At 38.6% G+C, this 144,179-nt stretch overlaps 1 protein-coding gene and 1 non-coding gene across 4 annotated transcripts; one reads left to right on the top strand and one right to left on the bottom strand.

The window, feature by feature from the left end:
- Positions 1 to 40,359: 40,359 nt before the first annotated feature.
- On the bottom strand, positions 40,360 to 120,643 carry CFAP95 (cilia and flagella associated protein 95). Of its 3 annotated transcripts, none has more exons than XM_045562411.1 (6): positions 120,435 to 120,643; positions 96,559 to 96,667; positions 83,668 to 83,786; positions 82,376 to 82,444; positions 59,647 to 59,704; positions 40,360 to 40,638 (listed from the first exon to the last, which is right to left on the bottom strand). In XM_045562411.1, exons 1-6 carry the CDS (start codon positions 120,575 to 120,577, stop codon positions 40,456 to 40,458), a joined length of 681 nt encoding a protein of 226 aa, XP_045418367.1. In that variant the 5' UTR covers positions 120,578 to 120,643; the 3' UTR covers positions 40,360 to 40,455. The 3 variants fall into 3 exon arrangements, with proteins under 3 accessions (XP_045418367.1, XP_045418368.1, XP_045418369.1); XM_045562412.1 differs by having other exon boundaries at positions 59,666 to 59,704; positions 120,435 to 120,628; XM_045562413.1 differs by lacking the exon at positions 59,647 to 59,704.
- A 9,482-nt stretch (positions 120,644 to 130,125) lies between these two features.
- On the top strand, positions 130,126 to 130,229 carry LOC123646808. Its single transcript, XR_006738056.1, has one exon. It is a non-coding gene; the product is annotated as a small nucleolar RNA U13 (small nucleolar RNA).
- The last annotated feature ends 13,950 nt before the right edge of the window (positions 130,230 to 144,179 follow it).

Genomic DNA, 144,179 nt, shown 5'->3' with positions numbered 1-144,179 from the left:
AAAATAAGAGGCTTAATTCTCCCTGTTGAAAATAAGGGTAGACAATTTCCACCTCCTCCTGCCTTTTCTTTCCGCATTTCTTTCTCTATTCTTTACAAATGCATGTAAATATTTTTAATGGCTAAATAATCTTCTTACCAATCTCACAACTCAGGAAAGTTTCCTCAAGGACCTGAATGTTGCCTCTTTGAAATGTCCCATCTCCCAGTGTCCTGGGAGAAGATAGGCCTAACTTGCAAGCTGCCTGCACATTGCAAAATCTACCTAATGTATCCTCGACTTGACTATAGTAAAAGAGTGATATTTCTTTGTGTATTTACAATCACTTTAGTGGGCAACCTGTGATGCATATCACATTCTGTTTCATACTTTTTTGATAACAGAATTGCTTTCTTTCTCTCTTACCTTTGTAGAGAGGTTTTCTGGATTTGGAGAGATTTTTATTTTTAATTATATTTCTCCTAACAATCCCATAAAACTCAGAGAAAGATATAAACTTGGGATCCAAGAGAAAGGTTAGTGCTTTCCCAAAGACCAATGAAACTGAAAATTTGCTTAAATTTTGACTGGAAAGTACAACACAGACAAGGATGCTGAAGGAAAAAGTAGCATGGTAATGTTAAATAACATTTATAGGAGGCCATTGGTTTGGACTAAGCCCCTGCTCTAGACCCAACAGAACAAGCTAAAATGGAGTCACTCATGCTAAATTTCCACATCACCAACCCTAAACTAAGCTGTTTATCTGATCTTCCAAGAAATCAAATGAGTGAGAGACAATAGGCAAATAGACTGTTTGGACGAACCAGATCGAGCCAGCATGAGAAGGAAGTTCCCTCTGCTTTAACCTTTGTAAGTGAGAAATAAAAGTAAAATCCTAAGCCCCTTAACTGACTGAACCGATCCTCTCTTGGCCAAGAGGACACAGAGAAACCTTAAAAACTGAGTTCCCAGTTATGATGGGACAGAAGGTCAGACATGCCTCATTATACCCCCTCCCTCCCTTCCTAACTACCATTGGGCTTTCTTTCCTAAGAGTTAAGCAGAAATCATCCCTTTTGAAAGACTCATTCCACCACTGATTTACACAACACCTACCAGATTTCCTTCCAGATAAGAGGCCACCAACCATAGACTGGTTCTGGCCAGTTTACAGAGGCTGTACACAGCTTCCATGTGTCCCCTGTTTCACCTTTTGACAAATATAGCCCTAATTATAATGCATTTAAATGTTAAATCTCTACCTCAAAGTGAACATTGGACATATGTAACATGCATATTTGCTTACTACGCATGCATGCATCCTTTCTTTGTGACTATTTATAGCTCCTCCTATAACCTGTTGAATATATATTCTTAGCTAACCCATTTGGCATAAATTCCTTTCCACCCTTCCCTCCCTGGAAGTTCCTGCTTCCAATTTCTGCTGGAGGCTACACCGCCCAGCCTGAGGTATGTCCAGCCTGCGAGCTAAAACCCTTTATAAAAAATAAAGCTCTCATCTCCGAATTCATGAACATTGTGATTCTTCAGTTGACAAAAGGAAAGTCACTATGAAACAAGCAATCTTCTTTTTGTTTTCTGTTTCTGCTTTCCTCAGCCTTCTTCTGTTTATAAAACTAATCTCCTTTGCTCAGCTCATTGGAACACTAATTCTGTTTTAGAGAATGAGGAGTTACCCAATTCTAGAATCACAAATAAAAGCCAATTAAGATCTTTAAATTGAATTTGTTGTAATTTTGTCTTTTGACAGTAGTTAAAACCATGTTATCTTGGTCTTAGATACCCTTAGATACCCTTAGGTTCAGGATCAAGTTTTACCACTTATTAGCTAGTTAAATTTCTTTCTCTGGGGCCAGGCTCAGTGGCTCATGCCTATAATTCTAGCACACTGAGAGGTCGAGGCAGGAGGATTGCTTGAGCTCAGGAGTTTGAGACCAGCCTGAACAAGAGTGAGACCCTGTCTCTACTAAAAATACAAAAATTAGCCAGTGTCATGGCATGGGCATATAGTCCCAGCTACTTAGGAGGCTGAGGCAGGAGGATCGGTTGAGCCCAGGAGTTTGAGGTTGCAATGAGCTATGATGATGCCACTGCACTCTACGTGGGCAACAGAGTGAGATTCTCTCTTAAAAAAAATTACTTTCTCTGAATCTCTGTTTTCATCTGTAAAATAAGAGTAAATAGCACCTACCACAGAGAGATTTTATGAGGATAAGATAATGCAAAGTACTTAGTATATGCTTACTGCATAGGATGAGTTTAGTAATTCTTACCTGTTCATTATATATTATCCTTCTCTATTTATAATAACTTCTAAGAGTTATTATAAAAATATTAGTTATGTTTAAATTATTTTGAACTATATTTAGAAATTAATGGCTGTTGAACTGTAACACAATGATCTGTACATGGGTCTACTGGGGTTCAGGGCACACCACCCCAAAATAGGAGACCAGGAGATCAGAAAATGGCAGCCCCAAATATGCCTCTTTGGCATATTGATTATTAAGACCTGGTTATTTTGAGAAAGTGCAGACAAAGGAGTAGTTCTGAAAAGTTGTCCTTTGTAAGGGAAATTTACATCTATGAAGGAAATATCTATTTGAAAGGATGTCTCCTGTCTACACCAGGAAGAGAAAGAGGACAAAATCATGAGAGACTCTTATTGGTGGAGAAGGCATCAAATTAAATCTGCACAACAAATTTTACTTTTGCTTAAGGTGCTTTTTCTGGCTATCTCACCTTAAGCAGGACTTTTCCCATACCCTTTTTTATTTGTTTCAGCAAATAATGGTATTTAAGCTTGAAGTTTAAACTTTATTTGAGATCTACTCTAGAGATTTACTCACATCCCTAGGTTTTTTTCTCACGTATACCTGAGGTATATGTTAATAAACTCCTGTTTGTTTTTCTCTTGCGAATATGTCTTGTTACAGGGAATTCTGGTTAAGAACCATGAAAGGTAGAGAGGAAATTATTTTTCCTCCCCCATAGTTCCAAGATTACCTGGCCCTGCAGTAATGCACACTGAACCATAGTAGACATAGTGCAAGGTTTAAGGGAGTTGCAGAGGATTATAGACTGGGATTCTGGCAGAATAACTTTTAAAAAAAAAAATACCTGATTGATCCCCTGGATAGAGGCAGTAGGAAACTATTCATGCATTGCAAAATCTGAAAAAACAAATGAGCAAACAAAAAAAATGCCAGTTTTTAGTGACACTGGGCTCTTGTTTGTCACATCCCTATCTTTCCATGGTCCTCTGACAGATGTCAGGAGCACTTTGATTGTGGGCTCTGGTATGGTGAGCCTCACTCACCCTCAGACCATCAGCATCAGTAAGTATGAACTTTTGACCATGTGGGGCCTCTGGGAGAGTATGTCTGTCTATGGTATGAGACATTTCAGTGAGTTCCCAAATATTACTGACATTCCTAATAATTTCTGAAGTAAGATTTTTTTTCATATAAAACAGACATTATTTCTTGGAGCTCTCTCCAAAGTCAGTATTGGAAAAAGTTGACTATGGAGTCATAGAAACCTCATTAGAGAATCAGAATACCCAGTGAAACTGCTCAGAACATTTGTCAGAGCTCCTAAGAGTCGATGAAAGAAACTTCTTGCTCTGGTGGGTTTCTCCACAGTCAAGGAGCCCTGTGACAAAGCTGGCTTTGTGAGGAGGCCATAGCTCTGGGGCTGGGCTGCCAGGCTGACTTCCAGACACAGAAGTGAATGATTCCAAGCCTGACCCCAGCTGGAAAAGTGGAACACATGCTAGAGGAAAAATCTAGTAGGAAGAAAAAGGCAGCTCATTAAATTGCCCACCACATAAAACACAGATAGTTTTAGAGATAGGGAGAAAGTGTAGTTTCTCAGATTCAGAAATAGTGGTTTCAAATATGTTCAACATACGGGGTCTGATTCAAAGTTGGAGGACTGATCCTCCACTCCCAAGAATTCTGCAGGGAACATCTGTGCACAGATGCTACACACATCTGTTCTGACTAAATCAACACGTTAAGGGGGGAAATGAAATTTTAAGGCCTTTAAAATAGCACCAGTGTGTAGAAGAACTATTCAAAGGGGAATTTTTAAGTGCTTCAAGTTGGAACTCTGAACTTTGAACTAAAAGAAGACCCAGTGTTTGCTACAGGGTTCAATCTGTGTTGAACTATGAATTTTAATAGAATTCAATTTGATGATTAATACACTTTATTCTATGTCACTTTAGCTATAGACTAAAAAGTAATAACCATTATTTTAGTCATATATGTTGCAACTGATAAAAGGAAATTCATTTAAGGAAGCATTTGTAGAGCCTAGGCAAGTGCTCTCTATAACACTGAATTTGAAAATATTTTATAATCAATGGCAAAATTTACTCATTACGGCCTAGAGTTATTATACCTGTGGTGTGCTTTTTCTCCAACAGAATATAAATATGCAAATTCTCATGATTGTGAATTGGCTTTTTCTATATTCTGGATGGTACCTTACCACCATGTGAATTATAAAACGTCCAGTGCCAATTACTCTTGCTCATTATCAGGTGTGTTTTCCAATTGATATAGTGATTTGCTACAGAGCACATGACTCGATTAAAGGTACAAGGGCTTTGCAAGCTCTTTCATAGGGTAACACAAGTGCTCTCACCAGAGTAGGGGTAGTAACAAACCAAGAGTAGTTAGAAAGTTAGTGCTGGCATTTAAATTAACTACTCAAGAGCATTATTGTTATTATAAAAATCACACTCACACGCTGCTGTATTTTATTCATATTGCTGTCTTTCTTTTACTTTATGAAAAGAATGTTTCCACTGTTTTTTTTCCATAAATCGTCCCTAGACTTTTAACATTTCAAAACATTTTTTAAAATTTATGAGTAGTGAGTGTTGCTCTCAAGGCTCTTAAGTAAAGATTAATGAAACTTCAAGGTATGTACCACCTGTTCTAGTCATTTGGAGACACACAACCTTTTAATTTATAAGTATTCTGACTATTTTGGTCACACAAGCATTACTGTTAATTTATAAACATTTGAAACTGTTACTCTATATTAATGCATTTGAAATGTCAGAAAGATAGTAGGCACACTTTAGAGGTATCACAAAAGCAATAGTTGTCACTGTTATACCAATATTCAAAGTAGTCTAGTGACAAGGATCATGTGCTTTCACACCCGTAGCTCAGGTTTGATTCCTAGCCAGGGAACCAGTTCCTGCAGGTGTAACATTTATAAAAAAATTGGTTTGATGTTTGTGTGATTCTTGATTTAGGGGGGTATTCATTTGTTACTGATCCTTTTCCCTTCCGTGGGCAGCTTTTAATCTCCTGTCTCACTGTCTAAAATTTATGCCTAAATTAAAATAATCTTCCATGTGTGGTCACAGGGGGTGGTCAGCCGTTGTGTGAGGACAGTCAGCTGAGAAGCTGAGACTGTAGAGAATATGGTGGGACATATATGTGGGTCGATTCCATTTGTGACTAGCAAAACTTTCCTTTCTTTGAGCTGCCTTGGGGGTGGTTCTGGATCTTGTGAGGGCTGCCTTGTACCCCTTTGGAGATGCCTCGTGTGTCTTTAGTTAAGTCATAACCTTGGTTAAGCCTTGTCGGTACTGGCAACTCACTTTGAGAGGTGCCTTTGGTTTAACAGAAAAGAAAAAAAGGAAAATCAAAAGCCAGAAATATTGGCTGTTTGTCCCAGGTAAAATCTGGTAATAAGAGATTTTAAAATATTTTTTAAAAGAGCTCTATGGTCAGAAGTCAACTTAATTAAAAGCTGATATTCAGGTTATAATTTTTTTAAGGCCTTTCTACTTTTTTTCTCTTTTGGATCCTGTTTCTGGGAAATTTTTTCATTTGACTAAAACCCCTTTTTAGTAACACGTTTGTTCCCTCTGTTTGCTTCCTTTCTTGTTGGTATGATTTTTGCTGGGAAAAAAATGTTAAAAAGCTTAAAATCTCTCCAAATTGGCTCCTCTGAGAATTGCTCTCCCATTTACCTCTAATCCTCCTTCCTCTTTGCCATCTTCAGTACTACATGAAGCAATCGAGGAGGAGACTTCTGACAACTCTGAGACCCCCCAAAGGAACACAGAAAAAGGTACACACATCCCCTTTTGGGAGTCTTCTGTTTTCCTTGTGGAGTTCTCAGAACCATGGGCACATTTCTCTCATGTCTAAAGCTCTGCTCTCTCTTGCACTGAGTTCCCTGATGTCTTTGGGGTTAGGAGGTATCAGGGATTACTTTGCACTGCGAGGGAGCACTTGACCTTTGTGTGTGCAGTGGCTGGCAAGTAACTGGCAAGGACTGCAGGTTTGGAGCTGGCTGACAGTGATTGCAGTGATTGTCTCTGCAGGGGACTACTTTTTTTTTCTTTTTGTGTATAGTTAAGAAAGGCTTGGTTTGAACATTTGGAGGCTGTGCAACCGGTCATCACTGAAGGATAAGACTCCTACGGGGAATGGGCTGATCACAGAGTGGCTAATTGGCATTGGGTCACCCTCCAGCCTCAGGAGAATGTTTTTGCAGCAAGGTGTACTGTGGATGCATTGCAAGCCCCAATCTCATGACATTTCCCTCTTTGGGGAGGATCTAGGATTCGGTTTTAAAATGGGATCTTTGATTGCTAGGAATCTAGATGCTCTGCCTTCTAGCTGCGCCTACTTTTTACATATATAAGTATTAGGTCCCTCAAACGGCAAAGATTTTCATGGCCCTATTCATTAATGGGCTCTGCCCTGTACTCAATGGTCCAGTTGGAAAGTGGAAACTAAATTAGAAGCTACCCATCTAAATGAAATTGATTCTTCTAATAAAATCCTGTGGTGAATTCCTACAATTTTGTGTTCCTTGGCAACCATTTTTAATCTTCCTCTAACTAACATGCCAAAATTCTTCTTAAAAAAGCTTAAAAAATTATCTTTCTGTGTTTTGAAATGTAAATTTGCTAACCTGTTTTCTCTAAAACGTGGTAAGGTCTTCAGCCTTGTGGAACAGATAAACTTTAATTTACTCCATTTACAAAGACACAGTTTGACTCCAACTGTCCTTTTAAACTAGTGAATTTTACTGGTCTCATGACTAAAATTTTAAAATCAAAGCTAAAAGCTTTTTATTTGTGTTTGTTGGTATTTTTTCATAAATGTATGATGTATACATGTCTGTTTGTATATTGTCTACATGGTATCAAATTGACTTACAAATATATGAGTACTCATAAATTAAACAACTAGCCCAAAGGCTTTTCAAGTTTCTGTTACTTTAATAATCTTTGATAAATAAAACTAGTTTTCAAATTGTTGATAAAATAAAACAGAAATGTCTTCAGAATTTTAGACATTTTTGCCTGGGTCTACTGGTCAGATCAATTTATACTATCCCTGATAGATATTTTAAGGTCATAAAAGTGTTACTTTTGTGATATTTTTGATACTTTTGATTTGTCTGTGAGCTTATGTCTTTGGTTTTGAGCCCTTAGATTCTCACCATAGTGGCTATGGTGAGATCTAGGGACATATGTGTGTCCAAAGCAGTGACAGAGCAGATCCAAGCCCAGTATGGTTCTGTTCTCCCTAGCCCAGCTCTGCCTCTTGGCCATGCTGGGAGGAGTCAGTTTCTCCAAGTATTGTCTTCACCACTCTATCCTCTATGCTGGGCTCTGCATCTGATTCATAACAATTTAAATTGCTTACTTCCCAGGTTTTTTACTGGAAATTAGGATAATCAAGAGTTCTTATATTTTGTATGATTCTCATACACATTAATAAATTTATATGCCTTTTCTCCTATTAATCTACTTTTTGTCAATTGATTTTTCAGCAAACCTTCAAAGAGCAAAGGTTTTCCCTTGGCCTCTATCTTGGGTACCAGTAGTATAACTTGAAAAACAAAAGCCAATAGAGTAGCAGGTAGGTGTCATTCTTTTACGGTGAATTTTTGCAGGGAAGGGTTCATATCTTACTCCTTAAAACTACACATAGCATTTCAACAACCACATGTAAAGATTTTTGGTTTGTGGTTGCAGTAGCTATCACAGAAATTGACTGAAATAAAGAGGGTCATCTTGTGGGACACTCCCAAGTAGAATGCTCTCCCTTAGCTCGTTTTCTCCCCTTGACTCTCTGGGGTTACATTTGGTTGTCACAAACTGGAGTGTCAGAGGTGGTAGTGGAAAGGGACAGGAGTGGTAGATTTCTTCTTCAAAGACCTGCCCCAGGGTCCATGGACTCTTCCCATTTCCAGCTCCAACACTGTTCTATTTTCTGTGTCAATTTCTCTACAGTATAGAACACTTGGTTCTTTCAAATGTGCAAAGCTTCTATTGCTCTATGTTATTTTAAAAGAATATATGCCCTTGAACAAATTAACATCTGTTTCTCCCCTCCCTTCTCCTGCCACATCTCCAAATCACATCCCCAACTAAACTATGCTTAATAATTTTAAATACATATATATATTCTCAGAACAATTTCTGTTGCATATATGCTTCAATTACTAATAACAAATTATCCCAAAATTTAGTGGTTTAAAACAATCACTTTTTTAAGCCCAGAGATGCTATAGTTTTGAGAGCTCTTTAATAAGTTGACAGGACTTCGTGATTGGTTGTGTGGGTAGTGAGTGAAATGAGGGAAAAGGAAGTGCAAAGGGAATTCTGAGTTTTCTGTCTTGTGGAGCTGGTGGATGTGGTGCCCTTGTCTGAGATCAGGCATGCAGAGAAGAAGGACTGGGTTGGGGAGTGCACAGGAAACAATGAGTTTGTGGTGAGATATATGAAGAATGTACAGTCCTCCCTTGGTATATGCAGGGGATTGGTTCCAGGACCGCCTATGTATCCCCAAATCTGCACGTACTCAAGTCCCACAGTTGGCCCTGCAGAACCCCTATATATGAAAAGTCAGCCCTCCATAAAGATGGGTTTCTCATCCTTCCCAATACTGTATGTTTCATCCATATTTGACTGAAAGAACTCTGCACATAAGTGGACCCACACAGTTTAAACCCATGTTGTTCAAGGACCAATAGTATAAAACACACACACACAAAATCTGAAAGTCTGCATATTACAGTATTTATATGCTCTGGACATACAAAGTCAGATAGCATGGATTTGAATCCTGGCTCTGCCAATTACTAGTTGAGCCGCTTAAAGGGCTAAAGATTTATCTTTTTATTCCTTATTATGTCCATTTTTTACCTATAAAATAGACAGAATAACACCTGCCCCATAGCTTTGCTATAAGGATTGATGAGCTGAAATCCACGTAAACCACTCAGCAAAGTGTCTGGCATTTACTAAAGGAACAATAAATGTTAGCATTCGCCAGGATTACTTTTATATACTTACTTTCCATTTGGAGAAAATATCACCAACAATAAAGGTTTTGAAACTATCTACCTGAATGTGGTCTAATTCCTATTTTCCACTGTAAATTTAAAGTTATTTTCAATGCAGTGCAAGGTGGAAATAGAGTTGCTGGCAGGCGTGTACTTGTAAGATTTTTCTCTTTTCTATGTGGTTTTGCACTTAGTAAACTCACTTAAAATAGTTTCTAACCTTGATGCTGGAAATCAACTGGAGATATGGATAAATTTCAAAGCAATGTAGATATTTTAGGATGTCAAGGGGCTTTGGAAAACAATGTAGTCTGACCTCTAATTTTTGGATGATGAAATTAAGACCCAAGAGGTTAAATGACTCATCTGAGGCCACACAACAAAGGCAGAGCTGGGCCTGAAATCCAGGCCTCATGACACATAAACTGCCTCTTTCTTCTTCAACATAGCAGATTCTAGCACAATAGTCCAAAACAGTGTTGCTTATGCAGAATTTTAAATTTATATAATGAACTCAACCTCCTCTTTAAAGATAAATACAAGTTAGAATTAGGAATGAGGGACCAAAGCAGGAGTTCAAATATCATCATGTTCTTATAAATCCACTAAGATGATTCCTCTAAAAAATACATGAATGATAATTTAACTAGCATTTTAAACTTTTTAAAATGTATGCTCTTAGCAAGGAGTCTGACTACTTTCACACATGGGAATAGATTTTTTCTTACACCCCTAAACTATGAGTTGCTATTTTTTGAGTTTTTTTTTTTTTGAAGACTTGGTGATTTTTTTCCTCTGCAACAGTCATTTACTTAATGCTATGTTCAAAATTATACATCCCGAAGAAATCTGACTCAATTAATCAATGAAATGCTGAAGAGATAGTTTCATAGGACTTTTAATAGTCAATCGGATTTTGAAGATTGAGTTAAAAAGATCCAGGCATCACATCTGGGCCAATTATGTTGTAACACTTGTACATAATTGTGTGGAACTAACCAAATCAGTTTTCCTGCTTAGATAGAAGGAAAGCCAGAGATATACTTTATTTTTCCATGTCATCTTTTTTGGTATACGAAAGAGGAGATATAAGAAAAAGAAAAACTGCAGGGAAAGATTGGAGGAAAAATTAAAATAACACTCCCTGATGTTGAGAGAAAGGGATATAAATTTTTAGATTAAAAAAAGTATATTGGATAGATGTAACATTTGAGAGAAAAGCCAATCTAACTGAACTGAATTATGTTAAAAGAATTTTGTTATCTCAAACACTTGGTATCCATAGCAACTGAAACATCCCTATACTTACTCTTTCCATCCACAGCAAGGGAAATAAACAGCCAAAGATCTTGTTATCGCCCGATGTCATTGTATCATAGCTAATAAATTACTATTTGAGATGTCTTAACAAACCCTACTATTGTTTTACTTTTAAAACATGAACAAAAAAAAAAGAGAAAGAAGAAAATGATGTAAGAGAATGTAACCAAAACATAAAAATGAACAACCAGCTCACAAGGGGGGGTAGCAATAGCACATCCAAGGAAGGAGAGAGTTACTCTCTCAATTTTGCCCCAGGTTGGCTGATGTCCAAGGTAGAGAAGCATGTTTCTGGGCTGCTGCCAAGCTACAGGTCACCTGGTCCTCCTCCATGCAGGCTTTGTTGATCTGAAATGGAGTCCAGACCCAGGCAGGCCAACCTCAGACACCCCAGAGATATTCTAAACAGAATGTCCAATCACTGTAACCGTGTGTTTTTGCATATATAACTGGTTGTTACTACTGGATAATAACTTTTTATTTATTCATCAAACATTTGCTGTATGTCTGTATGTGCCAGTCCCTGCGTAAGGTTCTGCGATGTTAGATGTGAATGAGGCAGTCCCAGCTGACCAAAGAGTTCACATCTTAAATAGAATCTAGATACATTGTTTCCTATCGACAGCAGAAAAGGATCATTAACATCACCTATGATGGACACATCACTATATAATACCCTTAGGACCCAATACTCAATGTCAATTCTTGCAAATAACTGACACATAATAAATGTTGACTGACTATAAGAATTCAAGGGAATTATCAGGCTGAAGTTACTGCAAATCAAAATTATCTGTAGCAAGGAAGGTCTCAAAACACAAAGCCTCAAATTGTAGTTGAATGAAATGAATGCAACTGAAATATTGTTATCAATAAAGATAAATATGATTAAAATTTCCAGAAATAATAAGTGGTAAAGCTGGCATTGAATCCATACAGTCTGGCTCCAGAGGTTTTTGTGCTTATGCTTTGCCTCCTCTTAGAGAGCAAAGCCAAATAGGAAGCGGGACAGATGTTAAATTCTTTCTATCGTTCCATTGATTGTTTTAATAAAACAAAAGGAAACCAGTCCAAAAGTGCAAACTGCAAAGTTTTGTAAGCCAAACATACAGTTTGAAGTACATCTATTCATTCATTCATTTATTCAATAAATATCCATCATACCTTCTTCCCCAGGCTGGGTATTCTTTGGGGCACTGGGGTTAGCACAGATGAAAACATATGAAGCCCTTGTTCTCATGGTTCTTTCCTGAAACTTTCCACCTCCAAACACACACTATGGTTTACTTATTTATTAAGTTTATTAATTGTGAGAAAATATTTGCAATCTGTATATCAATAAAGGACTAATAATGAGAATCTACGAAGAACTCGGGCAAAGCAGCACAAAAAAAATCAAACAACCCCATTAAAATGTGGGCAAAACACACTTGAAGCTCTGACTTGGTGGCGGGGGGGCGGGGGGCATGGGCAATATACGTAACCTAAACTTTTGTACCCCTATAATAAGCTGAAATTTTAAAAAAAAGTCGGCAAAAGACATGAGCAGAAGCTTCTCAAAAGAAGATAGACAGGTGGCCAATAAACATGAAAAAATGCTCAATGTCACTAATTATCAGGAAAATGCAAATCAAAACCACAATGAGATATCACCTTACCCTAGGCAGAATGGCTTTTATTAAAAAATCCAAAAATAGTGGATGCTGGTGTGCATGCAGAGAGACAGGAATGCTTGTATTAGTGCATTGTTGGTGGGACTGAAAACTAGTACAACCTCTATGGAAACCAGTTTGGAGATTCCTCAAAGAACTAAAAGTTGACCTGCCATTTGATCCAGCAATCCCACTCCTGGCTATTTACCCAAAGGAAAATAAGTCATTTTATCAAAAAGACATCTGTACTCAAATGTTTATTGCAGCACAATTCACAATTGCAAAGATGTGGAATCAACACAAATGCCAATCAATTCATGAGTGGATTAACAAAATGTGGTGTATGTATACCATGGAATACTACTCAGACATGAAGAAGGATGGCTTAATGCCTTTTGCAACAAACTGGATGGAACTGGAGACCATTATTCTAAGTCAAGTATCTAAAGAATGGAAAAACAAACATCACATGTACTCACTATTAAGTTGGAACTCATAGATGAGCACACATGTGCACAGAGGAAAGTAAAACTCAACAGAAAACAAGCAGTGGGGAGGGTGAGGATGGGATGGGCAAAAACTTACCTAATGGGTACAGTGAACACTATCGGGGTGATGGGTACACTTACAACCATGACTCAAGCATTATAAAAGCAATCCATGTAACCAAAAGATTTGTAACCTCATGATACTTTGAAATAAAAAAAGTTTATTATTATTGTCTGTTTTTCATTTACATTTAACAGAATGTAAATTCCACAAGGACATAACGTTTTGTGCTTTGCTCCCCGAGAAAATACACCAAGCACCTAGAACAGGGCTTGGAATACTGCAGGAATTCAATAAATATTTGTTGAATGAAAGGATCATGAAGCCTACCTTTTAGTGGAGGACAGCATAGGTTTTTAAAATAAAATAATAGTTAGGAATATATGCAGGATAAAACCATAAATTTCCTACGCCTCTTTTCTCTAAATACAAGAGTGAAAGTTCTTCATTACCACTGGCCTTAGAAGGACACTATGAGTTTTAAGCAGGTTGTGCTAATATAGTACTTTGGAACCCTGGGAAGACAGTGGACCCTTTACATGCAAGAAAACTTTATAGTCTCTGTTTCTGAATTTCTTCTAATTCAAATTATTAGGGAGATAAATCTGCATGCATATGTATCATTTTCATGTGACTTCAGCATGTCAATAAATGTCATAGGTAACTCAATGACCAGGCATCCTTCCCTCACCACCACTCAAAAACCCACAATGCTCAACATTTTCCTAAGTTTGAGTGCTGCATTATTTTACATATTTTATTCCTATATTCTTCTTCCCTCTTTCATCAACCATTTTATTTATGTTTAAAACAGCTTTGTTGAGATATAATTCACATCCGTACAAGTCACTCATTTAAAGTCTACATTTCAGTGGTTTCTAATATATTCACAGACATATGCAGTCATCACCACAATTTTGTGACACGTTCATCACATCAAGAAGAAACCCCACACCCTTTAGCTATCACCCTCATGTCAACCCAGTCCCTCCCCAGCCTTAATCAAACACTAATGCACTTTCCATTCCCATTGATTTCCCTGTTCTTGACTTTCATATAAATAGAATCATATAATACGTGGTCTTTGTGAGTGGCTTCTTTCCCTTAGCACGTTTTCAAGGTTCCTCCACGTTGTAGCATGTATCAGTCCTTTTTCTTTTTCTGAATAATACTGTATAGATACACCACATTTTGTTCATTTAATCATCTATTGCTAGACATTTGGGTTGTTTCTGCCTTTGGACTATTATAAATAATGCTTGTATGAATATTCGTGTGTAACTTTTTGTGTGGACATATGCTTTCTCTTCTCTTGGTTACACACCTAGGGGTAGAATTGCAGCTTCTGATAGTTCTGTTTAATCATTTCAGAAACTGTATGACTGTTTTCCAAAGCGACTGCACCATATTACATTCCCACTGGTAGTGTATGAGGGTTCCAATTTCTCTGTACCTTCAGGAACACTTGTTATCATCCATCTTTTGATTTTAGCCATCCTAGTCAGTGTGAAATGGTATCTCATTGTGGTTTTAATTTGTATTTCCCTGATGACTACTGCTGTCAATCATCTTTTTATGTGCTTATTGGCCATTTATATATCTCTCTTGGAGAAATGTCTATTTAGATCCTTTGCTCATTTTCTAATTGGGTTATTTAACTTTTATATTGAGTAATAAGGTTCTTTATATATTTTAGATGCAAGTCCCTTATCAGACATATGATTTGCAGATATTTTCTTCCATTCTGTGAGTTGTCTTTTATTTTCCTAATAGTGCCTGTGATTCACAAAAGTTTTTAAGTTTGCTAAAGTCCAATTTATTTTTTGTTGTTCATAGTTTTGGCATCATGTATAAGAATGTTTTGCCAAATTCAAGGTCATGAAGATTTACTGCTGTGTTTTCTTCTAAAAGTTTCATAGTTTTTAGCTCTTATATGTAGGCCTTTGATCTGTTTTGAGCTGATTTTTTATATAGTACAAAATAAGGGCCCAACTTTATTCTTTTGTATGTGGTTATTTTGTTGTACCAGCACCGTTTTCTGAAAAGATTATTTCTTCCCTATTGGATGGTCATGGCATCCTTGTCATAAATCAGATAACCATAGGTGTAGGCATTTAGTCCTGGATTCTCAATTCTATTCCATTGATCTGTATGTCTATTGTTATGCCAGTCTTCATTACCATTACTTTGTGGTAAGTTTCAAAGTTAGGAAGTGTGAGTCCTACTTCATTCTTCTTTTTCAGAGTTTTCTGGGCTATTTTCAGTTCCTTGAAATTCCATATGAATTTTAAAATCAACTTGTCAATTTCTACAAAAAAATCTGGAATTCTGATGGGAGTAGTGTTGAATCTGTAGACCAGTTTGGGGAGTACTGCCATGTTAACAATACTAAGTCTTCTTTTGTATCAACATGGGATGATTTCTATCTATTTAGAGCTTCTATAATTTCTTTCAACTATGCTCTGTGGTTTCAAGGGTATAAAGTCTGCACTTCTTTGGTTAAGTTTGACCCTAAGCATTTTATTCTTTTTGATGATACTGTGCATGGAATTGTTGCCTTAATTTCATCTTTGGAATGTTCACTGCATGTGTATAAAATTATAATTGATTTGTATACTGCAAACTTGCTGAACTTGTTCATTGGTTCTAATAATTTTTAATGGATTTGTTAAGATTTTCTATATACAAGATCATGTTATCTGTGACTAGAAATAGTTTTACTTCTTTCTTTTCAATGTAAATGCCTTTTATTTCATTTTCTTGCCTAACTGCCCTGATTAGAAACTTAAGTAAAATGTTGAATAGAAGTGGTGAGAATGGACATTCTTGTCTTGTTCCTGACCTTAGAGAGAAAGTATTTACTCTTTTACCATTAAGTACAATGTTATCTGGGAGATTTTTATAGATGTCTTTCATGAGGTTGAGGAAATTCTCTTCTGTTTGTTGAGTGTTTTTATCTTGAAAGGGTATTGGGTTTTGTCAAATGCTATTTCTGTATTGATTGAGATAATTGTGTGATTTTTTTATTCTGTTAATATGAGATATTACATTAATTGATTTCAGATGCTGAACTAATCTTGCATTCCTGGGATAAATCTCACATGGTTATGGTGTATAATTCTGGTTAACAGGATTATTTTCCCTTGAGTACTTTGAATATATCATTCCACTGCCTTCTGACCTTTGTTGTTTTGACTGACAAGTTTACTGTTAATCTTATTGGGGTTCCCTTATAAGTAATAAGCTGTTCTTTTGCTGCTTTTAAGATTTTCTCTCTGTCTTTGACTTTTAGCATTTTTGGTATGATGTATCTGTTTGTGTATTTGTTTGTGTTTACCCTACTTGGAGTTCATTGAACTTCCTGAATATGTAGGTTATTGTTTTTCAATAAATTTGGGAGGCTTCCAGCCATAATTTCTTTTCATTTTTTTCTTCTCCTCTCTTTATGGTATTTCCATTATGCCTATATTGGTGCATTTAATGGTGTTCCATATTTCTCTAAGAATGTTTCCCTGTGTTAATTTTTCTTTATTTTTTTTCTCTCTGTTCTTCAGCTTGCATGTTAATTCTTCTGCCAGTTCAAATCTACTGCTGACTTTTTTATTTAAATTCTTGAACTACTTGATTCCAGAATTTTTATCACTTTATTATTTTCTATCTGATGCAATACTGTCATCACACCTTCCGTTACTTCTTTAGTGCTTTTTTTTAGTTCTATGAACTTTTTTATTTCTTTGAGACAGAGTCTTGCTCTGTCACCCGGGCTAGAGTGTGGTGGTCTTATCATAACTGACTGCAACCTCAAACTCCTGCCTCAGCCTCCTCCTGAATAGCTGGGACTACAACAGGCACACGCCACTGTGCTTGACTAATTTTTCTACTTTTTGTAGAGATGGGTGGTTGGGGGATGGGAGGCGGCTAGTCTCCTTCTTGCTCAGACTCAAGAAATCCTCCTGCGGCCCCAGCCTCCCAGAATACTAGGATTACAGGTGTGAGCCACCATGCCCAGTCCTTAGAACCTATTTTTAATGACTACTTTGAAGTATTTTTATTTTAAATCCGACATCTGGTTGCCCTCACTGGCAGTTTATGTTGTTTGCTTTTTTTTTTCCTATGTATGGGTCGCACTTTCCTATTTTTTTACATGTCTCATCATACTTTTGTTGGAAATTGGACATTTTAGATGATATACTGTAACAATTCTGAATACTATAGAGCCCCCTTCCCTTGGGCTGTTATTGTCATGTGCTTGTTTATTTATTTATTGGACTGACTGGGTTACTTCAGTGAAGTTTCACCCCCCCCATACACACACACACACACACACTCATAGTGTTAAGCACCTGATGTTGTTCCCCAGGGAAGCATGGCTTTGGGCTTGCCAACGTAACGCTGGGATGACAGGATGCCTGGTATTGGTAGGGCTCTCTTTCCTTCTCTGGTGACACCCAGCTGTTGAATTCTACTAATTGCTGGCTGATGACTTCATTGTTTTCAAAAGTAGCCTGGGACATAAATAGCTTTACAAACTAATTCAATCAAATTGTGGCTCCTTTGAAGAAATGGTTTCTGAGGTCAGTACTTGACATTTGTTCTCACCCCAGGAGAGCTCCTCCCAGCTGTCTTATTCTGGTTCTCTCCCACAGACTAGCCAACCTACAGTCTAGGCTCTTATGAACTTCACAAACCTGCATCCCAAGTGCCTTTCACCACAATCTCTACTGTTCTTGAGAAAGTCCTTTGGCTTGTCCTTCTCCATGGTTGCAAATGAAGTCAGTTCCCTTGGGAAGAGATTGACAGCTATCTGCTGAGGCCTGCTTATCCCACAGGGCAAAATCTCTGATCCAGGGCTCAAGCTTCTCTCTGAGTGATAGCTCTCTCTACTCTAGGATCTGAGTGCTTGGTAGGGGTGAAAGCAGCAACCCGATCTTGTCTCTCCTGGCATGGAACCACCGCCTCGTGAACTGGGGTATGGGTGATGGGGGCCCCAGTGCTCCTAGTAGGCCATATCCAAGATATAGTCTCCCCTCCATGAGTGGGGCATAGGAGGGAGGGAGTCCCCATTTATTGACTGAACTCACCCAGTACTTAACCTCAGCAATAGATAGCTGGAGTCAGAATGAGAAAGGCTGAAGTCCTGCTCCTCCTGGGAAGAAAGCCTTCCTACCAGGAGCTGGACAGAGAGGGATCCCTGCCTTCTTGGCTACAGCAGTGTGATGTGAAGTTTTTGCGTCACTGAGCTGCAAAGAGGGAAGGAGAGAGTAGTCTTGGCTCAGATACCATTGAGTGTCACAATACCTACTAAATTTTTGTAGATTTTCTGGATTAGATGTTTCTTCATTTGCTATTTGCCCTTAGGACCATTTCCAAGGGCTTTAAGTTTGTTTGTTTTTAATAATTTTCACCAGATTTTCCGTGGAGAAGGTCAGCAGAGTACCTCGCACTGTAATGCAGGAAATCCAGTAACCCCTCATTTTAGTGGGTTTATTCATTGCTAACTTGCAGCACAAAGCATATGGAGTATATGTCGTCCACTCATGAATGCCAAATGGGTTTGCAGCAACTAGTAGCATGATGTGAGATCCCAAATTAATAGCAACAAAGTACTTTTGGTGAAATGGTGATTCGCTCTGGTGAAATCACAGGCACTAAGGAAAAACATCTCATAGAATGTTCGGGTCTGTCAGTAATAGAATAGACACTATATAGTAACACAAAGGATTAAACATCTAAAACTCAACCCGTTGTATGGGCTTTGAAGAAGCTGTGAACCAATTAATCTTTTTATCTTTCATAAACATCCTGGAAAAACAGATTTTAATTCAAGCTCAGTTTGATTTCTGAGCCATGCAGAATATGAGACATTGGTGATATGAAATGAGAAAACAGCTGATTAAGCCTCATCTGTGTTTGAAAAGATAAATGCTCGGAAAAAAACTCTAGTCATTTACAATAATCACATTTACATCTACCTTGATGAAAATGAGGTACTGCTCAACCTCAGAATGATTCTCACCGCTGGAAGATATTTCAAAATGTATAAAATCTTCAGAGAGGTGCTGAGCAGAGCACCTGCTGGTATATCATGAATACTAAGAACACAGAGTTCTTTTGTTGCAGTTGCATCTTTTCTTTGATGCTAAAACCCAAGAATCACCAATGAATTTGAAATAGAAAATCCTATAATTTCTAAAGATGTTTGAGGAAGAAGAGAGATGCTGTGTGCTCAAATACATATTCTTTGACTTTTGAAAATAGGATTTTTCCCTCCATTGATGGACTTAAAAATCATTTCCATAATACTTTTATATCTTTTAAGCAGAAGATATGGGAACAGCAGGGGATTAACATTTAAATGATTGGGTTAGAACTAAGATTTTTCACCCTGGTGCCTGTGGTTACTGAAGAGGCTCACTTTCCCCAGAGAATAATTCCCCCACTTCTGTGTCCAGAGCCAACATGAAATGGTATTTATCTCGTTAGCTCTCATTTTGTAAGTCACCTTTTGCACCCTTTCTTGGAATGTATAAACACTGTATTAGTTTTCCTTGCACACACAAATCAAATAATAATGGCAGTGAACAAATACACATCCTTACTATGCACCAGGATCTGTTCTCATGGCTTCATGTTTATTAATTCTTTAATCATCACAACAACCTGTGAGACAGGTGAGGCACAAAGAGCTTAAATAACTTTCCCCAGGTGACGTTGCCTCTGCCAATCACTGCAGTGTACTGCCTCTGTATCATTAGTAACCCATATTGTTTCTTGGGGCAGCAGAATAAGTGATCAGCAGAGTGGTTCAAACAATGAAGTCAGAATGGCTTCAGGGCTCCATTCTCTCTCTGCTTACTAGTTAACTCTTAGGTGAAGGTCTATATATGTATACAGGTGTGTAAGAATTGTGTTACCATAGTAGCCAGATAAAAGTAACAGACTGAATGGATTACAAAAGACTTGCATGGGCACCTTGTTACTGAAAGTTCGGTACTTGTCCTCAAGGCCAAATCAGTGAGAACGAAGAACAAGGACAAGTGATTTGAGGGATAGGAAATAGAAATTTATTAATTTACCAGCAAATGAGGAGGGCAGCAGACTAGCGTCTGGAAAAACCACAGATCCCTGCTTTAAGCAGAAATACAGGCTTTTTAAAGGGAGGCTTTTTTTATTTTTTTTTTACTTTTGGTAACATATTTTTTTTATTTCAGCTAATTATGGGGGTACAAAAGTTTAGGTTATGTATATTGCCCATGCCTCCCCACCCCTCTACCCCCTGAGTCAGAGCTTCAAGTGTGTCCATTCCCCAGACAGTGTATATCGCACTAATTATGTAGGTATACACCCATCCCCTCACCCCACCCCCCATATCTATCCGACACCCAATTGGTGTCATTCCCAGATGTGCACTTAGGTGATAATCAGGGAAACCAATTTGCTGGTGAGTACATGTGGTGATTATTTTTCCATTCTTGGATACTTCACTTAGTAGAATGGGTTCCAACTCTTTCCAGGAGAACAAAAGAGATTCTATATCACCGTTATTTCTTATAGCTGAGTAATACTCCATGGTGGAGGCTTTCTTAGGTGGAGTTTGAGTCTATGTGACCAGTGTCACATGTTGTGGCTTTGGGTTTAACTGTAGTTGGTGGTTTTAGTCAACCTTATCTCCAGATCTCATGACAATTCTGTTGAACCATCTCCTATAATCTAAGATACTAGAAAACAAAGAACATTTTTTCTGCCCCTTTGATTACTGGCCTAGGGTAGGAATGCAGGTTTTAATTCCCCAAAAGTGTGAGGGGTTTTAAAGAGACAACTCATAATACATTTTGCCCTTTTTCAGACCTTTACCTCAGTGACAATCTTAGCATTGCAAGACGGATTTAAGGCTGAGATGGCTGCACTAATAGAACCAGATATTCAGATGTGTTTTCCAGGGAACAAATGAATTTATGGAGATTCAGACATTTCCATTCAAAAGTAACTTTAGATCACTCACCAGGGCAATCCAAAGTCATTTTATGCATTAACCACAAAACCCCACAATTTTGAAACCCTACCCCAACACACATATCACTCCCCTCTCATTCAAAGTCACCAATTTCCAGTTCAGAAAGGCATTCAAACCCCAAAGCCAGCAGCATAGGAGCCAACACCTAATCAAGAAGATTGGCTGTACAGAGAAATGATCAATCATCTGTCAGGAATTAGTACTTATTAACGTGAAAAACATCATTTAATTGACCATTTGGCGTTGCAGGCCTGGCAGCTGTGTCTAACATGGAATCACCATTTATAGTATACTATTTAATTAACAATAAGCTCTTTGAAGAGCAAAGATCACATTTTACACATCTTTGTATATCTCCTGGTGTCTGACACACAGTAGGCAATCAAGAAATATTTATTAACTTGCACTAATTGCTGTAAAATATTAGAGAAATCTATCACATATAATTTGTGATTATATTCATAATGAAGACCTCATAATTGCTTTATTGAGGAAATCAGTTCTTCTCTCTGCACCTACGCTCTCACCCCAGGAAAATGAACAATTGGATTGGAGGATCTCTATGGATTCCTTCCAGCTCTGAAAGCCTAAATTCAGACCAGCAGGCTATGCCCCATCAGGGGGACGACTGAATGTCAAGGTCATGTTCTTATTTGCCTTAGGAGCTGAATTAAACTTTAGCTCTATTTGAAATGGAGGGTGGCAGGTATGTGGTTGCTGATTTGTAACTAGTGAGATTTACAAGTAATTCCCTGTTATAAACCACAAGTTGGACAGTGAGGCAATGTCCATACATGAGTAAGGAATGGAAAACCCTGAGCCATGAACCCTGTCCTGTACAGTATATGCTTTTTGAACCTTCAGTTAAAAGGAAAGAAAAACTATCAAATCCTCCAGTAGAGGGAGCCAGATTTAAATGTTTGTCAGATCACAGTTCATTCCTGGCAATGTTTGCTGGATTTAGAAAAAGAAAATATGTATTTTGATACGGAATCCTCATTTCTGGGTCTTACATAATACGTAAAAACTGTTCATGAGACCAACATTAATTCTCCAAAAGATCAGATTTTCCCAGTAATAAATAATTGTTTTTTATTTTAAAACCCTCGTCTGTTAATTTTATCAGAAGTGGTAAGACTTTTACAGACATTTATTTGGCTTGTGGGTATCTAAGTTCACATTCAAATTAAACATACTGATTATGAAGGTGTCATTACAGCTTAGTCATTTTTTAAAGTGGGGATATTTTTATTTGTCTTCATTGTGCACTGTTTCCAGGTCAAGAGAAAAGTCTCAGTTAAGAATAGCATTTGGGGTTGACTATGAGAGAGAAAAAAGCTTGTGGATTGTAACTTTCATTCCCTTATGTAGGAAAGTTTACACAATTATAAATAATGAGGAATCTTCTCTTGGGGAGTTATGGGTTAAATTGTGCCCTACCCAAGTCATATGTTAAAGTACTGATCTAACCCCAAGTGCCTCAGAATGTGACCTTATTTGGAAATAGGGTCGTTGCAGATGTAATTAGTTAAGATGAGGTCATGCTCAAGGAGGGTGGATCCCTAATTTAACGTGACTGGTGCCCTTATAAAAAGGGGGAACTTGGACACAGACGTGCACACAGGGAGAATGCCATGTGAAGATGAAGCCAGAGGTCACCTGACGCCAGGAAACCACCAGAAGCTAGGAGAGAGGGACAGAACAGATTCTATTTCACAGCCCCCTAAGGAACCAACCCTGCTGACACCTTGATCTTAAGCTTCAAGCCTCTAGAACTGTGAGACAATAAATTTCTGTTGTTTAAGCCACTTGTCGTGTGGTACTTTGTTACAGCAGCCAAACTAACACAGGAAGTTATTCCATTCTCTTGTAGTGTTTAAATAAAAGTATTCTTTCTAAACTTAGTCTTCAGTTTCCTTTCATTTTAATTTTTAAAACAAAAAACCTTTTAATATCCCAAAGAAATATAAATGCATTGTAGAAGTTAGAAAATACAGATAAGCAAAAGTAAGAAAATAAAAATATCATATTCCCATAAACCAGACAGTAGCTCTGTTAAGAGCTTATTATATGTCCTTTCATATCTTTTTTATATATTTCTAAGCATAGATGAAATTTTTATCAAAATTAGGTTATATTGGGCTGGGAATGGTGTCTTATGGCTATAATTCTAGCACTTTGGGAGGCCAAGGTAGGAAGATTGCTTGAGGCCAGGAGTTCCAGACCAACCTGAGCAACATAACAAGATCCCATCTCTACAAAAAAATAGAAAAATTAGCCAGGCACGGTGGCACACACCTCTAGTCCCAGCTACTCAGGAGGAAGGAAGATCACTTGAGCCCAGGATTTTGAGGTTGCAGTGAACTATAATGATACCACTGCACTCTAGCCTGAGCAACAGAGTGAGACCCTGTCTCAAAAAATAATTTCATTGTATTGTACATAATGTTTTATATCCTGCTTTATTCACTGATGATCCACACCTTTCCACATCAATAAATTTTCATTTTTCTCATACTCAGTCCATAGTCTAATACTTTCAGTGGTCACAAAATGTTTTTGCAATTGCTTGGTCCAAACAACAATCTAGTCCAGACTTCCTCTTCTAATCTAGCAGAACCCCCTGTTTTTTTCCTTTTATAACTCACTGACTTGTTGAATAAAGTGGGTCAATTGTCCTACAAAATATAATGTGCCATCTTATAGATTTGTCTAGTTATTTCCTTGTGGTATCATTTAGTTTGCTCTTATGTCTTTTGTATTTCCTATAAACTGATAGAACTAACAGCTTAATGTATTTCTATAAACTGCAGGATAGAACTAACAGCTTAATGTATTCAAGTTAAACATTTAGCTAGACTGTATAATAGGTTGTATTACAGATTTCATATCAAGCATTTTCAAGTGCTAGTCTAGTGAAATCCTCAAAATTGAATGCTGTTAACTAGAATATACTATAGACATTTATACATTATATAAAAACATTTTCTCTAAAGCAGTAAATAGTAAAAGCTGTTTTCTGAATATAATCATATTGCAGGCAATAGAAACCTCCTGAATATAAGTATTAATTTTCTTTCCACAAGGGAGGATATGAGATATGTACTCTTAAATGCAAATCAAAGTCACTTATGCAAGTTTTCTAAGAATTTCAAAAGACTTCCTTGACCTCATCCAATTCATTAACTTTCCATTCAGTCTACTCCAGCAATACCTCATTCATTCATTCGTTCATTCATCAAATATTTATTGAGCACCTACCATATGTCATATCCCGTCCTACCTATTGGGGATTCAAGGAAATGCTCCTTCCCTCGTGGAACTTACATTCTATTTATAACAGACTGGCCCAGTCCAAAAATCTTAAACTCCAGTTATGACAAGCCCTCCCTGTTTTCTTATTCCCTCACTACTCTGGGTCTCATAATTGCACCACGCCAAGACCTCCAGTCTCCTGGCCATTCTACACACCCACAGGTGAGTACGCTTTCCTTCTTAGGGAGTTGGGCCTATGGACGGTGAAACGTTTGAGTAACTCTCTAACAGCTTCAACTCTTTGACACCCTCACCTGCACAGCCTCATCCATGCTGATGTGCTCACCATACTTACTCTCTGTAAGTAAACTCAGACCTCCCTTATTTTAATCACCAACTATATGTCGACCAAGAAAATTCTCATAGCTCCAGATCATTCTTCTGGGCCCCATTCCCATTATATCCACCTCCCTGCTAGATGTCTCCACCTGAATGTCACAAATTCAACATATCCCAGACAGAACTCACTTTTCCTTCTGTGTTCTCTGTCGTCATTACTGGTGTCCTTTGATGTCATCGTGGACCTGGCCCCTCCCCACTAAGACTACAAATCTCAAACATCTGTCTGAGGCTATCCACACTGCCATCATCTTTCTCCTGCACTTTTATGGTAGCTTCCTCATCATTCTTTTTACTTCCAGTTAGTCATGTCCCCTCCAAAGGCTCCTCTTCATGACCTTTGAGTTATCTTCCTAATCAAATTTTTTGTCACGTTACTCAACTGCATAAAGCTCGCCATGTTCTGCGTGCAGCCTTCCCTTCTGCAGGACATTCGTGCCTTTCACCAGCTGGCGCCTGCCTTCCTCCAGTGCCTCAGCTCCCGCCACTTCCCACCACTCCCCCAAACTATAGAACTTTTCAAACTGCATCCTGCCTCTGTGACTTTGCTCTAGCTGTCTCCTCTGGCTGGAATTCCCTCCTCATGCCATCTTGTCCTCGGTACCCACACCCACTTCCTTTTAGCCAAAATGTATACTCTTTCTTCATGTGTTAGCTCACGTGTGACTCCTTACTGAGAAACCTCTGATTCTCCCAAGAAACAGAAGAACATCTCTAGAATCCCATTGCCCTAGCAATTACCATACTATATCACAGTTGCCTGTAGGTCTGTTTCCCACATAGTCTACACGGTTTTAGAGAAAGGCCAGTTCTTTCCTGGTGCCAGTCCTGGGTGTTCAGTACTTAATGGAATGAGTGAAAAAATAAATGGACAACACACATTTCTAATAGCTACACAGGACTATGAGGTCCTCAACTGTGAAATGTGTTTACTATCCAGAAACCATTTGCAGTCCATGTTTAAATAAATGTCAAAAAACACATTGGTAAGCCCCTCAATAACTAACTTGTTTCCTTTAATAAACAATTTTATCAAAGTATGATAAACATATAGAAAAGTGAACAAAACATAAGCTTACAGCCCAACGAATTTTCACAAAATGAACATAGTGTGGCCACCATCCAGGCCAAGAAAAAGGTCAGTCTGCTCCCTGAAGCAGCTGGTGCCTCTCCCAAAAATACCTCCCAAAGACAATCACCATTCCAACTTCTGACGGTCTAGATTCATTTTGCCTTATGTTTTGAACTTTTTAATAAACAAAATTACTCAGTACTTTTTTGCATCTGTGGAGCCCAGCTACCTCCTTATCTTTTATTTTCCCCTCCAAGAGTGGTTTTTTTCTGGAACTGCTGACTTTGCTGAATTTGTATAGAAGTGTTTTCACCATTTAAAAAATAAGATGTTTCACCCAAGCCGATTAAAGGGAAAAAACAAGTTTCATGTCACAAAGCTTGGCTATCAATATCAGATGTCACATCTCTGTAACAATTTCTCAAGAAGCTAGCATCTTCAGGTGCCAGCGTTCATCACAAATACTTTTTTTTAAATGTTTAAATAAACTTTTTATTCTAGAGTAATTTTAGATTGCCTGAAAATCTGTAAAGATAGTATGGAGTTTCCATATGCCCCTCACCCAGTTTCCCCAATTATTGGCATTAATTTAGTGCATTTGTTACAATTAAAGAACCGATGGGGACACATTACTATTAACTACAGTCCATACTTTATTCAAGTGTCCTTAGTTTTTACCTAATCTCCTTCTTCTGTCCCAGGATCCCATGCAAGACATCACATTTAGTCCCCACGTGTCCTCAGGCTCCTCTAGGCTATGACCGTTTCTCAGACTTTCCTTGTTTTTAACAATCTTGACAGTTTTTAGGAACATTGTTCATATATTTTGTAGAGTGTCGTTCCACAGGAATTTATCTGATGTTTTTCTCATGACTAGACAGGAGCTATGGGTTTTTAGAGGAAGACCACAGAAGGAAAGTGCCATTCTCACCTCAGCACATCAAGTCCATCCTATAATTATCGACATGACTGATCCCCGTTGATGTTGTCCTTGGTCACCTGCTGAGGGGGTGTTTGTCAGGACTCTCCATCGTGAAGTTCCTCCTATTCCCCCTCTCCATATGGTTCTCTTTGGAGGAAAGTCACTGTGTGCAGCCCACACTTCACAAATTGGGAATTATGTTCCACTTCCTCAAGGGTATTCAAAATTCTTATGTACTTATCCGATTATTTATTTACGTCAGTTTAGACTCATGGATATTTATTTTCTACTTGGGGTTATAATCCAATACTATTTTATTTATCTTGTTGTTCCAAGTATGTTCCAGCTATGACCATCTGGAGCTCTTTCAGTTGGCTTTTGTATGCCTTGGACATATCTCCATCGTATTGTGTGCGTGTGCGCACACATGTGTGTGTGGTGTGTTTCTGTTTACTTTGTGGAACTACAAGATGCCACAGGTTCATCTTGCATATTCCCTGTCACACCTTGGAATCAACCATTTCTCCAAGGAGCCCTGGTTCCACAAACACTTTTATTTTAAGTCAGGCATTACCTGGAGCTGAGAAGCCAATACACCTTTTCTACTGTTGCATTCTAAAAGTCTAGAAATGTTAAAAAAAAATCAGCATTGATATTTTTCCACCTTTCATTAGCAGCATTCGAGAGGAGAGACAATCCGTCTTTCCTCAGAAAAACTCCTTCCCCTACTCCGGGACTTCCATTGAGATAAGCCCATCTTCAGAGAATCCAAGACTCTTTAGCACGCCATCTGTTTGGCAATCTCATGAGATAATTTTCTCTGCCTGATTTCTCTGCAGTGAGAGGCATTAAATCTGCTTCCACGCTCGCTTCATCTGCTTTATTTTATTGTCTTATCGTGCTTTTCAACTACCCATTTCCTTGAGTTTTTTCTTCTGTTTCACAGCCACTGTCTTGCAGTTATTCAATAAAAACCAAAAATGCCAACAGCGTCTTTTTCTACTTTCCTGCTTTATGAAAGAGCTTTTTGTACCCTCCACTGGACTTTAAACTACTGAGAAAGAGGCATCTTGAAAAGAAATATTCTTTATTGTTTGATTTCCCCATGTTCTTTTCTTCAGATGGCTTGAACAGAAAACCGTTTTCAGATTTCTATATTTGCTAGGGTTTTTTAGAAATATTTCTTTGTTTGATGTACTTTAACTTTTAAAAAGCCACTATATACACTGTGCAGTTGTTGTTTTTTTTTAAAGTAGTGACTAAGGACTTTTCTGTGGCCAATTCTTGGGTCTCATAAAAACAGCCCAGTCACCTCTTTAATTCCCAGTGTCATATCAACAGTCTTGTCAACCTGAATTAAACCTATTTGAAGCTTGAATACATTTTTAATAAAAATGTTAATCAAATGTATCCAGAGACCACAATATTGAAAAATACTATCACTTTAATTCATTCTTTGTCTCTTCCCATTTTCCAATTACAACTTGAATTTCTCCTCTTCCAAACTTTCTAAATTTGCTTCAGGTTATCCTTTACAATTTATTTTCCTACTGAGCAATTCTACCTATTGTATAGAATGGACTTAAGTTCAATGAAATGCAAATTTTCTCTGATAGTTCTTGAGGTTAAGAATCTATCCCATAGAATCTTACATTCTAATAAGTGGACACTTATTAGGCACTTATACAAATTCAACACATTAAGTGCTAAGGTAAAAAGAATCTTGTGAAGTTCTTAGTCTGATGTTACCACATAGAATAAAATAATTATAAACTACAAATACTCAATTCTGCCTACATTAAAATGATAGGTTAAACTATAGACCATAAGTTCTAGTGGTATTTAATGAAAACCTTAGAGTGAAACGTGACACCAGTAGCTTTGAGAATTTAAAGTAGAGGGAGTTAGCCATGACTCTTTGTTTAGAAAGACAAAGGAGAAAGTATAAAATATGCACATGCCAATCACCATAACTGTTAAGGTAAATTTATACCTGATTTCATCATGATGAAGTTGGGTTTCTGTCTAAATAAATCTGTTTACTAACAGAGGTATTTAGGGTTTTTTATTAGTAGAACTGGGATTTTCAGAAATCAACTTCACTTAATCATGTGGTACTTACTAGACACTTAATATGTATTAATTTTGTTCTTCACCCTTATTTAGAAATTGCCTAAATCAATGTTTTCCCTACTGTTTTCTATGAAATACTAATATCCTCGGATATATTAACAGATATTCCCTGCAAAAGTGATCCTGTGATGGATTAAGCCTGGGAAATGTTGGAGGAACAAGAGTTTAACTGCCTTCTGTTCTACAGAACTTCTTAGGGTCTTTCACATTTGAACACGCACTGTAATGCTCCAGGATAGGGATTCCCCAAAGGCATTTGGCCACAGAACATTTTTCTTCCAGGAACACCATTAACATCCCAGACCAAGTTTGGGGAAGTGCTAGATTAATGTAAAGAGCAAGGGAGAATCAAAACTGGCAGGTGGGAGGTTGGGGATGCTGTTAACAGCAGTAGGAAACAGGAGAGACGAACCTGGAATGGAAGATTACTTTAATATTGAACATAATGACTTTCCCTTCCTGCCTGGTGGAGATGAGCAGTCCATATGAGATGCAGGCTCAGAAGAGAGGTCAGGGCTATTCTTATTGATTATTATTGATCAAAAAGCCTCCACCACACAGTCCCAGCACTCCGATCCATTACAATCACTAGGGAAATAGCAGCCTTTTACTAACATTAATTAAAATACCAAGTTTGAAAAAGATTTATTAATACTTTTTCGAAGAAAATAAAGGGTGTTACAGACTTTTTCTCTATGTAACGATATAAAGAAAATTTTCTTTTCTCAGCAACTGGTGAGTGAATGAATACTTTGATAAGTCCACTGGGGCAGAAGTTGGGCTTCCAGGTAGGTCTTCAAGCAATAGTAGTAGACAGGGCTTCTTGCATGAGACAAGAAAAGGGATTGAGTTCACTCCTAAAATGGAAAAGGGAATAGAGCTGTTCGTGTTTGAAAGTGAGGGTTTGGGTGAACTGGAAGGATTCAAGAAAAGGGAGAGGAGGAAGAGATGAGAGTCCAGAGACACTCAACAAGGGAGTTTCAGGTAAATTGTCCTGTGCTGTGTGAGGCAGCTCATCTTCATGCCCAGTAACAAGTAAATTCTCAGAAAACAATATACTCAGTGTGGTTTGTGGGTTTTTTGTTTTTTTGTTTGTTTTTAAGAAACCAATGTTTTGTTTGGCAGAGAACCAAGATAGCATCTGTTTGCATGAAGAAAAGGGCCAGGCCACATCTAGGTGATCCCTTTGGTGAACTTTGCTGACACCTATCCAACATGTTTGCCCCTTTCTTCCTTCCCCACAGGACCCCGCTTTGCCTCAGAATCACCCCACAGCATCCAGAGGAAGGTAACCCCATCCACAGCTCTGGAGGTGATTCTGGTTTATCTAAGCCAGTCATGACACTCTCCTTGCAGGGACTGCTTCAGGGATGTGCATTTGACCAAATGCTGGCCACCAGGCCTGCATGGAAGAGGCCTCTGGGAAAGGCTTTCCAAATCCTGAGAAACATGTTCAAGAAGAGACAATCGTGCCTTTTCTTCTAGACATTGTCATGTCTGGCTGGATGTGAGGCCTGTCGTGCAGCCAGTCTGAAGGGTCTGCCCTACCCCTGGATTTCTCGTTACATTAGATCATAAATGTGTTTCTTGTTTAAGCTAATTTAAGAATTTTGTTTCTTGCAGGAAGAAGTGTGCAAACTAATGCCCACTTATGATAACATCACTCTCATTAGCCTGCAGTCTGAAAAGCTTTCCTAGGTGGGACAGAAAGCAGCGCAGTTAAACCTAGACCAGCCTAAATATTTGATAATCTGCAGTCATTCCAACCTATGTAACACATTCACAAAATTTGTGACTATCGTATGTCAATGCCTACTGTCCCCACCCGCAATAAAAGAGCTCTGTGCCCTATTTTCTTAGAGTTTTCCAGAGAAACAGACCAATAGGATGTGTATGTGTGTGTATACATACATATGTATGGGGAGAGAGAGAGAGAGAAATTTATTTTAAGAATTGGCTCATGTGATAAATGTAAGCTAAAAATAAAATCCTAAGCCTCCCACTGACTTAACAGACCCCCTCTTGGCCAAGGGATCCCAGAAAAATCCTAAAACTGAGTTCTCAGCCATGAAGGGAGGGGAGCTCAAACATGCCTCGTTTTATATCCTCTCCCTTTTGGAGTTTAAACACAAGAGTTGACCAGCACTAATGTTAAAACAGAGATCACAGATTGACAAACAGACTCTTTGTGGCAATAAGGTGCTAAATTAGAAACAGGCCCTAAGGCCATGCAAGGCAAAGGTTCAGTCACACCTGCAGGCCATCAATTTGCTTAATAGATCACTTTGCCTCAGTATATTGTGGCTTGCTCTGATTTGCAAACTCCCTCATCTTAATTTAGGCATTCCTTCCTAGTGATGCCAGATTTTTACACAAAGCTGTACTCTCTCAACCAATTGCCAATTAGAGACTCTCTAAATCCACCTGTGACTTTTAAGCCCCTGCTTTGGAATGCCCTACCTTTTGGGGCCAAACCAAAGTGTAACTTCCATGTATTGGTCTATGATTTTACCTGCAATTCCTGTCTCCCTGAAATGTATAAAACCAAACTCCAATCTGACCACCTTGGAACCACTTACTCAAGACTTCTTGGGTTGTGTATCTCTGAGTCTCAGTCACTCACATTGCCTCAGAATAAACCTCTTTAAATTATTTTACAGAGTTTCTTTTTTTCCCATTGACAATCAAGGTGCCCAATGTGGGGCTCAGAAAGGACTCAGGACCCCCAAGTCTGAACTTGGCTCTAGGTACTGGCCCGGGCTCCCTTGAGATCCCGATGCTGAGGTTTTCCTCAGGTGGAACCGGTAAGTCCTCCTGAGCCCTGGACCTCTGCTCTTGGTTGACGATCGTTGGTTTATTCTGAGCGGTCTGTTCTTTCCCTAGGAAGTTGTTTGAGATCCTAATTTTGACTTGGTGGTGCATTCTAAAGGGTCTTCTCTATTGCCTTTTCCTCCCCCAAATTAATCTCAATTGGCTCACCTGTGCATTTGCACGAGAAACTGAACTGTCCATTTCATAGACGAATGAGAGACTGAGCTTCTCAGTTTCACTACACTGAACGCTACACTGAACTACAGTTCAGTTGCTCCTCTAAAAAAGAAAAAAAAAAGTGTGAAACACACCCTCTAAAAATTAGGAAAGACAAGGAGAACAACCCCCTCAGGGTACCCCAGTGGTTTTATGGCGCCTTACTTGCGAGTATTTGTGTACATGGAAAGGTTCAAAGGCCTGCCAGGTTTCCTAAGGTTGGTTACATATTACGGCCCATTCTTGTGCACATTTTTAAACTGATAGGCAAATTATATCAAGAAAAATTCAGAGCTCAAATGCTCAACCTATAATTATAAAGTTAAAATGTAGAATTTTCTAAGCTCTCTGTATCCCTATTCTTTTTGCCTACTTTGAATCTGCTCACTTTTTCCATTGGTGTTAAGATAAAACTCACTGTTCATGACATTACTAATATAAGGCTTCTTGGGTTGTATATCCTTGTCTCCCTGAAATGTGTAAAACCAAACTGTAATCCGACCACCTTGGAACCACTTACTCAAGGCTTGAGTTATATATCCCTGGGCCACAGTAACTCATATTGGCTCAGAATGAACCTCTTTAAATTCTTTTACAGAGTTTAGGTTTTTTTTTTTTTCCATTAATATTACGGAGGCTGGCAAGTCCAAAATCTGCAGGGTAAGCTGGTGGACTGGAGACCCAGGAAGAGCTAGAACCTATTTTGCAGTTGAAGTCTGAAGTGTGTTTCTGCAAAATTCTCTCTGGCTTGGGAGAAGTCGGACTTGTTTCATTCAGGCCTTCAACTGACTGGTCCTTGGTTTATTCTGAGTGGTCTGTTCTTTCCCTAGGAAGTTGTTTGAGATCCTAATTTTGACTTGGTGGTGCATTCTAAAGGGTCTTCTCTATTGCCTTTTCCTCCCCCAAATTAATCTCAATTGGCTCACCTGTGCGTTTGCGTGAGCAATTTCCCCCCCACATTATGGAGGGCGGCCTGCTTTACTCAAAGTCCACCGATTTAAATGTAAATCTCATCCAAAAGCACCCTCACTGAAACATCCAGAATAATGTTTGACCAAACATCTGGGCACCATGGCCCAGCCAAATCAATGCATATAATTAACCATCATAACTACTGTTTTACTTCATAACCACACTCAGCACATTTAAGGCACTGTGTCATATATGTGAATATTTTGTCATGGGTGTCATGGCAAATAAAATAATAAAGCCATAGTTCTATGTAAAGGTGATAGCTGAATCCAAGACATTATATACAGAGAACAGGGTAAAGGCCAACCCTGGAAAATACCTTAATAATTAGAGGCAGGAGACGGTAGGAGAAGAGAGCCAGTGGTGGAGCAGCTAGAGAGAGGAGAGCAGCACATTGTGGCTCACAGAAGAGTCTGAGAGTCAAAACTGCCAATGCCATGAGAAATCGAGGGCATCCGTGACCAAAAGACACCTTTAGGACTAGGTCTCTAAGAGGTCATCTGTTTAGGGGTCCAGGGAGGAAACTGATAGCATATTCAATATGAGCCATTTGAGAAGCATTTAATTAAGGCACTACTAGAAAAGTGTGGCATGTGTGAGAAAGAAGTGGGAAAATGACATGGGTTAAGGCAGTACCCAGATACAATTAAGGAGGGACAAAGAGTGTGGATGTTGGAGAAGTATTTACCTCCCTTAGGTCAGAAGGAACTTGACAGGTTCCCAGAACCCAAGGACAAAGAGGACTGACTGACAGGAGCTGCAACCTTGTGTCAAGAGATGCAACCAGCCGGTGTCAACCCGGCCCAAAGGGAACAGTGCAGGGAAATACTCGTCTGCACTCTTCTCCCTGCATCACCTGCGGGTGCTCCCGTTGGCTAAACCAAAGGGAAGCCAGAGTGGAGGGAACAGATAAAATATAAGACACTCAGTGACATTTGAATTTCAGAGAAGTATTAATATTATATATGGCATGGGACACCAAAAAAATTATCCATTAATCTTAAATTACAATTTGACCAAGTGTCCTATATTTATTTGCTAAATCTGGCAGCTCTAAGCCAGGGCGCAATGGAGTCTCCTGAAGGGCCTCCAGAGCACAGCCTGTCAAGGTCTGGAAGAGGATGAGGAACATGAGGCACAGATCAGAAGGACAATAAGGAAATACTGAGCACAGGTGAAAGCAGGGGCCAGATAGGAAGCAGTGGATGGGCATCAGGTACAGATGAAAAAGCACAGTCCACTCTTTGGGAACATGATGAGGGCTTGAAAGAGTCGCAGGATTGAGGGGCAGAAGTGGGTAAGTGATGGGCACGGTCCAGAAGGGACAACTCCAGAGCACATTTGGAGCAGCCAGGGTTCCTTTCCTCCAAGTTAGAAGACCACCGTCATGCTTCTGCTCCAACAGAAGTCACCTATTGTCCTCTAATTAGTGCCCTGGATGCTCTCTAGAAGACACTCTAGAAGGACAAACATTTAGAAAATGAAATTTGTGGATGGACCATACTTTCAAGATTTCATATTGAACTTTTAGCCAGAGTACTCATTTGTATTACAAACTCAGGAGACTACAATAACCCACTTTTTGTCTAGAATTCTCAGAGTTGAATTATTATAATTTTTTTCTATAAATACATCTTTTTCTTGCATTGCTGTACACCAAGATTGCAGATTGCTGGCTTTCTCTTGTCACAAATTGCACTATTGGGTCAACTTCTATATTTTCTAAGATCTAGGTATTGTTAATATAAATTAAGCTGTCATAAAGGAATATGAATTTTAAAAATTACAGTTTTGTCTGGAAGATGGGAATTGATGCCCCCCATTAATTTCTTTTTCTTTCAATAGCAGCTCTATAGAGTATCTATTTCCGTAGTTAATTCTTGGTCACCCATGGTGCTGTAAATAGGTACACCATGGATAAATCAAATTTGAATGTCATTCCCACATATTTTGGTTATTTATTTCAGATTTTGGTTTTTGCCTGTTTTATCTCATTGGCTCAGGGGCTGTTCACACCTAGTTTGTGATAGGAAAGTAGCTAGTAAGAATAATGCAAAGAATTTGCATTCAGAGGATTATGCACAAATGACGAATTTCTGTCCTTTAAAAGACACCATGAGTAAGAATAAAAGTAGCCATTATCCATGACCTTCAGAAAATTTAGAGAACAATAATAGCATTTTCCAAAATAAGAAATTTCAGTGAAGAGGGCTTGAGACAAATACAAGGAGGCAAATTATACTACTTTAAATATTTAGCCCCAAACATACAATTCAGCACCGTCCTCCAAATTTATAGCTACCATGGGCACCTGAGATGACCAAGTCTGTACAATAACTGTGGACCCGAGAATGGCAGCATGCACACAGCTTTATTTTCAGGTTATCATTTCCTTAAAATAATTGTCCTTCCAGCTTCTCTTCCATGCCATCCCTCAGCCCTCGATCTCACCAGGCTCGGGCTGCATCACACCTACCATACTGTGCTGCTCAACTTTCACCATCTCTTGGACATAAGAAATGTTTGTTTTAAGTGGTGATCTGGTTTGTTAGTGACCATTATTTTACTTTAAGAAGGATTTTGGTCAGATCCATGGATGCTCTGGCAAACTCAGGATTGCCATACAGGAAGTGAAATTTTCTTAGGTCATTTTGCCAACTCCTCCCATTTCTCAAGATTACCACTGAAGCCCTGGTAAGACAAACATTAATTATGTACATCTTTTCAGACAAGGTCATTCTGATCATATGGATTGCATTTTTATCAGTTACCCATGCATTCACAAATACCAACATTTGCTTATGACAGACCACTAATTCCTTCATCATTTCTAAGTGCCCACTGTTTTAGACACTGGTGCCCCCCAAATGAGTAGACACGGTCGCCACTCAAAGAACTCATATGAAATGAGTTTGATGAACTGACTATAATCAAAATAATTAAAAATAACAAATGTTGGCAAGGATGTGGAAAAATTGGAACCTTCATGCATTGCTGGTGGGAATGTAAGATGGTGAAACTACTTTAGAAAATAGATTGGCAGTTCCTCAAAAGGTTAAACATAGAGTTACCATAAGACACAGCAATTCCACCCCTAGGTATATCTTCAAGAGAAATGAAAATGTATATTCATACAAAAACTCATACATAAATATTCATAGGTGGAAACAACCCAAATGTTCATTAACTAATGAATGGATAAATTGTAGTATATCCATACAATGGAATATTATTCATCCAAAAAGGAATAAAATGCTGATATATGGTACAATATGGATGAACACTGGGAAAAAAATCAATGACAAAAACCCCACACATTATAAGATTCTACTTAGAGAAAATACCCAATATAGGCAAATCTATAGAGACAGAAAGTAGATTAGTGGTTGCTTAAGACAGAGGGGATTGGGAAGGAATCAGAAATGACTAATGGACATGGGTTTCTTTTAGGAGGTCATGAAAACATTCTAAAATTGATTGTGGTGATGATAGCACAACTTTGTGAATATGCTAAGAATTGTTAGAATTATAAACTGTAATAGGATGAATTTTATGGTATTTGAGTCATATCCCAATAAAGCTGTTAAAATTTTTTATAAAATTTATGATCTTAATATTTGGAACACTAGTTCACTGTGTTAGGTTTTGTTTGGGTTTTCCATTTTGGTTTACAACTTTGCCTCATGCTTGTTCTGGGCTATTTGGAGTGGGCTTCAGCTATCTGCAAACTACCCTGCTGCTCTCTCGGAAATAAAGTTAGCTGGTAGTCTGCACATCCTCCAGAAAGAATTTTCCTGCTGCTCTATTCTTGATTGTGGCAGTGCCAGGCACTTCCATGGCCTCTCCCAGCCCACACCTACACTCTGTGTCCCATGGGAGGGACTTTGCAGATCTAGAATTTTTCTGCGCCTCTGGAGCACTGGCATCCAAGGAGAGACTTTCCTTTATGGTTAAACCACCGAGCTGGCTGGGCACTGCCCCTTGTCTTGATGAGCCAGTGCCATATCCTAGGGATTGGGCCTGGTACCCTCACTTCCTCCTTCATCTCAAGTGGATTCCAAGTAGAAACCAGTTGGTCTGAGGTTTCTCTATTTTATATTTCTAAAGTGAACTCCTTGGCCCATTCCCCATCTCTATTTTCTCCCACATCTACCCTGGGATCTTGATTCGCAATTGAACTGAACCAGATTTGCTGTATCCCTACTATTAGGATGCAGCCTCGCCTTCATCATTCTAATCCCAGCTGCCAGAGCTGCCAGCTTGCTGCTTTTCTACCACCCTTACCCCTTCACCATACAACATATTATTTTATGTTTGCCCCACCCTCCTTAGTAAGGGGTCACAATGCCTCCCTAAATGGGTAAGGTGTACCAGGTGGGAACTGCAGCAAAATGATGAACTTAGCCTCCTTCCAAAGAGGCCCCCCTCCCTCATAGTCCTCCTGGCTGTTACCCTATGAAAGTGGGACCTAGTGCTCCCGGATCCACCTGGTTGTCAAGGAAAGCGAAATCCACATTTTTAAGCAAAATGTCCTAATTTATAAGGTTTGGCTCAATTTTTTTTTTTTTTTTTTTGAGACAGAGTCTCATTCTGTTGCCCAGGCTAGAGTGCCGTGGTGTCAGCCTAGCTCACAGCAACCTCAAACTCCTGGGCTCAAGTGATCCTTCTGCCTCAGCCTCCCGAGTAGCTAGGACTACAGGCATGTGCCACCATGCCCGGCTAATTTTTTCTATATATTTTTAGTTGTCCAGCTAATTTCTTTCTATTTTTTAGTAGAGACGGGGTCTTGCTCTTGCTCAGGCTGGTTTCGAATTCCTGAGCTCAAATGATCCACTGTGCAAACTAAATAGAACTTATCTGTGGGCCAAATTTAACTCAAGGACCACCACTGTGATATGTCTGCTTAAGCTCTGCCCAGCAATCTTTCCTTCTCCCAGTAGTCTACACCCCGTCATGGCAGACTCACACCAACAGTCTGACACGCAACACACAGAGGCCAAAAGAAAAGTACTGAGAAAATTTGAATTAAATATAGATAGAGATCTCATTAACTTTATAAACACACAAGAGAGAGTGTTATTTTGGGGTCTTAGGAGGAATTCTGCAAAGTGCGCGTGTGGACCAGCCAGGAGACAATGTATTCACATCCCACAGGGGATAATCTCCAATGACGAAATCTGGATTCCAGCTTGTCTTGTTTGAAATGATGCTTTGATACTGGTGAGATGATCTATTAAAGCAGTTACCTAGAGAAGTCCATAGCAACATGAAATACTTTTGCTTAAAAGATTCAGTTTTCAGAGTAATGTTGTAGAGTTCATTGAGTCCGACATTCACACACGGAGGGCAACTGAATACTTGGCATGGGGCAAACTCCTGCTGTAACCTTTATTTCAATGCATGATTTTACTTGACTAGTTTAAATACAATCTCTCTTATTTCATTCTTCTTCTCAAATCGAAACTGATTTCTAAGTTGATCCTTCATGGCAGACTCAGGTTATTTATGTAAAATGTGATGTTAGTCATTGTGACAATATAAGATTTCTGCTAAAGTAAGTGAGTTTTATTTTATTTTCTAAGTACCAGGCAGCATTCAAAGGTAGTGATATGGCCATTAAAACTTTTTCCCCCACCAAAAGAAATCATCCAATGATGAATACTTTGACATCCAGATTTGCATACTTCAAATAGCAGTTCACCCCAGATATGTTATATGAGTGTTAGAAATGATTAAACTTGAATTCGTAGTCTGTGGAAGGAAAGGTAATCCTAGGTAGATATCCATTAGAATAGTCAATATGTAAAGAATTAACACTACTTAGGATGTATATTTTTATGTATTTGTAATATATATTTTTGCATATATAATGTACTTATTTGTGTGTGTATATAAACACATACTTTATTTTTATTTTTAATTATTGGTACATAATAGTTATATATATTTATAGGGTGCATGTGATGTTTTGATACACAGATATTTTAAAGCAGTAAGTAGTTAAATTCCACTGGTTAATGCTTAGCTGGCATATCACATTTTATTTACTAATTATCATTTCTCCCATCAAAAATCTTATAGTCTTTCCCACATTTTGTCAAGAATTGGAGGCAGTGCTCAATTAGCATTGATCCTGAAATGCTATTTCATGAATTTATTTTTTAAAGAAAAATGATGAAAGTAAATGAAGCCTAAGTTGACCAAATAATTAAACCTATCCTCAGAAAAAGATAAAAGCATTTAAGCACCTCAAAGATCGATCAGAATCTGCTCTTTATATAACCCTGAGCAACAGCTGGGGACTGAATTGTGGCCTTCCCAAATTCACATGTTGAAGACCTAATCCCCCATGTGACTATCTGGAGATAGAGTCTTTATGAGGAAATCAAAGTTAAATGAGGTCATAAGAGTGGGGATCTAATCCAATAGGACTGTGGCCTTATAAGAAGAGGAAGAGTATATATATCAAAAGAACAGGAAAGGGGGCCAGGCGAGGTGGCTCACACCTATAATCCTAGGGCTTTGGGAGGCCGAGGTGGGAGGATTGCTTGAGGCCAGGAGTTTGAGATCAGCCTGAGCAACATATCGAGATCCCATCTCTACAAAAAATAGAAAAATTACCCAGGCGTGGTGGCTATGCCTGTAGTCCCAGCTACTCAGGAGGCTGAGGCAGAAAGATCACTTGAGCCCAGGAGTTTGAGGTTGCTGTGAGCTACGATCATGCCACTGCCCTCATGCCAGGGCAACAAAGCGAGAACCTGTCTCCAAAAAAAAAAAAAAAGAAAGAAAGAAAGAAAGAAAGAAAGAAAGAAGAGGAAGAGAAAGGGGTTTCCCCACCCATCTCCTACCATTTGAGGACATGGTGAGAAGGCGGTTGTCTGCAAGTCAAGAAGAAAGCTCTCACCAGAAAGCAATCCCTGCCAGAACTTTGATCTTGGACTTTTCAGCTTCCAAAACTGTGAGAAAATAAAGTTCTGCTGTTTAAGCCACCCAGTGTATGATGTTTTGTTATGGCAGCCCCAGCTGACTAATATAGCAACCTAATTAAACTTCTGCAGGCCTCTGTTTGCTTATCTGTAAAATGGGAGGGTGAGTCAAAACAATTGCTAAGATTTTTTCAAAATCTAACATTGGATGACTGGATTTCCCATGAAACCCCTAAATTTCATGAAGATTCTGTCTGCATCTCTGTTATCTCATACACTCAAAAAGTCTTGAATAAAGAAAAACATCACAATGAATAAATAATCCACAGGGCAACTAGCTACCACAGATAAAGCAAAATCTATAAATAGACATCCTCCCCACTAAAAACATCCACACACTCAACATTATTATACAGCCAGTCTTACTCAAACTTTGGTCATTTAAGTTTTATGTCACATCTGAGTACCTATATTTTTATTCACTTAAAACTTCTCTTTAAAAGAAATTTAAGTTGGCTCACTTTTTTATAATTAGCCACACCCTATGCAATCATATGCTTGATTATGCTAGTTTTATGCATTTTCCAATAATTGTTAAAAGAAATGTACAGTCCACTAAATTAAATTAAATTAAATTCTACCAAATACCATCTAGAATTGTGTGAGACACCCTTGATGGTCCACATAACTAAACTTTGGAAAATACCAGAGTAGCTTATGAAAACAAGGATATAACATTGGTCTAGAATATTAGATTTTGCGTTTACAGGAAACTCTATAGTAACACATTGCATTTATTAAGATAGAAAATCATCAATTGTTATATCCATTATTCTTTCATTAGTCAGAGAATCTGATTCCATACATTATTTTTAAAAGGGGACAATAGGACCACCAGTCAAGGGGTAGAGTTTTTGTTTTACATCTGAATTAGCATAAATCCCACTCTCATCATGCCAAGTGTTGATGCCAAATCTTTTGGAACCATCGAGATCTGCGAATTGAGAACGGCATTTTCTGTGGACTATGGAATAATCATGTTGACAAAGATAAACCTATGAGGGCAAAAAAAGAAATAACATTGAATTACTGAAATATGTAAAAAGGAGTGATCTCCAAAAGTTGATCTTTAAGATATTATTCTATGATCAAAGGTTAATTTTTAACAATTGATTAATTTGGTTTCTCAAATAACAAACATTTCAATGGAAAAAAATGGTTATTGCATTTATAAGTACTTCAAATACTGAAGGAGGAACCTAGTTCATGGTTGTTTTATTTATAAAACTAAAAAGTTGAGTTATTATACATGTAAAAACTTTTTTAAAATCACAAATAGCATAAAGAACAATTTAAATTTTATGATCATCTAAATAAGACCAAAACAATTACAATTTAACTACCATTCAACACCTTTCTTAAAATATAAATTATGACCATTCCAAAGAATAATATCTTGGGTTATATCTTCAATAATCACTACCAAGTCATGCTTCCCATGACAATGGTAAATGCCAAGCTCTAAGATTTATTCCTATGAGATATTTACCTCAACATAACCCAGTATAATGTTTAAGATGTTTATCCTTAGGCCACTTCATAAAAGCTTCATTGTAATAAAATGAGACATTATCATTGACCATGTCCCAAAAGAAATATTGATTCTTTCAGATTATACCAGGGGTGATCGCAGATATAGAACATAAAACCTTTTAACTGATTATCTAATTTCTGCTTTACATTGGTTCTAATTTTAAAGCACTAGGACAATATTGAAATTAAATCACCAAAGCTATAAAACAATGAAAGAACACCAAAATAGTTCTGATCTTAGATTGGTTTTGTTGAAAATAATTGAAATTTCAACCATAATAGTGTCCATTTATTTATTGAGTGCCTATTATAAGTTGGGCACAGTACTTGAGTGTTTATATCTTTTAATCCATAACTGGGTTTTGAGGCATGAATTATCACTCCCTCTTTACGTATAAGAAAAGATGATTTGCTTATTAAAAAAATCTCAGGAGAGAATTTAAAGAAAGCCAATAATAAGTGAGTGACTAAGCCAGAACTATAAACTAGGTCTGCCTGACTGTAAAACCCCTTATCCCTCTAAGATTTTCACAAAACTTTTAATAATCAAGAGATGAAAAGAAATATAACCTATCATAAAGGTACATAATATCTTTGTCACTGTTCTATATGGTTTGGGCTTTAGCTTTTGCCATTGGGGGCTATTTCTTCGGGCTTTTTGGTTTATTGGTTGGTTGCGCAGATAGAGTTCCTTTAAATGAGATTTGAGTAACACTAGCCCAAACCATCCCCTCAGAGCGAGGCAGGATCTTCTCATTCCTAACCCTGCTGCAGTCAAACTGAATAGAGCTTCTGATGCAAAGTCTACATGTCCCTTTAGCATTTCATAGGCAGAGAGGGTTTATCTTTTTGAGTCGACTGACAAGATAAAATGTAGTGTTCTAGGAAACTGACTCTGGCAGCAGAAGTACTAAAAACTAGAGGCAGGAAGGACTGGATTCTGGAACTGTGATTAAAGTTAGATCTCAGTAACTCAGATGTCATCCGTGGGGTGGATCAATAAATGTGTCTATACATACAATGAAATATTATTTGGCAACAAAGGGAATAAAATACTGATACATGCTACAGCACAGATGAAGCTTGGAAACATTATGCTAACTGAAAGAAGATACACCAAAAGACCATATATTGTATCATTTCCTATATAAAACGTCCACAATAGGCAAACCCACAGAGACAGAAAAGTAGATTAGTGGTTGCCAGGGAACAGGAAGATGGGCAGTGACTGTCAATGGGTATGGGGTTTTTGGGGGGAGTGATAAAATGTTCTGAAATTTTGGTGATGATTGTACAACCCTCTGGATATACTAAAAATCACTAAATTGTACATTTTAAAAAAGTGACTTTTATAGTATGTGGAATTATATCTCAGTAAAGCTGTTATTTGAAAAAGAATGAATGCATTGGGGGAGCAATTCTGAAGTTGGAAAAACTGGTTAAGAGACTGCTGCCTATTAACACATGTTACACTGGGTGCCTCTCATTATAAGTGCTGTACTGGTAAATTAGCTCTGAAGGGAGGGAAAAAAATATTTGTAACATTTGCCAATTTCTGTGGTGTAAATACTCCTGCTCTGGCTGACTTCAAGTTACCAGCATGATGTTGGTGAACACTGGGGAATACATGAGCATAATCAGCTCATGAAAACTGTGAAGAGCTGGCTCCAGCTTACCCCTGAATCCACTTCTCCCATTTCCCAATGTGGAGCAGCCATGCAGTTTGAGTAGGATTGACCCCAATCCCAGGTCTAGGGGCAGTATCTAATTGGTCTAAGACAATCCGGATAGTCTCACCTCACTCTAAATGGTAGTAATAGGTTCGGTGTTAGGCATGTGACTTGAATTTGCCCCAAAAGATTAAAGCCCAGGACTTTTTGCTCAATGGTTTGTATGAAATAAGCTCTTTTTCCACCACTGGACATAAATGAAGAAGCATCTAGGCCAGGCTGCTGTTGGCAGCCCTCCTACAATCAGTCTAGCATGAAACCAACACCATAAAAGGCAGATTTGAAAGTCAGTAAGAAACATGATGGCATTACTATATCAATCCTTTCCCAAAATCTGACTTTTCAAAACATACAAGCCAATAAATTGCTTTTATTGTCTGATCCAGTTTGAGCTGGGATTTGAGCATCTCACTAAAAGCATCCTAACTAATGTACATCCAAATAGTCTGCAATATTGGAACACTGAGGTACTTGGAATCAGAGCAAGGAAGTGGGTCATAACCAAGGGAACAGGGCATATAGAAAAAGTAGGAATAGAGGCAAATAGTAAGTCTGTAAGTAAGCATACCACCAGGAATCAGGAGGATGCAAACATGAAATAGGTGAACAAAGCAGAAACAAATCAACAAAATTAAAACAAATTACCAGAAACCTGGAGGATATACTTATTATAAGAAAGCATTTCATGCCTTTCAAAGTTTAATACAAAAGGCATGAAATAGAGTAGAAAAAAGCAGGTGCACCAAGAATAACCTTAAAGGACTTTAACATTGACTGCAGCTCAGAATCAAGGCAAAACTGAGATGATGGGACTCCTGGACAAGCAAACAGTTTGATGTACCACTCAAACCAATGAAGGGGCTAATAATTGGAAAATTATTAGTATGTTTTCCCCTTTCAGAAAAATGCCTACACAGAGCAAAGTAATACCAACTTTAACATACAAAATAATTTCTGAGCAAGACAATAGCCTTGTAGTCCAACTCACAGTTTGGGGGACTTTAGAATATCAATAATCAAATCTGGGAGACTCAGATTACAGAGTTCTCCAAATGCATAGAGAAAATATCCTTTGCCACAAAGAGTTTGAGAAAAGTTGAAATGAAGAGAAGGGAGCTAGGGAAGAGTCTATCTGGGGAACTGTGGGAAGGAAAAAATAAGGGGGAAGTCTTTCTCAATTTTCCCATCCCTGGGCTTGAATCAAGGAGAGTCCCTGTGATCCGGACAGAGAGAAATGCATTAGATAAATTAGAATGATGGCAAAAAAACACAGGGGACCCATGTCCCCCATTTCTGTTGAGAATTCCTGAAGTACATCACTCTCCAACTGCCCTCTCCTTTGCCTAGCATGGTCAGGCAGGGGAACCTCTAAGATTCATCAGTCCTGAGCCACTTTGGGTATCCTGTGGCATAGACAAGACCCTGAAGTAGCTGCAAGTCTGCAGAGGGAGATATTATTACCAGTGGCTGCAGCACTGAACATTGGAGCTGGGACTGAATAAGACTCACAGAAGGCTCCAGTGGGGTCTACAGTATCTATGGGAGTGGAAATGAGGCTGAGTCATTCCAGACATGCCTTCTGGGCTCCAGTCAAGCCCAGAGACAAAGAGCAAAAGACTGCTAGTTACACTGCCCACATAGTTTAGCCACTAATGTCAACAAGGAAAAGAGTAACCATGTGGACTAGGGATATCACCCCAGACACCAGGACAGGTGCAAAACACCACATGTAAAACCCTGCTCTCCCCTCTGGCATCAAGATGCTAAGTCACATCCTTCTCTTCATACATCTGGATGCCACCTTAGAAAGGAGCCATACTATTGCTACATAACAACCACCCTGCACAGCACACAGTAGTGCACAACAGTAGGCCTTTATTCTGCCTCCAGAATCTGTGGGTCAGCAATTTGAACGGCGTACAACAAAGGCAGCATCTCTCTGCTCCATAATGTCTGGGACTGCAGCTGGGAGGACTTGAAAGTTGGGGGTGAGTTGAGGGATAAGGGCTGGGAACATTTCTCATTCTGATTGGTAGTTGATGCTGGCTGTCTGCCGGAACCTCAGCTGGAGCTGTCGGCGGGAATAACTACATGGGTTCACCCAGATTCTAGGGGAGGTAACCTAGGCCCTGCCTGTCAATGGGAAAAGTGCCAAGATCACATTGTGAGAACACATGGGAGAGGAGCACAAGTTGCAGCCACTTTTGGAAAATGTAATTTTTCTCCTCTTTTCAGGGAAAAGAGTAGGGTATGTTAGGGTACTCAAGACCACCCCCAGGTTTGATGATTTTATACACACACACACACACATACACAGATGTCCCTCAACTTACAATGCAGTTATGTCGCAATCAACCCATCTAAGTTGAAAATGTTAAGTTGAAATACTTTTAATACCCTGATAAACACAACATAATGTCAAAAAATTATAAGTGGAACCATTATAAGTTGGGAACTGTCTGTATAATTGTACTCATGGCTATGATTTATTACAGAAAAAGAATACAAAGCAAAGAGAAAAGGTATAGGGACTGACATCCAGAGGAAGCCAGGTATAAACTTCCAAGAGATCTCTCCCAGTGGAGTCACACAAGAAGAGCGTAATTCCACCAATAATGAGTTGTGAAGTGCTGTCTACTGGGGATTTCATTAGAGACACAGTGCCCAGGGCTTTTGCTGGGGGCTGGTCATATAGGCATCCTCTGCCTAGCAGGTACCAAAACCTCAGACTCCCAGCAGGTGTTCAGCATAAGCCACATTGTTTGCAGTGTGTATTTGCAATTGTTTGCAAACAGTTTAGGCACCGGGAGCCATTCTAATCAGGGAATCCTTATCCTGAAAACCAAATTTCTGGATGTAGCCAAGGGCTAACATTGTAAGCAGGCTTTTAAAGAGATAGTAGTCTCAGTTTTGCTATGTTACCTCCTTTCTGCACACAGGGGATGGAAAAGTATCTCTGAGAAAGTGACAGTTTTCTTAAAGAGAAATTAAACACTTCCTATAGGAACTATTTAAATTCTGGAATCAAATTAAGCTTTAAAAGGATTGAAGAGTTAGTGTTTTCCCACTGCTGGTAGGCTCATGAAGGCAGCCAGTTATCAGTTAGATATATTTCTTCTTCATATGTGAGTTGAAGACAGTTATATTTACAACACCCTAACATAATATTAATAGTTAAATCTTTGCTCAACATTTATTTAGTGGGGATGCGAAGAAGTGTTTAGAAATTCTGTATATAAACAGATTGGTGAATTACCAGATGTTGCTGTTGGCTGGTCCACTATCTGAAGCTGCACAGACACTGAGCTGTGGCAAAGTTTACTTAAGGTAGGACAAGCATTGAAAACTTTTTCTGAGACCTTCAGGTAGATGAGGGTAACTAGAAGAATTTGTCTGTGATGTGGAGTGGGTGGGCATTAGTGCACAATGGGTTATGCAGCACCAGACTGAAAGAGTCATTTCACAGGAAGAATTTAGAGGACTTACATGTTTAACTGGGGATAAAGAACAAAAGATGATGTCAAATACCAAAATTGAAGCAACAATAAAAAATTTTCCAACAAACAAACAAAAAAATTCCCAGACCACATGGTTTCACACCCAAATTTTACCAGACCTACAAAGAAGAACTGGTGCCTATCCTGCAGAAATTATTCCATAACTTCAAGAAGGAAGAAATTTTCCCCAACACATTTTATGAAGCCAATATTACCTTGATACCAAAGCCAGGAAAGACTCAACAAAACTACAGACCAATATTCCTTATGAATATAGATGCAAAAATTCTCAATAAAATCCTAGCAAACTGAATTCAGCTGCACATCAAAAAAATAATCCATCACGACCAAGTGGGCTTCATCCCAGAGATGCAAGGTTAGTTCAACATATGTAAATCTATAAATGTAATTCACCACATAAATAGAAGTGAAAACAAAGACCATATGATCTTCTCAATAGATGCAGAAAAAGCATTTGACAAAATTCAGCACCCTTTTATGATAAGAACACTTAACAAAATAGGCATAGACAGGACTTACCTTTAAATGATAAAAGCCATATATAACACACCAACAGCCAACATCATACTGAATGGGGAAAGACTAAAAGCATTCCTGCTTAGAACTGGAACCAGACAAGGTTACCCACTATCACCACTTCTATTCAACATAGTGCTAAAAGTCCTAGCCAGAGCAATCAGACAAGAGAAGGAAATCAAGGGTATCCAAATGAGAGCAGAAGAGGTCAAACTATCGCTCTTTGCTGATGATATGATCTTACATCTAGAAAACCCCAAAGATTCTACCAAGAGATTCCCAGAATTGATAAACAAATTCAGCAAAGTTTCAGGTTATAAAACAACATACCCAAATCAGTAGCATTCATATATGCCAATAACAGTCAAGCTAAGAACCAAATCAAAGACTCAATATCTTTCACAATAGCAACAAAGAAAATCAAATACCTAGGAATATATTTAACTAAGGAGGTGAAAGACCTCTACAGGGAGAACTACAATACACTGTGGAAGGAAATAGCAGAGGACGTAAACAGATGGAAAAACATATCATGGCCATGGAACAGCAGAATCAATATTGTTAAAATGTCTATACTACCCTAAGTGATCTAAAGATTCAATGCAATCCCTGTTAAAATACCAAAATCATTTTTCACAGATCTAGAAAAATTAATTTTAAGCTTCATAGGGAACCAGAGAAGATACTGTAGAACCAAAGCAACATTAAGCAAAAAGAACAAATTGGGAGGCATCAATTTATCAGACTTCGGGCTATTCTACAAGGCTCTAGTTACCAAAACAGCATGGTTCTGGCACAAGAACAGAGACATAGACCAAAGGATCAGAACAGAGAACCCAGATATGAAACCATACTCACCTTGCCATCTGATCTTTGACAAAGCAGACAACAACATACACTGGGGAAGAGAATCCCTATTTAATAAATGGTGCTGGGAAAATTGGATAGCCACAAAAAAAGACTGAAACAGAATCTGCCCCTCTCACCACTCACAAAAATTAACTCATGATGGATAACATACTTAAACCTAAGGCATGAAACTACAAGAATTCTAGAAGAAAATATTGGAAAAACTCTTATAGACATTGGCATAGGCGAAGAATTTATGAAGAAGACTCCAAAGGCAATCAAAGCAACAATAAAAATAAATGGGACTGGATCAAATTAAAAAGCTTCTGCGCAGCCAAGAAAACAATCATTACAGCAAATAGACATCCTACAGAATGGGAATAAATATTTGCATGCTATATATCCAATAAAGGGCTGATAACAAGAATCTATAAAGAACTGATGCAAATCAGCAAGAAAAAAAAATCAAACAACCCCATTAAAAAGTGGGCAAAAGAAATAAACTTTTCAAAAGAAGACTAATAGCCAAAAAACACATAAAAAATGCTCAACATCTCTAATCATCAGGGAAATGCAAATCAAAACCACAATGAGGTATCACTTAACTCCAGTGAGAATAGCTTTTATCAAAAAGTCTCAAAAGGACAAATGCTGTCATGGATGAGGAGAGATAGGAACACTTATACATTGCTGGTAGGACTGCAAACTAGTACAACCTTTATGGAAAGTAGTATGGAGATACCTCAAAGAACTAGAAGTAGACCTACCATTTGATCCAGCAATCCCACTACTAGGTATTTACTCAAAGGAAAAAAGACATTCTATAAAAAAGATACCTGCACTCAAATGTTTACAGCAGCCCAATTCACAATTGCAAAGATGTGGAAACAGCCCAAGTGCCCATCAATACATGAGTGAATTAATAAAATGTGGTGTATGTATACCATGGAGTACTACTCAGCCATTAAAAAAATGGTGAACTAATATCTCTTGTATTATCCTGGATGAAACTGGAAACCATTCTTCTAAGTGAAGTATCACAAGAATTGAAAAACAAACACCACATGTATTCACCATTAAATTGGAACTAATCGATCAACATTTATGTCCACATAAGGAAATAACATTCCTTGGAAATCAAGCAGGTGGGAGGCAGGAGAAGGGAATGGGTAAGTTCACACCTAACAGGTACAATACATACATCTGGGTGATGGGCACACCTATAACTTTGACTCAAATGGTACAAAAGCAATTTATGTAATCAAAATGTTTGTACCTCTGTAATATTCTGAAATAAAAAAATAAAAATAAAATACCTGTGTGTCATTATATATAGTTCAAAAATAACAATATTCTAATTAGTTATGATTTCAATTGAAAATAAAATAATTTGGTAACTTTTATAAAAAAAAAAAAAAAAGAAGAAGAAGAAGAACCAAAGATGATTCATAGCTTCAAACCTGGATGTCTGGGAGAGTCATAATAACACTAACAAGAATAAGAAAGACATGGGGATGGGGGAGGACTTGTTTTGGGGGAAAATGATGAGTCACATTTTAGACATTTTAAATTCGAGATGACATCAGTACAAAATGTTTCTTTGGAAGGTGGTGCTGTGGGACAGATGGCCTGGAGAGAAGTCAGTGCCCTATGCGCAGCAGTGATCATCGGCAGGGAAAAAATAGTTATAAAGAACATTTTTGGCCCCAGGGATGATATTTGAATATAGACTGTGGATTACACAATTGTACTGTATCCATTTTCTTGATGTTGGAAAACTGTACCATAGCTATATGTCCTTGTTCTTAGGAAATACACATCGAACTATGTAGGGGGAAATAGGCATGATGTCTTTAGCCTATTTTCATGTGGAAAACAACTGGTGACTCTGTGGAAAGATTACGTGGGAGCTCCTTGTACAATTCTTGAAAGTTTCCTATAAGTTTGAAATTATATAACAATAAAGTTTATTCCCAAAAGATGGTTGGTGCAGAGCCATGGGAGTGGATGAGTTCTCTGAGGTTGTATGAAATTAGAGGAGCAGGGGTCTGGGGCCCAAATATTGGGGATTCCCATGGTTGGGTCCATAAAGAAGCCACGGAGGACAAAGGAGAGGGAAAGAGAAAGGGTTGCAATGTCATAGGTTCTGAAGCAGGAGAGAGGTTGAAAAATGAAACCTTCAAGTGGTAGCCAACAATTGCTAACTTCCAAAGAAGCATGGCGGAGACCAAGACCTGACAAAACACAACAGTATTAATCAATCTCTAGTCATCTTTGAGTGTGCTGCTTCTGTGAAGGGTTGAGGAAATTCAATAAAACATACTGGTAAAAGGTGGAAAAGAGAGAGTGTCAGAGGAAGGAACGCTGAAGGCAAAACAGGCCCTGCAGAAACAGGAAGCACTAAAGTTGCAGCAGCAAAAGAATCACTGTAGGGGAAAATTGGCCTTAAGAAACTGGTTAAGAAAGCTTTCTTCTTCCTTTTCTTCTCTTTCTCTTCCTTCCTCTTTTTCTTTAAACAGATCATGGCAAGATAAGTTAGGATGTTAAAGGAGGGTTCTCTTGGTGAGTGGTTTCCCCAATTGACCTTCCCTCATTATGAAGGACAAACAGAACATGGTTGTACCACCTCCATCAGTAAAATGTGTCAATGTTTAAATGATGGGCTCTTACATGCCCACCCACCTCCATCCCCATTGCCACTCAGGTGCTATGTCCTCACTCTAAGCAGCATCTGCACCTTTTTTCAGAATAAAATGACACTGTTGTTTCTTACTCCACTGTATACCCACTCCTCATCCAATTTTTTCCCATCTTCCAGTAGGCTGTTCTTTGGTTATAATTATTCTTATTTGGTTTCATCCTTTTTCTTTAGGATCTTTTGTTTTTGATAGTTTTATTTTTCAAGGTCATTTTCAGTTGTAGGCCTGCCTTCTGAAACATCAGTAACTCTGTCTAATTTAATATTATAAGGTAATTTGAAAACACAGTCTCAATTCCTTCATCCAGATCACCCATAAAAATGCATAATGGGTTATGTTTCCTGGCCAAATCAGTCACTGCAAACTAACCTTGTGTCCACCATTAAAGATAGCTATTAGCCACCTGGCATTAGTACAGCAAAGACCATTCTTCTCTAGTATGCCTATAAGTATGCTCATTTTGGCTATTCCATTTACTCTTAAAAAGGTACTTGAGGCAGCAAGCTTATTTATGTGAATGTCACATTGGATAGAGTGAAAGTAGATATAAAAGTAAACTGCTGTGATATTTTGTCTCCCTATTTTTGGTATACATCATGTACAAAAGTCTTTACCATTCATATGCACTAGACTGAAGACCTGCCTTTCACTAATAAAGTCGTCTTCTAAGCACACATGCAGAGGGTGTGGGAGGAGAAGAAACAGTTCCCTACAGCCAAACCCACCTTATCTACCCTGGAGACCAGTGGGGGACAGGCATCTCAGACAGAGCCCCTCATTTATTTCCTTCACTAAATTTCAAAGATTTTATTTCTATTGTATATTCCCTCCCCCCTTCCATGATTGCATCACAAACAAAAGTAATTGGCAAATGTAGCTATATTAAATATGTAACTAGTGGGATATATTTTTGTTATATGTTTAAGAAACACTTACTACTCCTACTTATTTGATAAAATTTTAGGGGGGAAAAGTTTTTGTAACAAATACAGGTATTAATAGAAGATGAGACTCTTAACTACAGGAAGAGTCATGGGAAGTACAAAGAAGTTTAGGCTGTGGGTAAAAATAAATCTATATCATTAATGAATCTAGTCAACATAGTAAGGTTTCATTACAAAGAAAAATATGGAGATCTACGCAAACAAACAAAATAAGCTGATATTTAAAGATTAATAGCACACAAATTTTAGTTATGGCCAGTATCAAAAACCAAGCAATATGATATTAAACATCAGCTATTGGTATGCTTTTTTCTTCCTAATGCACAAATTTTGATTGGTCCTATCACTTCAATCATATATAACAGAAATATCATTTTTTTCATTCTTCTATGTAGGACATTTGCCCCTGCCACTTGGTGAGACTTAATGGGTTATATATAAATTTGAGGCCTAAGGTTCTCAATTTTCAAAACTTTTTTTTCCTCTTTATAAAAGTCAAATATGTTCACTGTAAAAATTAAAGATAATCAAAAAGAAGAAAATAATCTCTCTCATAATCCCAATTTCTCTGAAGTAGAACTGAGCTTTATGACCTAATGCAGAAACAAAAGGTAGATCATGGTTATATAACTTCAGAAGGCAATATAAGCAAAGGTAAAGCTTCAGGAGAAACAAGGTATCTTTCCACTAAAAGGACACAATATTAAAAAATACTTGGGAATCTGAATTTCCTGAGAATTGAGACCCCACAGTTTCTCTTTTGTTGGTGATACACAAGAAGAGCAGGAGAAGTTAAAATATTTATCTCCTAATTTTTAAGTAGATTTGAATTAAATGTCTGACAAGGTCTTTAATCAAAAAGATTACTTGGTCATAAATAAATGACTATTTCAATGGCACAGGATCAATGAGATCAAATAAAATCAAATAGTAGAATTTGAGATCCAGAGAGCTTTTAATGATCATTCTGTCTGCATCAGTCAGGATTCTCCAGAGAAACAGAACCAACAAGAAATAAATACACACACACACACACACACACACACACACACACACACATATACACATACATATAAGCGATTGAGATAGATTTTAAAGAATTGGCTCGTGGGATGGTGGGGGCTGGAAAATCTTAAATCCATAGGGCAGGTTGGCAGGCTGGAAACTCAGGCAGGATTTCTATGTTACAGTCTTGAGGTTGAACACCTTCTTTTCTAGGAAACCTCAGTTTTTTGGTTTAAGGCTGTCAACTGATTGGATGAGGCCCACCCATGTTATTGAGGATAATCTACTTCAAGTCAATTGACTGTAAATGTTACCTTTACAAAATACCTTCATCCCAACATCTAGACTACTGTTTAACTAAACAAGGCATTATAGCCTAGCTAAGCTGATATATAAAATTAACCATCATACTGTCCAACCCGGTAAGGGGACCGGGGCCTCCTAAGTTTGAGTATATAATTGTTGACTCATGTTTGTACAAAGTGGCTGAAAATATGGTGTCTGAAGTCAGACCTGGGTTTACTTTGGACGCTTAGCTGTTGTGTTATTACTAATACTTAACCTCTCTGGGACACAGTTCCTCAATATATAATTCTGATAGCTTGGTTTTCCAGGGTAATTGTGAGGATTAAGTGAGCTAAGACACATAAGATAACAAAGCCAGTGTCTGGAATGTGGTAGACACCCAGTAAGTGTAACTTCATTCCTTCTCCCTCCCTTTATTTCTCCTGTCCTCTCTCCCTTTCCTCTCTTTCTTTCTTCCTTCCATCTTTCCTTCCTTCCTTCTACTTATCTACCAGCAACTATATAGTCTAACCAATAAGGCAAATCCCATTGTATCCCAGTCAACTGGGGAAGCTATGGAAGCCCCGTGGAGCTATATGAGCAACTCCCAGCAGATCCTGAGGTTGAAGCTGAGGCCTAGGAAATGTGGTTCTTAGTGCCGGCAGAATGACATGAGACTCAAAACCAGAATTGTTTGCCTATCAAGCTATATAAAACCATGCCTTTGTGGATACAGGCAAGGTTAGCACATATACATGCAATACACATTGAGGTTTTTCAAGCAGGATGTTTAAGGTTGGAAAGGCCATCATCTCCTTCTGAATCCAAGTCATAGAGAGCTGGTTCCAAGGTTAACGAGCAGCAGCATTATGGGACACTCCGGCATGGGTTATAAGATACTAGGCACAACCACATGACCCCTTTCCTCTTCTCCAATTCCACCCTCTACCACTACCTCATTTGCAGAAGTTTCTAAAACTCTCACTTATTCCATTTCTGTGAATAGCATATGATAAGATAAACAAGAATACTCAGCAAAAGGCAGTTATTCTTTTGTCAGTGAATGAGAACATTAACAGAACAATAAAAAAAAAAGAAAAAATTACATAGTGGATATATTCAGATGCAGTACAAATAAAAGTAGCACTAGAATAAAAGTAATGAAGCTACATTAGGAAGCCTGCAACATTACTTAGTTAAATTAAAGCCTTAACTTTTCAGGTAAAAGTTTGGCAAAACCACACTTTATTCCAGACTCCAGGCTTTTATACCTGATTATTCTATGTGGCCAGATTTACTTGCACAACTTTTCTTGCTATTATTTTTTTAAAACAACCAAAAAACAAACAAGAAGAAGAAAATAAAAAGACTGTTTATACAGGAATTAAAATGGGGAAGACAAAAGAGACACAGAATAGGGCACAGATATAAAAAGCGGGCCTCAAAACAACTGGGAATTGAAAACTGATTTAGTTCTGACAAGTGAGGCTTCCTGTAGAATCCCCACTCTGTTCTGGATTCACTCTCTGTCCCAGCTCTTTCTTTTCCAGGAAGACATTCTTTCTCTGTCTTCTTTTTAAGGCTGCTGGTAGGCATCCCTTCCCGGGAAGGAGAAAACTAAAGGCAATTCCTGTGTTTGGGGAATTTCTTTTATGTGAAAGAACCTAATTAAATCATACAGGGCTCCTAATGGTATACCACCTGCACTCCCATCTCTGATTTCTAGCCAAGATGCATTTTTGGTCTGGGATGATACTCAAAAGTATTTATCAGCCAGTCCAACTGAGCAAGTCCTAGAGGTCCCTGGTCAGCCAGATCCTAAACCGGCTTCTAGGAGGTCCAGGCTGAACCAATTTAGCCATCAGATACAGGAAGCACAATGCCAAGGCCCATGATACTTTTAGGGGCCCATGTTTTACTTTCTTTTACAATCAGAATTTTTTTAACGAATATAACAACAATGCAAATATACTTACTGCCACTCAATTACACACTAAAGAAAGGGCTAAAATGAGAAATTTTATGTTATGTATTTTATTGTATTAAAAATGCATATAGGCCTGGCATGGTGGCTCACACCTGTAATCCCAGCACTTTGGGAGGCCAAGGTGGGAGGATCACTTGAGGCCAGGAGTTTGAGGTTACAAACTCAGGCCACTGTACTCCAGCCTGGTTGACAGAGGGAGACCCCATCTCTAAAAAAAAGCTCAGATGCCATTCTGAAAAACAAACTCTATCAAACAATAGAAACTCATAGCTAAGCCAGAAAATGATGCTAGTAATATAATATCTATAAACATCTCAGGGCAGAAACCAATGGCAACTATTCTACAGGAAATTTTCCTTAAAATATGGCATATAAATCCAAGAGTATTTCCCAGGGGGAAAAAAATGAGTATTTTGTGATTTAGTTTTACATAACAATACTCAATGGTATTTGGTAATAATTTCAGGAGGATTAACAATAACATGGTTTTATTACAAAGCCATAAAATAAAATAACATAGTCAAAAATAGGCAACGATTCAAACAGTATAAAAGAAGGGGGAAAAGGTGGGTATTCTTTACAAAATGCAAAGAAGAAATATAGCGTAAGACAGATACTCTTTAATAAGCTTTAAATTGAAAAAAGAATATAATCCAATTTTGATTATATTTGTCTTTATACCAACTCAGTTATAAAATATTGTTTAATTTTTTTGATGCAGGAAGTGATCCATGACGGCAAAATGCTTAAGGCCCCGGAAGATCATAATGCAACCCTGAGTCCAGGGAGTCCCGGGCAGGGCTGGGCCAGCAGCATCCTGGGAGACTTGAGACCACAGCTAATTTTCAACCGGCACAGAAATATCAATATTTTAACAACGCTATGTCTATACCAGTGCACTGAGTCCCAATGGTAGGACAGGCCAGTCATGCCACTGATAGAAATAAATGTTAAACAGATGCAGTTTCTCTTCTGTACTACTAAAAATACACAGACCCCTTGTGGTCAATTTGGGATACATGCCAACTTTAAAACATAATTCCTCTATTAAAAACTTCCTCAGTTTTCTATCTCTGAATGAACTAGGTTATACAACAGTTTTGGGGTTTTTTTTTAAAGTCATGTCTGAAAAGATAATTCAAAAGGCAGCTCTATTAAGAAAAAGAAAATAGCATTTCACACTCAATACTGACCAACCCGATATACCCAAATGGTAGCTGCAAAGCTGGGAAGAGGCATTAACTTCCAGGGTGCTCCCTGAAGTTCACTGAGGGCTTGGTCACCTGGCTCACAGTCTTTGGCCCCACACTTTTGTCCCACTCTCTTGCAAGGTTGATTTTCAACACCCAGCTGTTGGATCTAGCCAACATTCTAATGAACTATTCCTTCCCCTTCGAAAGTCAATGGATTTGATTCCTCTCTAGAAACTCACTCCCACAGCCACACCCTTGAATCTGTCATTCCCCAGAATTGTCCCACCTCTGAAATAATAAATTCCAATATACCCTCTTTGATCATTACTTTCTATTTTTCAACTCTCTCACTCCTTCACTACGGTCATATTTGTTCTTTTGTTAATCAACATTTTCCTTCCTTTGACTCTTCAACTTCCTGAGTTTGCTGGCTCCTGACTGAACTAATTGTTTTCTTTTCCCTTCCTGAGTATGTGCAGTCAACTCCCCACAACTCCCCACTGTTGTCCTCAGCTCACTTCCCCCTTGTCCTAAAGGCTCACTGGCTGTCCCAAACAGCCAGTCTTGGACCAATCCCCTAACACACCTTCTTTGGGAGACAATGGAGAAGATTTCAAGAGAAGGCATCTTTAATTGAAATTGAGATGAGTTCTAATAAGCATCCAGCTTAAGAGGTGTAGTTCAGACGAAATAGCTTGCAATTCTCTTCCATTTCTCTCCTTGGAAACAACTTCATAGCTTCCTAATCATCTGTATTTCTATGATTAGAGCTATGGGGTGATAACCTGCATTCCCTTTATTTCCTGTAATGCTGTCCCACTTTATACAAATATGAATTAAGCAAATTTAAGAGACCGTAATATAAAAATTAATAAAGTCTTAATTCATGCACATTTGAAATAATATGAATCCAAATATTTTCAGATTTCCTCAAAAATTACATAATTGCAGAGGTAGGAGGCAGAATGAATGGTGAACTGTGTTTATGCAAAGGCCACATGGTGAAGTCTCTAGCAAGTAAATAAATAGTCTCCTTCCTTTGTCAGTATTTTGTGACTCATACATTCGTTTATGTGCATGGTAACTCTTACATTAGCATTCAATCACTATTCTTCTGTAATTTAACCAACCACTGTTACCGTAATTTAAAATATTTTTTATATTCAATAAAAATGTAATGCAAGCATTCATTAAATGTGGGTGTTAGAAGCAGTGCTAAAATCATGCCCCAAAATAAATTACTTGGGCACAGAAGTCAGAATTGAACAAATAAATCTCTCAAATAAAGGCAAACAACTGCTAAAGTGTGCCTTGCTGTTAATGTGGCAAGAAGCAATGTGAGAAATATTAGAAATAATGCTGAAAAAATTAAAAGCATGAATACATAACACAATAGCTAAAGATTTACATGCCCTGAGAATATATCCCACATTGTTTATAATTATATTTAGTCCTTTGAATTTTTTGAGTTTTTAATTAGGTGTCTTGCAACTGCCGTTTATTTAAAGATGGAGTCAAATCCCATTTAAGTTAAAAAATGGACCTGAAATGTATTTTCAAATAACATATTTGTTTCCTTGCAGTTTTTCTGATTATAATCCATTATGCTTGTTGCATTAGAAAATTCTAAAAAGTATAAAGATGAAGAAAATCACCTAGAATCTCAATATCCAATGGACAACTTTACTAGCATTTTGGCAGTTTCTCCAGTTTTTAAAATTGTCTCTACATTTTATATAGTTTAGATAAAATATACATGGCATTTTGTATCTTAATGTTTTTCTTAACCTTAGATAAAGATTAATTAAGACACTAAAAATTATCTATGGACATTATAAAGGCTGTTCAATATCTCATTATATAACATTTTTGATTAACATTATTTCTAATACCAAATATTTAAGTACTTTTCAAGTTTTGCCATTATAAATAATTCAGTGATGAGTATATTTGGATATACATTTTATCCCATTTGAATTATTTTTCTTCGGAGAAGTTTCCTAGAAGAATTATTAGGTCAAATGGTATTTTTAAAATATTGCCAATTTCATTTGCAAAACTGTCTTATTGTTTTCACTCACCTCTTTTATTATTTGTAAATTGAGTATTTTCCCTATCTTTCTAGTTGTTTGATAATATTTCCTACTTTGTAAATTGCCCATGTGTGTCCTTTGCTCATTTTTCTAGGGTCATTAACATTTTTTCTACTGGTATGTGAATTCTTTTTGTATTAAGCATATTAATCCATAATCTGCCATATTTCACCATATCTGCTGTTTTTATGACTTAAATGCTATTTTTAAATTAAAAAATAACATATAATAAAGGTGGTGTCCTAAATCCTTTGCTTCCCTAAATTCTGCCACTTTTTCAAAACATTTCTGATTATGCTCATCTGTTTACTCTTTCGAATAATTCTTAGAATCTTAGAATTCTGATAGAAAACAAAATCCACTCGGATTTTGATTGTAATTATATTAAATTTATAAATTTAATTTATAATTATTTTAGTTTTTCAGTTCCCTAAAATGGTAGGTATTCTCTTTGATTTGAGATATGTGCCTCAGTTATATTTTGGTTCATATTTTAAAACAAACAAACAAACTTAATGGTTTCAGTTTTTTCTTGTGGTCTGTCATGGGCTGCAGGCGGGTGGCAGCTGGTGCTGCAGTCCAGGTTCAGCTAAGATGGATGTCCAAGATGGCTTCCTCACTGGTAAGTCAAGCTTGCCCCTGTCAGCATTCCACCCCAGGGTCCCTCCCTCCAGCACAGTAGCCCGGATTGGTCACCTAGTAGCTCAGGGCACCAAGAGGCAGAAGGAATCTTCTTAAGGCAAGGCTTAGAACTGGTGCAGGGTCATTTTTGCCATGTTCTAGTGATCAAATCAGCCACCTGACAGCTCAGACTCAAGATAGAGGATACCTCCTTGATGGGAAAGTGGCCTGGGCAAGCAGCAAGGTCGGCCATCTTTGGAGATAAACTGCCACATCTTTTATTGATCTCGGTAAAATTTTCCTCATAAAAGTATTTTAAATTTTTATTGCTATAATAATTTAGATGTTTTTCCTTTTATAACTTACTAACTGGTTAGTGCCAATGTGAAGGAAAGCTATTGTCTTATTCATTCTAATTACTTTTCATTTTAATATCTTGGTTTTCTTAAGCATATCATCATACTATCTGAAAATGAAGATGACCTTTTGTCCCTCTTCTTTATCAAAAATTAAGTCTCTTATTTCTACTCATGTCTATGGCACCAGTTAAGACTTCAAGAACATGCCAATAGGAAGTAACTTGTTTTGTCTCTGTTGCATGATTTTTAAAGTACAAATATATTCAACTTATAAACTGGATTTTTTAAATTAACATACACATTTCCCAGAGCTAAATTAAGCCACTTACTTTTATGTGCTGATGCAATACAAATGAATAGAAAAGTAGGTTCTTATTCCAGATAAATTGAATTCAGAAAGGCGGGGGCAATAAAATAAGACGAAGAAGAAAGTGACCAATATATTTTAGGTACTGCAATATTTTCTCCCTGAAATCTATAAACCTTAAAAAATAAATCATAGCCATAAAACATTCTATTGCCTCCCACAAATAGCTAATATCTCTAAATAAATAAAAATATCATAAATCTCAGCAATTTCTCCTTTCTCCCCAAGTTTTACTATTGACACTAAATGTACAGAATCACTTTAAGTACATAAATCGGTATTAGAATACGGCTCTTGTACTCACACGTGGCTGATAATCATACCGTGGAGGGTAGCTTTCAGCGTATGTTGTCAATGTAAACCTAAGAGGGATAAGTCAATGTTTGAGAAATGAATGACTTCCAAAAAGATATTTTAAATTTTTAGTGGTATATGCTTTATACCACTAAATAAATACATTTTAATTATTATACACTAAATAAAAACATTTTAGGAAGAATTGGCCCTAATAAAACTTTTAAACCCCACAAGTCTCCCAGGCTCTGCACACAGTATTACCCACTGCCAGCAGAGTACCCCTCCTTCAATTACACACGTTCCCCCTGTCCTCCGGGGATGCATTCTGAGATGGCAGGTGGATGCCTGAAACCACAGATAGCATGGAACCTGACTGCTCACAATTGGAACATGTTTCTGTTTGTGTCTTCCACCCACAAATTTAATGCCTTTTCCATCTTACTAAGCGCTTATCATGCCCTATGGCTGTAACTTTTGCAGTTGGCAGTGCAATGGCAAAACTAGCAAGAATTTCTTTTTTCTTTCTTTACGATTTCATAGATAGGAAATTCACTTTTACCATAGATTTTAGCAACCTCAGCATATGATTTTTTTTTCCTTTCCTTAAGTTGAAAACTTTCACCTTTTCACTTAAAGGAAGCACTTTACAGCTTCTCTTTGACATATCTGAGTTACTAGCACCACTGCTCTTGCCTTTGGGTCTATTATTAAGTAAAATAAGGGTTACTCGAACACAAGCCACTCTGACAACACCATGACAGTCCATCTGGTAGCCCAGACAGCTACTAAATGCACGACTGATGAACAGGCAGAGAGCTTAGAGCAAACACACTGAGCAAAGGGAGAGTTCATGCCCCCCCGCCCAACCCCAGGCTGGATGGAGCTGTAAGGCACAAGATTTTATCATGCTACTCAGAGCAGCATGCAATTTAAAACTTACGAATTATTTCTGGAATTTTCCATTTAATATTTTCCGACTGCAGTTGACCACAGGTAACACACTGTGGAAAGTCGAACCATGGATGGAGGAGACTGCTGTACTTCCAGTCCACCACCCTCCTAACTACTCGGTCCCAAATCCCCCAGCTCAGGTGCTCTGCACTCCAGGCATTGTCTTTACCACCCACTTCCTGCCTTGGAAAATCTTTTGACCCTATGCCCACATTCTCTGCTACATGACAGTTGAAGAGATAAGACAACCAAAGAGACTGAGATTACCTAGTGTCCCCAACCTCCACCCCATTAAACACACAGAAATGCTGGCTGAAATACTGCCCCCACCCCCAAAGTCTGCAAGCCTAGCCAAGCTCAAAGGGGAAGCCCTGAGGTGCTAGAAATGAAGAGGCTATGCATTACAATGGGAAACCACAGATTGATGTTCCAAGGATAGACAATGGAGTTTGAACTACATATCTAAAGTAAGACATGGCCTTAGGCTTACAGGAATCAAAGAGCTAAACTCCTAATTAAAGCCAAGAATCTGTAAAGGCTGTATCTCCATAGAAAAGAGACAGAAAAACCTCAGCTACCAGTCCAGGGAAATGTGCAAGTTCCTCTCTGTTTGGAGCTCAGGGTGGGGGAAAAATTATTCTCTTACGAGAAATTAAAACTCAGCTTCTATTCTGGCAATATTATGGGGCTAGATGGTCAAAGAAACTCTTCTGAATACTGCATACCTAAAAATACTGGGTAAAAGGAAATTTTTTAAAGTTTTAATGCATGGCTGACCTGATGGGAAATAAAAGAATCCAACAAGAAATCATAAAATAAGTCCAACCGAGATGGGCTATTGGATACAGGTGCTAGTATTGACCCTCGTGGTAACCACCAATTGCTGCCAGGCTCTCCAGGTGTGTTTCCCAGAGTAGCATCAGTAGCAGCACCTGGGAAGTTGATAGAAATGCAAATACCTGAGTCCCACTCCAAAACAACTGAATTAGGAACTCTGGGGGTGGGACCCAGCTGTAGCTTAACACGCCCTCCAGGGGATTCTGATGTACACCACAGATGGGGTACTAATGATTAAAAGAACAAACTTTGGAAGCATAACTTTCAAACCAGGAACTTCAAAAAAAAAAAAGACCAAGACTAATCTAGTAGAAGGCAGAGAAAGAGAATAAAAGGAATAAGGGAAAACCATTTCTGCTTATAAGTTAAAATAATAAAAAACAGCCTGGCCTCAGTGGCTCACATCGATAATCCTAGCACTTTGCAAGGCTTAGGCAAGAGGATTGCTTGAGGCCAGGAGTTCAAGTGAAATCCTGTCTCTAAAAAACTTTTTTTTTAACTAGCCCGGCTTGGTGGTGTGTGTCTGGAGTCCTAGCTGCTCAAGAGGCTAAGGTAGGCTTGAGCCAAGGAATTCAAGGTTACAGTGAGCTATGACTGGGCCACTGCACTCCAGCCTGGGTGACAGAGTGAGACCCTGTCTTAATAATAATAATAATGATAAAACATCTTAGCAATCACAATAAAAATAACAGTTAAACCTATCAGTAAAAATATTTTCTCAGACTTCAGATTGAACATCATACTGTATTTTGTAAAAATATCCAAAGGCATGCTTTTACATCTAAAATAAAATTATTTTCAAAGAAAGATGAAAACCAAAAGTATATAAATTTTATATATAGTAATATATATATATATTGGAAAAGGAAATTGTATTCTTGTATTAATGTCATATGTAAGAGACTTTGAGCCCAAAATTACTAGTTATAAAGATTCTTACCAACTGATTAAAGGAACAAGTCACCAAGAGATACATAACAATCCTAAATCAATAAATCTAACAACATGTAGCATATGTAAGGCAAAAATAAGGCAGAATTACAAAGATAAAATAACAAATCCACAGTCATAGAGGAAGATTGTAACACATTCTTCAACCCTTCAGTTCCTTGAATATAAATATCTACATACATCCTCCAAAACCATACAGGTCAATAGCAAAGCAAATAAAATCACACAATTGCTCAGATGTAGAGTATATGGAAGATAGTGAATACTACAAACTTTAATTTATGTGTAAGTGGGAGAACAGTCCAGAATTAGAAGAGCAGATCAGAGTCCATTCTGGAACAGAATCAGGCAGGGATCGCGTGGAAGAGAAGAGAGGTGGCAAGTCCCTAGCTCAGACAGAACATAGAGAACATCGCCCACAGAGAGAGCATCCTTCCCCTGATGAGGAAATACCGAGAACAGATCTGACACCAGATAGTCTGAACAATGGCTTTCCAAGAAAGCATGCAGCGCCAGAATGGCAGTCCTGGGAAGGCACTGCTTCTGGGAAAGAGTGGGGAGACTAGGAAGGCAAAGAAAATAAGAAATCACCAATACCTGAAATTAAGGATCCTGTAGCCATAAGATAATGTCACAATAACAGTAGACATCCTTCCCTCTCATTCCTCACCACCCCTAGAAAAGCACCATTAATTAAATAAGCTTCACTTCACTGTTATAACAGAAGAGGGCACTCTTGAACTAAGATATTGAGTAAATTGCCCAACGTTCTCATTTTCCCCTGGGTAGAATTACCTATGATGGCTCCTAGTCCAGGAAAATCCAATATGCTTAAAATGAACAGAAAAAGGCAACATTACTATAAGAAGAACACAATAGATGAGAATCAATACTAAGCTCATGAGAATCCTACTCAGAAATATTCCCAGTCACAGAAGCCTCCATCAGCATTTCTATTCAATAATGCAATAGCCTAGAAAATGTAGTAAAACAAGAAAAATAAGCATACGTACAGTATAATAATTGGAATGGAGGAAACAAAATTTTTATCTTCCACGGATAATAAGGTTGTCTACATTAAAAATCCAAGAGAATCTACAAATCATAACAAGCAAGTTTTAACAAGGTTGTTGGATACAAGAGCAATATACAAAAATAGCATACATCCATATACCAGCAATAAGAAGTTAGAAGGCATAGAGTGGAAAAATCCCATTTATAATTGCAACAAAATCTGTTTCCTATAAGAATAATATAACAGAAGATATATGAGACACAGAGAAAATTATAAAATTTTATTGAAGGACATAAAATAATTTCTTCATTTATGGATGTGATGATGGCAATCATTCCATCCAACAAATGTAAAGGACTGCCAATCCAAACACCAACAGGTGTTTTGTGAAACTTGACAGACAAATCTTAATAATCACATGACTCTATAAAGTACCAAGGAGAGTCAAGACAACTTTGAAAAAGTATCAGATGGTTAAATTCCCTTTTCCAGATATCAAGGCTTAACACAAAGCCATATCAATTAAGATAATGTATTGGTAGAGGGAAATATAAATAAACCAATTGAATGAAATATAAAGCCCAGAAATAGACCTGCTGATATATAGGAATTTGGTGGATGATGGAAATTACAAATTAGTGAGGAAAGGGTGGATCAAATGGTGCTGAATTGTCTAGTGTTATAAAAAAATGTTATATATGTGCATATATTTGTTACATATACATGTAAATGTATGTGTGTATATATGTATAAATATATAAATATTCTAAAGGGTTTACAGTTTGACATTTCATATATAGGTCTTAAGTAAATTATAATTTAAACCTGTTGGTCAAAAGACACCATAAACAAAGTTGTAAGAAAAGTCATAAACTGGAAGAAGATATTTATTATGAATTTCACCAAAAAAGGATTAGTATCCAGAATAATTTTTTAAGAAAAACTCTTGCAAATCAATAAGAGACAAAATCCCAATGGAAAATTGGACAAAGGCTAAAAAAATCAATTCACAATAGAAGAAATCAGAATAGCTAATAAACATTTGAAACTAAATTGTCTTAAAATTCAGTCTTAAATTCAGTAATTAGTGAAATGCAAAGTAAAACAACAATGAAGTACCATTTCATATTCATTAAGATTGATAAAAATTAAAAATCCTTATAATATTTACCAGGATGTGAAAGAATACATTCATGCACTACTAGTGGCAATATCTTGCACAAGTGAAAGTATATATGTCTTATTACTCAGCAATTCTGAGTATGAAGGAACTCTTTTTAAAAATTTTATTGTAAATTGACACTTTGTGGGGGGGCATTGAGACAGGGTCTTGCTCTGTTGCCCTGGCTAGAGTGGAGTGGCATCATGATAGCTCACTGTAACCTCAGACTCCTGGGCTCAAGTGATCCTCCTGCCTCAGCCTCCCAAGTAGCTGGGACTACAGGCATGTACCACCGCACTCAATGATGTTTTCTATTTTTTGTAGAAATGGGGTCTCACTCTTGCTCAGGCTGGTCTGGAACTCCTGGCCTCAAGTGATTCTCCTGCCTCACCCTCTCAAAGTGCTAGGATTACAGGTATGAGCCACCATGCCAGGCCAACAATTTTTAATTGTATATATTTATGGGGTATAAAGAAACTCTTGCATATATATTCAAGGAGATGTGTATAAGGATATTCATGGCAGCTTTTTTTATGCCAAAGTGAAAAATTGGAAGTTAATGTCCTTCAATAGAGTGGATATATTGGATGGCTATGTAAATCATGATAAATCATTTCTTTAAAAAATTATGAAGCAAATATGGTAAAAATATTAACTTACATTGTAAGAGGGTAATGAGTATGAGTGTTTGAAGGGTATTTTATATATAATGGAAATATTCTATAATCTTAATATATGTTTAAGTGTTAACAGATGATAATGAACTTGTTTCCCTACCCTCCTCTCACCCAAAGTTATGACTCAAGAGATGCTTATCAGGAACCCCCGTCAAACACTGGAGAGTTGCTTCAAGCCGGCTGACCTTGCTAGTCAGTATTTGGGTATCTCTCTACTCAAAGAGGCAGAAGCCTATTCCTCCTACAATCAAGCCCTTCTTCTTCTCCTTATTATCACCTCCTAGCACAGAGTCTGATACAAAGTAGGCACTGAAAAATATTTATTAAAATGATTAAAGCAATACAAATAAAATTAGAATATAAAGACACATAGATTTACTATACTGAGAATGCAATGTAGATAGAGGTAAAAGATTAAAACATTCAATTATCTTTCTAAAAAGGCATCGTGGCTCAACAAAATGGAAACTTTTATAATCTTGAATGATGACTTTTAGTCAATTACATATAAACCCTTTGTGATTGCCCCTCCTTCCCCCCAATTTTTTTTTGAGACAGAATCTCACTTCATTGCCCTGAGCAGAGTGCATGGCGTCATCATAGCTCACAGCAACCTCGAACTCCTGGGCTTGAGTGATCCTCCTGCCTCAGCCTCCCAAGTAGCTGGGACTACAGGCATGCGCCACCATGCCTGGCTAATTTTTTCTATTTTTAGTAGAGACAGGGTCTGTCTCTTGCTCAGGCTGGTCTAGAACTCCTGAACTCAAGCAATCCTCCCACCTCGACCTCCCAGAGTGATAGGATTACAGGCATGAGCCACTGCGCCCACACACCCCCACCTGTTTAATGTGAAGAACAGGGCAATAACCTTTAAGTGACAGATAGGGAGTCCATTATGTATGTGCCAAATTTGAAATAAGGTGGTCTTTTGAGAATAAAAACATGAGAAAGCAACATGGATCTTCCTCTTAGATATCAGCTTTAGCAGAAAGAACAAGTCTGTTAGAAGAGCAATGGCCATCAGAGAAACCCAGGAAAGCAAGGGATCAGAAAGACAAGGGGGGCATTAGTTCTAGGCATGTCCTAGGGAAGAGATGTCCTGGTTCATAGATAGCTCTCTCTGGTTCTGGAAGCAGAGCTGGACTACATTGATGTAAGTGAGCAGGTTGGACTCATTGTCAGCCAGTGATGTTTGAAGTCATTATCTGGAACCACCAGGAGCAAGCCTGTGCCATGGGCTTTGCTCTACCACTCCCGTCCTACCTGCAGCTGATGGGCCCAAATAGCCACCTGTTCAGGGTCCTCCTCTGGGATTCCCTTTCTTAATGGAAAGGGCCAGTCACTCTCCTGTGACAGAAAGCAAGGGATATAACACCCTTACTATGTGGAAGAAGGTGGTCCTCAGAGGGAGGGAAAGAAGCCAACAGGAAGAGAATCACAAAAGCTTTTTACTCGGGATTCCAATGAACTCTGACACCAGGCGCTTCCATAGATTTTCGCAGAGTTCCATGAGATTCTCCTGTACTCTCAATAAACTCCCCCCTTTTGCCCAAGATAATTTTAATTGTGTTTCTGTCACTTACAACTGAAAGAGTTCCATTACAACCAGGCAATCAGAGTCTAAGGCCGTTAATCATCATAATCATATACCTAACTCCGCTTGCTCTGATTCCAAACACTGAGCAACATTCTGATTAGAGTTTGGCTTCCCATATGTTTTTCTACAGAGAGAGAATGCTTTTATTAGGCTGACGTGACAGTCTGGTGTACTTGAAAATTTTATTTCTCATTATAAATTAACTGATTAGAATTCTGGCTTTTCCTGTGAGTTTAACAAGCACAAGGCAATCTCCATGCGTCAGATAAATTCTGAAGCACAGACAAAATGATCTTTCTGGCAATGTAAAACTGAAGGTGAGAAGCTGGCAAATTCACCAGGATAATGCCACACTGTAAGGGTGCTTGGAAATTAGGCAGCTGGTTTTCACCAAGCACCACCCACAATTTGCCACACGTGCCCTCTTTGAGCTTTAGTAATGATGCACTTCGTAAGGTAGAGAAAAACTAAAGACATTTTGTAAGAAGTCTGATATTGAAGTTATCATTAAAGCCGTGTGGTGTTAGTTGAAATATCTATGCCTGCCCTAACATCACTGGTAACATGTGTGAATCAATGACAAGATGATGGACCCAAATCCACAGAATCACAGTTTCTTAGATTTGAAAGAACCTTAACGGCCAATTGTTTCTTTTCTGTTTTGCCTGGAGGAGGGGCAGACATTTTCTCATCCAGCTTCCTGGCGGCCAGAATAGCATGAGACATGTACTCACCAAATCAGATGGTTCCATCTAGGCCTCTGAATCTGAGTAAGTGCCTCAAAGAAGCAGGGAATCAATGTAGAATTAATTTCGTCACTGGCAGCAGGAGAAGCAGCATCCATTATTTACGACAAGTATAGCCACAGAGCACCAGGGAGCCTACTTGACTCCATGCTGCAGTGGGGGGTAGGGGTAGCTTCTTATGACCACGCTGGGAAATTCTGTTTCATTCTTTACAGCGACCATCTTTAAAAAAAAAAAAAAAAAATCTTATCTTGAGCTAATATGGACATCCCTGTCATTTCATCTTCCTTCTACCACTGAATGAAGCCACACAGACCAAATCTGATAGCTCTTCCACAGCTGCTGATGCCAGGCCTATTGTTTAGAAATCAGCCTCTAAGAAGCTAGTGGGCAAGAAGTGGAGAGGAAAGATGAAACGCAGGACGATTGGAATCTGCTTTTACTCCCGATCCAAGCCAAGCACTTGCTAAGGTCCCTAGCCCCTTTGCAAGCAGTTCACCCCTCCCATCAAGAACACAAAACTGTGACCCAAAGATTCTAGCTTCTGCTTTGCCACTGAGCAGTCAGGGCACCTTGAGAAAGTCACTTAATCACTCTACATTTAAACACTCCCCATTAGTTTCTGCTCCATAAATATTTACAGAATAGATGGATGAATCAATTAATTGGATTCCTTGGTTATTTCTGTGCTTTGATTTCCTCCTCTATACATTAAAAAATACCCACCCAAATGACCTTGTGTGATTATTAGGCAGAACGGGATAATAATAGATAATGCATGTGAAAGTACCTTCAAGAATGCGGAGCACTGTATACATTTAAGCATAAAAGACAATGCAATGTAGTGGTTAATGACACAGGCTCCACAGTCAGACATGAGTTTAAAATCCAACTCTGGTGCTTACTAGGTAAGGAACTTTTAAAAAGTTATTTTACCCATCTGAACTCTTTTTAATGGGGATAGTTGCAGTATCTATCTGAAAGAAAGAGAGTTAAATAAGATAAGGCATGTAAAGCCCTTAGCTCAGTACCAGACACACAATTAATGCTCATTAATGGTAGAAGAGAAAACTATAATGCTATTAATAAAACAGTGGACAGGCATAACTCTCTGCATTGTAAATGGATTGTGCAAGCTGCAGGATGGAGCATGGATTGAAAGGGACAAGTCTGGAGGCAGAGGAACCAGTTAGGATATTTACATTAGCAACCGGGACTGGATCAGTGATCTCTCTTGTGCTCCAGTCTCAAATATCCACCTGCTACATTTTATTAATATCATATTTTATTAATATCATTACAGTACAGTTTTCTCTTCCACCTTTAATGAGCATTAAGTGTGTGTCTGGTACTGAGCTAAGGGCTTTATTTACCTGCCTTATTTTATTTAACTCTCATTCTTTAAGACATAATAGATACTTCAACTATCCCTATTAAAAAGGGTTCAGATGTGTAAAGTAACTTTCCAAAAGTTCCTTACCTGGCAAACCTGAGGTTTGCTCTTCCTCCCATCTTCACAGCCTCAGTGAATGGTCCCATCACCCTCTGGTGGCCTAAGTCAGAAGCCTAGGAATCAACCTTAAGTCTTTTTAACAACTACAACTAATCAGTCTCCAAGTAAATGTCAATTCCTCTCTTTGTTTATGTGTCTAAAATCTGTACCCTTCTCCCCCTTTACACCACCACAGATTAAGGTCAGGCCCCTACAGTGTCTTGCCTTTATATAAGTTCAGGAGTCTTCTGACTACAATCTCAGTTGCCTACCGATCTATTCTCTGCTTTCTGAACACAAATCTGATCATTCCTACCTCATGCTTGAAAACCTTTAACATCACCTACATGATCAAGTCCAAACTCTTTAACGTGGCTTTCAGGTCTTGCTTTCTTAGCCCCAGCATCTCTCTCCGACTTTAGCTGTCATCGCTGCAAATTTGCACTCTCTGCCCCAGGCGTGCCCACCATAGGCCCCAGACCTCCCTGCCTTTGTGTGTCCTGCACCCTCTGCTTAGGGGGCCCTTCTCTCCTGTTGATCTGGCTCAATCCAACTCAGACTTCATGACTCAGCTCAGGTGTCACTTCTGCCCCGAAGCCCTTCCTAGCCTTCCAAATCTGAGTTATGTGTTCCCCTTGCATCCTATGTTCACCCCTAGCACATAGGTTGTCCCAGTCCATGCCTATTCCAAACTCCCTTCTCCCTTTTTTCCCTGCTTAGAAGCTGAAAACAATCTCATAGCCAAGGGTGGCCTTACCACAGTCTATACAATGGATGAAGGATGAAGATCCTGAGCAGGGTTTCCCTTTCTCACCTCTTTCTTTATGGAACAGATTGGTGTCTGGAGGCATAGCAACCATCTTGAGACTAAAGGGATGAAAGCTACTTAATAAGGCTTGTAGAGAAGAAAGACAAAAGATCCCAGAGCCTTGATGACATGTTTAGGTGCCATACCAGTCTTGTACTCCCTGTCCTTCTGTTGCATGCCAGGTGACCAAATAAATCCCTTAATTATTCAAGCTGCTATTAGTTAGGTTTCCTGTTATTTTTAGCCAAGCATATTCCTTATTGATACACAAGTATTGATTGGTCCTTTTTCTGTCTCATATGTTAGACAAATGAGCTAGTATCTTTTGTCTCTATATTCCCAGTGCCTAACTTTTCCTGGTAAATACTAGGCACTCATTAAATGGTTATGTTGAAAGAATTAATTCAGATATGTGGAACAAATGTAATTTCCTTGGGCACAATAATTTTTGGAAGCCATTTGAAAGAACAACATAAAGCTTACATATTAGGGTAATAATTTAACTATGAAAGTGCCAAATACAGAATCAAATTAAATATGATAGCAGCAAACATTTCTGTAACTCTGGGAAGTTCTTATGCCTATAAAACAACTCCGGGGTTCAAATATGCATAGTATAGTATTATCCACTAGGCACAACTGAAGATTTTATTTTAAGTAATTATAAATAATGATATTTTTATAACAACTACATAAACTTTGAATGTTACAAAGAGTAATACTAGTTATACCAGCTCATCATTAATGTACATGGGATAAAAGGAAATATCATATTTAAATATAAATTCTACAACCACGACATTTCCAAAATTTTGGTTTCGTTGTTGTTGTTCTTTTAAATAAAAATTGTATATATTTAAGGTGCGTGACAACATTTTGATATATATTTACATAGTATACTGATTACTATACTCAAACTAATTAACATATCCATCTCCTCACATAATTGGTGGTAAGAACACTTAAGATCTACTCTCTTAGAAAATTTCAAGTATACAATACAGTATTATTAACTATGGCCCTCATGCTGCACATTAGATCTCTAGATGTTGGTCAAAGGGTACAGAGTTTCAGTCACATAGAATTCCATCTCCCATTTCCCCAACCACCCAGGCCTTGGAAACCACCATGCTACCCTCTGCTTCTAGAAGTTCAACTTCTTAGATTCCATGTATAAATGAGATCATGCAGTTTTCTTTCTGTGTCTGTATTTCACTAAGCATAATGTCTTCCAGGTTCATTGATGTTGTTACAAATGGAAGGATTTCCTTCATTTTCAAGGCTAATACTCCATTGTATATGTATACCACAATTTTTTTATCCATTCATCCATTGCAGACACTTAGGTTGATTCCGTATCTTGGTTATTGTGGATAATGCTACAGTGAAGATGGGGATATGGATATCTCTGCAAGATGCTGATTTTGTTTCCTTTGGATATATGCCCAAAAGTGAGATTGCTGGATCATATGGTAGTTCTAATTTTAATTCTTTAAAGAACTTCTATACTTTTTTCCATAACGGCTATACCATTTTACATACCCACCAACAGTGTTCAAGGGTTCTAATTTTTCCATATCCTCACCAACACTTGTTATATTTTGTCTTTTTGATAATAGCCATCTTGACAGGCTTGAGGTGCTATATCATTGTGGTTTTGATTTGTATTACCCTGGTAATTAGGGATGTTGAGCACCTTTTTCTATACCTATTGACCATCAGTATGTCTTCTTTAGGAAAATGTCTATTTAAGTCTTTTGCCCATTTTAAAAACAGGGTATTTGGGGTTTTTTTGGCAATTAAGTTGTATGAGTTCCTTATACATTTTCGATATTAACCTCTTATCAGATATATGTTTGCAAATATTTTCCCCCAATCCATAGGTTACCTTTTCATTTTGTTGTTTCCTTTGCTGGGCAGAAGCTTTGTAATTTGGTGTAGTTCTACTTGTTTATTTTTGCTTTTGTTTCCTGTGCTTTTGATGTTCTATCCAAAAAATCCATTGCCAAAACCATGTCAAGGAGCTTTTTCCCTATGTTTTCTTCTAGCAGTTTTATGATTTCAGGTCTTATATTTAAGTATTTAATCCATTCTGAGTTGATTATTGTGTCACATTGTTTAATAGCTCATTGGTCCTAAAATTCCAACCACTTGCATCTCTGATGTATTTCCAGTGACAAAAACTATACCTATAGGCCTAATATAGAAGAAGTAACCATGTAAGCACGGTATTTAGAGATATGAAAGTTGTTTCAATTAACTATTGCTGTGGCTTAAAGGTAAATTAACATAGCAATCATTTTATTATCTCTAATTATTCCATGAGATGATTGGCTCAGCTGGGTGGTTTATCTGTTCCACATGATGTCAGAGCTACAGTCATCAGAGGTTTGATAGCTCACTCACATGGCTGGCAGTTTGTTTTGTCTATTGTTCCATGAGCTCAGCTGGAGCTGTCCGATACAATGCCTTGATTCTCCTCCATGTGGCCTCTCCATACGTCTTGGTCCTCTCATAGCATATTAGCTGGGCTTCAAGAATCAGAAAGTAGAAGCTATCAGTTTTCTTAAGGTCTACACTGAGAAGTCCCAGGACATCACCTCTGCCACATTCTGTAGATCAAACCCAGTCTCAAGGGCAGCGCAGGTGCCTCTTAATGGGAGCAGCAGCCTGCATGTACAGAGACGGAACAAATTGTTGGGGCCACCTCCAGAAACTAGCAACCACAATAGGTAAATCATATAATCCTATCTTCATAATGTTATCTTGAGGGCCTCACTGAACACACCAGAAAACACAAAGAAACCTGACTTTCAATTTGATGGATGTAACACAAATGGCCACTATAATAAAGTTAGATCCAATAAAGACTTATAGGGAACAAAGGATGGTTTCAGTCAGCCATCGGTCCATCATGATGCCAAAACTTTAGACCTAACAGGCACTACACCATGTGATTTAACATAAATATTCTTATCAAATTATTTGAATTACCACACAAGGATAGCAATACAATAGGTTATTTTTACCCACCATTAAAATAATCCTTTGCCAAGATACACAACCCAATTCCAAACCACTCATTTAGGATCTGAGTCATAGCCCCAAATATTAACAAACAGATAAGTATCCTACCTATTCAGTCATTTGGCTTCAACATACATCAGGTAAGGAGAAATATCCTATATGTAAGGATACTATAATGAAAAAATAGCATTTAGATTGACTCTGGTATCATTTCAGCAAATTTGGCCAACTAGAAAGCCACCACACTCATCACCAGTCAAGCCACCCATTGTAGTGAGCCCAGGTTGGTGGTGTGAGTTCAGGTAGGGTTCCTGCCTCACAGGGGAAAGTGTCAAGCCAGGACCTAACTGTGTCTGAGGAACAAGTAGCCCAGGTTGTTTAAGAAACAGAAATGTTGATTTTAGAAATTTCAAAAGGTATAAAGAAACTTTTACCAGTATTTCCTTTATGAGTTTGGTGCTTATGATGGTTAATTTTATGTGCCAACTTGACTGGACCAAAGGATGCCCAGATAGCTGGTAAAACATGATTTCTGAGTGTGTCTGTATGACTCTTTTGCTAATTCAAAAGAGATTACAATTTAAATCAGTAGACTGAGTAAAGAAAATCTGCCCTCACCAATTCAGGCAGGCATCATCCAATCTATTGAAGGCATGAAAAGAACAAAATGGCAGAGGAATGGTAAATTGTCTCTCTTCTTGAGCTGAGATATTCAATTTCTTTTGCCCTTGGCCATCAGAGCTCCTAGTTCTCTGGCCTTTGTACTCTGGGACTTACACCATATCCTCCCTCCTGAGGTCTCAGGCCTTCAGAGTTGGGCTGGGAATTACACGACTGGCTCCCCTGGTTCTCAGGCCTTCCAACTCGAACTGAATCATACCACTGGCTTTCTTGATCCTGCAGCTTGCAGAAGGCAGATGGTGGGCCTTCTCAGCCCCCATAATGGTGTGAACCAATTTCCATAATAAATCTCCTCATATATACATAACCTATTGGTTTTATTTTTCTAGAGAATACTGACCAATACAGTGCTCAAGGACTGGGCTGCCTGAATGTAGCAATTATTCTCTCCATGCTTACAGAGGAAAGTGATGTTCAGAGAACTTTAGTACACACCAGAGTTCTCCTAGTTGACCTATCAGTCAGAGAAGCAGCACAGAAGAGTGGCTAAGAGCATGAGCTTTGGCATTAAATCGTCTCAGTTCAAATCCTGGCTCATTATCACTTGCCGGCTGTGAGAGCCTGGACACTTTACTTGACTTCTCTATGCCTTTGTTTTTCCTTCCACAGACTGCAGATGATGATGGAACCAACTCACAAAGTATTTGTCAGGAGAAATAAGTTAGCAGATGTAAACCACTTAGAATAGTACCCAGCACATAATAAACACCGTTTAAGTATTTGCTTTTATTAGTATTACTCTTGCAGTTATAAGTTACAGAAACCCACCCGACACTTGATAAAAAAAAAAAAAAAAAGGTCAGCTCACATAAAAGGAATGTCATCAGAACTGTCTTTTTCCACATCTCCACTTAACTTCATTTATAGATAGAGGCTCCCCCAGAAGCAAGATATCATCTGTAACTCACAACTGGAGCAGGAGAGTCTATCTTCCCCCTAAAACTCTGATCATTGGATTAATAAAATATGGTATATGTATACAATGGAATATTACTCAATTACAAAAAACCATGGTGATCTAGCACCTCTTATATTTTCCTGGGTAGAGCTTGAGCCCATCCTCCAAAGTGAGGTATCACAAGAATGGAAGAATAGGCACCACATGTACTCACCATCAAATTGGCACTGACTGATCAACACTAAGGTGCTCACACGGTAGTAATATTCACTGGGGGTTGGAGGGCTGGGGTTGGGTAAACACAACTAATAGACGCAGTGAGCATTGTATGGGGGAAAGGGTACACCTCCAGTCCTGGCTTGGGTGAGGCAAAGGCATAACATGTAACCAAAATGTTTGTACCCCCATAATATCCTGAAATAAAAAAAAATAAACAAAAAAAGAAAAGACCAGACAAACCAAAAAAAAAAAGAAAAAACCTCCAATTATTCTCCTTTGGCTGGCCTGGCCTGGATCTTGTGCCCAACACTTGGGCTTTTTAGGGAGGTGGGAATGGGAAACAGAATCAGGCCATCCGTCATATGGCCCAGCCAAATCACACTTAGTGGGCGAAAGGAGAAAGCTGGACACATAAAAACGAAAGGTCTTCCACTGAATAAGATGGAGGATCAAGAGTTGAGTTCAAGTCTGCCTCACTCCCACTCCATGTCTTTTTCAACACACCACTCTCCTCTTCACATGTTCCTTGTTGTTATCCTCATCATCATCATAGGGCAAATCTTTAAACTTTTTTTTCTTCTGGAAAAATGTCCAATAACTGGGTGGTATTTCACCAAGACACAAGCTGCCACACAAGTGCCTCAGTAGAAAGAAAAGTAAATGCTTTGCACTGTACTTTGACAAAAGGAAAACCCTTCATACTATTCACATGCAGTCCCTTTCTTCTGCAGAGTGCCACAGATTTTACAGATGCCTAGTGCCCCAGTGAGAGGAATAAATCAGAAGAATTTAAACTGTAGCCGAGGCTTGCTGCTGCTACTCTGAAGTGACCACTCCACACACATATGGGTAAGTGCTCTGTCCCAACGATGAGCACTTAACTGCATGAACAGCTTTTGGGCCTCATTTAACTTGCCCATTTATGCAACTGTAGATGCCTTTCTCCTTATAGCCATAAAATTTTAGAGTGGGAATGGATGTTACAGATCATTTGGTTCAATCCTCTCATTGTCCAAATGGAAACAACTAGAGTCCAGAGAGGGTTATTAACCAGCACAAGGTCACGTAGCAGGTTTATTGAAGCCCAGAAGTAGAACCCAGGTTTCTTATTTTCCAATACGATGCTCTTTCTGAAAAGCTACACAATTTCCAAAAAGCCATCCAGTGATTCCAAACACTATTAATGTCTTTCTTCTCCCATTGTGTGGATCACATAGTGTTTGGATGCATTCTGGAAACAAAATACATTTATCATAAAATGTCAGCAATATGCGCCAATCACTACCACCAGGAGGCAATGAAATTTGGTAAAAATGACAAGATGCTGTGGTTAGGGCTGGCCCTGTGGGAGGTCTATCTTGAGTACTTCTCTATCCTCCAGTAGGTGCACAGTGCTCCTGGGCCACCCTCAAACTGACCCAGGCTCCCATGGACCTGCTTCTCACACAGCAAACACCCTATGCCAGAATTGGTCTTTCCCTATCAAAAAAAACTGACTTCTCCTGTGGACCATTATCCCAGGACCTCACATGGTTATATGTGTATATTTACATGAAGGCTTCTGAGAAATAAGATCTTAACATAAAATTATGTATTTTACTACCTCTCCTTTCCAAAATTGGATCTACTTGATATAGTTTTTGTTTTTGTTTGTTGTGTTATTTTGATTCCTTTTGTTTATTTAATGGTCACAGATGTAGTCCACATATTTTTACATGGAAAACCTTACTTCTTAGAATGAATTAGTTGCAACTCTCTGGTTCTGTGGAAAAATCATAAAATGATTTTGTATTAGGTAATCAGATATACAGGGGCCTTCTGATAATTAGTGAGTTGGTTTTTCAGGCCTCATAAAAAATACTTCCAAATTAAGTGAAAGTTACTTGAGGATGCTTGAGAATCAGGCAGAAAGACAAAGACTCTTGAACTGACTTACTAACTATACTCATGTTCCCAACCACTTTTCCATACCTGTACCGTGTCTATCCATGTAGTAAAAGTAATGTATGTTAGAGACTCCCTCCACATGCACCTGCATCTGTTGAGGACCAAATGAGCATTGTTGATGTCTGAAAGGTCTTTGAGCCTCCCTGACTCCCACCCTCCCATCACTGGAAATGTCAATTTCTTGGAAACTCATTGGTGGGAATGAGACCACCTCTCAAGTGAAAATAGTTTTCATTCTAGACAAGCTCAATCTAGCCTCAAAGCCTATAAATCTCATTTTTAAAGCTTAAGTCTCTGATATCAATTTTAGTGTCAACCTAACTGCTCCCTATATGACAATTTTTTTCTGTCTATCTCAATCTGTGACATATGTGGAAGGAATTACTCACAGAGCCCTTTAGTTAAGGTCAGGAGTGACAAGTCCCACTGGACTTATCAAACATTCTACATGTCCTGATTTTCAGTATATTTCACTGAGATATTTGTTGCCAATTTATGGAGGAAAGGTGTTGTGTCTTCTTCACATCAGTCCAAAATAAAGTACGTGGGCCATAGCTTGAGTTATGAGAAAAAGAAACAGACAGTCAAATGCCATCATAACGTAATGGACAATATCGAAAAATTTAGATAAGTGCATCAGATTAATGTCTCCTTAATATGAAAGCTATACTTTTATTATTCTGGGTTTTTTTCCTTAAGAAGTAACCTGAAGCCTAAATTTACATTATGATTACAGCCTTTCTTTTATAAGTTGAAGCACATTATTTTGGTCCATTGAACAAACTCATTCTTATTCATTGCCTTTTAAAGTTGACATTTAACTTTCACAGCTGTAGAGTTGGCAAGAAGCAAAAGAATACTTAATATTCAAGAGAGCAGATTCTAAAACACTACAGCATTCTATTGTATGGAACATCTTATAATTAGTGTATATTAACTGAAAGAAAGAATTATATATGGAATTAGTGGAGGATGGTTGAAGGTGTTCGTGTATTTATTTCCTTGCTAAAACTCATGAATCAAATAAAACAAATGAGTAATTCTAGCAATTCAAACTCATAAAGGCTGATTTTCTAAAAGAACATGTCTTTGAATGCATTTGCCAAAATAGAATTAAGAACAACTTTTGGTTCTAAAGGCCTTGAACCTCTAAATCAAATAAGATAGGAATTGGCCATACCTCCTTGTATTATAATTTCCTATTCAACATCAGAAATGACTAATCTATTCATTCCAGATATAACTATGGTGTGTTTGCTATTGGTTAGGCTCTCTGTTAAGCACTGGGGACAGAGCTGTGACAGTCTTGCCCTTCGGAGCATTGAATTTAGCAAGAAATACAGGAATGCAAGTAATTGCAGCAAAGATGAATAGCATTAGGATAAAAGAAGTAGACGGTGCTATAGACATCCTCCAGGGACCTCACCAAGGCACAGAGAGAGGGGTAGCAGTAGGTATGGGCAGGTCCTGTGGAGGAGGTGGCTGATCAGATAAGACTTGACGATGTCAGAGTTAAGATTGAGCATACACATCGAACCTTGTTTCCTCAGAAAGCTCCACTAAAAACACATTAAACAGGTCTTGCTGTGTTCCCGGGCTAGAGTGAGTGCCATGGCATCATCCTAGCTCACAGCAACCTCAAACTCCTGGGCTTAAGGGATCCTACTGCCTCAGGCTCCCCAGTAGCTGGGACTACAGGCATGTGCCACCATGCCCGGCTAATTTTTTCTATATGTATTTTTTTAGTTGTCCAGATAATTTATTTCTATTTTTAGTAGAGACGGGGGAGTCTCGCTCAGGCTGGTCATGAACTCCTGACCTCGAGCGATCCACCCGCCTCGGCCTCCCAGAGAGCTAGGATTACAGGCATGAGCCACCGCGCCCGGCCTAAACAGACTTTTTAAAACTCACAATAACAGGGTAGCCTGTAATCCTAGCACTCTGGGAGGCCGAGGTGGGCGGATTGAGCTCGGGAATTCGAGACCAGCCTGAGCAAGAGCAAGACCCTGTCTCTACTAAAAAAACAGAAAGAAATTAGCTGGACAACTAAAAATATATAGAAAAAATTAGCCGGGCATGGTGGCACATGCCTGTAGTCCCAGCTACTCGGGAGGCTGAGGCAGGAGGATCGCTTGAGCCCAGGAGTTTGAGGTTGCTGTGAGCTAGGCTGACGCCACGGCACTCACTCTAGCCTGGGCAACAGAGTGAGACTCTGTCTCAAAAAAAAAAAAAAAAAAAAACCTCACAATAACAGGATAAATAGGAAAAGGGACAAGAGAAACAAATTTTGGAAGCTCAAGATAAGATGGACAAGGGTCTCTGACTCAGAAAGCTGAATCCTAAGTCAGCAAAGACCTAGAGGAAGAGCTAGATGAAAGGCAGTTAGAGCTCCAAAGCTACTCCCCTGGACCCCACTGCAGAGTACCTGCCCCTCCCCTATGCCAGAAGAAAGCTAGAAATTTATTCACCAGAGAAAGTCCTCGATCAACAACACAATTCAGTGACCATACACAATGAGGGATCCCAGCCCAATTGCCCTGCTCACTCTATGAACACAGGCACCAGCCTTTCACCCTTCAGGTGGGAGATTGGGGAGTCTCCTCTGGGAATGTGACCAGCCCAAGAGGAAAGACTAAAATACAGTCATGTCACAGAATGATGTTTCAGTTAATGACAGATTGGACTGTATGTACAACAGAGATCCCATAAGATTATAATAGAGGCTGGGCCTGGTGGCTCATGCCTGTAATCCTAGCACTTTGGGAGGCTCAGGCCAGGAGTTTGAGGTTGCAGTGAGCTGTGATCATGCCACTGCACTCTAGCCCAGGCAACAAAGCAAGACCTTGTCTCAAAAAAAAGATTATAATAGAGCTGAAATATTCCTATTGTTTAGTGATGTTGTGGCTGTGGTAACATCATAACACAATGTATTACTCACATGTTTATGGTTATGATGGTGTAAAAAAAGCTACTGTGCTGTCAACTGTATAAAAGGAAAGTATCTACAATTATGTACAGTACATAATACTAGATAATGATAACAAATGACTATGATACTGGTCTATTTACTATACTATACTTTTCTTTGTTATTTTGGAGTATACTCTTTCTACTTATAAAAAACAAGTTAACTGTAAAAACAGCCTCAGGCAGGTCCTTCAGGAGGTATTCCAGAAGAAGGCGTTGTTATCACAGGAGATGACAGCTCTGTGTGCATTATTGTCCCTGAAGACCTTCCAGTGGGACAAGATGTGGAGGTGGAAAACAGTGATATTGATGATCCTGACCCAGTGTAGGCCTAGGCTAATGTGTGTGTGTTTGTGTGTGTGTGTGTGTGTGTGTGTGTGTGTCTTAGTCTTTAACAAAAAAAGTTTTAAAAGTAAAAGATACAAATTTTAAAAATAGATAAAAGCTTATAAATAATAATATAAAAAAGGAAAATATTTTTGTACAACTGGTACAGTGTGTTTTGTTTTAAGCTGTATGATTACAAAAGAGTCAAAGCTTTTTAATAATTTAAAAGTTTATAAAGTAAAAAAATTGTAATATGCTAAGGCTAATTTATTATTGAAGAAAGAAAAAAAATTATAAATGTAGTGCAGCTTAAGTGTACAGTGTTTATAAAGTCCACAGTAGTGTAGTCATGTCCTGAGGCCTTGACATTCACTCACTACTCACTCACGGACTCACCCACAGCAACGTCCAGTCCTGTAAGCTTCATTCATGGTGCACGGCCTGTACAAGTATACCATTTTTTACCTTCTTATACTGTATTTTTACTGTACCTTCTCTATGTTTAGATACACAAATACTAGCATTATGTTAGAACTGCCTACAGTATTCAGTATAGTAACATGTACAGGTTTGTAGCCTAGGAGCGAGCATAGTCTATATATACCATATAGCCTAGGTGTGGAGTAGGCTACACTATCTAAGTTTATGTAAGTACACTCTATGATGTCTGCACAAGGACAAAATCACCTAATGATGCATTTCCGAGAACATATCCTTGTCATTAAGCAATGTATGACTCTACTGACACTAAGGCTTCTTTGGAAAAATGACCCCCTAGATTCCTTCAGTAAATATCCAAGTCAACAAGACTCACTCACAGGCTCAGATCTCCATCTATTAATCATGAGAAGAAAGCCAAAGATTGATTCCCAAATATCTGAGGAAAATGCCTCCAGCATAGAAGAAAGACCATACAAACAAATAAAAAACAAACAGAAACAATAAAAGCATCTTGAAGAAAACAGAGACTATGCATGGGGAAGAAAATAAAAAAAAAAAAAGGCAAACTATCATTAACATCCCCAGATAAGAGAAGATATTGAAGTCATGAAACCAAAAAAAGATAATATAAAAACAGAAAGATTCATAAAACAAAAAGAGAATTCAATAGTAGGGTTGAAGAAACAGATGGAAAAGTAGATAGTAAAGACAAAAAGAAAATAAGAGAGAAAAGACAAGAAGATTAAAAGACCAGGCCAAGCAACCCAACATCCAAATAAAGGATTTCCAAAAGAGAGAACAAAGAAAACGCAATAAATCAAGAATGAAATAAATCAAGAAAATTATCTGAGTATGAATTGATAGACTGCAAGGATTCAGCAAGTGTCCAGCAGCACGTTTACTAGGTAGGCATCAGTTAGTGCTGTAGTTGTTTTACAGATGTTGCCTTGCTTACTCTTCACAACCTCATAATGCACAGTCCAATACTTAGAATCTTGACAGGCTTATATTTCCACATCATCTTTCTATACATTATGAAAGTTTGTCTTCTTTAGAAAGATTAATGGGTAAGAAATTTCTTTTTTCTTTTGTAGTAAGAATTCATGTTGCCCCCAAAACAAATGTATTTCTTTTATTAGTAAAGATAGTAGTCTTTTACTGTACCGTCAATTCTTATCATTCACAATAATGCACTATGCAGTTGCCATGACACTGAATTAGCAAATATTGAGCCATTGCTCTTAGGGTAAATACAAGATTAGGTTCCTGCAAGCCTCTGGTCACATTTTCACCAATCCATCAATATATAACCTTGTTTTATCTATATTTCTGCTTAAAGACACCTTTTTAATATATATTTTTGATTTATTAACATCGAAACTCACTGCCAACAGCACTACAACTCACGCCTGAATGAAGCTTATCTAACACGTATTTCCTCTGAAAGGCACATCACAGCCTTCTTGCTCTTAGGCACACAACAGCACTTCAGAACGATGCTTTGGGGACGTTTTAAACAACGAGATCACCAACAAAAAGCATAAAAGTTTGAAAACCTTCGAACTAAATAAACTGTGAAAAGGACGCTTGTTTACAGGATGAGAGCTGAAATGAGAAGGCAGAACATCACCTAGTGTGACCTCAGCTGGGAGTGGGCACATCCAGTGAACTCAAACATTTGCTGCTCTGCACATATACACGAATGACCACCACAGACACCTAAGTATTAATCTGTAGGTTGCAAATACATAAATTTCAGCAAGCAGAAAAATTAGCAAATATAGAATCTGCAAATAATGAGAATTAACATTATTACTATTATAAATGCTATGCATACTGATGGAAAAAATCTTTTGTTAAAAAAAAATTATGTAAAGCCTTGTAAAAGGCATTTTGTTGACCTTGACATACCCTCGTACCTTCACCTCTGCAAACAAACCTTCTGAATCAAGAAACATTTTGTGCAATCTGCAGCAGTTTAGGGACTACTAACATTTTGTTCCAATCCGGTGGATGTCTAGTAAAGACAGCTCCAAAGCCTCTGGCAGGTGATCCAGTGTCCCTGGAACAAGATAACAACTTTTAGAAAACATATTAGACTGCCACCCATATCCTTTCAAAGCCATAGAAAACAAATTTGGGGCTGAATTTTTATGATGATTATTTTTAAAAGGGTTGTCATGTTTGCAACTTTCATGCACTTTGCAAAATAAAATGGCCCAAAGAGTAAATGGAAATTTTAGCATTTTTGTCATTACCTTGATTGCATTTTTTCAATAATTACAGCATAAGATAAAGGCTATGTCATGCACTTCCATAGAGAGGCATTGTGCCAGGTTGCAGGACTATAGCTATGATTAGGAAACAATTCTTGCCAGGTGTGGCGGTTCACACCTGTAATCTCAGCACTTTGGGAGGCTGAGGTGGGAAGACAATCCCTTGAGGGCGGGACTTTGAGACCAGCCTGGGCAACAAGAGAGATCCCATCTGTACAGAAAATAAGAAAAATTAACCAGGCGTGGTGGCGCATGCCTGTAGTCGCAGCTACTCGGGAGGCTGAGGCAGGAGGACAGCTTGAGCCCAGGAGTTTGAGGTTGCAGTGAGCTAATGATTGTGCCACTGCACTCCAACCAGGGAGACAGAATGAGACCATGTCTCAAAAACAAACAAACAAACAAAAAAAAAAAAAACAGTTCCTAACCTCAAAGAACTCGATCTCTGACTAAATACATACATACAAATAACTAGAATGCCAAGTCCAACTGTTATGCAGGACATAAAATACTCAGAAGGCAAAGATTCAAGGGCAATTAATTCTGATTAATGATGATTAATGAAAGCTTACTGCACGTCAGGCAATATTTCTATGCACATTTCATACTTTATTTCATCTAAATTTCAGAGCAACCCTATGAAGTAGATACTTTTATAATTCCTATTTTACAGGTGAACAAACAGGATTGTAAACATCAAATAACTTTCACCAGTAAATTATACAGCTGGGGTTTAAACCTAGATAGTCAGAATATTGGGCCAGAAAAAAACTTGTAGAGAGGAAATGACATTTTACCTGGACCCAGAATAAGTACAGTGTTGATTGGTAAACAATTGAAATAAAGAGAATTCCCAACAGAAGCACCAGCATGAGCAGAAAGTATGGATGTTTGAGACAAAAGTGCTTAATATGTTCCTAGAATGTGTAGCTGGGGCCACTACACTTCTTTGCTACTTATATAAATCCTTTTCTGCCTTTGCATATTCTGTAAACGAAAGTATTAAGAATACCTTTCAATAATCCCAGAGCTCATTGTTTCCTCATTTAATAAGGCTTTGCTCTTTATTTCAGCCAATTCTTTGTTTACATAAACTTGTGACATCTGTTCATGTGCTTCTGATATCCAAATCTGGAAAAATAGAAGCCACTTATAAGAAAAATGAATTAATCACCAAAAATGGCCAGCTACTAAACTTTATTTCTATTGAAGTACATTCTGATTTTAACTAACTCTAGTTGACATTAAAAAATAAGTAATATCTCATAGCTATCAACTATTTCATCATAAATATGTAAAAGTGGCAATGACTGTATCGTAGGAAAATAAAAAACAAAATTTTAAATGAAATATAAAGTGCTCTATTTAATTAAATGCTAACTCTACCTACTTTCTATTTTCTTATTTATATGTCTCAGAGTTGGTATTAAATTCCCTAAGAAAATGTTTGTAGCAATCACTTTGTAGATCACAAGGACTTCAGATACCATCATCATCATCATCATCCTATGCTCTCAGGAACACATCCACTCTCTATCACAGAGGATAATTTGGTGAGTTGTCAATAAATTATTCTTATGGGGGGAATCTGAAAATTGTAAGATGTACTCAAACCAATTGCAGAAGCATCATGGGTAGCATCTAGGATATCTTGAGAACAAAAATTGATGTAAAGGATTCAATATTTTCTCCATATAAAACTCTAGAAGATCACAAATATGGAAGTTAAGAGCAGAGAACCAGAATTCATCACCAAAGAAACCTGTTACTTTTCATGAACCTGAAGACTAGGTTCCCCAGGACATCCAACAAAGCCCACTGGATTTTCTATTTAAAAAAAGAGACCACTCCTAGAAACCTGGAGCCTTGAATTGCAGGACTATCATGGCCATATTCAAACATCTTTGATTCACTTTGGGTTACTAATAAGGCTCTATTATAATTAGGAATCTATCCTCATAAAAACAATTTTGATATAGTCTCTGTTCCTGGTTCCTTGGTCTACTCCATGGCTCTCTAGATCCTTGGCTTCTCAGAGCACTGCTCTCTAAGACCTCAAGCTCCTGAATCCCTAGCCTCCCAGCCCAGTTTCCCAGATCTCGCCCTTATACCCTTAGCTCAACTACTCTTTCTCTCAGATTTCCAGGTTCACAAGTCAATGGTAAGGGACACCGTTGTGGGTCTCATATATGACACAAAAAGAAAATATATCTTTTGGGAAAAAATTAATAGCCATCATTTTGTTTAAAAGTTTATGAGATTGACTAGAAAATTAAGCTTAGGTATGTTCTGATCATTTTCAGCCATGAAGTATTTCAACAAATCAACCAACCCTTTGAAAATTATATGAAACAAAGATATTTCCAAACATGAAATAGAGGAGTAAAAGGAAACAGATAATAATAGCATCAGTGGAGCTTAAGTTTATCAAGTGCTTATTCTGTGCCAGACGATGTATTAAGCACTTTATATGTATTATTTCATTAAATACTCAAAGCAACCCTATGAATGTTGAGTATCAATCATGGTCTCAGAAAGAAAAGAACAACCAAACGGGGAACTGAGGAGAATTGAATGGAAGATCTATTTATAAAAGTGTGGCAAGCATTAAGAAATTCAACAATGTTGATGCACCCTGAGGATAGCAATAGTGGAGAGCCACAGGGTAGGGCACTTACTGGGACCCAGAGAAACCTATCACTGTAAAGACAGGGCCATCTGATAGTTGTGGTTTTCAGAACAGACACATAGCCACTGCCAAACCATGCCCTTGTAGGGAGGAAACCACAGGAATAAATGTTCAAGCTCACTCTCCTTTCACCACTGATCACCTGCTGGTGCCTCCCATGGGCCAATCCCAATGGGAAACCAGAGGACAAGGATGCTCGTTGAGGCAATCCATAAAGGTCAGCCTCCTTGGCACAAAGCAGGTTGAGAAAGGTGGAGAGCAGATCCGGAGAAGCAGATGAAGAACAATTAGCATAATTCATTTCCATTTTAAGAAAGGGAAAACTGAGGCTGGATGGGATTAAGTAACACCCAGGCAAATCAGCTAGAAAGAAGAACCTCGACTGTTAAAAACTCATGCAGCCTGACTCACTCATTCATTCATCCATCCACCCATCCATATCTATGAAGTATCAGGCGTCATACGAGGTTCTAGGGCTAGAGTATTATACAAACTCCAGAGGCTATACTGGCTATAGCTTAGTGAGTTGTAGCAAATTATGGGCATAATGATAATAACAATAGTACATGGCCAGACACCATTCTAAATGTCTTCACATTAAATGCTCACGACAACTCTTCTATTCTCACTTTACACATCAGGAAATAAAGACACAGAAAGTTGTAGACTCTTGACCAAAGTTACAACTGACAAGTGGTAGAGCCAAGAATCAAGGAGAAGCTGTCTGACTCCATAGCCTACTCTTAACATCTGTGTTTCCTATATTAGAGGCAAATGTTATCCTCCAATATTAGACCTTCCTTCTTCATCAGTAATAAGAAACTCAAATTTTAGCAGGGTGCATGATGTTACAGAACACATTTTCCAGACGTCCTTATACTTAGCATATGACCAATGACTAGTATCTGGACCAATCAGGCATAAGTGGAAGTACCATACAACCTTCAGGAAAAGTCTTGTTTTTCTTTTTCTCTTCCTGCTGCATAACATGTGAACATAATGACTGGTTTCCAGCAGTCATCTTGAGTCCTACCCAAGGGATGGTGGAGCAGAAAGCTGGAAGGAATGGTCTCTAACAATGTATGGAACTTCTTCTGTATCAGTACTGGTCTCCTGTCTTCCTGACTTTTTACATGAAAGAATAAAACCTTAGTGAACAGCCTCTGTTGATTTATGGTTTCTGTTGCATGTAGGCAAACCTAATTCCACACCATCTTAATGTGAAAAAATCACTTTGGTGTAGAAATGTTCATAACCTGACATAAGGATGGGTAATTCATAAAAGCACTACCATATGTTTAAAAGTCTTTTGGGCTTTATATGTATGTATATCACAAACTGGAGATTGGCAATTTGGTATGTGAGATAGCTAAATTAACACAGTACAAACTCACAGGATAATCACTAAAATTTCCATTTAATTTACATAATAAAATCTAGCTTGAGTCAAATGATAATATAAAAAATATCTAATGTAGACAGGAAGCTCATTTCATAATATCATTCTTGTTCCGTTTTCCTATCAATTTTTTTTTAAGTATCAATTTCTAATCTTCCAGAATGAACTCTTCCCATATGGGCTGCACTTCAGAAAACCCACTAGACATAGAGGCTGAGTATCTGGTACAGGAAACGAGGAGGTCACTTACAACTTCCCCTCAAGTTACACATTCTCTTTTTGCTGAGGATGACTTACCCCTGGAAGAATCTTGTAGCAAGATTTATTTTAGATGATCCTCAGTTGACAATTCTTTCTTGAGTTCGTTACAGGGCCACAGAAAGCACGCTCCTCTGAGCCATAGTGACAGGAGTGCATTGTACTTCCCAAGTCAAATTTTCCCTCTGATGCTACAGGCTGCTTCTGAAACCCTCCAGCCTATAGCCTTTTGTCAAGCATGAGTGAGACCCCAATCCATCAAGTTGGGGAACTTGTCCAACATTTATTTCTTCTAGGGATAGGAAAAGAACCATCCCCTAAAGGCTTACTTGAGCAGATTAAGGGGAAAACAATGAAATTATTTTTCTAATTGCACCCTATGAGTCCCAGTTGTTCCTCAGCCTCCAGGGAACTCTTATCAAGTTCCCTGGGTGGTACCCTTGAGACCTCACTGTCAGGTTTGAAGTGAAGAGGACACACTTTGCACGCCTACCCTTTGGGGACCATTTGCATGCTTTCTCCAGACAACTCCTCCACATTCTAAATACTTTTGGCCAGATCTCTTCAATTTCAGCCTTCTTTGTTTGTTTTTAAATCTTCAAGGTGAATGAGAGAAGCTCAAAACCAGTTACTGCCCAAATGGTTTGCATGTCCTACGTGAGTGGTTTTGCACCTGACTGGAATAAAGGAGGAGTTGGCATCTATTATCTTAGATCTTCAGTCATAACTAAGAATCTTATTTTAGCCTGTTAAACAGCACTCCCCCTACCAGTGTAGCTTTTTTTGCTCCATTGCCAAAAAATACCAAGACTTTGTTAGAAGTCTTTATCTTTAAAAATCATTAAAAAGGCCATTCTTATTTCTCAGCAGTTTTGCCCTTGGAAATCCTGGCTCTGTTTTCACACCTAGGCAAACTCAGCAGTACCATATGCAGATTCTAAAGGATCCCAGGGAGGCCCCCACAAATATAACCATCATCATTTTGAACAACTGGACTCATAGGGTGCAATCAGAAAAATAAATTCATTGGTTTGTTCCCACTCGTTCAAGCAAGCTTTTATGGGATGATTCTTTTCCTGTCCCTAGAAAAAATAAATCTTGGACAAGTCTCATTTTTTTTCCTGATCACTCTCAGATAATAAAACCATTTCTTGTCACAAAATTGTCTCAGTTAAATAACTAATATTACTAAAATAACCACAAAATGTTGTCCTTCTAGTTGTCCAGTTGTCTAAAAGAAGTTAAGAGCAGAGCAGGTGGAGATATAGAAAAACAGCCAACTCAGACCCCTCCCTCAGCCCTGACTTCCCTCTGCAGACTTCTCCAGCCTAGAGCAGGCTGTAGCTGGGGAAGGAGAAAGGTTTTCACCTTAAATGAAATTCATCATTTTGATGAGATCTTTTAATTATTGAAATGTGACCAATAGACTTTTTATTATCTGAGAGTGACCATAAAAACTGTGAAACCTGCACAAGATTTCATCCAAGCATGCAGAAAGAACTAACTCCACAAAGCAGCGTGAATAGGCAGTGGAGGCAAAGAATACAGATGTGTGTGTTTGCGTATGTGTGCATGTGCGTGATTGCACCATATAAGTCCTGTTTGTTCAACATAACAGTTATATCTGCTTAAGTAAACTAATATACATGAAGAATTAAAATCTAATTTCTCTAAGCGTTAAATTAGAGCATGATTATTGATGTAGAAAAGGAGCAGCAAAGGAGAGTGATGGGATCAAAATGGCAGGTGGCCTGCTTTTGTTCCTATCCCAAATCCCTAAAAATGACAGAGAAGATATTTACGAGAATAAACAAACCCACAGATGCAGCAGCAAACGAGGAAAGTACACTCAGTAGCCCAAAATTTATATGTAATTCCTAAAGCAGGAAACACAGATGTAAATATGGTGATATCAGAAAAGACAACCCAAAGTAGCTCCAGGAGAAGATGCTGAAACCAGTGGCATCAACCCCAAGCTCAGAGATTATGGAGCTGGGAAGCAAGAAGGGATCCTGGCTCAATAGCCCCCTATCCTCAAATATCTTCCTTTCTCCTGTTTTAAATGGTTCTCCTACAATAGCAATTAAAATTATTCCATTTATAAAAATTTGATTCATATGCTCCTTTCAGGTACTTAGATATGAATGCAAGAAGCATCTGTACGATTTTACTGGTCAAAAATACTATTCTAAAGTCGTTTGATAAAAAAGACACCTGCACTCAAATGTTCATAGCAGCACAATTCACAGTTGCAAAGATGTGGAAGCAACCCAAATGCCCATCCATACATGAGTGGATTAATAAAATGTGATATATGTATACCATGGAGTTCTACTCAGTCATAAAAATATGGAGAACTACCTCTTGTTTTAACCTGGATGGAACTGGAGACCATTCTTCTAAGTGAAGTATCACAAGGATGGAAAAACAAACACCACATGTACTCACCATTAAATTGGAATTAACTGAACAACACTTATGTGGACATATGTGAATAACATTCATCAGAAATCAAGCAGGTGGGAGGCGGGAGAAGGAATGGGTAAATTCACACCTAATGGGTACAATGCACATTGGGTGGTGGACACCCTTATAACTTTGTCTCAAATGGTACAAAAGTAATTTATGTAACCAAAACGTTTGTACCCCCATAATATTCTGAAATTAAAAAAAAATACTATTCTCCTATGACAAGTAAAGAAAAGAATACCTGAGCCAATTAAGTAAATGATAATTGAATTTCTCAGATCTGGTATAATTATATCCTTTTATCTTTTAGGGTCATTAATTTTTGAATGTCATATTTTTATTCACTAAAACAGCTCTTATTTAGGCCTACTTAGCTATTTGTCACCTAGTCATAAAATAAATGCAAGCATACTTTTGTACTATTCATTTATTTGCCATTTTAAAATCCAAAATGACTGTGATGCTGTTAATGTTAGCCTAATTTGCTCATCAGTGTTGTCCTGTTAGTTCTAAAAATGTCTTGGCATTGATCCATTAGCTGTATAAGAAAAATCTGTTTAATAGAATTGCTTGTGTTTTCCTTTGTTCCTTTATGTCTGACAAGTTCTCACCTTCTATGACACAGCATCATATGTGCTCTGCACTTAATCCTTCTAAGTTTTCATGATTCAATATGCACCCCTTCCTCAAAAGTGGTATTTTTTTAGCCTCTCTGTGGCTCTCGGTTTAACATCAGCCTAACATGCTAGGAGGGTAACAGTGATTGTGACAGGGCCTTTGGTAGTATTGTGCAGGTCCTTGGGTGAGGGGCTTCACAAAATTGAAGAAACAATGGTAGACATACCCCTGATGATTTCAGTTTGCATGGAATTCACTCTGGTATAGTTATGTAGCACCTGAATAAAGTCCAAATAAAAAGCAAAATACCATAGTTTAAAATGATATTACCCATCGTTTCTTAGAATAAGACAATCAGAGCAAACCCAGTGGCTTGAATCACTGCTCCCCTGTGAATCTAGACCCCCCATGGCCCCACGTGGCCTCCTGAAACCACATGGCCACCGAGTAGGGAACCGATTACTGCACATTGAAACCTCAGTGGTTTGTTTCCACACTCCACCAAAAGATGGTTCCTTTAAGATTCAGCTCAGGAGCCTCAAAGGAAGCCATCCCTGAACCTCCACTGACCATTTCAGTTTAGCTGCACCTCACTACACCGTGATCTTCCTATCACAGCAGCCATCATACCTTTTGCCATGTGTTACATGTCCCAATTTCCCCTATGAACCCACGACTTCCTCATGTGCAAGGACCTTGTTTTGAATTATGTTTCTTACCCTAGCACTTAGCATAATGCCTGGCAAGATAACAGGGCCTGAAAAAATGTTTGTTGAATGGAGTCCTTCTTCCTTTTTCCTTCTTTTCTCTCTTCCTTCTTTTCTTCCTTCCTTCACCCCTTCCTCCATTGCTTCCTTCTTTCCTGCCTCCCTTCCTTCCCTCCTGCCTTCCACAAATATTTATTCACACTCACTGTGTGCCAGGCACTGTTCTAGGAACTGAAGATACAATAGGAAACAAAACAGACCAAAGTCCCCACTTTCATGGAGCTTGTATTCTATTAATAGTAGGGGGAAGACAGACAATTAACAACTAAATAAGTCTAAAATACGTCCAGTGATTTAAGTGTCATGCAGAAAACTAAAGTAAGGAAAGGGGATAGAGAGGACAATAAGAACGGGCTGCTCTTTTACATAAGAATGTGTAACAGTCTCACTGAGCACCTGGGACTGGTAAGCAGATACAATCAGAAAACAAATCCATTCCTCCTCCATCACTGCCCACCCATAGCCATTTGGAGGGGCTAGTCCTTTCTCATGTTCTTTGAGGAAATATAAGACGGGTCCCAGGACTTTTCTGGCTATTTTCAAATAATATAAAAATTCTCTGGCTATTTCTGTCTCAAGAAAAGTCTTATTGAGGTAAGTAAAACACCAGTCCCATAAAATAGTCAAAAATTCAAATTTCACTTAAAAGTTAAAGATTCTCATTTCTTCCCCTTGGGCCTGCTCTGGCTCAGCCTACGGCAGTGGGAACAAGGGTGTGGGCCACTTCTCAATTGTCCCCTGTGGACATCTTCCCTGCTCCCCACCTCCCACAGCTTCCCTGGCGTTGATGCCAAGAGTGTGAGGATAACAGAAGGAGAGAGCGTTAAGTGCAGGAATGGCAGAATGTAATCCTGTTTTGGTTTCCTCCAGATACGTCTACCTTTGACCCTCTCTGGCATTGGCGAACATTCAAAGCTGACTTTCTTGGGATGTTCTGATAGACTTTGGGATCCCCTCTGGGAACATTCAGTGGCATGTCCCATGATACAAGATGCCCCTGGCTGGACTTAATTGTCCAGCCTCAGACCCTGGAAACCCAGTCAGTCCCTCTCCCATCCCTATATGAGGTGCTCTTGGACAGGCTCTAAAATGGCTGCATGTCATCTTCCTCTTCCACATGGCCACATCTGATCCACAAGAGCCACATCTGGGCCCAAGAATTCGCACATCTTTGCCCCCCCTTTAGGGACATGTAGCCGGCTTCCTCTTAATGTTCTGCTTCTTCAGACAGATCACCAGAGCCTCGTGTCTGAACTTCCCCAGGCACCCAGGGGGCTTTGCAGAGGAGACTTACAGCACACCATTACCTTTTCCAGACCCTCTCTCTACTATCAAAGTTCTTTTTTGGTTTCTTGCATTTCAGTCCTCTTATATCCTTCATGTGAGTGGGAAACTAATAGCACCATCTTCTCTGAGGCTCTCACATAAGTGACCTGACTCTTCACCTTGGCACATGAAGCTATTGTTTTGTTCTTAGATGTTCGAAGCCTTAGCCAAAATGTAGACAAAGAGAGGCCCATTTAAAATCCTGTTACAAATAAATGATACTCACATTAGTCCCAGCAACAGCATTTAAGGGCAAGGAGACCTTCAATCAGCTAAATGAAAATACTAGTGGACATAAGAAACAGCCACCCAGCAACAACCTCTCAAAAAAATCAGAAATGCTAAGAAGGCATTCGGGAGGGAAACAGATGGGCTAAACAGCACGGGTGTGGACATAATTTAGAAAACAGGACAGAAGTCACAGCTAAGATGTAAGAAATCAAAGGCTCAACACATATGCAGTGAGATACATATAATACCCAAGCCAGAACAAAAAATAATCAGGTTTATTTTCTGACAGGAGGATGCAATTACGGGGGGTACAGAGGCCACTGAACAAGAAGTGGCTCAGTTTGGCACTCCAAGAGGCAGTTTGGAAAGTTTGTAAGATCTTTGACTTTAGAGCCAGAGGAGAAAAATGGATTTTACTTTTTAATACATTTCTTAGCTGTTTGACTTTACACCAGTAATTAAGCTTCCCTGGGCCTCAGTGTCCTCATGTATATGCTGTGGGTCATTTATGGCACCTGTCTGAAGAGTCATCCAGAGGATGAAATGAAGCACTTTTAATGCAACCGTCTTATTGAATTGATCCTATTGCATCAATAGGATGCAATTATGAAGCAATTTTCTTTTACTCAAACTGCCGCCCCTTCCCTCCCACACAGACAGCTCGTTCTTTCCTTTTGTTTGATGAAAATCTTAGGCAGTCTCACAGCTTCTCTGGGCCCCTCGAATCTCAAGAAGGATCTCATTTTAGTCATGAACTTTCCAGTTCAATGGAATAACCAAAAGTTGTCACTGTATTAGACGTGGGCTTCTCACCTGCTTTGGGCCCAGAAGCCTCTGTAGGTGGAGGCTTGCTGGGCTGTCCCCTCCCCTGCCGCTCAGTGCTGGTCACAGACTCCTCCCAGTCTAGCTGATGGGGACAGAACAGGTGATTGGGCATAGTGTTAAGTGGCCCTTGCCCTCTTGACCTGCACCGGTCCCCCTGAACTTGAAGGACACCCAAACCTGACTCCTTCTCACCTAGGCTACTTTTGCAATTGTTTGTAGGAATTCTTGGAGGCCCTCCAACTGCAGCTTGCTGGAAGCAGGCAAAGTTTCTCCTCTTCCTGGCAGCTATAACCCCTCTCCCTGAGCTTTGGATATTGGATGGGTCTCTCGTGCCCAGCCTCCTTGCACCACCACCACCCCTATTCCTCCCTCAGGCAGCCTTTTTCAAGAGGGCTCTGGCAGAATCTCTCAGTGGGTCCCATGGGGAAACTCACAGGCTCACAAACCCTTGGCCACTGCCATCCCTGCTCCCAAGGTGGCTCACTCCCTTCTCTTTCTGCTCTACCATGTCAGGCCTGACGTCTCACATGTAGGTTCTCAGGCATTTGCCATATACCCGGACCCTGTGTCTTCTAAATTCCAGGACACACATATTAATCTCTCTGCATGCTTCCCTTGAAACCCCTCTGAACTGGGGAAGAAGGAGCACATAACCCACAAATAAACAAATCCTCTTTCAACTCTTCAGCCCCTCACCTCTAAGGACAAAACTACTCGTACTGGTTTAACCTAGTGTAGGGTCTCTTAGCAGGTCCTGCCTAGGTGGTCCAGCCTCTAAATGGGTTAGCTCCTGCCAACTATTAAGAATGTTCTAGTCTTTAGACCTCCATCAAAACTCAGTGACAACAGGAAGAGGGACTCAACTATCCTCCTGCTACATCCAGCATCACACCTGGCACGTGCAGGTATGGACCCTCTGCACCCATACTCTCCTCCTTTTCTTTACACGTGGGACCTTGGGTGAGTCATTTGACATCTGTAAGTCTGGGTTTAGACCTGGAATGGTAATATCTTTCTTGCCAACTTTGTAGCTTTGTTATGAAGAATAAGAAACAAGATGGATAGGCCAGTGCTTTATACACAAAAAGTCTATAGAGAAAAATGTAACTTATTATTAAGCTACGGGCGTAGCAGGTTCATCAGAAATAGTGACTCCTCATCTATTTTCCTTTCTATCGAATAATACTCCAAACCTTGTAGGGAAACAACAGGGTTTCAATGGCCATCCACAAAAGGACACAGAAAAGGTAAATGTTACTCTTTATTTATACATCCTTTATTAAATCTGAGGCTTGACCAAGTAATGCATAGAATGTAGAGGAAGGAATGTTTGTGGTTCCCACACCTCATATTTCACTTCATCTCACTTCCTCCCACAACCCAGAAACCAAGAGCATGCCAGGCAATGCCTGTCTTGCCCACCTTTCTATTGTCCTGGCCACAGCTCCACGCTCAAGAAAGCAAGGTTAAGCTGGGTTTTCGGGGAAGCAGGGCAAGGTGGTTATTGACTGACTTGGGCATTGGACTCCAGAGCCCTGAAGGAAACCAAAACATTTTTCCCCACTATATATTGGGAACTGTTAAATTAAAGAGACTGGAAATGCAGGGAACACTCTGCCTCAGCCTCTTTTCGCCTGATGGCAGGACATGAATCCTTCCTTGCTGGAGACAGCACTTGCTTATCTGCCCCGCAGGCACGGGAGGAATCTGGAAACAGATTTTACTGTCTTCTAACATTTTCCCGCCTTTTAAAAGACTAGACTGCTCTCTCCTTTGTCCTGTCACTATATAGGATTTATGGAATTTTGTTGAAATACTATTTAAGCCAGGCTCCTAAGCCACTGCCTCGACAGAGAAATATTTTTAAGCTGAGGCCTCTCCCACATGATGTGTACAGCATATGCCAATAAGCTTCTGCTTATTTTTCTTTTGTTAATTTGACTTTTGTTTTCAGGAAAGTGTCTCAACGAAGGACCTAAAGAAAGGAAGAAAAGAAATAATGTTTTCTCCCCTGCAGCCCCATCTGTATGCGGGGGATGACCAGTGAGAACACCAGATACAAGGGAAACTGGGGACACCATCAGACTGTCCCTGAGATCTGGGCCAGGGGCAAAAGGAAAACCTGAGCAGAGAGAAACAGCAATACTGTGTGTGTGAGCAGAGACTGTGTGCATGTGTGTGTGTGAGAGAGACAGAGAAGGCAGGGTGGGAAGAGGGGCATCTTGCTTTAGAGCTGTCTTGGTTCCTGTAAGTTGCCTCATTCCATATCTAGGCAGCTGTAACTTTAAAATACATCTCCAATTTTCAGGCTATCCTTATCATTAATACTTTCTGTCCGTTGCCTAGAAGAAGAAAGAAGGAAATGGCACTGCCATGCTAAGCTCATTTGTTTTCACCACCCTGCAAAATGGAGAATCTTCTAGAACACTTTCCAATGTAGAATTATGGATCTTCTTAGGCCTTCTCTATTGGAAAAGCTGTTCTGAAACTAGCCCAACATTAGGGGGCAGAATGTGACACAAGCCCAGTCTTCTCATCACATGCACATCCATCCTTGCCAAATCACCAGCTCTTCAGGCCCCGAGGCCACCCTCTAAGGCTGAACTGTCTTCAGCTAGCTTCAAAGCTTCTGACATTATAGGACACAATTTGGGAGTCTTAGGAGTTGAGCCCCTGCCTCACGCTGACTGAGCAGACACCCAAGTAGCCAAGCACTAACTTACTAACATACAAGCAGGAATTACTTATGCAATGAATATTCATTTTATAACTGGGTTGCACAAATGTTATGAGAATATTAATAGCATATCTTATTTACTCACGTCTCCACTACCTTAAGACAAGTACGCAAGACTTGAAATCAAAGACCTGGGTTCAAACTCTGACTCTTCCACTCCCAAGCTATGGGACTTTGAGTAAGTCACTTAACCTCTAGGAGTTCCTTTCCCCTCTTCTGTAAAATAGAGGTAATAACAAGTACATCACAGGGTTATTGTGGAGGTGAAGGGGACATCTAGCAAGATGATGCTGCTGCAGCAGCTACAACAGCATCGTAACCACAGTAACAATTTCCTAAGCACTGGCTATGTGCTAGGCACTGTGTCAAGTGCTTTACTTGCTTTATCTCAAGGAATGTCCCCAATAATCTTATGCAGGAGGTACACTTTGCTGACGCACAGAGTGGCTAAATCACCCGCCTATGTAACTAGCACAGCTAAGGAGGGGTGGTGCTGAGAAAATTCCTCTCCCCTTTAGTTTTTCATGTTTCACTGTGACAAAGATTCCAGACTTAAACCAAAGAAATTAACAGCAACAACTTACCGGGGGTTCATCGGCTCCAAGTCTCCTGTATGTTGAGTTGCATAGTTTTTTTATTTTCTCAGGACCCTCTATATCATAATCTTTGGGAAAAGCTTCTCGGTCACGGTGCCTTAAGAAAAAATTAGGAGTCCATTAAGGGATAAAGCTTATTTATCATGTATTTAATTAGATAATTAAATTTTTTAAATTATCTAATGAAAATTTACTATATTTGTGCATTATTTTAATTATCAATTTACTGGATTTGTGACATATATTTTCATCTCTTCTCAAGTAATTCTCTGGCTATTTCCTGTATAAGTACTGCGCGCTAACCGATTGGGCCACTGGAGTTCCGATCTGGCTGTTTCCTAAAACCAACTTAGCACCTGTTATAAAACTAATAATGTCACAAAAACAATACTTATCCAACACAGTAATTATTCACCGACTCCAATGAACTGAATCTTATTAAGTAATGTGGATTAGTTACCGATAGTAAATTCTAAAATAAGACATGGTAATATCTTAGAAAGGCAACTTGCCACTTTGGAAATTCTTTTTACCATGAATTTTAATTACAATATTTTTTTCAAAATGAGGCAGCAATGTATTTGCTCATATTGATTTATGACCTGTGCTTCCTGCTTCTAAAGAGGGAACAAAGGAAGCTGACAATTAAACACGAGCTAGAAAAAAAAAAGTTCTAAAAAATGTAGATGGAAGAGAAAAAAATATTCCAAACATCTTGGCTAACAGAGTGGTTAGGAATAATAAGAAAGGAGGAATTTGGAGATATAGGAGGAAAAAGGAGGTGACATGGCTGGCAACTGAAGTAGCTGTTTTCGTAGCATTTTCTGGGGTGAAATAAAGGAAGCTGAGGCCAAGCACCCCTTAAGAAGGGGCCTTGCTTTAAGGATACAGGGCTAGGATTGTTTAAGGGATAGTTACGTACCCAGGAATTCATCTATCCACATGTTTGTTCATTCAGCAAATATTTTTAAGTACCTACAATACTCCAGGTATTTTGCTGGGTGCAGGGGATGCAACAGCGGGCAAGTCTGATGGAGCCCCTCGGTTGTTTACAGTCTGGACAGACAGACAGACAATTAAATCAGAAAAATCTACAGTATGGTGAGTGTGGGTACAAGGCTGTGGAAGCGGGATAGCTTCCCTTAACCTGATGGGACACCCAGCACCCAAGTCATGAGGCCTTTTAAGACCTGACCGTGAGTCCATTGGGGGCTCAGCCCTGCCCTGCATTTCTAGATCAACTTTGGCTCCCCACCTCTGAGCGTGAGAGCAGAGCTCCGTAGTAGCACCCAGCAGCAGGGGAGCCCAGGGTGGGGTTGCAGGCAGAACACCACAGTGAGCCCTCTTCCCTCCTCAATCTGAGCATCAAGTTGCAAAACACGTAAGTGCTTTTTGGTAACCTGCAAGCATTTTATGAGAGCCTGACAGGAAGCTCTCACTTAGGGCCTTAGCGGGGGATATTGAACAACATCAAGAACCAGGAGTGGTAGAGCAAACACAGCCCGGAGTTTGAGTCATTGCTCAGCCTGGTTCTGCTGTGTAACCTTGAACAAGTCACTTAACCTTTCTTTGCTTCCATTTTCACATGTGTAAAATGACAACAGAAATAACAGTGATACCTTTTAAGATTTTAATAAGAAATAAAACGAAAAAATAAAGGCAGATGATCCTTCATATACTATAAAGCACCATAAATGTCTTTGTATAGTGAATATTAATTGGGCTTCAAAATCTGGTATACAACAATTACAACCTATTTTTCTGTAGTTGAACTTAATTTCTCTTATAAGTTTTCATTTTGCCAGGTGGGAAAGCCTGGATCTTGGTCAATTCTGGATTTTTTCCAGCTCTCAGGGGCTTGTGTGGTGCCATGGTACTTAGCATCCATCTCTGTTGTCATCGTCATCATTTCTCCTGCTTGCATCTGCAGCAACATCCTCATTCCCTGGTGGTCTTCCATTAGGGGTTCATGCAGGTCTCTAGCCTCCTGGGCTTGCCACACAGACTCCTAGGTAGACTGACATTTTGCCACAAGGGTGCCACTGTGTAGCCCACCCAAAACCTCCTACATGTCCCTTTCCACCCGAGGTTCCTGGAAACCCAGACACCATCCCTGGGTTATCTGCCTGACCCACCAACCAGAAAGTGTTTCATCTCCCCAGCACACTGGACTTGGGGACACGAGGAGCCCCACCCTTCAACGGTTCCGCTGACACTACCCTGGGAATGGGAAGGAAGGGAAGAGGCAATGACTCTGGTATTTCCCAAAACCTTAATTTAAATTCGGGATCCCGGACCAACGTGAATATTCTCAGCTTCTCTTCTGGCCTTCTCCTTTCCCTGTCCATGAATTCTTCCTTTACTATGGGACAGGGTGGCCTGGCTATTCTTCTAAATCTATAGGGTTCGTGCTAAAACCCAAGTTTTTGAAATCCAAATGCAAACACTTGGTTCTTTTGTTGCCTGCTCAGTCATTCTTCCCCAAGACAGTAAAACCACAGTACCTCCCTATGAACATGCAAGTGACGGGGAAAGTACCAGTTAACATTTCAATGTATGAGCCCCCCAGCGCCCACCTCTTTATTAGACACTGAAGAAGGCGCAGTGCCCAGGGCTCACAATACTTCTAGGGGCTCACAAGAATATTTTAATTATTTTAAAATCAGAAAAAATATATAATCCAGTTTGGATTATACCTGACTTTATTCCATCACAGTCATGAATTATCATTTTTAACTTTTTTTTTTATATGGAGGAAGGGGTCCATGGAGGTAAAGATACTTAGGGTACCATGAAGGTCGCCACGTGGTCCTGATTACCCTACCATGTATTTTAAATAAGTTTTATTATAACTAAATTCATACAACAGATGCAGATATGTTTCTTTGCTTGTAGCAGCCTTAGATAGCAACCAAAAGCCTAGCATTAAAAACATGAATCAGTAAGGAAGGTGTTTCTTTGTGAAACTGAGCTATTTTTTTTGCTTGTTTGTTTGTTTGTTTGTTTGTTTGTTGAGCTAATGTAATTGACAATTCCTCATGCCTGTCATCTGCCCACAGATGGTGTGCCCTCAGCCTGCCAGGCTCTGACAGATTCACAGCCCAAAACATCTGCTCCTACTTCCGAGAGGTTGCCAGGCTAGCAGAGAGAAATACATATGTTTAAAAATTATAAAATGTATAAAGTATACTATGTGACATATAGTTCAAAATATAATACAAAGTAAATTATAAAATTTGTTTAGTAAATATATGAAATACATATTTACTATATATAAAATATATTAAAATAATTAGACCATTGTAATGGAAATAGTAGGGCAAATTAATTCCCTGACTTTATTATATCATGTCAGGTGGTTGGTCTGTGCTTGAGTTTCCCTGAGATGAACTGAGAATCACACACCGAGGATATAAACGAACCAATGGAGTAAGAGTCTCAAGTGAAAAGTGACATATTAATGAAAGCATATTAATTAATGACAATGTAATGATATTGTTTCTATATACAATGTGCCATAGTTGGGTATTTTTAAATACTTTGTCAAGACTAATTAAGCCTTATAGCATTTTTGTGATACCAAAAAAATATATAAATAATCAAGGTGTAATAATATATATATACTTTATATATCCTCACTTTCCTTACTACCTGCATTTATTTACAGTCACCAATTTGTCATGATTTCTCATTTATTGCAATGAAAAATTCTTTATGAGAAAAGGAATGAATATAATAAAATAAAATTTAGAATGTCTCTAGAGCAGTAACTTTCCAACTCCGATCACAGCCTCCAGTAAGAAAAATGTTACATCTTATTCCAGAATTTGTATAGGTATTTCCATCCATAAAATTGAAACCAAAATTTGGCAAAACAATATTAACCCTCATTTGAATGTGGATACTTTTTATTCTGTTATATTTTATTTTTTTAAATGTGGTTATCAATCCACTAGATTGAGTTCACAAAGCATTCATAAGTTGAGATCACAGTTTAAAAAATATTGCTTTAGACCAGTGGTTCTCAGTCTGGTTGGAGGAGGGAGTCAATTTGTGTCCCCAACCTCCACCCCCACAGACAATGCAGACATTTGGTAGTGTCCTCCTACTGGGGAGGAGAGTGCCACTGGCAGGTAGAGGCCAGGGTAGAGGCTGCTAAACATTCTACAATGTGCAGGACAGGCCCCCACCACAAAGAAATATCCTGCCCACACTGTCAATAGTGCTGAGGTTGAGAAAGTTCTAGAGAACAGCTGCATCCCAGACTGTTAGATCAGTGGTTCCCAAACCTAAGTGTTTCCTGGAGCAGCTGAACTTCCCTCCAAAATGGGTGGGTCCAACTTAAAGCTGTCAACTTTTTGTTTTGACAAGAACATACAAAATAAAATAATTGTCTATTCCCTTTAATAAGAAGACCTCTAACACCAAAAATCAGTAAAAAAAAAACTCACAGTCCTTCAAACTGAATATATTTAGCGATATGAAAAATTTGCTACATTGTCTTTACAGTTTGTCTGTCACTTCAGATTAGTAAAAATGTCATCCTTGATCACCGCTGGTCTAGTCTACAGCCTGTTGTTTGTAAATATTAATTCTCCCAGACGTGAATTTGACAGGAGCTGGTCAGCAGGCAAGTTCAAGGCCAAAGAGACACTTCAGTGTAAGTATTCCGTGCTGCAGACTGAAGGAGGAGCTGTGCCTTTGAGGCCAGGTGTGCAGGTACAGGCTGACGTTCTTGCTGGGTGGAGGGCCCACAGGGCTTCCTGCCAGCAGCCCCAGAACTTTCCTTGGGAGGCAGACTTGCTTCTGCTGAGGACCTTGCTCTGTTAAGCCTGGAGCTGAATGCTATGGCTGTTTCTTTCTATGAGAAATCCTCATGTGACTCATCCTTAATTATAAGCAGATAAAACTTGTTTTCTCTACCCTCTGCGATAAAAATAGTATGATAATTGTTAAACAAAGTTTATGGCAGGCCATTGTTTTGGATTTAACCTCCTGCATTAGGCTCCAGCAGACCAGACCACCCAGAATGGAGTCACTTGTGCTAAGTGCCATGTAATCACACTGAACTTTGAAACAGAGCAGTTTAAAAAACTGAAAACAAACAAACAAACAAAAAAAAAACACAGGAGATTACAGTCTACCTTAGTCAGAGAGCACAATAAGGAAATCCCCTCTGTTCTAATCCTATAAGGAAATAAGGAGAGTAACTTTGAAATGACCAATTGCTTTTTATTATGTTTCTGCTTTCTTCAGCCCTTTTCTGTCCATAGAGCCAACTTCCTTTGCTCAGCTCAATGGAACACTCATTCTATTTCATAGAATGAGGTATTTCCAGATTCTAGAATCGCAAATAAAAGCCAACTAGGTTTTAAACTAAATTTGTTGTAATTTTGTCTTTTGACACTATGAATAGAATTAGGAATGGGGAGAGGGCTGACAGGACAGAATTTGAGCTGTGAACTGTATAAAAAGGAGCTTGGATCTGTGACCTTGTCAAAAATGCTACTTGGTGCCGGGCACAGTGGCTCACGCCTGTAATCCTAGCACTCTGGGAGGCCAAGGGGGGGGGGTGGATCGCTCAAGGTCAGGAGTTCGAGACCAGCCTGAGCAGGGGCAAGACCCCGTCTCTACTAAAAATAGAAAGAAATTATATGGACAACTAAAAATATATATAGAAAAAATTAGCCGGGCATAGTGGCGGATGCCTGTAGTCCCAGCTACTTGGGAGGCTGAGGCAGTAGGATTGCTTAAGCCCAGGAGTTTGAGGTTGCTGTGAGCTAGGCTGACGCCATGGGACTCACTCTAACTTACTCTATCCCAGGCAACAAAGCGAGACTCTGTCTCAAAAAAAAAAAAAAAAAAAAATGCTACTTGGAATGACTTAAAGAGGGTTAAGGTCAACAAAGTCCAGCAGGACAAAGGCCAGCACAAGCAAGTCCCATTCTGGACAAATGCCCGACTTATCCATTTGGTATATGGCTTCTGGCCACCAAACCCTACAATCACCTGAACCGTCTAGATCCTCCTGTTCTTCCTACCCTAGTGTATTCCCAAGCCATGCCTTGTCGAGGAGACCTGCTGAATCTGTTTCTGGGGCCTTTTGAGAGCTTGAGGTTCTCGCCAAAAGAGTTGGGTGGTTCCACACCGAATCGGATCTGTGAGCCTCCTTGGAGTAAACACATGCAATTCCCCAAGTGAGTTGCAGTACTGAACTGCAGGCTCTGAGTCCAGAGCCGAGGGTCAGGCAGGGGCCTGCAGCTCCCTCAGGCTGTCCCAGGCCAGGGGGACACAGCTCCTTGTCAAGGGAGAACAGCATGGGGTTAAGTCATAGGATCCTTCTCACAGGAAAGGAGATCTGGATACACTGCAGGGTTTCTGTGATGATGTGTTTATATGGGGGAAGCAAAGTGAGAGGTTGCAAAGAAACCAGTGTCTTTATCACTGCCCCACCGTTCACATAGTTTTATAATTATGCATTAATGTATCTGCCTTCCCCTTAGACTGAGAGCTTCTTAGACGCAGGGATTATTTTTTATTCATCTTTGTGATCTCAGTGCCTAGCATAGTCTGACACATTGTAAATGCTCATTAAATCCTAAATGATTGATTGATTAAATGAATGTTCTTACATTTTGTTACTGTCACCTTAATATAAATGCTGAAAGCAAAAGCTTTCAAACGTGTCCATAAAAATAAAGAGTATCCCAGCTCAGTCGGCAAAAGCACACATAAAGAAGGAGTGATTATGCATATAGAGATGCTAGTTCTTTGCAATACTAACTTCTCTCCAGAGGAATTATAAATCTACTTGCTGAATGGGAAACTCTCAACATACATATGCATCACACTGATTGCAAAGGGGGTAGAATCTGAGCAATATCTAACATGAGAACAATAAAAGTCTGAGATGAATTCTAGCTTCTGGTTACTTGACAAGAGACACATTTTCTTTGCAGATTTGAAAGATGTTTCAAATGTTTAGTTAAGATTCCAGATGGCAGAATATATTAATTTTAAATTTTGGAATTATTAATGTAGTTCACAACTACACTGTCAGCTATTGTATTTTCTGTTATGAATCTAGCCCAAATGAGAAGAGAAAGTTACCTTTTCTATTAGGTTTTATAATCATCCACTCTCTGGGACTTTAAAAGAAAATTGCCCTTGAGAGGCAGCTATATTCCCTAACACATTAGAAGCATAAAACCAAGAGAACCAAAGACTGCAAAGAGATACCTGACAATCCTCTTTAAATATTTCATGGGCAAATGATTTACATACCAAGGTAGCGTTGTTTAGTGGCATATCCATCAAACTGACAAATGAAGACTTTTAGATGTATTTTCAGAATTATAAAGAAAATCTTATGCTCTTGGGGAAAAGGGTGACACTTCAGACTTATGAAGAGGGACTTTGTTTTTCAAAGTGTCTCACAGTGTATGTGATTTGTGCATCTATAACCATGAAACCACAAAATTTGAGGCTTAACTGTACTCAGAAGAAAACCATTTGATGGAGACAGCTAAGTGAAATAATTTTCTTCATTCAGCATATATTGAGTGGCACATAAATAAGACCAATCATTATTATGACTTTTATTCACAGAAAATCTTGAAAAACAGGGGGCCCTTTGGAGAATATTGATAGGATACAAAAAGGAATATAGCAGTCAGAGGCGTTGTCTATCTTAAACAGTTTATATGTTAAATAAATGTTGTTAGTCTGATTAACTGCTAAACACATGACTTTGAAAACACCTGAAGACACATACGTTAAGTAGAGTGATCCTGTAATTGATTATCCCACCTGGGACACTTTTAGAGCTAAATAAAGTGCTAAGTACTTTATTTAAACAGAACTGTCATGGTTAAACCAAGATGAGGACATTCTGTTACCCTGTGTTTAGAAAACTGGATCTCAGTTATCTTCAAATCCTATGATACTTCTTAGGGTTTCTTTGATCCTCCCCTCCAGAAACAGCTTGTATTGGCTGGTTAAAGATACTCTGAGTGGTGGACAAAAGAGAGGGAGCTTTTTAAGTGTATTATACATTAGCAATTACTATAGTCCAAAAGACATGTTGACAATCTATCTAGCATAGAATGGCACGGAGATGGGTCTGCCTCCCTCCAAAATGAAAAGCAAACAGACATCTGATTATCTGTGTAAGTTCCTATCTCTATAGTCTTAATATTAGTGGCTTAAATGATTTGAATTAATTACTTAGAATAGCATCAACAGATTATATTATGTGAGTTTAAGGCCCGTTTTAATGCACATTTCTGTGTTTCCATGAGCTACGCATATTAAGTAGATAATACAAGGTTCTTTGGTTTCAGAACAATTTGTTTCATTTACATTAGAAACAATAATAAGGTTTTCTTCATGAATAGAATCTAGAATTAAAACAGACTTCCATTCTAAACATAGTTACACAAATGCACATTTTTCCCTTTTCTTTCTAGAAATCATTCAAGAGCAGCAAAGGACATGGAAAACTTAAGAGCAAAAAATGGAAAGATTAAAAGCAAGCTAAATTTTTGGCAAAACCAGAAGTCATAATCCCCAGATTATATCATGTACAAGGGCCACCAAAAGTGGCCAAGTTCCAGTGGAGGCCAAGTGGGGAAGAAGCACACACAAGAGGCCATGGCAAGAAGGTTCAGTGCTGAGGTTGCCCAGAGGTGGGACCTCTCAGAGTACCAACCAAATTACATTTCCTGTGGTTGTGCAGATAAACTTTTTCACTGAAAACAAAGGAAAATGTTAGATAAAACATATTTTATAAATGACAATACATTAAAAGTATTTAAGAACTGAAAATCCAGTGGAGAGTTTCTAGGCCAATTTTTGGGTAAAAGCCTAGAGCCAGAGTGGTAAGCAAAATTTCAAAATACCAAACCCTCACATGCCCTCAGGGTGTTTGCCAATATTGTACATGAGCAATGGTTTCGGGCTAAAGGTTCAATGACTTCAGGGATAGAGGGACAAAAGTCTAGCCCCAAAGCCCATCTTAGGACAGGAATTTTACAAGAAAATCTTGTAAAATTGTGGTAGACATTGTGCTCACAACTTCTTCTTTCCTGGGAGTACAAGAGGTTAAAATGCCCAGCCCTTGCAGTTAGTTCTGACCAATAAAATAAATACAAGCAGAAATATGTATCACTTCTGGGCTAAAACAGTGAAAGCTCTTGTACAATTATCAATTCTCTCTTCCCCTGCCAAAGCAAGGAATGACTTTCCGGAGGATGGAGCCCTAATCAGCCTGAGTCCCAGAATATCTATATGGAGGGAGGAGCGCCCACTCCCCACCAGAAACCTATAGCAGACTTTGTGTGAGCAGGAAATAAACCTTTGTGTGATAAGCCACTGTGATTTGGGGGCCATTTGATATCACAGATGAAGCCTAGCTTAGTCTAACACAGAAATTAGTATCAGAAGTGAGGTGGGTACTGTTGTAACAAAAATCTAAAATATATGGCATTGGCTAAAAGCCAGTCAGAATAGGAAACTGGAAAAGCCAAACATTTAATAGGCACAGTAAATGAGGCATCAGATCATGTACCTAGTGAGACTGGAAAAGAGATTGGAAAGCAGTTTGTTAGTTCTGCGTATGAATCAATATTGGCTATTTTTGTCAGGGTATTTATAAAAGAGAATGAGATGAATTCAGGAAATAATTGGCTGATTTGCAAGAAGAAATTAAAGGGAAATCAGAAATTCCAGAAATTTGAGGACTTGAAATGTTAGAAGAGCCAATAACTTTTAGATACCAAACAGTAAGATAGAAAACTGAGAAAAACGTTTTTTGAGACAAAGGTGTATTAAAGCTTAGCTTTGCAACAAAGTCCATCCTGTTGTCAAACTCTCCCAGTAAATTAAGTTGCATTAGAACAGTCAAAAGACAAGATTATAACAAATTGTAAGACTTAATTGGCTTTTATTTGCAATTCTAGAATCAGGCAACACCTCACTCTAGGAAATAGAATGAGCTGAGCACAGGAGCTTGGCTTTATAAGCAGAAAAGGGCTGGAAAAAAAAAGCAGAAACTGAAAACAAAAAGTGGATTGGTCATTTCAAAAGTTCCTTTCCTTACAGGGTTAAAACAGAGGCAACTTCCTTAATACACTGATTCAGGTTGACTGGAATCTCCTGTTTAAAAAAAAAAAAAAAAAAAATTGGTCCATTTCAAAGTTCAGTGGCACTTAGCACACGCGACTCCATTCTGGGTGGTTTGGTCTTCTGGGGCCTGGTGCAGCAGGCTAGTCCAAAACAATGGTCTCTCATAAACTTTAACTGAGCAAATTTCTGATTAAGAAAATGGCCAAACAGAAAATCCCAGGGTTTCTGATTTGTGTAACCAGAGCAGTCTCAAAGTGACATTCAAGGCGTTTTAAGGAGAAAAAGTAAAGAAATATAGCAAATCTGAGAATTTTGTCTGGAAGGAATTGAGTGTGAGGTTACTAGCAGTAGGAACTAACTGGATACAAACAAATAAGAAACTTGGTTTTTGAAAGTTATACTTCCAATTAAGCCAGGAGTCTGCATTTTTAAATCCTTCAACTGTTCAATAGTGAAAATATCCTTTGGTTCCCAAACATCTGGGAACAGGAACTGAACCAATTGAGCTGAACACAGAAGGACATAGGCTACAAAACCACAGCAGGTAAGGCCAAGGAGAATAATGGGAAAGAAAAGATCACACACAGGGCAGAGCTGAGGACCAGACAGAGCAATGGGAAAGGGAAGCTGCTCCCAGCAGGCAGAATCAGGGCCCAATTAAAGAATCTTCCTGACACCAGTGTAGGGCTCCCTACCAATGTTTGCTTGTCAGGATTTAAGAATGACTGTGGCAATATGACAGCTCTGTCACTACCATCCTTCTTCTTTCAGAGCAGGTGTGCTCATTACAGTCATCCTGTCCCAGTCCCACCACTGTGTAATTGACCCTTGAACAACACGGTTTGAACGGTGCAGGTCCACTTATATGTGGATTTTTTCAATAAAATTACACCGAGTGTACCTGTCTTTCCTGCCTCCCCTTCCACCTCCTCCACTTCTCCTGCTTCTGCCACTCCTGAGACAGCAAGACCAACCCCTCTTCTTCCTCCTCCTCCTCCTCCTCCTCAGCCTCCTCATCACAAAGACAATGCGTATGAAGACCTTTATGATGATCCACTTGCACTTAATGATAAGAAATACATTTTCTCTTTCTTATGATTTTCTTAATTTTCTTTTCTCTAGATTACTTCATTGTGAGAATACAGTATACAATATCCATATACAAAATACATGTTAATTGAGTGTTATCAGTAAGACTTCTGATCAACAGTAGGCTATTACTAGTTAAGTTTTGGGGGGAGTTGAAAGTTATATGTGGAGTTTTGACTATGCAGGGTGCTGGCAATCCAACCCCTACATTGTTCAAGGATCAACTGTATATTGGGTATGTGGGGAGGGACAGATATTTTGTCTTTTTGCTTTATGGGAACCACAGCTAGACTTGGTAGAGAAACTATGGGGCATAACATGAGCAGATCCTGGACTTTTGACCTGTGACTAGATAGAATTTGGTCATTTTCCTTGGGAAGTGGGTGAACATAGACTGCATGTGGAAAGACGAGTGAAAGCAATATTTAATGACCTGCCTAAAGAATACAACTTCAAGTGTGCATTAGACTTTCATAAAAATTTTAAAAAATACTTGATATATTGGAAAATATAAATGATAGTCTCTGACCACCATGCACTAAAACTGGAAATTAATAACACCTTTTAAAAGATCCTTTTCCAATCTGGAAATATTTAAACACTTTGTCAAACAACTCTTGAGAAAGATCAGTGAAACTTAAATTGCTAATTTCTCAAAAATACGGTCAAATCAAAACACACCACTTATAAGAATCCATAGGATATAGTTAAAGCAGTACATAGGGAAACCTTTAAAGCTTTAAGTACTTATATCACTAAACATGAAACAAGGAAAACAAATAAATGAAATATCTAATTCAAAAACATAGAAAAAGAACAAGCAAACCAAAAGAAACCAGAATGGTAGAGTAATTCAAGATAAAAGCAGAATTAATTGAGTTAGAAAATAGGAAAAGAGTAGAACCAAGAAATAAATGAGTAAGTAAACAAAATAGACAAACTCCTACCTAACAAATCAAGAAAAAGGGCAGGGAGATACAAACAACATAGAGGGATGTAATACAATGCAATTTATTAAGCAACAAAAAGAAATGAAATACTGATAAAAGCTACAACACAGATGAACCCTGAAAACATTATGTAATTCACAAAGAACCATACATTATATGATTCCATTTATGTGAAATGTCCAGAACAGGCAAATCTACAGAGACAGAAAATTGATTAGTGGGTGCCTAGGGCTCAAGGGCTGCAGGCTGGGAGAAGTTTGGGAGTAAGAGCCCAGGGAGCAGGATTTATTTTGGGGGGTAATAAAACATTCTATAATAGGTTGTGGCGATGGATGCACAACTCTGTGAATACTAAAAGTCACTGAATTATGTACACTTTAAAAGGATGATTTCTATGGCATGTGAATTATATCTTAGTAAAGTTGTTAAAAAAGGATATAACCATCAAAATAGGAGAAAACATTTTAAATGATTAAAGACTACTTTCCATAACTCTATGCAAATATATTTGGAAAGAGGATGACATATATAGCTTTCTAAGAAAAACCATTTCCCAAAATTGCCCCTAGTAGTGGCAAGAAGTCTAAACAGACAATTTCTAAGGAAGAAATAGAGAAAGTTGTCAAAGAGCAAAGAGTTATCCCTCAAGTTATCTCTACTAGGCCCAGATGGTTTTATAGTGAGAAAAAAAAATTCTTATTTCTGGCCGGGCGCGGTGGCTCACGCCTGTAATCCTAGCTCTGGGAGGCCGAAGCGGGTGGATCGCTCGAGGTCAGGAGTTCGAGACCAGCCTGAGCAAGAGTGAGACCCCGTCTCTACTAAAAATAGAAAGAAATTATCTGGCCAACTAAAAATATATATACAAAAAAATTAGCCGGGCATGGTGGCTCATGCCTGTAGTCCCAGCTACTCGGGAGGCTGAGGCAGTAGGATCGCTTAAGCCCAGGAGTTTGAGGTTGCTGTGAGCTAGGCTGATGCCACGGCACTCACTCTAGCCCGGGTAACAAAGTGAGACTCTGTCTCAAAAAAAAAAAAAAAAAAAAAAAAAATTCTTATTTCTGCCTGAATGTCTAGCAGGACATTTGACATGCCTTGTCCTGCTCATCTGTCAGAGCTACATGGGCAGGTGCTGGGGCAGACTAAGACCTGTCACACTGCATTCACCACGCTGGCTTTGACATAAGTAGAACCACCCAGAGGTAGCCTTTCCAAATTACTTACGTTTATTATAAGATTCTTTGACATTCAAAGAAAAATCTCAAATAAAAAATCACGCAATCTATCCAGACTAAACATTTTTAATAATTCAGACAAAACATACTTGCTTGTTTGAGGGCTGGGTGGGAGGTCACAGCATCCTCACCTCTAGGAGACTGCCCGTGATGGCTCACTGGTTGCTTTATGGGCATGCAGCCCTACAGGGAGAGCAGGTGCCACTAAGTTCTGAAAGCTCAGGATGCTTGTATAATGAGTAGGGAATGCCCTTTCTGTGACTGGATTTATTAGGGGTGTCACTGTCCACATCTTTCTATGAATGGCCATATGCAACCTAGCTAACCTTAATATATCCACACTAGACACATGTTAGCTCTGCTGTTCTCACCCATCTGGCTGTAGGTTTATGGATATGTAAATTAGGCATCATATAGATAGATGGATAAATGCTGTTAAGATATTATGGCCACCCTTAGGACTGAGTCACAATTATTACAGTCACACACCCTACATCATGAGATACCAGCCATTATGCAACAAAAAATGCCCACGTTTCCAAAGACTCTTGCGGGAGTGGTAGTACTGCCCTTAGTTGAAAACTAGTGTCCCATATTTAAGTTCACCTTGTGAATCCTAGAGGCTAAGTGAGCCTCCTCTTGAAAATTTTCCTGGTCCACTAGGCCTAAGCTAAATGTTCCTTCTGGATGCTTCCAGAGTAGGCTGCTTACCCCTAATCATAGTACACATCATGTGTTGTAATTGCCCGGTACCCCTTCCCACTCCTCTCACAGTAACCTCTGACCTCCGAAAGGCAAGGAGGATGTCTTCGTCACTGTCAAACACCCAGCCCAGCAGAGTGCCTGCAACATAGCAATCACTCAATAAGTATATTTTTAATGAATGCCATTCAAAAAAGAGCTCCTTACCTAGAAAGAAGATAAGGAGAAAAAAAGTGATTTTTTTAAAGCTTATTTAATGCTTCTGTTTCCTTGCTGAGCAATTCAGAGTTTTTTCCAAGTGTTTAAAAAATTGTGACAAGTCATTTAGTTTTATATTTTAATTCCAAAATACTCTTCCTGTCATTTTCTATAAAAGGAAGCTAAATTCTTTGCAATGAAATTTACTTTGCAATAAATAAATGGCATTATGTTAATTCTTCCATTTTCATTGAACCTGGAACAATCTGATTGGAGATCTAATAGCTTACCAAAAAATATTACCATGTTTCTGCCAATTAATTATCTTTGTTAATGCATCACAACTTAGTTAAATCAAAATAAAGAAAATACAGCCTGTAATCCTAGCATTCTGGGAGGCCGAGGTGGGAGGCTTGCTTGAGGTCTGAGTTCAAGATCAGCCTGAGCACCAGTGAGACCTCATTTCTATGAGAAATAGAAAAAATCAGCCAGGCTTGGTGGTGCACACCTGTAGTCTGAACTACTTGGGAGGCTGAGGCAGGAGGATCACTTAAGCCCAGAAGTTTGAGGTTACAGTGAGCTATAATGCACTCTACCTGGGGCAACAGAGCAAGACCCTGTCTCAACAAAACAAAACAAAACAAAAAATCCCATAGTGTGACTAATAACAATTAAAATATAATTATATTTCCAAATGAAATAAAGGAAACAGAGTAAAGATTAGTGTCCATCAAAAACAGTAACATAGTACTCAAATTTATTCATAACTAACTTTTTCAAAGCACTGCAAAGATATGTACACCTAATTTCTATGTAATATTTCTGGTTTTTCTGCCCATCTAAGGTCAATTTTTAAAAACTGAATTAGGTAGGTGCAGGTTGGCAGGAAAGGGGGAGTTTAAAGTCAAAATAACATCAAATGCAGGAAATCTCCAATGTATTAATGAGTTATGTTCTAAATTTTTGCTATAAAACTGGGTGTTCAGAATGTGGAATTCCTTCTCCACTGCATTAGCTCTCTCTAGGACTGCCAGCCAGCACTCCTTTCTCCTGGGAATGTTTACCTTGCTCCATGGCTCTTGGAGAGCTGCCATGTTTCCCTTTGACTTTGCCCAGTCAGATGGCCCCAAACAGATACTTGGCCCCAAGGATAGACATCTGACCTGGAATGTTTTAATTCAGAACTGGAAATACCTTAAAGTCAATCTTTCTTTGTGGGATGAAGATGTAAGGTATAATTCCAGAAGTGCAGCTACAGTTTCCCATAGTCTTCCATGATAAGATGAAGCAAACCCACAAAGAGGAGAGAAGAGAAAAGCAGCAAGACCTGGTACCATTTGCATCCCTTGTTCCAGCTGTTCCTAAGGTCCAGCTCTACCCCTGCCCTTCTTATCTGGTAATCAACCACCCAGCAATATCATGAGTTAATTCATTTTGTTTGCTTGGGCTAACGCAAGCTGGGTGTCTGTTACTTGCAACCAAAAGAGTTCTTTCTGACCAGTACACCCAGAAGATGGTACCAATGGGGATGGGTTCCCAGGGAAACTCAGAGAAGTTTATCTAACAACACTAGTTCTAGTTCTATGAAAACCCTGAACCCTCAGTTTGGGTATCTCGGTGTGAAGCTCTCCTTATCAAAGTATCACTAAATCCCACATTCTTCTAACTTCTCCCTCAACCCCAACATACTTACCTAGAACGAGATTGCCAGTGAGGTGAAAGAAAGAAAGCTGGGTGAAAAAGTACTTGAGACTATCTGTGAGAGGAAAGACTACAGCAGCATTACAACAAGGAGGGGCCTCTGGTGGCTCCCATGGCCCAATCAGGAGAGGTTCAGAAGGGTAGGGGGTTGGCTTGAGGCAGAATACTGGTATACAGCAATGATCTTTCCTAATCCAGTGTGCCCACGTGGGGAGATGCCTGCTCTGTGTATTCTGCCTTACCAGGGGGCATCTTGCACCCAAAACTGTTTTATTTTTGTAAATGCCAGTGGAGCAAACCTTTAACGAAAGGTCATGGCACAACAATTCTATAACCATGGGTTTTCAGAAAAAGCACTTGATTAAAATTTCAGAAAAGAGAATAGCAATGAAAGGAAAATGTAGTTAAGGCAAAAGGAGGAGGGTCTCCTGGACTTTGTCTTGAAAAAATAGAAAATAAGGTGCTTCCCCCTCAGAACTACTACATTCAAAAGCATTTGTAGGTATTGTGCGTATGTTGAGGAATAAGAACGTAGGACTAGATTTAAAATAACCGTGGCGTAGGATCTACCATTATAGAACACAGACAAGAATGAAAGGGTGGTTAAACCAAATGAATGTGAATAGCATTGTCCTTTTTACCCAGCATAAACTAGCAATTAAAAAGATATTTTTAAAAGACTCATAATAAACTATGAAGGGTGACTCAGACTCAGAAAGAGACGCAGTATATTGTGTCTAAATTCTGATCATTTAGAGAATATTTGCTTCAGAGGGAAAGCTGTAGAAAATGATATCAAAATTTTATGCAATTTTACTTTATTCTTATTATGACAATAGTTTATGTTTATTACATAACATGTAGAATTAGCAAAGGGGGGAAAAAAAGATAAGTAATTCACCCAGTAATAAATATCTCATGTTGCATGGTGACTACCTTTTCAGTCTCTTTTCAATAAATATAGACACATATTTTTAACCGGAGGGAATTCCAGTGCATGCTGCTTTTTTAAAAACTTAATATAATAAGATTATATTTTCAAAGATTAATCTTTGTACTTTTTTGTCCTGAACCCCCCTTTAAAATAACCTAATAACTTTTGCTCTGATAAATCAGAGACATGCACATTTCCCTTGGGAAGAATGAGGACTGTTTCACCAGAAATCTGAAGAAAAACAAAGCATTGCTGATTAACTTCCGACTGACAAAATGAAATCTTTGAGTCCTGAGTGAGATATCTGTCTCAAAACCAGGCATTGTTGGAAAATAAGTGGTCTTCTAAATTCCTTAAGCTTCTATCAACAATGAGAACCAGAAGATCCCAATGACACCACAGGGAGGGTGACTTTATAATTTATCTTCTGAAGAAGGGCACTTTAGAAAGTGAAAGAGGGGCTTTTGATAAGTATCAGACCAATAGGAATAAACTGTCCCAGGCAAACCAGGGCATACACTCACCCTCTCTACAGGGCATTTAGATGGAAGCTCGCTTGAGTGTCACTGGGCCAGCTGCAGGCCACCCTGTTGAGGGACGATGTGCCCCTACCACTGTGGCTGTGGGGTGACCAGCCTAAGTCAGGGACTGGGCGGGGGACGACCTTGACACAGGGATCTACAAGAACCAAAGTGGGACTGAGTCTGTAGGCAGAGACATGAGTCCTCAACAAACCAACAGGATTAGGCACAAATGCACCAGCAGCAGGCACAGCGGTTGGACCAGGATGAGGTGGGCAAGAACAAGGACTCACACATAGATCTAGAGGCCTCCTTCCCCCAGCCCCATCAAAACACCACATAACCTCAGTCCCCCATACGCATACAGACGGCACTCGGGGAAGGAGAAGGTGGAGAAGGAAGGTCTCAGAAAGGGTAAGTGCTGTTCTGAAAGAGACTATTTTAAACTCAAAGACTCAAAGAGGCAGAGATAAGCTTTAATTGGCATGTTTGAATTTTTCTCCAGTAACCAGCAGTTGAAAAGTTATGAGGATCAGTTTTAGAAAATAAATTTTATATATGCATCTGAGTTGTATGAAAATTTTTAATTCTGCTACCCACTAGCTAGTGAATATATTTCCATGTCCTTAGTCTACTGTTACATCATCCTAAATGCCCACATGACATTATAATTTGGAATTTTTTTAAGCATGAGTTAAAAATATCTCTTTAAAGTGCACGTATCATTTGTCCCTACATTAACTCAAAATCTCCTGTCAGTCCCTGTTGGTATATCATGCACTGCAACTAGGAACAGCACAAGTTTAGCTCCCATTTTAAAATTCTACATCATTTGAACAGAAGTCTAATGGGTTATACTCCTCCAAGCTCTCTTATGTAGAGACCAAACGTGCTTCCATGTTGTCGTGTTGCACTGAGGTCATGGCTGCAAAAGTCAGCCCTGATTTTTATTATGGATTTGTGCCACACTCTAGTCTTTTACCTCAAGGCCTCATGAATGTAAAAATAAAGGGTCCCAGCCTGCAGTGCCTTTGGGGTTTTTGTCTGTGTTCTTTCTACCTGCTCATTTGTTCACTTATTTGTTAAACAGTAATTAAGCACCTACTGTATTCTTATTCTTTGTCCCAAGGCTTGCCTTCTTCCTTTCTCACTACTGACCAAAAAAGCCCCTTTAAAGCTTCTTCCCTCCCCTCTTCAAATTCTATGCTGTGTGCATGGAAACCACATAACCAGACTTGTTTTAAATGTGCCCAAATTGACAATTAACAAGCTTTCAATTCAAGGCCTGAGCCTATCTTAAAAGTAGATGGATGAAGGCTTGATGGAAAGGAAGCCCTTGTGAATTTCAGCAAAGGGGCAGTATACAGCGTGGTTACCAAGGGTTTTTTTTTTTTTCTTTGCATTTTTATCCTAGTTCTTGAACGTGTGTTGAAGATATAAGGTGGGATTGCTAGCTAGGAAAGAGCTACATAACTCTAGCTTGGTCCTCAGTGATATATGAGTGACTCTAAATCCTTTGAGGTTAAAAATTAAACCCAAGAAAATCTTAATACAGGAAGAATGATACAGCAAATTAGAAAATTCAGACATTGTGTTTTCTATTTAATTACAGTAATGATATTCTGGTGCTTTGGAACTGGTTTCTTCTCTGACTGTGGCATACCTTAAATACATGTGAACCCCCTGTCCAGATAGCCTAAGAGGGTGGAGGGCTGAAGAACTTCATGGAAAGATTAGCTTTTTTCTTTGATTCTAATTCTAATTTATGACTCCTGCCCAAATGATTTTGTGTAAAAATCTTTAAAATCATAGAGTTTCCTGCCCCACAATTACCACTATACTTTATTTTTCCCCCCTTTTTTCCCTTTATCTTTCTGGTTTCTTCCTAGGGCAAGGGTGGAGGGTGGAGGGGGTGGGGAGTAAAACTCCCAGGCTCTTTAATTTGGGGCTTAGGCAGGAAAGAAAAAGTAATTAAAATCACAAACACATAAAATTAACCTGAGTCCTTAAAACTAAGTGTCACCATAGAGACCAGAGCAGGAACTGTCTCCATGGAGATCCATATGAATTTTTTTTTGCTTTAAATTATTACCATTTGTTACCAGATGTCAATTTGACCAAGGAAAAGATGAGAATGAATGAATGAATATAAGAATTAACCTCACATAAGAGAATTTATTAAAAGCCAGTCTAAATTGTTCTGGTTCTTAGTATTCCATTATTCTAGTAGTGAGAAGATAACCTTAAGAAAAAAAATCTCCCCTCAACTCAGAATTTCTAATGAAATCATCTGATGATATGGGTCCATAAATGCTACAGGGATGAGTAGGGAAAGATAATTTCTACAAGAGGCATCTCTCACTCAGAAGCATCAAGGTGTGATGAGGGTGACATGCCACTCTAGCTTCAAGGAAGAGATGGCTGTCTGGCAATGTCTTACCCCTGTAATGGACCAGGGATATCCCCTAACAACCATTCTGGTATATTACTTTATCGTGTCTACTATACAAAACTGTTTTTAATATGAGTAGTGAGGTCAGACTTGTGTCATGTGCCAGACAAAGGAAAACACTGGAAAAATCCAAACATTTGAACTATATGATCAGAGGTAAATCAGAATTTCCCCCAGTTACCGATTTTATTTTGCACCTATAGGTACCGTCACTTAATTGATCAAATATTCAATTGGAGAGCCACACAGATGGTATATTTATAGATACTAATATATATTTATAGATATTCAATTAAATAAGAAATCACTAATAAAAGATATTAAAATTTGATGAAAATTTTAATGTATCATAAAGTAAGCCAACAGAAAACTAACAATTATGACCAAAATGCATAAAAACAAAATAATCAATGATATCATCCATTTAGACATTTACGCAATCTGAATCTTATGCAGCTTTTTAGGTCAGAGATCTTGGTGACTGGTTGAGTATGGGAGAAAAACAAGGATGCCAGCTTGGGAGTCAGCTCAGAAAACGCTAGTATTTCTCACATTTTACAGCTGGTTCTTGTTATTTTCATGTTCTGTAAATTTGCCACAATTAGCAAATTAGCAAATACTAAGTCATTGCTCCTAGAGGAAATACAGGGTTATGTTCCCATGAGTCTCAGGTCACAAAATTTTTGTCAACCAATCAATATATTGCCTTATTTTATATGTGCTTCTCTTTAAAGACATCTTATTTAATATATATTGTTGATTCATTAACATTGAATTCACCGCCAACAGTACTATGATTTATACCTGAATGAAACTTTTCTAGTATACGTATTTTCTCTGTAAGGCATGTCACAACCTTCTGGCACTTGGCATGATGCTTGGGGGCGATTTTAACAATAATATCATTGATACAAAGCACAAACATGCAAACACCACAGCAAGGACGCTTGTTTATAGCACGAGAGCTGAATCAAAAGGTAGAGTGTTACTTTGACCTCAATTGAGAATGTGCACTTTGGGCGACTCAAATTTTTTTGCCCTTTTTGCTGCCCTGCACATGTCTGTGAATGACCACAAAAGTGTCTCACATATCGATTCTGAGTTACAAATAAATTTTAGCAAGTAGGTGAATTTACAAATTCAGAATCCACAAATAATGAGGGCCAACTGTATTTGTCAACTATAGAGAACTATTTCTATTTCCTGTGCTGCTTCTTCCTATTCCACTGCCTGTTCTCTTTTGTCCACCTCTGAAGCACCTATTCTTAGTTCAAAACCCCACTCAGGAAACCACACACACACACACACACACACACACACACACACACTAACCACCTCACCTCCTGTTACCTTTTCTTCTTTTTTTTTTTTTTTTTTTTTTTTGAGACAGAGTCTCGCTCTGTTGCCCGGGCTAGAGTGAGTGCCGTGGCATCAGCCTGGCTCACAGCAACCTCAGACTCCTGGGCTTAAGCGATCCTACTGCCTCAGCCTCCCGAGTAGCTGGGACTACAGGCATGAGCCACCATGCCCGGCTAATTTTTTGTATATATATTTTTAGTTGGCCAGATAATTTCTTTCTATTTTTAGTAGAGACGGGGTCTCACTCTTGCTCAGGCTGGTCTCGAACTCCTGACCTCAAGCAATCCACCCGCCTCGGCCTCCCAGAGCTAGGATTACAGGCGTGAGCCACCGCGCCCGGCCTACCTTTTCTTCTTATAATCATCTCTATTTTGCACAAATCAGATTATACTGAATTTATTGACATTATTATTCTCTTCTACTGGCCTGTGTAATTCCTTGATGTCAATGACCATGTCCTAATATATACAGATAACTTCTACTGTGCTTACTATGTGCCAGGCTATATGTTAAAGGGTGATTCACATACTATATCTCATTTAATATTGCAATAATCCTATCATCCCCATTTTACAGTTTCAGAAACAGAGACACAGACCAATCAAGTCACTTGCCACAGCACATAGCAGCAGACTTGGAATTCAGTCCTAGAGCCCAAGCTTTTAACCACTATGTGTACTAAATAAATAGTATTAGCTACTATATATTATTGACCGCATACCATTTTCTGGGAATCATGCTAAATGCTTTACACAAATTACCTCATCAAAGCTGTTTTTTTAATCTCTGTGTCCCCAACATGTAGCGAAGTGCATGAGACAAAAATGTTTGTTGAGTCGAGTCTTCTTGCTCCCAAACCTTCCTTCTAAAACCAGTGGTACGAGAACCCCCTATGTTTTCAGCTATGGCTGCAGTGACTTACAGTGTTCCACTGCCCTTTTCTCCTCACCAGGTCCCTCACCTCCTCATTTATGTTCTTCTGTGGTTTTGCTATGGATGTCTATGATGTTCACAAGGTACTTTTCAAAGCAATGGTAGTGCAGAAGAGAGCAGACACACTGCCCCTTTGCAAAGGGTTTTTTTCTTTAACAATAACTTCTAGTGGTGATTTATATTATGACACAAATCCCTATGGAGTGACAGAGCCATAGAAGAGCTAAGTGTTTTTCTTGAGGGCCATGAGCTAAAAGAGGATTTTCTGTTTCCCAGTGTAGCTTTGGATTCCTAATCTATATAACTTCTCACACTGAGTTCAAAGTAGACAGAGTCTGTTTTAAGGAAGCAAAAGTAGGAAAATAATCCGGTGGGAAAGTGGAGAATAGGCTTTAGAAAGTTTGCAAGACATAAACTGCAGGTCTCACAGACATTACATGTACAAATGGGACCAAGTAGGGCTTAGCCTTAGGTCTAGAGTCAAAATCATTCATTTGCTTTCAAAAGCAAAAGTATAAAGTAAACAAGATTTGTGACTTCCTCTCATTTCTTTCTTTCTTCCCACTCAAATATTCCAAATACCCCAAAAGTAATTATTGTAAACTGTATAGCCACGGAAGTTAACCCAAAGGAAAGAATTCTAGCTGCTCTAAAAGTCTCCACTTTTCTCCCAGTTATATGTCATGGTGTTGCTATTGGTCACTGTGATATTTAATAAAAGAAGAAAATATCTAAGTGAATTCCAAGCCCAAGACCTAAAGCACAGGTAGTAAACCAAATGCTTCCAGAGCTACGAGTGAAGTCACTCGAGGGAGAACAGGACTCATGTTAAGGAGCAGCCAGTGCTCAGCTCGGGTACATTCATAGTTACCAGAACGAATAAAATCCTCTCTTTCCAAGCCTTTCAACTTTTCAAGAGAAGACACAAACCTGGATTTTTATGTAAATCTCCTAGTTTTAAATGCTGCCAACTAATTAAAAAACGTAAACACAGCACACACCAAACTATGTCTGTGGTTCTTACCATATGGGAGATGCCAGTTTGCATCCTAGTGAGCAGCCCAGTGGATACTTAGGGACCTCTTTCAAATCACTGGGTGTGCACCCCTCTCCCCAAGAAATGGCAACTCTGAAAGCTGGTCCTCTGAGCAGACACCTCCCTCCTGCTGTGCCCCTGGCCTCCAGATGCCTTTTATGAAGTCCTTGTCTCCATCTGAGAGACATGATTTCCAGGCCTCTGAAAACACCTCCAACAACTCTCCCTGCATGGATGATCTGAAACCCCAGATGGCCGGGGACTTGGCTGTAGCAGGTCCCTGTGTGTGTTAGGGAGCTGCTCCTGGAGGGCTCTCCTATCGCCTCCTGGTTGCTCCAATTCTCACTCCCACCCTCTCCATCTCCTTCCACATTCTCTGTTTCCCTTCCTTTTCTTTTCTCTCTTCTCCCCCATCCCGCTTCTCTCTCGTTTCATCTTTTTTTTTGTCACCTCTTTCATCTCTTTTCCTTTCTTTCTCTACTCTTCTCTCCCTCTTTTCTCAGTCTCCTCTTCTGTTTCCTCTTTCCTCTCCACTCCTGTCCCCTTTCTAGTACTATCCTTTCCTTTCCTTTTCCCACCCCTCCTCCTCCCCTCTCTCCCCTAGCACCGGGAAGCGAGGGGAGCTCGCTCACCAGGAATACACCAACACGGGCTTCGAGTATTTCTTGTGGTGGGAGCGGAGGGTCAGGGAGCCCTTGCGCTCCAGCAAGTCCGTGGGTCCAATCTCCAAGCAGTATTGATTACTGTCGCACCAGTCCTGGTAGGAGCTGTCCATGGCTGCCTTCGAGGGACAGACCTCAGAGGATTTCCCTCTGCACCTGTCCTGCCCCGCTGGACCGCAAGTACCAAGATTCGGCGTCCCTCATCTCCTAAGCAACCTGGGGCGGGGTCTACGAAGGGGGTGTGGTCAATGGAGGGGCGGAGCCCTCTGACCTAACACCCCTGGTTTCCAGACGGTGCGGTTACTGATAGAAAACTACATTTCCCAGACGGCGGAGGCCGGGCTGCAGGGATGGTGGAAGGAGGAACTGCACCCTGGGAGCTGTGGTCTCACCTGCCCATCAGCCTACTCCTGGGAGCGCTGGGTGGGTTGCTCTAAGGCAAAGTCCCTGAGTCCAGAGTGGGTCTGGTCGTGCTGCCCTTGCAGAAGTTCTTTTTACAATCATCGGTTGTCACCACACTTTCTGCTTGTCACCACACCTTCTGCTTACAGTTACTTAAGTTTGACTAAAAGGGAGCATGAGAACATCCCTCTTAACTCCCAAATTATATCATTTCTGTACAGCTTTCCTACCTGAGAAAGAGAAGCAGAATGATTCAGCCAATCAGCTAAAAAATTTGAGGATCCAAAAACCTGGTTCCAATTTCAGCTGCTCTCTCAACCTTTCTGAGCATTCGTTTCTTCCTCTGAAAAACGAAAGAGGGAATGGGACCGCGGAGAGGGGTGGACATGGGAATCGGAAGTCCCTTCAGGCTGTGGCCCCAAAAGTCTGTACCTCTAGGTACCGTTTAGGGCTCCGGGCATTCAGCTGCCCAAGACTTGTCAAGTTCTCCTCATTGAAACTTTTGATATTTTGTGACAACACAAGGTCATCACATTATTGTGCCTTGTATTATGCGTGGAAAGGAGATTTCAAAAAGATTATGGCATCGCCTTCAAGAAGTTATTGGATAGTTGTGTTATAGAAGGCAAGGTGCTTATTTCATTTTTGACTTTCCAAGAAAAGAGTATTTAACACATCTGAATTCTCCTTCCCAACCTCAGTTGAGTACCTAAAGGGCACGAATGGACTTATTGCTATCACTCACTCTTACCCAGCATAGTGCTGAGTACCTGGCATCTTTTCAGAATGTTGAATGAATGTTATATTCCATTGCCTTACATTTACCAGGGCTTCCATAAATTCCAGAAGTGTCTTACTTTAACAAGACTGCATGTACTCAAATATTCAAACTTAAAAACAGGCAAATTAAGAGATAATTCACATTACATATAGATTCTCTGGTTTATGAAAGATTTATTATAGTGCTCCTGTAAATAGTGAGATGCTCTGCTGGGTCAGATTTCCCAAATTTGATACACACAACAACTAAGTGCTTTTCTGTGGCCTGTGGTGCACAGTGTGGGTGCCTGTGGTATGCGAAGCTCCCTATTTTACTGAAAGCAACAGTTAAACCATGTTATTTAAAACCAAATAAATAGTCCACTGTCACCAGCTAAGTGCTAATAGAGTGCTGACTGCTATTTTAGCCCTTTCTTCTTGAAGGAATGCAAGAAAATCTAAATTAACTTTAAAAGGGTAAATTACATCCATGTCAAGCTCAATTCTGTCCAATCAAAGCATAGCATATTGCTGTTACTCCAAAAATATTATCATCATTACTATCGTCTGTTTGTGTGTTTATTTTACATATGCTTAAAGTGGTGGTAACATAATATGTGTGCAACTAATAATGTCAGGTCTCTGCAGCTGATTTGACTCAAAGATGGAAGCTGCTTAGAGCCAAGCTCCTTCCATAGAGCAGGAGTGCTACAGAGATTTAAAAACTTTTCAGCACATCAAGTAGCAGTAATTTAAGAAAACAAGCAAAAACAAACAGAGCTTGTTATTTTAGAGTTCTTTAAGCCAAGCTGATGGCCTATTTGAGTTTGTGAATATGCTTTTTGTTATACTCGCTTTCTTTTTTGTACCAACTTTATAAGCTTTATTGTCTTCTGTGTCTATTAAATACATTTCAACACCCTTGTTCTAGGATTTAGGAGATTAATTCTCTGATATCCTCAAGTTCAGAAGCATTCCATTCTCTTTATATACACCACTACATTCTGTAGAATTTTTGGCTTCTTAATTCTTTATTGATCAAATAGGAATAGAACAGCACTTATTACAGAAGGTTTTTGTGAGAATTATGTAAGATAATAAATACATTGAAAAGAGGTAGAACAGTGCCTCATAGATGCTCAGCTCTCAATTAAATTTCAACTAGTGCTGTTATTATTATTATACCCTGACTTTGTTTTTATCATTTGGAAAAAGTACCCCAAGATGTAGTTGTTATTTATATGGAGCTTCCTAAGTATATTCACTGTTTTTCAACTTTGTCTGTTTACAGGTCTTGTTAATGAATATCTTTTTAAACTATATTTTAATATGAAATTTAATAGTCTGTATCTGAAAAATGTTGGCAAGATATTTGGATATATTACCAGTGATAAGAGTAATTTTGCATACCTATACAATCCTTTCTTCCCAACACTGTAAATAGGCTTTATGCCTTATAAATGTGAAATCATTAATCCTCAACATATTTGAGTTATTCCTGTTTTCCTCAAACTTCATCAAACCAATGAAGTGTAGGACTTAAAGCAATGCCTTCTATTTATATTAATCTCTTCACACCGTACTATCCTCAGGGTAAGAAAATTGGAGCTCAGGTGGATGAAACAGGACTTTTCTGTAGGATAAGTTCAGGCAGACCAACTCGGGAAGTAGGAATCCTGTCATATCAGCCTATTCTAAGACATTTCTGTATTAGCTTTATCAGATCCCTGAAGAGGTTGCCAAGAAGAACTGAGCAGGACAGCAAATCTAAATCAGATGTATATCAATCAGACGTAAACCAACCAGACGTAAGCCCCCATGGGGGCAAACCTCTCCACCATCTCCCTGCCCTTTCTGTTTTAATGATCTCTGCTCAATTCCCAGAAAAGCCCTGGCTCAGGACTTTCTAAAGTCACCAATAGCACGTTCTCCCCCACTGTTAAAATTACTTCTATCAAATGTCTTTCAATTAAGCTGAGAGACAAGAATTCTAATTACTTAAAATTAATTTGTATTATCTCTATGTCAAGTCCAGTTGAAATATATTAAAAACTTGGATTTAAATTGTATAGCACTCAGAAGTTAAAAACTAAGCAGCGATGTCCTAATCAAGGATTTCATAGTATTTTTTTTAGTTCTCCAGGAATAGGGACCTTCTGTCACCCATCATATATACATCTATGTTTCCCCTTTTGAATATTATATATAAAGAAATTGGAGTCCACCTGCTGTGTCAAGATGAGTAGGAGGTTCTTATTCAGTCTGTTCCTCCCAACCCCTGTCTTCTTTCCTCTGTTTCTCTCCTTTCTTCTTTTGCCCTTTCCCACTTTTCCCCTTATCCTGTCCTCTTCCATTCCCTACTCCTTCTTTTCTTCTACCCTCTGCTATTTCTCTCTCCTCCTCCTGTCTCTCCGTCTACTTCCCTCTCCTCTTCTTCCTCCTTTGAGAAGTAGTATGGATTTTGGAGTCAGAATCTATTACTGAGCATTCAGGAGAATCTGGTACAATTCAAAGTTATATGAAAGAGAAATAATCAGACCTAGAAACCAGGGCCAAAATTTACTTGAATAAGTTCATGTCTAACAACCCAGGAACTCTCAAAGGAGTCAACTTTCTTTCCTTCCCTTTAACTATTCATAACTACCGACAGTCTTTTTGAGAATGATTTTAACCTTGAGTATGATTCCTCTATGCTTCTAATTTGGACTGTGAACCACTTAGGCATCCACCTGCTCTCAAACCATTATAACTAACTAGTAATGATTAAGTACTGACATGCAGCAGGCATTATTTCTGGAATTCCTTCTATCAGCATGGGGGATTAATTTTATTAAATATTCAATGTATAGTATTCTATAATTCAGCATTTCCTTTATTTTAATATCTAATCCCCCAAATAAGTGAAATTCCTTGGCAGAACTGTCCATAATTATTATGATAAATTTTAATGTTCAGGATTAGTAATGACATGCTCTAACATAAAGGTAGATTAGGGACTTTTTAAATATCCTACAAATTGGATACCCTTAATTATTCAAAGACTGAATATCCATTTTCATAAAAACGATCTCTTCCTTTCCTCCTCAGTGATGCTTTTTTTTTTTTTTTTTTTTTGAGACAGAGTCTTGCTCTGTTGCCGGGGCTAGAGTGAGTGCCGAGGCATCAGCCTAGCTCACAGCAACCTCAAACTCCTGGGCTCAAGCAATCCTACTGCCTCAGCCTCCCAAGTAGCTGGGACTACAGGCATGTGCCACCATGCTCGGCTAATTTTTTCTATACATTTTTAGTTGTCCAGCTAATTTCTTTCTAATTTTAGTAGAGACGGGGTCTCACTCTTGCTCAGGCTGATCTCGAACTCCTGAGCTCAAACGATCCTCCTGCCTCGGCCTCCTCCTCCCACCTCTGCCACTCCTGAGATAGCAAGACCAATCCCTCTTCTTCTCCCTCCTCCTCAGCCTACTCAACGTGAAGATGTCAAGGATGAAGACCTTTATATGATCCACTTCCACTTAATGAATAGTAAATATATTTCCTCTTCCTTATGGTTTTCTTAATAACATTTTCTTGTCTCTAGCTTACTTTATTGAAAGAATACAATATATCATACATATAACATACAAAACGTGTTAACTGTTTATGTTATCAGTAAGGCTCTAGTCAACAGTAGGCTATTAGCAGTTAAGTTTCAGGGGAATCACAAGTTATATGTGGATTTTCGACTGTGCAGGGGAGCGGTCAATGTCCTTCAGCCTGCATTGTTCAAGAGTCAACTGTGTATGGTAATTTCTATTTCTAAGATGAATAAACTGAATCACATCTATTAAGAAAGAAAGCCAATCTTGTACATTTATCTTTGGACTCCAAGGAATTTCTCATTCTACTACAGAAACCATGTACAAGTAAATATACATTATGTGTATGTGTATATGGATATATAGTCTTCTGTCTGCAGGAGTCTGGCCTCAAGGACTAAGGACTATTTCCTCAGCTTAGCCATTATCTCTGTAACTTTTGTCTCCTCTGGATAAGTCATGACTTTCCACTTAAGGCATCAGGTAGCTGGTCCATTAGCAGTATGTTTCCAAAGTTTCCTTCTGGTTAATTTCCTCTGAAATCATACAATTCAATTCCCCAAGGCTTTCATAAAATATGGTCAAATAGTTTAGTTTCAAATAGTTTGGCTTTTATTCCTTTGCCTTGTCAAATTTACTTTTTGTCCTGAAGAACATCTGGCCTACAATCTGCCTTTCTTCTGCTCTCATCCCCTCTGTGTCTGGATTGATTTTTCTTCTCTGGGTAACCCCATACCCTTGTGATGTGCCCATTGTCCCTAGCAGAACTAGAGGACTTGAGTCTCTCTTCCTCAGAGTTCTATTGTCACTCTAGAACCCAGAGAAAAGAGTATCTGAATTTTTAAAACATTTCAACGTAAGTTTTTATTCCACAGTGGAAGATGATGTACTTTGTTTTCCCCAAAGCAATTATTTTAGAACAAGTATGATTTTATTTTCATGTAAAATACTAAGGAAAAAAAATTACCAAGATCTCAATATCCCCTACAAAAATGTTCAAAAGTTTGTATTCAGTTCTATCAGGAATTATAGTTTCAATATTAAAGGAAACTACCCTGAAACATATTATAAATTTCATTATATAGCTCATGCTGTGTCATCTCTTCTCACTTATCAGTGTCTGTTCTATTTAGTTTTAGATAAATCAAATTTCTATTTTGACTGAACCTTATTATTATTGAAAATGGATCATGTTTTTCCCAGTGTGGATATGCATGAGGAGAATATTTTGCATAAAAATTAATTGCCTTTATTCTTGGCATATTACAAGGAGGACTATTTTGAAAGTAAAATATATTAATGATTACTCTGATTCATCAATTTGAAAGGTTTCTTCAACACTGTGACACAAAATTTCCTTCCATTATATTGAGAATGTGGGATAAATACTCGTTCCAGCTGGCTACAATTTCTTGTTCTATATTTAAATAGAGAGAGAATCATGGAATAAACTAGCCCAGAATCTCAGCACTGGGAGAGTAAAGGTTATTTTGTACGGCATCTTAGCCAAAGCATAAATGCCAAGGATACTTATTCTGCATCCACATGAATGTAGAGGGGGAACTTACGCTTCATAAAAGGTGGTCCATTCCAATTTGCACAAGAATAAGTGCCATCTTCTGATGAGCTAAAGTGAACCTTCTTGCTAGATCCACCTGGTGGTTCTGCTTCTGGAAGACTAAAGGTCTTATTTCTTGCTCTTGTGAGATCCTTTCAGATATCTGATGGGAGTTCATATGCCTTCTCTTTATTCCAGATGACCAAATCTACCTCTTCTTTATCTTTACTAGAGCTGACAGGTCTGGATGTATATAACTTGGATCATGACCCCCTTCAAAAGTGCTTCTCAGAAAAGAGCACTGTGTTTTACTCTGACTAACACTGAGTACAGTGGGGCTACTGTCCCCCACATACTTGATTCTGTACTTTTATTAGCACACCATAAGCAGGAAGGAAGGAAGGAAGAAAAGATAGAAGAAAGGAAGAGACAATGGAAACAAAGGAAGGTGGGAGAAAGGGAAGACAGATGAACTGAAATCAGATCAGGGAAAAATAAATAAATTCAAAATAAATGTACGTTCTGAGGCTAATACTAGGATCAGAACTACCAACTGGAGACTAAGCTTTGGACCTCTGGTCAGGCTGGAAAAATTATGCCAAGCCTGCTGCATTAAGCCAGGGACCCTTGAAGGGGCCTATAAAAATATAAATCTTTTCTAAAGCAAAATATCCTCAATTTAAGACCTCAACATTCCCCTAGATTAAATTCAACAAATATGAGCTCATGATAACATATTGCTAAACACAGAAGGAAATAAGCTAGGATACGCAAAATGAAAGATTTCGATCTCCCTCTACCCCTAAACTCAGATGTGTGACTTATCAGACATAGAATGTGAAATAACTCCAAATGGAAATTCTAAAGAAACAAATCTTGGAATAATAAAACAATTTTGTCAAGGAATAAAAAACTATCAAAAGTGGTCAGAGAAACTTTCAATGTGAAGACAGATGCATTAATCGGCAGTTTTCTTCCATCATCATGGAAATCTTCTGGAAGGTATAAAAAAAGGCAGAAAACAAAAAATTCAAATTTTGGCAAAATCAAGAGAGAGACTCCAAAATATTTGTAAAGGCTGCTGCGTAATCGTGTTCTTTTGGAAATCATGTGGCAGTAGGTAGAAGCCTTAAGAGTGATGTAAAATCCACCTTGCTCCCCCTAAGATTTCCTGCCCTAATCCAAGGGAGTATGAATATGATGCAGACAATATCACACCTGTGATTATGTCACAATACATGAGAAAATGGATTTTTCAGATGTAATTAAGAGCACTAATCAGTTTACTTTGAGTTAATCAAAAGGGAGATTATCCTAATGGTCCTAATCTAATCATATTGACACCGGAAAGTGGATCCCAAAACTGGCGTCTGGCCTGAAGGACAAGAGGTTTCTTGGCTTCGTGCAGGAAGGAATTCAAGCATGAGTCTTAAGTTGGAAACAAAAGCAACATTTATTAAACAAACAAACAGCAAGCACACTACCCCATAGACAAGAGTTAGTGGCTATCTTGCAGAGCTATAGAGAGTAGTCCCTGTACATTGCTGGCAAACTCTATTTGTGGCTATCTCTTGATTATATGCTAAATGAGGGTGGATTATGCATGGATTTTCTAGAAAAAGGGTGAAGATTTCCAGGAATTGCAGGTTTCTCCTTTTTTTCTAGCATATAAGGTAACTTAGGGGTGTTGTTATGATGATTGTAAACTGCCATGGTGCTGGTGGGAGTTTCCTTTAATATGCTAACACATTATAAGCAGGGTATAATGAGCTACAAGGGTGAGCAGAGGTCATTCCCATCACCATCTTGCTCTTCCTGGTTTTAACCAGTTTCCTCACTTCATTCTGTTTTCCCATTTTTATCAAAGACCTTGGTTCAGGTCTTACAACTTTTTAACAGTTGGACCTGCCAGCTTCCTATCTCAATATGAGTTCCTTGAAAGCAGAGAGTTTCTCTGGCTGGTGGCAGAAGCAAAAGTTGGAGAGATTTGAAACACAGAAGGATTCAGGGTGCCATTGCTAGCTTTGAAGATGGAAGGGTTATGTGAAGGATGGAAGAGTGGCCTCGAGGAGCTAATAGTGGACAGCAGGTGAAGGCCAGCAGGAGAATGGAGACCTCAGTCCTACAACTGTAAGGGAGTGAATTCTGCTAACAACGGGAATGAGTTTCAAAGTGGTTGAACCTCTAGGTAAGAGCCCAGTCCAACTGAAAGCTTGATTTTGGCCTCATGAGAAAATCAGAGAAACCAGTTAAGCCTGCCCAGACTTCTCTCCTATAGAAAGAAGTGTGAGCTAATAAATGGGTGTTGTCTTAACCTATCACATTTGTGGTAATTTGTTATGCAGCAATAGAAAACTAAAATAAGTGATATTTCAGAAAGTATTATTTTTAAAAAATTTCTGAAGATGATGAGTTACATCTTGAGGTGCAGAAACTATCCCTAATGAGCAGCAAATGGACTAAGAAGAGAGTGGAGTAAATGTTATCAGATGGCTCCTTGGTGATTGACACAAGAAGAGGGCTGAAAATAATCTGTTAGTGGCAGCCGAGTGGAGGGTTTTTCAGGTTCCTGGTGATCATCAGGAGAAAACAATTTCAGGATGCATCATGTAAGTCAAGCAAGTGACAGCTTTTTTTTTTTTTTTTAATTGTTAGTGAAAGTACAAGAGATAGAGAGCTAACTAGCACACACTCTAGCACAGGCAGGCAGGCACAAAAAGAGCAGCTGACCTAGGAGGAGGTGGTTTTTGGTCTTTTGAAGTCTTTCTAATTGACGGGAGGAATATTCAAGGCTAAGGGGTTGGCTTTTACTAAGAATTTGGGTAGCAATTCCTAAAATTGTGTTTCCTCTCATTTTTATATTTTATGTGGTTGTCTCGGAACTGTCATGTTGATTTCAAGGCGGAGAAATTTTAAAACCACAATGTAAATGATATTATAATTAGCCAAAATTCATATAAGGTAATAGAGACAGATGACAAGTTGGTTGAAGCTGATTCTTGCCTGTGGTTATCAGCCCCTCTGGTAAGCTTCTGTCTGAGGGCTGTTTACTTTAACACCTGCACCCAATCTTCAAGCCCCTGCCTCCTGTCTCAGCCCTGTCTCCTAGTCTCCTACTCTTAAATCTACTCTACTATATAGAGTATACTCTGTATGAATGAGCTTAGTTCTTAACATCTTTGCCAAAGGATGGTATTTTTAATATTTCCATCAATATGAAATTATATCCTGTGTTCCATTTTAATTCTTTGACCTTGAATTATGCTTTGGTTGATATATTGCAATATCTACTTTTTGGTTATTTGTATCTTCCTGGTGCATCTTGGCTTATCTTTTTTTACTGAGCCATCTAGAGTTATTTAGGATGGAGATCCTTTTGTAGTTCATAAGCGTGATGACTGAGTTTTCATGTGTATGTGTGAGATGTTCCTCACTCAAACCTCATTATCACGTCAGCACATTACCCATCTGACATGAAAAAAAAAAGTTATTTAGGATGGGGTTCATTTATTGATATAATATAGGTAATCTTTGCCTCCAAAAAGGTAAGTTTAAACCATGTCATTTGGTTGTTATAACATATATTGTCTAATGGCCTTATCTTTTGTTTTTCAATGTTTTCTTGCTTTCCTTTTATTTCTGTGGGGTTCATAGATTATGCTTTACTTTATATTATATTTTTATTAATTTTAAAAGTATATATCCTATTTGTATTTTTCTAGTAGTCCTATGAAGCTTTTCCAACATTTTTTTTATTCTGTACTGCACTGTTTATCAGTATCAGGAATGAAATATTACCTTTTGACATTATGTAAAATGATAGTGCAGAGAATAAGGCATGACATCCACAGATGTTTATTCTATTAGACTGAGTTGAAATTAGTTTGTTCCTCAGTCTCATTTGAAATATTTGAGACATGAGATTCATACAACACTTCAGCTAAGAGAGGGGAAAAAAAATTAAGCAACATGGCCTCTGGTAATGCAAGCAGAAATGTTTCCAAATGAATAGTAAGAAGGCACTGCCAAAGTTTCATTATTGTTACTTACCACTCTGTTGAGAGCCATCAAAGTGCTACATTTTTAAATGTATGTATAAAAATCAATTCAGTAGTTTACAATCAATGTCTCTTCCTGTTCTAACAAAACCCAAGGGAGAATGAATGGTTCATTTACCTTCAAGTGTCTTTTGCTTCCTTCTACTTCAAACTCCCATGCTTAGAATGTACCAGTGCCTCCATAATTCCCAAAGACTCTCTAAGCACCTGCCTGTGGCATCCGGTCCAAGAGCAATTTGACTGCCAGGTTATATCACCATCAAGCCCTTCAGCAATTTGCCCAACTTATCACTACAGCACCACCAATAACTTTATTTGGATGATATGGTCCTAAATCACCAAAATCTGAGAGTAATGGAAAGCATTTCAAAGACTCATAAGATAGTTGTGTTAATTAAGGTTGATGGATAAAACATGATAGCCATGAAGGTAGTTTGGGAGAAAAACCAGTTGTCACTTCTGTTTAACTTTCATTTCCTGCCCATGCTCCTTTTTCAATTGCAGGGTAAGCTTTCCGGCTGACCTAAGGGTTTGTTAAGCATGAGTCTTGGAGGCTACTGGGAAACTGGCCCTATTCTGGCTCTGCAATGCTAGGTTTAAGAGTACATATACTTGTTCATGCCTAGATTGACTGTACTGTATTGTACTGCCCCCTGTAATCATACCGTGTGTTGTGGTGACAGATTGACTATACAAAGGAACAATGGCCAAACCACTACAAAAATAGAACTCTGACCCACAACTTGTAACAATCTATTCGAGAACTCAACCAGCCCAGGAAGCCAGCCTGCTATAAGTCAGACTTGTAGGAAGTCACACTGCTATCTGTGGTAACAGTCCAGAAAGCCAAACAATGATCCTGTAAAACCTGACCCCAAGTGGCCAGGACTTGATTATTAACTGACAGCTTCCCTAGTTTTTGTCCCCAGCATGTCTATAGCTTTCCCATTCCACAGCCTCCAATCAGGGCATGCTTGAAGTATTTTTTCACTCCTGTGCCTGCCTTTGAGTGTCTGCCAAAAAGCAAGTGATGGTGGCTGACTCCCTTGCTCTAGCAAGTTCTGAATAAATAGCCTTTGCTTGTTCTCATTTTGTTGGTCTTCATTTATTTCCACAGTATAAAGCTGAGTTTAACAAGGTACTCCTGGCTCTGATGAGGTGATCTTCAGCACTCCTCAGACTAGCCTACTTAGACAACTGATTCAGTCTTGTGTATGTAAGCTTAGATGTAAACAGACCAGTTAGTCTCCAGGACTGATTATGACCTTTACTCAGATGTTATCATCTGTAACTATGCATCCCAAGGTGAGGATTTTAGAAGACTGACCCTCCATCTGTTCTGATTGATGTTGCTGATCTCTGCGGTATACATCATGACTGTGCTGATTTCCTTTTATATCCCTTAGATAAATAAATTCTGTTTGATCTACCCAAGGAGCATGTGTCTGGTCTTTCCATCATATCATTCTGAGCTTAAAATTGACATCGGTCAATACTACGGTCATGTATTTCCCACTTCTCAGGCTGGATAGGTAGGGGCTATAAATTTTGGGGATGAATATAGAGATTTTGTCCATGGGTAGAATTTATAAATAGATGACTGCTTATGGTAGTATTTAGTATTAACCTGGGGTCAGACTCCTCTCCTTAGGGGAGAAGGGGCATTCTAGGCAGAGAGCACAGCATAAAAAAGGCAAGGAGGTAGGAACACACAGAGCAATGCGGTGCACCTCACAGGCCTCTGGAATATGCCATATGGTTTACATCTAATTTCAAATGCAGACTTTCAGCTGATACAGGCAGAAGAATTAGTGAAAAGAAAGACTCTGAAGCAATCACCTGTGCCCTGAGGGGAGCCTTTTTGAGACCACTTATTTCTAAGTTCTCTTGCGCTAAGGAGGGCAAGCACCATCATAGGTTTGGCTTAACATCTAAGACATCCCCTTTCGGATGTTGTTCTTCATTTATGCTGCACAAGAGCACAGTCACATTTAACTCTAACTGTGACTTCGACTTAGTCCAGATGTCCATTTTCAATTATTTGAGACCTAAATATATCCGCAAATATTTTCAGAGGAGACATTAGGTAAAACAATTATTTGCCAACTATGAATGTCTACTTCTCTCTCTATATTGTCAATTCCCTATTTGCTATTAATCACAGTTGCTATATTCATACTAACATCTGTAATAGAGCTCCCAATTCTGTCAATTTGCAATATATTGTTCAATAGCAGCAATTTTCTTTTTTACTTAAGATTTCTTTAAAGCTTATATATGTACATTGTAGAAAATAGGAAGGTAGGTCACTATTAATACCAGTAACACTATTAATATTTTCATATAAAATCTTCTAACCTTTTTATTGTTGTTATGTAATTACAATATATACACCATTTTGTAACTTTCTTTCTCAACGATATCTTAACATTTTTCTGCAATGTTAACATTCCCCTGTTCATGACTGGGGAATATTTCATTGTTTCAGTAATCCATAAAATATCTCCTATTGTTACGTTAGATATAATACATATGAGATTATTAGATATAATATAAAAATATTAGATGTAATATTTTTAATTATTATAAGGAATGCTGTCATTATCATCATCCTTGTAACTAAATATTTTCATGCATGCATGATGATTTCCATGTGAAAAAAAGTAGAAATTGAATTTATGGATCAAAAGCTAAGCACAGGCCGGACGGGGTGGCTCACGCCTGTAATCCTAGCACTCTGGGAGGCTGAGGTGGGAGGATCGCTCAAGGTCAGGAGTTCGAGACCAGCCTGAGCAAGAGCAAGACCAGCCTGAGCAAGAGCAAGACCCCCATCTCTACTAAAAATAGGAAGAAATTATATGGACAGCTAAAAATATATATAGAAAAATTAGCTGGGCATGGTGGCACATGCCTGTAGTCCCAGCTACTTGGGAGGCTGAGGCAGGAGGATTGCTTGAGCCCAGGACTTTGAGGTTGCTGTGAGCTAGGCTGACGCCACGGCACTCTAGTCTGGGCAACAGAGTGAGACTCTGTCTCAAAAAAAGGAAAAAAAAAAAAAAAAAGCTAAGCACATCTTTGTAACTTTTGATCTTTACAACAAATAGTCTTCCAGAAAGGTTGTAAGAATGTATACTCCCTCCAGCAGTGTCTAATGTGCTGATTTCCCCATATTCTCTTTGTTATGAGCATAATATTTGGGGAGGTCTTTTCCTGTTCTCTTGGCCTTTCTTTCCTTTCTACCTTTTTCCAACTGTGAACACAACCAGTTTTGCTAAAGGAAAAGTTTGCCTGTCTTATAAACATTTTACCAAAAAGCATCCCAAGGACCAGTGATACACAAAACCTGAAGGATGTGACCCAGTCTCTCTAGGATAGATGAGGGGCCTTGGGGAAAAAGAGTAACAGAAAAAGACCTGGGCAGGGACAAAGGAAAATAAAAATTGACCGTTGGATGTTCATCTGAGAAAGACTCTATATAGAGCAATAGGTGACTCAGTGGGAGAAGTAAATCAATATTTTGCCCCATTTTCTGGATATTTATATTCAGTGTAGACTTTATCCCTAAACTCCAGACATATATGTAACTACTTATTTTGAAATTTTCACTCGTTTAACTATTGCGCTCATCACCACCAATATAATCTGTTAGAAAAAGTTATTCATTTTACCTCCAAAATATATCTTTATGTGGTCCACTTTTCTCCAAATTACTGCCATTATTGCCATCTCCCATCTGTCCATAGACTCTTTTTTTTTTTTTTTTTAAGACAGAGTCTCACTCTGTTGCCCAGGCTAGAGTGCCGTGGCATCAGCCTAGCTCACAGCAACCTCAAACTCCTGGGCTCCAGCAATCCTTCTGCCTCAGCCTCCCGAGTAGCTGGGACTATAGGCATGTGCCACCGTGCCCGGCTAATTTTTCTATATATTTTTAGCTGTCCATATAATTTCTTTCTATTTTTTTTTGGTAGAAACGGGGTCTTGCTCTTCCTCAGGCTGGTCTCGGACTCCTGAGCTCAAACAATGCACCCGCCTCGGCCTCCCAGAGTGCTAGGATTACAGGCGTGAGCCACCGCGCCCGGCCTGTCCATAGACTCTTAAGTGTTCTTCCTGCTCCTACTACAATCCATTCTCCTCACAGCAGCCAGAGAGTGATAGTCACATCATTTCATCTCCCAGCTTAAAATCATTCAATGGCTTCCTAGGGCTCTTGCAATAAAACCCAATTGCTAAGTGGCTTACAAGCCTTTACACATGAATGAGATCCTGCAGACCTCTCCAACTCCATTTCACAATACTCTCCCCCTCCATCACTCTGCACCAATCGTGGTGGCATCATTTCTGCTCCCATGGCACGCTGGGTTCTTTTTCTACATTAGATCTTTTGTTTTTACTGTTCCACCTCCTTGACCAGTCTTCTCATTTCTGGCATGGACAGCTCTTCTCATCTACCATGTACTGTCCCAGAAAGAGCCTCCCTGACTGCTTGATCTACAGTCACCCCATCTACCAACCCGTTTACTCTCCATCACACAACCCTATTTTTTTTTCCTTTGTTTGAAAACCCAAACTACCTTTTTACTTTGCCTGCTTATTGTCTTCCTCTCTGGAATATAATCTCTATGAGTCCAAGGATTTACTTTTCATTGACCCACTATATCTCCAGCACCTAGGAGAATGCCTGGCACATTGTTGACACTCAAAAAATGTTTCATACATAGATAAATGGGAGGTATATTCACGATCAACTAAAATCATATTTTCTTTCTGGTAACAGGTTTTGTTACATGCACATACAATCGTAATGGGCATAAACAGATTACCTGATTTTAAACAATTTTTAATTTGATTGGTAAAAAGGAGTATGGCATTCTTTGAATATTACAAAATCTAATCATTTTCCCTTACTAATGAAAATTTAGTTTTTACTATTTTTCATCATTATAAGCAATATTACCATATAAAAACTTGAATCTAATATATGATTATTAAAATTACTAAAGTGACTTTGCTAGATTAAAACCTTTTTATGTTTCATCAAATTTCCCTCTAAGAATATTAAAAGAATTGATTTTCCAATAGCAGTGAACTAAAGTTCATATATACACCATATATGTTATATAAGATTGCATTCAGCTGAGAGGAACAGAGAACCCCCCCAATGGAGACCAGTTAATATGGAAAAACATGACATTTAGCAAAGGGCCAATGGTATAGCAGTTTTCAGAACTGCTTGATTCAATGGCTCAATAATGTCAATTTTCTTCTCTCTACTTTGCACTGAGGCTGACTCCCCTCAGGTTTACAAGATAACTGAACAGTTCTGGGCTGTACGTCCAGCAAGACCATAACCAGAAGTAAAGATGGATCATCACTTCTGGTGTCTCCTTCCTAGGAAGAGGAAATCCAGGAGCCTGATAGCAGACTTCCTCAGGTCTCATTGGCTAGAAATGGGTGACATGCCATCTCCTAAACCAGTCATTGACAAGAGGACCAGAACTAACTGCAATTATTTATATCTAAGCCTTAAACCAATCTGGATTTTACCCTAGAGTTGAATCACATGGGGATTCTGCCAGTTAAGGAAGTTGGGGTGAGGTGGATCTGTGTAGACAATAAACAGTATTTGATAATAATGAGTCTTAATATTTTTTAAAAAATTGACAATTTGTTTGGTGAGAAACTATTATTTAAAACCCCATTTCTTTGACTACCAGTTTGCATTAACATTTTCTCATATGTGCTGCTAATATTCTATTATATCTTTTGTAACTTCTTTGGGAGAACACAACTTTTCTTGGTGGCAGCAAAAAAGCAAAGCAAAATAATGGAAAAGGAATCCAAGCAGCAGGCTGACACCAATACTAAAAACTCCAGCTAGTTTACAAGAGCCACCATTTCAGAATTCCCTGTATGGTTGCCAAGTCCACAAGTTTCTTCCAAGCACGCTGACCACTCAGTACAATACATGAGGCAATATGAATTCATGAAACATTCATCATTCGCATTAACATCATCTTCATTATCCCAAGAATCAAGGACTCTAGCTCCTTAGAAGTTTCTTAAGTTTTGTGACAACCCAAGACCATTCCCTTGTAATTGCATATTATAATCTATGTCCCAGACCTCTTGCAAATTCATCCCCACACCTTCCCTTAAGGTGGAAAAATTATATGGTACATTGCTCCAGCTCCAATTACTCTTTGATCTGTTTGCCTGCGGATTTTCTATTATAATATCACTAACTTGAGGAATAACTGATACCACTGAGAACGGATGTCAACAGTTTAATCTAATTGTACCATCAGCTCCATTAATCTGAACTCCAATAAACGCTCTGCAATCTCTCCTTATCCTGATCTGTTTTCCCCTAATGTCTCCACTTTTGTTACTAATTAAGCATACTTTAATTACAAAAGCAAAATAATACATTTCCCTCTTTAAAAAAAGACTTCCCTTTTGAACAATAATATTCATTAGGCATTTATTGCATTATTTACCATTTTCTTAATAATATAGGGCTATTTATACATTAAAAATTTTGATTCTGTTATATGTATTACTAAGTCTTTTTCTTATTTTATTGTTTGTCTATACATAGAACAGATATAATTATTTTTTCTACCTTAAGAAAAAAGATTCATAGAAGATAGAGAGAGAGAGAGGGAATACAGAATATATATAGATGTATCTTCTACTAATAGAATGTTTTCTGCTTTGGGTAACATGTTTAGAAAGACCTCTCACCCAGAGATCAGGTGTATATATCCACTCATTCTTTTCAAAGATCTTGAGCCTTTTAATTTTATGGTAAATGTCAGCTTTATTTATGTGTGCATTTATATATTTAGCTAATGAAAGCTTTTCAAATACCAACGAGAAAATTATTTGGGCAATACATTAAAATTGACAGGAGAAATGAGGACTTTCATGCAGAGCTTTGCCCTATTGATGGCATCCTTCTCTTTCACATTTATTCTCTCTCCCTGGATGACAACATCATCACTCACAGCTATTATATTCACACCAATGACCACCAAATCCAAATCTCCAGCCAAACATGTAAAGAACTTCTCCCAGCCCATGAGAAGTGGAAGAGAGTCAAAGAGTCAGGGGGAAAGAATGGAGGGGCAAAAGCACTGAAGGGGAAAAACGAATGTTGTCAATGTTGTATTGCCTCTGTCATTCAGCTCCATTTCATTGATCTGTTTGCTCTGGCCAAGGTCAAAGTGATTCCAGCTTTAAGATGCTGCTGCAAGAAACAAGGGTACTGTTTAGAGCCATAAAATAAAGAACTGCAAGGGAGGACTGAGGAGAGAAAATATTCCTGGCTTCTCAAAATATGCATTGGTGGGGAAATCAGCAATCAGGGCTCTGATAACAACTAAAGAATTTACACCTACTTAACTGTCATAATTATAATTCACGAACTGAAAGACAGGGAAGATGTGTTCAAGAGTCATTTCCCTCTGAGTATGCCTCAAATATCTCCTTTTACATAAAGAGATTGCAACACTTTCTGCTATTTAAAGAAAAACTATCTTCTATTTGAAAACCAAAACCTACAAATTAAAAAAGAGATGAGTTGGGCTCAAATTTTTAGAGATAAATCAATGAAATTTTTAAAAATATTCTTACACAGTACTCTTAGGGTTTTCTTATAAGTTGATTTATAAGTGAGAGAATTCAAGATACAGGTGCTTTGGGCTGTTTTGTTTTTAATAAATTCATCACTAATCAGTTTTGTTTCTATATGTTCTATAAGGGGAGGCACAAGGGCAACGGTTATTGACAATTTAAAGTTAAAAGAAAAAAAAGTCACCTCAACAAAGTTAAAAAGGTTTGACCAAGGACACACAGCTACAAAAGGCAGAATTGGGACTGGAAATCAGATTTTCAGATTCTGATTTGGGTGTTCCTTCTACTCCTTTTACTATAAAAGTCTCATTTTCTTGTATTTTCATACTAAAGCTAAATAATAAGCTGATTACAAACAATTGCAATGGCTTGGTAACATAAGGGCACTAAGAAGATAAGGTTGAAAACATGAGGAAAATCACAGCAGGAACAAGTTGTCGTCATAGCCATCCACCCACTTAATCAGGATGTCTGAACCAAAGAGAAAAGGGACACTGTAAAAAGTTGATGTGTGACATCCAAAATTCTAGAAACAGCTATCCTAGATTTTAAAAAGGAAAAAAAAAACTTCTAACCATTCTCTTAGTAAAGGCATGTACTGGACTGTGCAGCTCAACAGATCATGGGCACTGTCATGGGTTCAAGTCCCAGCCGTGCCATTTGCTTACTCATTGTGTGACTTTGGGCTAAGCCACTTATCTAAGCCTTGCTTTCCTCATCTAGACAATGGAGAAAAAGTAGCAGCTATTCAGAGTTGCTGAGGATTAAATTCATTAATATATGTAAATCATTTAGCAGAGTGCTAGGCACAAGGTAAACAGAATAATAACCTGTTGCTTTGGTTTTTGTCACAATAAGGAGCACAACAGTTCCAAGAGGTTCCTTTGTGGTAGCCTTCAGTTCCAGAAACTGAAATCCTACATCTTTCCACTTCTTTGCCCTTAGATCAGACAGTAATCTCTCATATTTTATCCATGATGATGATAGAATCTGGAGAGAGGGTGAAGTCTGACTTAATTTGCTATGTAATCTAGAGTCAATAATTTAATCTGAGTCTCACTCTTTATATGTTAATTGAGAATATCAGTAAGATCTCAGAGTTGTTTCAAGAGCTAAATAAAGTAGATGGGTAAGAGATGGTATTTTTGCATAAAAGCCCCTGTAGGCTCCAAAACGCCATACAACATAGATTATAATTATTCAGCAATTAACCCGCATACATAAGAGTGACATTATTATCAGCAGAGCCTCCTTTTCCTCCTCCTGTTTTTCAAAGCTCATTTTCCTGATACCCATATCCTATTCCCAGAGCAGTTCTTGGCTTCCTTATTTTAACTAAAACAGATAACAGATGATGAGTCTTTATTTGTTCATTGGACATAGTAACACAGGATTCTGAAATGCCATGGTGATTCCTGCTCTATGCACTAACCAGGCCATTTTAGCTATGGAGCAGCAGCACAAGTTCACAATCAGTGAACTTCCAAGGTTATAAGTGTAAGGTTGGTGGCGGGCACCCCTCCCCTCCCTAATGAAAAAAAGCAGCAGCCCACGAGACCTGCCAAAAACCATGCCTGCAAGGCACAGCTAAATTAAAAATAGCCACACCTGGATGGATTACCCTGATAAGGGTCTCAGTTCCTGGAATGCATACATACCACCAGTCCCTCCTAGTTCTCAATACCCACCCTAAAACTGTAACGGAACTGAAAAACCCCCATCCCCCAGCTCTAAAACATATATATGCCCACACAAAACTTCTGAGCGGTGCGACTTCTCAGGCCCCTCTCTCGGGACCCGTGAACCCCACCCAGGCCCCTCTCTTGGGACCCGTTACCCTAGCCCGGGAGCGCTCAAATAAAGCCTCGTTGCTTACCCCTTTCAACTCTGCTCGTCTTTCTTTCTCTGGCACCGGCCATCCAAAAACCTTACAATAAGATCCATTTCTCATTTTTCATTGTAACTCTAGCACAGGGTCTAACATTAAGAATTAACTCTGAAAACAGTGAGTTGCGTTGGACTATGAAAGCCTCCTGTGTCATGAGCAAGAATATGTCTTTAATGGGTGATGAAGAGGAACTCAATGCTTTTAAGCATAGGATTGACACAAATCATATTTGTGTATTGGAAAAATCACTCTGGAAGTTGTGTAGAGGTTAGGAGGAAGCTTGGCCTGGAGGTATGACCTGCATAATCAATATTATCAAGGAAAGGGGAAATAGGCTGAGAATTCTGCCTAATGACAAAGGTCAAGTATTTAATCTTCTAAATATTTTCACCAATATCCATGATAGTTGATTTAGTTATATTCAATTACATAATTAACACCTAATAGTTATTGAAAATGAGTAAATATAGAGAAACAAAAGGGGAAAATTAATTATCCACATCCCTCATCTCAGAGATAAATACTATTTATATATTGAAGTACACATATATTTAGATTTTTCTTGTATGTGTGGTGTATGCAGAGAGAGAGAGAAGGGGCAGGCAGGGAAGAAACTCAGATATGAAATAAATAAATAAAAACACTATAAAAATCAGGAAAAGGAGGATGCAGGAATGATGGTAGATATATGAGGAAGAATTCTTATAGGGGGTCAAGAGACACAGTCCAAAGTGGATAAGTCAAGAACTCCCAAAAGAACTAAAAGTGGATACTGTGAGCAGCAGGCCTGGGAGTGGGAGTAGAGTATGGAGTAGCAGACTTTACTTTTGTAAAAAAATAGCTTCAGATATAATTCACAAGCCAAATTTGCCCTTTTATAGTGTGTAGATCAATGACTTCTGGGATATTCACACAATTGTGCATCCATAACCATAGTCAATTTTAGAACATTTTTATCACCTCAAACATAAATTCCACCCCCTTTATCCATTATCTCCCTCCTAACCCTAGGTAGCCTCTAATCTTTCTGCTTATTCAGGAGTTATGTATTCAAGATATTTCATATAAATGGAATTATGCAACATGTCCTTTGGAACTGGCCTCTTTTAGCAAAATGTTTTCGAGGCTCATCAATATTGTAGCATAGACTTTACTTTTAATTTAAACTTTCTCTACCAGTTTACTTGATTTTTTATGTACCATTGGCTTTTATTGCTATAATCATTTTAAAAATTAAGAGAACAGAAAAAATATATTTTATGCATATTGTTAAATACCAATGGGATAATTACTTTCTACAATCTGTATTTTTCATTTAAAACTGTGTGGCAAATGGGAGTAATTAATATATATTAGACCAGGTATTGTGCTAAGTACTTCCATGCATTGTCCTATTTACTATGCACAATAAATCTTTCAAGTGCTATATTCATTTTATAGAAGTGGTCAGAGTTACTAAATTGTAGATTCTGGATTTTGAAATCATGTAGTTTGCCTCCAGAGCCTGCATTTTCCAGAATAGTAAATGTATAGGCCTTAACATTGTTTAAAAATACTAGAACTTAGAAATGTAGACCTCAATCATATAAAATAATTCTAGCTATATGGAGCACCTTGCCCTTGAATAGAATATGATGCTTTGCACATAGTATTTATAATTTTAAAAATCAAAGCCCACAAGATGAGGAAATTATTAGTGATTTCCACAGACTGCAAAAGGACTTTACATGTTGTTTTTAGCTTTTCCACAGTATATTTAAGATATATTTCAAATGTAATGGCTGAGTTACATGCAACCTGGCTTTTCAGAGATATTCTATGACACAAAGCAAGATATCCCTGAGTTTGTACAGTTGTTCTTTTGTAAAGTATAACACTAGAAAATTAAACTACATTTTCCTGGCTGCAGAGAGAGACCCATCTTAGGCATACAATTTCTTAACCCCTCAGAATGAAGGGATATTCATAGATATTAAAAGCCCTTCCAATGCAGCAATTTTAGAGCCAAGAACATTAATCAAAATATTTAGCAATTCTGTGTTTGTGTTCATTATTAATACAGATTGTTCCTCTTAAGAGTTCTCTTTTGGTATGTACAGACTGAAGAATGGGCTGCTGTTCATGCATGACTCCATATGGCAAAAAGAACTATGTTCAAGGGGTAAAATTAAGCCATCTGTGGTGGTGTTCATTTTCTTCTTTTAAACTTGTCCTTTTAATGGTAAATCATTAAAATACATAAACATATTTCCCCATCATTGGACGTCTTTATCATTTAAAAAACTGTATTTAACCTGCAAATGTTGCATAGTCATTTACACTTTTTACTTTTTGATGGATTTTCGTGACCACACAGCTGCTTCTCCTTCAAAAGCAAAATGCAGTAATAGTAAATAATATCACCAATTCTATATTTATTTTTTCCACAGAAAAGCTGAACATGTCATTGTAGACTTTTACATGATTTTTCTTCCAATTGGTTTCTGTTAAATCCTCAAAATGAATGACAAAACATTGAGCTATTAATTTCTGGTCCATCACCAAAGAGATGAAGTTGTCACAGCTGAGAAATGCTCAAGGGCCATAATACATACAAGGCCATGTCATTAAATAAAAGCTCTTAGAACTGACACAAAGTAGGCATTCAGTAAAAAAATATGTTGAATGAATGAATAAATGGATGAACAAACGAAGTAGAACCAAGGTTCCTAAAACCAACTTTCAGTTTACCTTTATTCTTGAAAAAACTTATTTCTTGGCATTTCAAAATGTTGGAATGTTATCTTGATCTGTGGGACAACTACAAAGGGTATAACATATGCATAATAGGAATACCAAAATAAGAAGAGCAAAAGGACCAGAGGAAAGGTTTGACATAATAATGGCTGAGAATTTTCCAAAATTGATGACAGACACATAACCATAGATCCAAGAAGCTCAGAGAACAAGCAGGATAAATAACAAAAAACTATACTGAGGTATCTCTTATTCAAACTGTAGAAAACCAAAGACAAAGAGAAAATCTTGAAAGAAGTGGGGGTAGGGGGTGGGGATGGGACACCTTATCCATAGAGGAGCAATAATAAGAATTACATCAGACTTCTCTTTAGGAAAAATGCAAGTAAGAAGAGAGTGAAATGAAATATTTAAAGTGTTGAAAGAATAAAATCCACCAAACTAGGATTTTGTATCCAGTGAAATTATCCTTCAAAACCAAGGAGAAATAGGGAATCTCTCAAATAGAAATTTAGGAAATTAGTCATGTTAAAAGAAGTTCTCTAGAGACCAGTAAAACGATATAGGTCAGGAACATTGATCTACATAACAAAAGGAAGAGCCTTAGAGAATAAATAAATGAAAGTAAAATGAAATATTTTATTTTTCCTATTCTTAATTGCTATAAAAATAAGTTTATGCAGAATAATAATAGCAACATCGTATTCAGTGATTATCACTTATGAGTAAGTCAAATAACAGCAATGTTATAAGGTACAGGAGGAAGGAATTGGGAATATATTGTTATGAGGTATTTTTGTACTACCTTTAAGCAGTATAGTGCTATTGAGAGTGGACTTTGATTAGGTGTAAACATATATTATAGGACAACCACTAACAAACAAGTTTAAAAAGAAGTATGATTTGGCCAGCCACAGTAGCTCATGTCTGTAATCCCAGCATTTTAGGAGGCCAAGACAGGAGGACTGCTTGAAGCCAGGAGTTTGAGACCAGTCTGGGCAACATAGAAAGACCCTGTCTCTATAAAAAATTAAGAAAACTAGTGGGGTATGGTGGCACACACCTGTAGTCCCAGCTGCTTGGGAGGCTGGGGTGGGAGAATCCCTT

Source organism: Lemur catta, chromosome 10, assembly GCF_020740605.2.
Source record: "Lemur catta isolate mLemCat1 chromosome 10, mLemCat1.pri, whole genome shotgun sequence".
Taxonomy (NCBI): domain Eukaryota; kingdom Metazoa; phylum Chordata; class Mammalia; order Primates; family Lemuridae; genus Lemur; species Lemur catta.
Note: the sequence above shows the minus strand (reverse complement) of the source record. Positions and strands in the feature narration are given on the sequence as shown.

What these genes read in the sequence shown, in the direction of transcription:
- CFAP95 (XM_045562411.1), bottom strand. Translation starts at nt 120,577, where the DNA reads ATGGACAGCTCCTACCAGGACTGGTGCGACAGTAATCAATACTGCTTG. An exon ending in TTGGAGCCGATGAACCCCCG is followed by an intron (nt 83,787 to 96,558) that starts GTAAGTTGTTGC and finishes CTATTTTTCCAG; the next exon opens with ATTTGGATATCAGAAGCACA. An exon ending in AGCTCTGGGATTATTGAAAG is followed by an intron (nt 82,445 to 83,667) that starts GTATTCTTAATA and finishes ATCTTGTTCCAG; the next exon opens with GGACACTGGATCACCTGCCA.